Source organism: Bradysia coprophila (genome assembly GCF_014529535.1).
Source record: "Bradysia coprophila strain Holo2 chromosome X unlocalized genomic scaffold, BU_Bcop_v1 contig_38, whole genome shotgun sequence".
NCBI classification, from domain to species: Eukaryota; Metazoa; Arthropoda; class Insecta; order Diptera; family Sciaridae; genus Bradysia; species Bradysia coprophila.
In genome coordinates, this window is record NW_023503327.1 from 499,586 (window position 1) to 618,036 (window position 118,451).

The 118,451-nt window shown below is 37.5% G+C and overlaps 8 protein-coding genes and 1 long non-coding RNA gene across 16 annotated transcripts; 7 read left to right on the plus strand and 2 right to left on the minus strand.

Moving 5' to 3' along the window:
* Positions 1-9,011: 9,011 nt before the first annotated feature.
* LOC119069621 (E3 ubiquitin-protein ligase highwire) lies at positions 9,012-83,028 on the minus strand. 2 transcript variants are annotated; one of them, XM_037173714.1, is made up of 42 exons: positions 82,687-83,028; positions 82,443-82,497; positions 82,030-82,368; positions 81,607-81,975; positions 81,226-81,543; positions 80,838-81,158; positions 79,445-80,776; positions 79,211-79,377; positions 77,741-79,148; positions 77,173-77,673; positions 76,894-77,106; positions 70,797-71,027; positions 69,526-70,722; positions 69,205-69,458; positions 68,814-69,134; positions 68,602-68,749; positions 68,433-68,535; positions 68,225-68,360; positions 18,180-18,402; positions 17,933-18,103; positions 17,234-17,875; positions 16,631-17,171; positions 16,436-16,566; positions 16,233-16,377; positions 15,950-16,174; positions 15,758-15,881; positions 15,520-15,664; positions 15,215-15,440; positions 15,053-15,151; positions 14,765-14,876; positions 14,145-14,691; positions 13,861-14,080; positions 13,258-13,796; positions 13,000-13,199; positions 12,444-12,919; positions 12,179-12,378; positions 11,155-12,111; positions 10,765-10,937; positions 9,965-10,691; positions 9,815-9,900; positions 9,651-9,750; positions 9,012-9,583 (listed from the first exon to the last, which is right to left on the minus strand). In XM_037173714.1, the coding sequence occupies exons 1-42, from the start codon at positions 82,752-82,754 to the stop codon at positions 9,200-9,202; spliced, it is 14,874 nt and encodes a 4,957-aa protein (XP_037029609.1). In that variant the 5' UTR covers positions 82,755-83,028; the 3' UTR covers positions 9,012-9,199. The 2 variants fall into 2 exon arrangements, with proteins under 2 accessions (XP_037029609.1, XP_037029608.1); XM_037173713.1 differs by having other exon boundaries at positions 15,053-15,440; positions 81,607-81,960.
* On the plus strand, positions 19,097-23,350 carry LOC119069623. The gene is made up of 2 exons (XM_037173722.1): positions 19,097-19,226; positions 21,375-23,350. Exon 2 carries the CDS (start codon positions 21,390-21,392, stop codon positions 23,277-23,279), a length of 1,890 nt encoding a protein of 629 aa, XP_037029617.1. The 5' UTR covers positions 19,097-19,226; positions 21,375-21,389; the 3' UTR covers positions 23,280-23,350.
* LOC119069622 lies at positions 28,775-53,953 on the plus strand. Of its 6 annotated transcripts, XM_037173720.1 has the most exons (9): positions 28,775-28,845; positions 32,211-32,349; positions 37,615-37,616; positions 37,693-38,634; positions 49,869-50,133; positions 50,256-50,584; positions 50,694-50,797; positions 52,189-53,357; positions 53,419-53,953. In XM_037173720.1, exons 4-9 carry the CDS (start codon positions 38,089-38,091, stop codon positions 53,787-53,789), a joined length of 2,784 nt encoding a protein of 927 aa, XP_037029615.1. In that variant the 5' UTR covers positions 28,775-28,845; positions 32,211-32,349; positions 37,615-37,616; positions 37,693-38,088; the 3' UTR covers positions 53,790-53,953. The 6 variants fall into 6 exon arrangements, with proteins under 6 accessions (XP_037029615.1, XP_037029610.1, XP_037029614.1 ...); XM_037173715.1 differs by lacking the exon at positions 37,615-37,616 and having other exon boundaries at positions 32,211-32,911; XM_037173719.1 differs by lacking the exon at positions 37,615-37,616 and having other exon boundaries at positions 32,211-32,902.
* On the plus strand, positions 58,630-65,090 carry LOC119069624. 2 transcript variants are annotated; one of them, XM_037173724.1, is made up of 7 exons: positions 58,630-58,827; positions 62,861-63,184; positions 63,253-63,462; positions 63,549-63,716; positions 63,988-64,147; positions 64,211-64,342; positions 64,403-65,090. In XM_037173724.1, exons 2-7 carry the CDS (start codon positions 63,017-63,019, stop codon positions 64,912-64,914), a joined length of 1,350 nt encoding a protein of 449 aa, XP_037029619.1. In that variant the 5' UTR covers positions 58,630-58,827; positions 62,861-63,016; the 3' UTR covers positions 64,915-65,090. The 2 variants fall into 2 exon arrangements, with proteins under 2 accessions (XP_037029619.1, XP_037029618.1); XM_037173723.1 differs by lacking the exon at positions 58,630-58,827 and having other exon boundaries at positions 62,610-63,184.
* Positions 83,029-85,888: 2,860 nt separating the features above from the next.
* LOC119069628 lies at positions 85,889-100,419 on the plus strand. The gene is made up of 3 exons (XR_005086364.1): positions 85,889-85,902; positions 96,345-96,347; positions 100,389-100,419. It is a non-coding gene; the product is annotated as an uncharacterized LOC119069628 (long non-coding RNA).
* LOC119069627 (polymerase delta-interacting protein 3-like) lies at positions 88,652-90,873 on the plus strand. The gene is made up of 6 exons (XM_037173726.1): positions 88,652-88,817; positions 89,000-89,192; positions 89,265-89,822; positions 89,885-90,131; positions 90,280-90,485; positions 90,567-90,873. Exons 2-6 carry the CDS (start codon positions 89,116-89,118, stop codon positions 90,655-90,657), a joined length of 1,179 nt encoding a protein of 392 aa, XP_037029621.1. The 5' UTR covers positions 88,652-88,817; positions 89,000-89,115; the 3' UTR covers positions 90,658-90,873.
* LOC119069625 (vitellogenin-1-like) lies at positions 96,934-100,023 on the plus strand. The gene is made up of 4 exons (XM_037173725.1): positions 96,934-97,029; positions 98,437-99,444; positions 99,505-99,654; positions 99,719-100,023. The coding sequence occupies exons 1-4, from the start codon at positions 96,978-96,980 to the stop codon at positions 99,877-99,879; spliced, it is 1,371 nt and encodes a 456-aa protein (XP_037029620.1). The 5' UTR covers positions 96,934-96,977; the 3' UTR covers positions 99,880-100,023.
* Positions 100,420-107,151: 6,732 nt separating the features above from the next.
* LOC119069640 (vitellogenin-1-like) lies at positions 107,152-110,224 on the plus strand. The gene is made up of 4 exons (XM_037173755.1): positions 107,152-107,247; positions 108,654-109,661; positions 109,722-109,871; positions 109,936-110,224. The coding sequence occupies exons 1-4, from the start codon at positions 107,196-107,198 to the stop codon at positions 110,094-110,096; spliced, it is 1,371 nt and encodes a 456-aa protein (XP_037029650.1). The 5' UTR covers positions 107,152-107,195; the 3' UTR covers positions 110,097-110,224.
* Positions 110,225-110,293: 69 nt separating this feature from the next.
* LOC119069635 (cholinesterase 1-like) lies at positions 110,294-113,825 on the minus strand. The gene is made up of 5 exons (XM_037173741.1): positions 113,585-113,825; positions 112,476-113,489; positions 112,251-112,401; positions 112,034-112,184; positions 110,294-111,976 (listed from the first exon to the last, which is right to left on the minus strand). The coding sequence occupies exons 1-5, from the start codon at positions 113,744-113,746 to the stop codon at positions 111,802-111,804; spliced, it is 1,653 nt and encodes a 550-aa protein (XP_037029636.1). The 5' UTR covers positions 113,747-113,825; the 3' UTR covers positions 110,294-111,801.
* Positions 113,826-118,451: the final 4,626 nt, after the last annotated feature.

A 118,451-nucleotide genomic window follows, 5' to 3' on the forward strand; every position in this document is an offset into this window, starting at 1 on the left:
TTGGATTCTACAGTCAGAGGTAGTGCAATTTCAGCATGAATTTGCTTCAGCTGTTGTTCAGTTGATCCACACAAACAATCAAATCTGTTTATACGGTTGACGTTGCTGTAGTAACACCGTATAAAGATGCATAAACAGTTCTCATTGTTTGTGTGGATCACCGGAAAAACAGTAGAAGCAAATTCACGATGAAATTTCACTGCCTCTGACGGTTTTCCCTTTTTTAAACATTTTGGTCCAAAAAAAAGGAAGAAAACGACTTTCTTAAGAAAGTTATATCAATTTTTGTCTTTATTTCCATATAAAATCAGGTAAAAAAGAACTGACATATAAGAACTAACAACAAAACAGAGATGATTATATTACTATACAAGGGAAGGAATGTGATATTTCGTTTCCAGATGAGTAAAAGTGTCCGAGGGCTTTAGCCCGACGTTTTCCTTTACGAAAGAGGGAAAGACTTTTCCCAGGGACGGAAAGTCCATTTTCCCTCCCTAGTAAAGGAAAAACTCAATCTGACATAGGCGAATTCGTCACTAATTGCGTGGATTCGAAAATTTGTAGAAACTTAAGGAAAGTTCAGAGATTTCTATAAATTTTAGAAAATTTTAGAATACGCTTTCTTGAAAATGGGCCCTGCAGACTACTCATTCTTTTTTTCTCTGATTGATGATGCCAGATGTTGGCCAAAGTGTCTACAAACTTAACCTTGGGAGACGTGTTTGGTACAAAAAACAACCATTTTTTTAAAACGCCTACTTTAAAAAAAATTAACCAACATAAACCACTGTTGTTTACCACTAGTTTCCTAATAAGGGTTAAGGCTGGAAAAGTAATATTTGTATGGCGTTTCTCTGTACATCCACGAAAATGCATATCAGTTCATTTTTGGCTTGTAAAGCGTTTTTCTGCTAGGCATTGTACTTTCAAAAAGCAGCTTTGACCAGTTCTTCAACTACAACTTCAACACTATTCGAGTGATTTCGGTCATATTCGAGCGTAGATAGTGATCAAGGACAAAATTTTTCCAACGTAGTACTGATGGCCAGGAACAACTTTTCAGAAAACAGTTTCCTCATTTTCCCGAATTTTCACGACAAATTTTTTTGGGAAAATTAGGGAAAATCAAGGAAAATATGGGAAATTTAAGAAAATATTTCTTAAAAATTGAAAAACCTGTTCCTGTTGATTGTGATTCGGCACTGCGCTTTATGCAATCAGCCCAATACTACCAATCCTACAGAGTGAATTTGCTACTAACAAAAATGGATTTGCAAATGAAACCACACAACATATAATCCAAATCCACGTAATCTCTTCTGATTTTTGTGTACAGTTTGTGCAGCTTTCAACTTTTACAAACGGCAAGCGAACAGGAATCGCTAATCATGAAATCCATTACCTCTTTTGCTATAATAAAGTATCGCGCCTAGTGCTTGTTGCAAAATGTTTTACTTTGTTTGCTGTGTATCATAATGGGGGATTTACTAGCCGCAGCATTATAATCTATCATAGTTTTGTCGTTGTTACAGAAACGGAGTGAATCTGTCTATGAAATAAAATATATGAAAAGCTTAATGTAAACCATACTATACATATATAAATACATATACATATACCAAGATATATTTACAACCGAAATGATGACCTGCATTAGGTATTCCTTATTGAAACGAAAACACAAAGAAACCGAAAAGAGATAATCCGCATCTTCATATTTTAATTGAGAATCATCTAAAAAGGAAAAATATTTTTTCGTTTTTGTTTTGGTTTGAAAATATAGCCACAATGCATACTTGACAAATAAAATTTAAATGATGCGTAGCGAGTGGTAGATACATTGTCATATACAGCATAATATACAAATATTAAATAAAATATGCAAAAGCAAACTTGTCTTAATGAAAAATCTCGTATTTTTATAATGTGCACAAATCAAGGGAAATTTTTAGGGAACAATACATTTTTGTCGTTTTTTAAAGTGAGGAGAGACAGATTTTTCGTTTTTATTTAAATTTATAATTTTTCGTTTTTTTTTTACTTGTTTCAACAAACACACCAAAATGTGAACCAAAAATGGTTTTTCCGACTTGTTTTTTCATCAGTAACTTTAAATTCTAATAAAAATATATTATATGCAACAACCAGCAAACAAAAAATGGAAGAGAATATTATATGTGTATGTTAGATAAAAAAAAAAGCGAAATGTGTTTTTCTTAATTTGACATCAATCTACTCGCGAAACAACAATACAGCACACTCAATAACCCTCCTCAAAGCACCCAATTCGACAAAAAAGATCCTACATTTCGTCCGAAGTAAATTGACATAAATCGTTTAGTGTAATAGTATCCCCAGCTTTGCTCGATATTACTCCGCTAAAACTTCGGAAGCTTTTCTTGTGAAAAACATTTGGTTGACCTCCGGAAGAAAAGTAGGAAATTTCAATTTCTCGGGTGAGTCGCTACACTCTGGCAACAAACACCACTCTCGAAATGAAATTTCCAACTTTCCTTCCCTATGTTCACAAATAACTATTTCCACAAAAAATTTACGTATACCTGTTTTGGATTGATTTTAGGTAATTGTAAGAGAAATTTTGCATGCAGTGGAACGAAAATTGCCCTCATTTTCGGTCCCGTCACATGGACATATTTCGTACCTAGCAATTCGTACCCGATTCCAGACCTTTTAGACTTTTAGTCCGTGGTACGAATTAGTAGATTACGTTGGATGCTGCGAAAGTAATTCATTACACAAGGACACAATTTTATGAGTTAGTTTTTGAGCAACAAGCTTCGGTAACTGTTTTCGAGGCAAGTGCAGAGTTTGCATATCCGAGCCGAAGGCGAGGTATGCAACTACACTTGTCGAGAAAACAGTTACCGAAGCTTGTTGCTCAAAAACACGAGTGAGTTTGCGAGTTCTACAAAATTGTGTCCGAGAGCAATGAATTACGTCGCAGTATCCAACGTATTCTGGTTTATTGCCTGCTCATGCGGAAATTGACTATTACACGGCTGTTCTGCAGAAATTCTACATAAATTCAGTATCTCAACAAACCAACACCAACAAAACAAAAATAAATCTGTTCTTCCAATAAAACGTTTACAAACAAATCTAGTGTACTGATGAAATCGGCTCACACGCTACACGTCTCCTAAAAAATTGATCCCGAAAACAGCACTCGTGTTACATTAGTATTGTCGCAACAGTAGTTACAATTGCGTTGGTGACATGTTGACATTGAATAGTTTTTCGCAGTTAGAATCGATGAAGACGCATTGTTTGTGCAATTATTTTGTTAGTCCTTTTTAATGTTTCAAAAAAATGTGCAACAAAGTGTAGTGTTTGTACTATAAGCAAAAGCATTTAGTGTTACAAGTGAAAAATACAACGAAATTTGTGGCCATAAAGTGTTACTTCGGAACATCAAAATTATTGTTACAATAAATATGGCCGACAATTCTGTGTTGCGAATTCTTCTAAAAGTATGTTGTAACCAGATTACTTGCGTAACAAGTTTTTCTGAAATAACTGTGTTCATCGATCAATATTTTTATCAAAAAAATGTTATTTTAGCGACATTTCTTACATTCAACAAAAAAGATAAAATGAAAGCAAGGCAAATTTTACTTGAAAGAACTGTCAACTTGAAATAAACCCCAAATATCGCTAGTGTAATGGATCACTTTCGCAAGGGGTAAACAGCCGTGTAATAGTCAATTTTCGCATGGGGCAGGCAATAAAATATTTTTCATATCCGACGGAGAAAACGTGCGAAACCCGGATAAATCTGAATTCACAAATTTAAACAATTTCATTGTTAAGAGTTGTTTACGTCTGTAAGTTCACTAGGTTTGCAAACACAAATTTTGCTCAGTATTACTCAAACAATTGAGGTTAATTTGATTTTATTTGCGTACTAGTGGAACTTACTCTTTAATTGTCCCGGTTGTTGAGTTTTACTCAAGAGTTTTAAACAACAGTTTTATGTTTTGGTATTGCATTTGCGTATTATTATTGTTTGTTGACAGGATAGAACTTGCGTTTAACGGATTTTCAACAATATTTTTACGGAACTACATTTTGACTTTTAGTTCGGAGTTGAGTAAAACCAATTCTTTGGATCACTCGATTAGATCGTTCAGGACCACATCATTTATGTTTCTGCTTTTCTACTTTTAGAACATGCGTCGATGAACTTGAAAGCCACATGGACACTTTCTCGATTTACAGCTACGACTGAAAATACGGTTTATGAAGTTGAAAAATGTTTATATTTAAATTTGCAATAATATGTATACACACACTTCTCAGCATTTTACCAAACATTTAAAGAAAAAAATTAAATTAGGAACCTTGCATGTTTTGCTTCGTCATTGAATTTTCAGAGAAAAATCAACGAACACGCATTCAGAATAAACATGAGAGAGTATTTTCATTGACGCGTCATTATTCAGTAATAGTATTTTTCGTTACGAGTGATGAAAAGTGGAATTTTTCAGTACTAGTCGCAGACTAGTCGCAAACGAGGCGAAGCCGAATAGGACAAGCTTACGATGTGTTCTGAAAATTTCTGCATCACGAGTTACGAACTACGTAGTAGTGACGAAAAACGTCGAATTATGATCGTAAGGCACAAAAATAAGGAAAACTCGGAAAACTCCAATAATTTCGTAAATAAGTGAACTGTCAATTGAAAACAACGCCTCAGTTTAAAGAAAAACTTATTATTTGACAGAGTTAGAGTCAAACCTGTTGCAGACAATATAAAGGAAGGCTCAACGCGTTATGAATTTTCGGTGAAGTTATTAATTACGTTTTCGTTATGAATTCGTTTATTGTGTACATTTCGATTTGCATCATTTGGTTGATTCTACTGATTCACAGACATTTTGTGAATCAAACGAAAAGGAGAAAAAGAGATGAAGCAATTGACCGAATATTACAGGCACCGAATTTGGCAACAGTGTTCCTGATTACACATCCGAATGCATCGAGAGAGGAAAATGTTATTTTACAAATAACCAATCCTAATGTTTCACATATTGACATCCGTCACGGTATCCGTGATGGTGCAACTATCGACTGTGGTGGACAACAAGAACCTACTGCATTAAATCCTTTGCAACAAAACGAACCGAGTACTCAACAGCCAGATTTGCCACCGTCATATGATTTTCCTCCTTCGTATGACGATTGTAGTCGAGGGAGTAAATAACAAAAAAAACAGAAGACGATCGACATTTATTTTGTGAAGATCGACACTATGCCTTATTTTGTGATGAACTAAAATGCTCATAAGTTACGGGAAAGAATTTGCAAATGTTCCCAATGTGACGCTTATTTTGGAAATAAAATTAACATTTGAAATTTCTTTTCAATTTTTTGATAGGCGCCAAGACCTGAATTATGCTTAACACCGAAGTATTTTAAAGTACTACTAAATATGCGTATCGCTGTAAAGCTGAGGTCCTCCACATTCATAATACACTTATCAAAAATTAGGAATTATCACATTTTTGTTTTATGTAAGATCTGATATTTCTAGTCCCAATGATTCTGAGTCTGACAGCTGATTCAATATAACGAATGAAATATTTGAATTTTTTCCCAGTCGAAGTTTTTGTGGCCCACATGTAACCAAAGTATATAAACACTGAAGGTAATGCAAATCCACAGTTACACACGGATCCAAACTTTCAGGTGAATTTTAGCTCCGTCATGTTACAAACGTTTTGAATTCGTTTGCGTCAAGTTGCATCTTGTGGTGAATTTGGAACGATTTAGCGACGTTATGTTGCACACATATAAAGTTCGTTTGCGTCAAGTTGTATTTAGTGGTGAATTGGAAGGATTTATGACCTCAGCTTTCCAACGAACCCATACACGCCCGTGTCCTCACCACCTTACGGAAATGAAATCCGGACTACGGGGACTACGAAACCCCATTTTTCGACTTTTGGCCACTTACAGCCAGCCAGGTATGTAAGATCAAAATTATCTGAGACTGGTTTTGGGGCCTAGGCACCAAGGCCTATTTAGGCATATATAAAAAAGTCCCGGAAAAAATAGCGCCGATTTCGGTCAGTCGAAATTCAAAAGAATCCCTCCCTGCAATTTTTTTTTTGACGTTTGACCACTTCCTGTGAAATTGGCTCCCAATCTATGCCTTTACGTTGTTGTTTCTCGTAACAGTCGTTGTAAGTTAGTTGCATCACTTTTTTATTTTTCAACTCAATCAGTTGACATCATGAAATCTTACGTTTTAAGAGGGGTAAAAATATGGCTAATTCCAGCAGCTATCCACATTACTTCTCAGAATTTTACAAAATTTAATGGAATTCTACAGAATAACAAAAGAATTCTTGTGAATTTTATAAAATCCCCAGAAGTAATGTGGATAGTTGCTGGAAGTAGCCATATTCTTCTTGGATGGTTGTCCGCTTGCTGTTTTATATTATCTTGTAATCTACGTCTTCAATTGTATTGTTTCTTTCACAGTCGTTTTCAAACTATTAGACCGCGTTTGAGCATATACCTCTATACCTACCAAATACGAACACAATGTGGAAATTGAATGTTTCACAGTCTAGTAAAAATTCCGATTTTTCGTGGTTGTTTGCCCCCATCCTGCAATACTATCTACCAATCTTCGCTTTCGATTGTCTTGTTTTTTTTTAAGTCGTTTGATGCGTTCGCGCTTGTCCATTTTAGGTCAATAAGTCTACATTAGTAGGCAAAAATGGGACATTTAGCGGTTGAAGAAGCGGTTGAAAATACCGATTCTTCACGAAAGCTACGCACTCGATTCCATTGATTCTTCTTCTTTAATTATTTTTAAATCATTGCAGCACGTTTGGGCTTATTCCCTTGACTGAAAGTCAGGGTCTTATGAAAGAAAATACCCTTAAATGTCCGTAACGCTAAGTTCACTTTGATATTTTGAAAATGTTCTACATTGGCAAAAAACGTTAAATACAGAAAACGTCCGTACACTTGTGGACTCGATAACTCGAGTAATTATTTACTGATTTGCAAAATTTTGGTTTTAATCGACGGAGAATGAAAATCATGAGGTTAAGTTCGTAGATGGTCAATATTGGAGTAATGAGATGGGAGTAATTCTCAAGAGATTTTTATACTTGTTACCGCGATAACTTCCATAATTCTTATCCGATTTTCAAATTTTTTGTGTTATTCGACGAAGATTGAAATTCTTGAGGTTGAGTTTGCAGATGGATAATGTTAGAACAACGAGATGGGAGAAATTCTACACAGGCGCTTTCTCTTGTTACCGCGCGATAACTTGAGTAATTTTTACCCGATTTTCAATTTTTTTGTTTTAATTGACAGAGAATGATATTGGAGTAGTGAGTTTGGAGTAATTGTAAACATATTGTCAGAAATTCTGGATTTCTGGTCTAACAGTTAAGAAGTACTTCCCAAAAGAGTTTTTGCTTGCTTACCGATAGCTCGAGTAATTCTCAGAGGCTTCAAAAATCAATTTCGACTAGTAGCGTAGTTCATGTGGTCGAACATTGGAATTTAATTGTACTAGTAATCTGGGATATACGACCATTTTTGAGTGAAATCCGTATTCTTAAACGATTTTTTTTCGGTCCTAAAATGTTTGAACAAGTGTGAACTTTGCGGCCAGAGCGAAGCGAGGGCCGTAATTCACACGAGTTATATTTTTTCAAGAGACAGGCAGGAAATACGCCACCTTTTCAGCTCATTTAGTAGACTATATGGAGACTCATATTAGGTGTTAAACGTACCTCGCTGGACCATTCATAGCGTATGTTTTCTGTTATTTGACACTCATAGAGCTTTTTAGGAGACAATATAGGAGACTCGTAATAGAGTAAAACATCGCTCGCTGGGCCAGCAACTCATAGCTCTTTTTGTTTCTGCAGAAAATTAAATTAAATTTGAGTAAAATGAAGCATGTGATGGCTGCTGTTTTCTAAATAAAAGAGACATTGATCTTTCATGTGAATATAATTTTGTGATCGTTGTTACAAGATATGGGAGAAATTATACTCAGACGCTGATCCTTGTTATCGTGATAACTTAAGTAATTTTTACCCGATTTTAAGTTCGTAGATGGATAATATTGGAGTAGTGAGGTTCCAGAAAAAATTCGACGAGCAAGTGAATCTGGATTTCTGGTCGAACAATCTAGAAGTCTAGAACAATCTTGCTTGCTTGATAACACGATAACTCGAGTAATTCTCAGAGGCTTTATATTAAGAAAATATTAAGTGTTTTCGACCAGCATCGTAATTCATGTGGTTAAATTCGAACATTGGACTTTATTGGACTGGTAATCTGCGATATACGACAATTTTTGCGTGAAATCGTGTTCTTAAAAGAAATTTTTTCGTTCCTAAAGTGTTTGCACGAGTGTGAATTTTGCCAGAGCAAAGCGAGGGCCGTAATTCACACGAGTTATATTTTTTCAAGAGACAGGCAGGAAATACGCCACCTTTTCAGCTCATTTAGTAGACTATGTAGGAGACTCATATTAGGAGTAAGACATCGCTCGCTGGACCTTCAACTCATAGCTCTTTTTGTTTCTTCAGGAAATTAAATAAATATGAGTAAAATGAAGCATGTGATGACTGCTGTTTTCTGAATAAAAGAGACATCACCTTTTCATGTGACTTTAATTTTGTGATCTCAAAAACACCACCTCATTTAAAAATGGTTAGAAAACTAAGACTGGAATTATAGAAAAAAATAGCCAGTCAAGGGACATGACCCACCCAAGAGGTGGGGCCTAGTTCATTTAAGACCAACAAATCTCCATCAGTTGGTACAATGTGGAACTTTACCGTTTCACATATCGGTTCATAATACCGATTCTTCGGGGATGTTTTCAATATTTTTGAATAAGTCGACAGATGTGCCCTTCGAATTGAAGAAGTTTGAGAAAAATGTCCAATTCTTCCTTCCCGTGTAGCTCACCAAAAAATGACAACCCAATCAAACACACACAGCTGATTTCCGGTACAATATTTATTACAACGAATTACATGAGATTAATCTTGAAAATGTGCAAAGATTCAGTCTTAAAAAAATGATAAAAAATTTTTTAAATGCTTAACTGGCACTGAGATCAAACGAAATTATAAATTTTTTGCTTTCTTACGCGTGTCTAAATATCAATCATAAAGGCGCGACAATTATTTCAAAATGTGTGAGCATTCCTACAAATTCCACAGCCTAGTGCAAATTCTTCGCCAGTCGGTGGATGCACTACATGCAGTGGACAGTCTTCGCCCAACAACTGCTTCGCCTTCGGTCCAGCCGGACATCTGGGTAACTTACTTTTCACTATGTTCGTCAACCGTTGAAAATCGTCGTGGCACGTATCACAGAAATGCGTTGTACCGAAGCAAAAGAATACGGCCACCGAGCAGCAGTAGCGGCATTTGTATTCCAGAAAATCGGTGCCATGCTTCGGACACATCTGGGCGCGGGCCACATCACTGCAACCACCGCAAACCAATTCTTCTGGATCGAATTTGTCGCCCATTTCAGCGTCACAGCGTGCTTCGCCGCCGTAGTAAGCCTATCGAAAGACAAGTGAAGGAACAAAATCAATCGACCGTTTTCGGAATGGGGAGTTTTGACAGTACCTTTTTACATTTGAAGCAAACGTAGTACGCGTACCTGTCCATGGCATACTGTGTCAAGTCTCTGTGATCCGTACTCTTCATGATCCCTTCATACTCCAACCTTTTGGTAAAATATGAGAATTTGAAAAAAATTTGGATTTCTTCAGCCCATTCACACAACTCACCGCATCATTGCCTTCCGCCTGACATCAGTCTTTAAGCTGATTATTGGTTCCAAGACTTCATTCAGCAGCGTATGGGTGATGTCAATCTGTGAGACATTGAACAGAGGGTTAACGAATGAAACGTCCGAAAGCTCAGCGAATCAAATTTACCTTGCAAATGGGACACTGCGAAAAACCGAATGTGATTCTCGGTCCGCTCCACCCTTTCTGCAGAACCTCTTTGCAACAATGGTAGTGGAACACATGACCGCAATCCAATTGTATTGCTGGAGCACACGACAGCGCTTCGACGAAGCAAATCATGCACATGTCGTCCGCATCCTGTGTCAATTTCGGCCCAGGCAACGGTTCTCCATCGTTGCACATCGTTTGTAAGCATGGCAAACACTTTGTTTCGTTGATAACTCCTCCGCACGGATGGCCGCATTGCTTACTTCTGGTGCAAGTGTTAGCCGCATGCACTTGACATTCAGCATTGGCACAAACATTTCCGATAGCCAACAATCCTGAATTACCCGTCACACCACAGAAACGGCAACGGCCGATCGAACTCGACGGTCCGGAGATGATGGCATTGTTGCCATCCCGAAACTCGACCATCGCTTTCAATGTCTTCGAATCAGCTAGTGCGAGCAACCAAAACAATTTCGTACGACCGCAACTTTCGTGCAATTCGACTCTGATTGCCTCTTCCTCTTCTTTACACAGCGTTCGGTGATGTGTACGCGTTTTCCGATTCAAGTGCAAGAATCGATCGCAATCACCGCACAACGATCCGCAAACTTCACACTGAATGACCGCTGGTGTTATGCCATCATCGTGGTTTGAACAGTGTGGTCGAGTTTCCGATGATTTTGACCATTGACCGGACGATAGTCTGGGGAGATTTGCGGACAAATTAACCATTACAGAATCGCGGGGAGTTATAAGCATTCCAATAGAGAACTCACCTCTCCACATGATCTTTGTCCAAGACACAGAGACTAGCTAAGGCCAGCCACAATGTTGCCGTTTTTATGCAATTCTCGTTCGTCCGAAATACTTCTTCCAATCTGGTCAGATTCAAAATTGATTCAGCTATAGCGGCCTTGGTCACCAATGACCATTTGTCGGAGAATTTTCCCTGAAGTGAGATATTCGTTAAAGAACTCGGTCGATTCGAAATGCTTGAAAATTCTGAGTTAAGGACACTTTTCGTCCATCGCACTATAAAACTATCAGGCTAAAGCTTCAGCGTTTCACTTTCATTGCTACTGTCCAATCAAATGTACGTGACGAAAGATTGAGGAAATAAATTTTCTCTCTCAGATCCGTTTCACAATAAAACCAAAGAAACTTACCCCGGCCATGTCTCTGATTATCCCTATGATATTCTCTGCCTGCTTCACTGATATGGAACCTTTCATGAACCAAAGTTGATTCAAGTTTTTCTCGTCCTTATTGCCGAAATGTTCATCGTTCAAGTTCCGCAACGACGAGTTCTCGCCAATACCAAAGTCAAACAAATGTTCCGTCACCTCATCGATGTTCTGTTCGCCGCTCCTTAAACTGTAAACGTTCAAGTCGATGCAATTGCACAGTTTTACCGTCGTAATCTGTTTGTTGGCCATCGGTGCGGTGACATTTTTGATTTTGATTTGCAGTTGCAGAGCTTTGGCGATAACAGCCAGAAAAATGTCAATGATTCCCAGTCGATTCATGTCGAACGCATGACTGCTCTGATTGACAATGCTAAAGTCATTCGGTGGCATAACGCGAATACCCAAAATGTCGGCCAGATTGTCGGGAGTTATTTCGGGAAGAATGCGACGCAACAACAATGTCACTTGGCGTTGAACTCGATCGCTTCCGGTGTGCAAAAGGCTCAACAGATCCTTCAACAAAGAATATTGGTGGGACAGATAGGATCTACCGACCGTACTCCCTGACAGTGCCAACACCATGCTCAACATTTCGAAACAATATGTGTCGGGTGCTCTGGAATTCTCGCTGCTTGAATCGCTCTTTTCGTCGACGTTGCCCAGCGGAACATTATTAACATTCGTCGTTGCGTTCAGAATTTCCCATTCCTCTTTAGCCCGTTGTGTTTCTTTGCGAATCGCATGGACTATGTGCACGATGACCTGTTTCTGCAAATGGCTCAATTTGCTGCGACTGAAGAGTATTCCAACCATATGCTCACGCAAATCCAACGAATCGGCCAGTAACGATGTGGCACTGGATTCCATGCCAGCGTTTGCTGTTAGATTCACATTTTCTGTTTGATGTTCGGTGCCAAGAATTAGTTTTCCGAATACCTGGAAGCAACAAAACAGAATCGATAAGAGTCCAAGCCGACAATCCGTCAATCTTTCCCGGTTTTACTTGAGCTGTAATCAGTCGAAATACTCGCAAGGTTTCTGCTTCACAATTCCGTTGTTGAATTTGGAATGCATTCGTCAGTTTATTGTGTCGTTGGTGGACCTCCTCCAATGACGTCGGTAATCCGAGAATTTTTATTTGACGCACCCTGAGCGTGTTCTCCGATCCACGGAATTCGAGGCGAAAATGTGTCCATGAATCGTCTGAAATAAAGGGCAGAACAAAATATTCGTACGCTTGACGTGCGGTGTGTTGTTGTCTAAATTACCTCGAAGGTTCGTCGAGATCCATGTTCCAGCCTTCGAATCCACTTCCACGCTTTTCACCAGTATTGTGTCTCCCAGTGATGGGCCAGCATAGAAACTCACATTCGTCACCTTGTTCTGAATGTCCCGGCTGTTGTCGATATGAACGAATATCATTTTGCACACGAAACTCAGTTTGTTCATCGAAATTTCGATGATTTTCGCCTTGTTGCGATCCTCTTCGTCACTTTCCCAGAACGTTTCCGTTGAACCGTCCGTTAGCGATCCGACCATCGTTTGTCGGGACGAAACTGTTATCTCGAACATGCCGGCCAGGTCCATCAAATTCGACACTCTTGTCTCGTGATTGACACTCAAATGTGGCACCCAGAAATTCGGATTCGATTCGAGCATAGCCGCTGACGATAGTAACAACATTTCCTCATTCTGTTCGTCGGATCGGGATAAGATCTTTGAAATGTTGCCGAACACGTGCGACCTGTGGGATGGAGACGTTTTTTTTTTGTTTATTTTGATTCGGCTAGTTCGGTGTGTCAAGCAGGTCTGACATGAACTGACCTGTGCAAAAATTGATGATCCGCTTGTCTAAATTTGATACCAAAGCACTGGATGGCAATTTGTTGCAACGATGACCCGGGCGGAAGCAGCAACGTTAGATCGGCCACCGTTTGCAGATAAGTGTGAAAGCTTTGTGTCAGTAGCAGCGAAATCTTACCGCACATTTGCGTCGACGAAATGGGATGCTCCAACGCTTGTTCCTGTGAGGAGAAGTGATTAGTTAAACGTGCAATCGTTGTTGACCACCTTGACTCATACCGTCTCATCATTTTTGGATGAATCGTCCAACACAGCCGGTTTCAATGAGCTCACGAACCACCACATCAAATCATGCAAACAAGACGTTTGAGTTACTGATCGCATTAGCCAGTTCAGTGCTTGCAGTGAATATATTCGAGCCGTTGCGACACGCAAGCTCCGTTTCAACGAGTTACGAAGTTTGTCCAAATTGTGCTGCTCCATGATGAATACCATCGAAGGACGGGATAGTAGGCAAACATTCTGGTCGATATTGTTGGACTTGTATGGTGTCCCCGAATTCCTTTCCGATCTGTTCGTTCGACGATTTGCATCGGCCGACGATGATGGAACGTTCTCATTGCGGACAAAGGCAGAGTTTTTGGTCCTTGCATTTGTCACGTGATTCGGAATTACTTGCTCGTTTTCGTGCGGTTCCAGTGTAACGTCGGTTTTGATTTTATTTTGGGTAGTAACATTCGATGACACCTGGAATACCGATTCGGGAACGAGCTTGCGCAAATTTTCCGATGGATGGCACAGAAGCAAGGAACCGCCATCTGCAAAACAATTTTTTTATTTCATTTTCTTGTGCAAGATCTCTAGGACGACTGCCAGACATACCGTCACATGTTGAGTTATTTCTTCTTCGTAAAATTACTTTCGAATTCTGTCCCGATACGTTGTCGTTACCTTGCATGTACTTCGACGTTATGCTTTGATTCGGCCAACCCTGTCCCATGGACATACTTCGATGGAATCGAGACAACGAATTCGTGTTTGTAATGGAATTGGTGAGGACACCACTTCGATCCATTGAGTCAATTGAAATTTCGGAAAGAGGCTGCGTTGAATAGAAAAGTGATTGCAGCCTGTTCGGTATGCACGATTATATCAGATCTCCTTACCCTCTCAAATCCATTGTCCGTGGAATTCAGCCCGAATATGGTGTAAGGTGTATCATTGGTCGCCGATGCACCCAACGACTCTAAACAAGAAAACGTATCCGGCGCTTGCCATAGCAGTTCAGGTGATACACACGACGGAATATCAGATCGTCGGTATGGCGTCGATGAAACTGGTCCTTTCCCCGCAGCATCTCTACAATTGTATGCCAACATGACCTTGCTGTTGCGGACACTCGAATTGATATCACCGCGGCTTGTACTCGGTTTATTCAAATCCGATGCAATTTGATGCAATTGCGTTTCGGTCACGACGGGCATTTGTTGCGGCGATCGCTTCTGATTGCCAATTAGGCCACCGGAGCCGGTGGACGACAATTCCAACAGGAACAATGAATTTTCCTTCATCATCGAATACACTTCCGAATTCAAAATCATATTGCAATGCAGACTGAATAAGTTCTCTAACTTATTGGTGGATGAGTACGTTTGTATGTTGTTGGTGGTGGTGTTGTTGATGTTATTGATATTGATGAATCGCACCAAGTACCTGATGTCACAGAAATAAAAAAGCGAAAACGTCAGAAGCGAATTTCGAAGCGGAAAGACAAACACAAAGTTACTTTTCTCTACACCGCTCACACATTAAATACCAGCTTGAAGCACCCTTTCCACCTTCACCACAATTACCAGCCCAACCCTCGCAAAATGCCCCAACAGCATTGTAACCTTTACCTGATTGGAAGGTATAAAATGAACGCATAGTTAGTAAAGCATGAGTACCATCACCGCCGATCAGGGCGTCATGAAATCAAATTGTTAAAATAAAATGACAACAAAATGCAAAGACAGAATTATGAATGTCTTAAGCCCACACCGTCCACCACACCATATTCTATCTAACAATTTACCTTTGGCCGGTTTACCACAACCAGGATGTACGGAACGCATATGGTACGTGACAGGAATGGGAATGTACATGTCACACAGCTCACAATAAGTGCACTCTTCTGCGAAATGGAAACAAATTAGTTGGCTTCTCGACCCCGACCACCACTCTCCCATCGCCTTACCTTTCTTCTTCTTTTTATTTTTCTTGGAATCGTCGCAAATGTTCTGATCATTGCGGTGATTCAGCATGACATGTGGATTGTGTATGTCCTTTAGCAAATCGGATGCCGCACTTTGAACCACCTGAATGCAATTGCTACTCAATTGATCCCATAAGTAAACCAGACATTTCAACGCTGGCGGACAGACTATCATCAGTTCGGGCAGAGCGTGCAGTTTCGGTTGTTCCTGCAATAATGACACAAAGACGAGAAAAAAAATGTGGTTCGGTTACACAGTCAATTCGATTCGACGTCGTCACAATTACTTCAGTTCCATTTTTTCGAAAACGACGATTGTGAACACTTGAATTTCCCGATTTGGTGAGCGTTTCCAGTGTCGATGGTCGAATGTTCAGATAGTTGCCAGCATTTGCCACTTCAACGGAATATCTCTGCTGAGCTCTTTGTTCTCTGTTGTGAGTAAATTGAACACGGGTCAGACAAAATCGGAATCGGAGGAAACCGGCCATGTTTCGCCCTTTAGTTCTGAAAGGAATCGCTTACTTTGACAACAACACCTGATCACCGGCTGCATCCAGACCAGGATTCGTAATAAATGCCCCGTTCTTCGGAAGTGTCGGATGAAACTTAAGAAACGACGAACAGGCCATAGCATCATGAACGATACCTGTAAAATCAGCCGGTTCACATTGTCTTCCGGTCAAAAGTTTTTTTTTTCAAATTTTCTTTTGCTACCTTCGTGCCAGAGAAATGCAGCGAAAACAGCGCGTAAACTTTCGGCCAACGACGATGGTAGGGCCCGTTTTATCGTTCTGCCCATATCCGCATTTACCGAATTGTTAATATCGTTGTTATGATCGCGCATGCTGTTCTTCTGTTCGCTGTTGAAATTTATCTTGCCACCAGCATGTTGATCATTTTCTTTCGTATCCGCCGACGGTGAATTGTTACAAAAGTAGCCTGCAAGTCCGCATGTAGGGTTTATGGAAACAGAAAAGTGAAAAATAAATGGATTTACCCTGAACGCTGCGTTTGTTTCGCATTTTACGTGGACTGTGCTTTGGTGTATTGGCAAAATTTACTGTTCGCACAGTCTGTGCCGTCCTATCGTCAGTTTGTGATGAGTGGGAATCAACGAAGGAATACGATTCGGGTTCGGCTTCCTGTTTCATTTTAAAGATTTATTACGGTCTGGCAAACGTATCATCAGTGTCAACTTACGTCACGAAAACTACTCTGACTGGGTGACTGACTCAAATCCTTGACCAACGTGCTAACCAAAATCGAAGTATCCGATATCTCAACGGACTTGCTGCAACTACCGCCATGAGTGGGAAGCTGATCAAATCGACCTGAAAATCAGCAACGAATAAAATCTACCTCGCCCACAATGGTTACATATCACTCTCAACAAACCTATCGGAACGGCGACAGGACTCGAACTACGGCTGTGATGCGGTGCCATCGATTCATTTCCATTGCTAACGGGTCCACCGATAGCCTTCACCAAATCTCGAACCGAAACCGATGCAAATTCGGACAGTTCGTTTCGTTTTTTTGAAAAGTCTTTCCCATCGAAACTGTCGCCCTTGAACCATTTGTGTAAGGCCTGCAGCTTGCTGGCACCTCCGCCAACTACGCCGGCAAGTGTATTACCGATATTCGATTGATTCGGACTGATCGATAGACTGCTTCCCGACGAATTGTTTCGCATATTTGAACCTCCTGTTTGCGTTGACCGCTTATCGTCGTCATCCCGACTACTGCTAGAGGTCTGAATGAAACCAATTGCTGAACTGTAGTCATCGATTCGTTCGGTTTGATCGTCATATGTCTTCGAATCATCGTCCGATTTTGTTTCGTGCTGATCGGTGCTCTCGGATGAGTCTATCGGAAACGACGAGGTGGCACCTATTTGCGTAAATACAAGCGCATTTGGTCCGAGTATCGGAATGAACTGTAAGAGAATTGAGACATTACTCTGGTTATAACACATCAAATAGTTGTATGCACACATACCTTCTTCATCGGCGAGCCTACTGGTACAGTAATATCGTCCGAATCAATAGTTAATTCGTTCACATCGAGAGAACTCTGACTGCTGTTTCGAATGCGAGCCAACATGATTTTCGCCTGTGGTTCTATTACCGGATGAAGAAGAGTCTTTCCTAAGTGCTGATTATACTGAAGACACCATGCTTCCGGCGGATACCGACCGATCGTGCAATGCTGACGAATCGATTCGGTTGATAGACGCACCCAGACTCCATCGTCGTTTTCGACCTCGTCAATGAACGATATGATGCCATCCATTTCCACAATTCCGACCTGTTCTGACTGCAGTGTGGGATGTGAACGGATTCGCAGACCAGCTGAATGTGACGATACAAATTTTCTCAGTTTGTTCGGTGGTTGGGTCTTCTTAATGCACGGTTTTTGTGGCGGTGGTGGAATGCCAGCCTCTTTAACATCCACACGGTAGACCTCTTCGAGTGCAACACCGTCTATGGAAATTGTTAGACAAAAATTTCCAACCGAACTCGGTGTCCACACCGCGCCGAAAGTCCAGTCACTCATAGCATGTGCGTAGAGTGTTTCGGTTACTCGTGTTTGATTGGGATTGTAAAATCGAAGCTCCTCGAATGAGTAGTGGAGGAAAGGCTACAAAATGAGTTTAGACTTAGACACGAACAAAACAATTTTTGAAACTTGTCCAACCTTCATGAACGTTATTGCGTTAAAGCACATTTTGTCTTTGATTGTCGGTTCATATGCAATTTTCGGTGGCCCAGTAGCGCCTCTGACCGTAAGGTCGATTGATTTATTTTTCTTTATCGGCTTACGACCTCCATTAATTACTCCGCCAGATGGAGTAGCCTTGATTTCAATCTAATCATCAACAAATCAACAGTCATGAGACACATTTAATAGCTCGAACAATCAAATGAATGAAATGGAAACAAACCTTCAGATCGGGTATGTACACTGCATCGCCATACTGATCTCTGCATATTATGCTCAGTTGAGTGGGCCAGCCGTAGCGAACCGGCTCTTGAATCGGTTTTAGTTCACATTTATTCGGATCAAGACGAGGTTCCGGCTGTAGCCAAGCGGCAAGACGAGCACCTGACGATCCCGGTGCAGCACTTACGAAATCTTTTAAAAATTGCTTTTCATTTGATTGGCCACTGAAAGAGAAAGAAAGCAGAGTTGAAAATCGAAAACCGCCGTTTGCATATGTTGTTTGAGTCGGAGAACGGAAGATCGATTAATCGGAGCTGACTCCTAAATTTTCTATTTTCTCAATGTAAGTCCTTTGACGAGGAAGAGACATATTTTGGAATTTCGAAAGATTCGAAAAATTCTCTCCAAACACATATCCAAATCAGGTGAATCAGGTGCATGAAGGTAGTAGGTTTCGTTCAAATTTTATGATTTTTTCTCTATCATAAATAACAAAAACGGAAAGCCGACTTCTAATTTCCGGTTTGACTTATAATGAATTGCATGCCATTCATTCGTCATCTCACCTGAAAACTATCGCAAAAAAATTATGTTGTTGCTTGTGTCAGTGCAATATTACCAAGTTTTGCGTTTATGGATTTATTTACTTTGTTTCAATTTTGACCAGGTTCGGTGTAACTTCTACCTGACTTACAAAATAGGGAAAATGTGCCGATAGGTACACACAAAATGGGATCTTGTTGTTTCGTCGCCATATGCATCATAAAGATCATATTTATTGGCGACATAAACAGCCAGGTAGAAAGGACGCCGTATATGAACAGATGTGTTCAATTTTATTTTCACATAAGGGTACATAACATTTAGAGAGGGGGTACCATTTTTCATATTTCGCATAGTGAATCGCGTTGGTTGGTGGTGGTGGTGGTACTTTTTCGATTTTGTTAAAAATCAAACTAGACGAAAATCTTCCATTCAGTTAATAATAAGTTGTCGGTTAGTTCAAATTAGCAGAGCAGACCATCGACAACATTAAGTGAGAAGTCAGGTACAGTACTTAAATATGTATTTTGTGTATTTTTGCTGTGAATTGTGAAAAATTTAAGCATTGAATCGGTGGTGTTCGTTTAGTGAATGTTTGTTTCTGTGAAAATATATTTCCCATTTCTAAAAATGTTTTTGTAGAGAAAATTTAAGAATTTTTAAGAATAAATTCTGAAAATTTTTTCAAAAATTCCTAAAAGTTATTAAATTTTAGAATTTTTCAGAATTGTAAGAATTTAATTATCAAAAATTCATAAATTATCTTCATTACTTTAACCTGTCACAGACGGCAAGCATATTAATAGTTTTTAATAAAATTGTTGTATTGCTTGGTCAGTAATTCAACATTGACAAAGTGTTGTATTGCTTTGACTTGACCAAAATTGTTGAAAAAATTTCTTTTATTCAACGAATGGCGAACGAAACGTGTTACCGTTTACGATTCGTGACGAAACGTTTTACCGTTTACAATCATAATGCGGACGAACAACAGGACAAAACAATGCTGATTTCGGCGTAACACGCCATCATCAGTGCACCTATGTCCTAATGTTTTGCACGAAGACAATGGTGCAAAACATTAAGGTGAAACGATCGGTTTTAATGTTTTGCCCCATTGTCTTCGTGCAAAACATTAAAAGAAATCGATATATTTAATCGATACCATTAAAAGATGATACCAGAAAGTAATTTGTCTTGCGATGACTATGTGCATATCATCACGACACAAACTGAAGTGAGCAATCACTTCAATTGTACGAGCATTATACACTTTTTCGTCATTTGTTAAAACTCTTTGTTTTGTTTTTTGTGCTATATCTCTCACATACAGCTTTTGTGGATCTCTCACATCCGACAATTTGTTTTTCGGTAATTTTAGTGACAATAAATAAATTGTTACTAAAACCGCGCAGAGTATGGCAGCCGTGGCGCCACCCACAGCTGCGATGCCAAACTTCAAAAAGCATCGATACAATTATTAATAAAATTGTTGTATTGCTTGGTCAGTAATTCAACATTGACAAAGTGTTGTATTGCTTTGACTTGACCAAAAATGTTGAAAACATTTTTTTTATTCAACGAAGGGCGAACGAAACGTGTTACCGTTTACGATTCGTGACGAAACGTTTTACCGTTTACAATCACGGCTGCCATACTCTGCGCGGTTTTAGTAACAATTTATTTATTGTCACTAAAATTACCGAAAAACAAATTGTCGGATGTGAGAGATCCACAAAAGCTGTATGTGAGAGATATAGCACAAAAAACAAAACAAAGAGTTTTAACAAATGACGAAAAAGTGTATATAATGCTCGTACAATTGAAGTGATTGCTCACTTCAGTTTGTGTCGTGATGATATGCACATAGTCATCGCAAGACATAGGTGCACTGATGATGGCGAGATACGCCGAAATCAGCATCGTTTTGTCCTGTTGTTCGTCCGCGTTATGATTGTAAACGTCACGAATCGTAAACGGTAACACGTTTCGTTCGCCCTTCGTTGAATAAAAGAAATTTTTTCAACAATTTTGGTCAAGTCAAAGCAATACAACACTTTGTCAAAATTAATAGTTTTACTGTTGAAACACTATTACTTCATTTGATCGAAGATTTTCAGAGTTTGATTTCAGAAATCTTTTACTTCGTTTGTTGTAGACATGCTTTTTGCTATAAAAAGCCTCATTAGTCAGAGCTTGTCGCTTATTATTGCTGTTGTTGTCAATAACAGATGACAGCCGTCCGTAACAAAAGATCGATTTTTTACTGGCTGCGCCACTGTGAGCAGTCTTTTTTTTTCGCTTGTCAATAAAGAAAACTTGCTTTGAAAAAATATCGTAAAAATTCAGAAGATTTCAGGACCCGATACGATTCAATTGAAAAATGATGCACCAAAATGTAAAGTTCTCGATTAAAACTCTATTTGAATTTTGTTCTAATTGACCAAGTTCTAAATTAGCAGTAGGCATGTTCGATAATTCATTGGATTGATAAAATATCGATTATTTCCTTCGAATCGATTATCGATATTTTCGAAAAGTCAATCTAATGTTTTATCGACTGATATCGTAAATAACGACTGATTATCGGCAAATGTCGACCGATAGTTCGATTGTCCTCAAAAAATAATTTCCATCTTTCCTCTCATTACAGGAACCATTTATCGAAATGGCTGCGCAAACAATTGCCGTAATTTCATTGATCAGCTTCCTATCGCTGACATACGGACAAAATGATCAACCATTCCGAACAAAAGCTATTGATGGAAACTCCGGTCTTTATTTTGAGGATACTGGCAAAGTGATTTTCTACAGCCAAGAATGGAAAATCGTTTCGAATGTAAATCTGACCGATTACCATAACGAGCTGAGTAACATTCGATATGTCGTTTACAACATCAGGAACTACTGTGAGGAGCTGAAGTCAATTGAAGCGGAGAAAAATGCTTCGGTAAAAGGCAACGAGGGATGTGGACCGGCACTGCTTAAATTAAACTTTTTAATGGCTGACATCGACACGAATGATAATCAATGGTTGGGCAAAGATAAACGAGCGAAAAGGAATGCCTTCTCCGACCTGGTGTCAGATGACTGGCCGAGCGATCATTCGACGTTTCTGAATGAATTTACAAATATGTCCGCACATGGCGTGGAAACAAGCGCATCTGCAACTGAACAAACATCTTACGTCATGTCGACGTTGAATTCAGTCCGGAAATTATCCAAAAATAATGAATCCATCGATGCCTATATTGCGAACCAACTGTCCCAGGTCCATAACACACTTGTTGCCGCACGAAATGGAACGGTCAATGCCGTCCGATTGTTCCAATTACGAACAACTATTCCAGACATAATATCGTACCAACTGCTGATTCTCACCAATTTCGCATCAAAGCAGAAGCAATACCTGAACCTTATGTCGTTGGTGGGAGTCGCAAATGCACCAGTTCTGACGATACTACCCACATCCATTCTATTGAGTGAACTGAATAACATTCGGAGCATTGTCAGCGAAAAAGGTTTGGGCTTTCCTGTACAACTGGCATCGGAAAATGTGCATTTACTCCTTCATATCTTAACGCCCGAAATTTCCCGATGTGGAGACCAAGTTTTCATCACTTTTAAGATTCCATTGATTGCGAAACTGACTGGAAACTACTTCACTCTGTTCAAGATAACAAGTGCACTGAATAATGTCAGCGGTACTATTTACAGCTTTATTGTCCCCAATCACGAGGTCATTGCTATCGATGCTCACAAGGAGCATTACGTCGTGTTAAGTGTCGATGACTTGAAAAAGTGTCGACAGGTTGGAAATGGGACTGCAACACTTTGCAAACAAACTTCACCACCAATGTCCGTTCGTACATCGACTGAATGTGAAATTATGATATTGCTGAAGTACAGAATACCGAAATGGTGCGACGAACGGTACATTCGTAACTACGCGGACATTTTTATAAGAGTTATGCAACCCAACACTTGGCTTGTAACGATGCCAAAAAGTAGCAAGATTCGCTACCTGTGTGAAGGAAAGAAAATCTACGAAACAACGAGTCAAATAAACGGACTGCTGACCATCGACTCTAACTGCCAATTTTTCACCGACGATGTGGTCATAGCCGGGGACACCACTTTGCCGAAGAGATCCGTACGTGAACATCTAGTTGGCCATTTCGAAAAAGAACAGCAACTAAACGAAACGTCTGGTTTGGAAAGCAACGAACATTTCACATCGAACCATATTGCCCAAGTGATTGGTTTCGGTGAAAGCGAATATCTTTTACGCATAAGCTGCAGCAGATCTGATGCGAGAATTATGAAAAGTGTAACTGAACTGGAAGATAAAGTGGCTACACGTTTCGGTCCTGAAATATCTTTAGTGATAGACGCCTTCATCATCTGTTGCACGGTTTTATTTTCGGCTTGCTTTTTAATTGCTACGTGTAAGGCGATTGAGGATTACCGTGCTTGGAAATTAAAACACCCATCAACCATCACTCCCAAACCATCTGCGCCAGCCGCCACTACCAAAACATTCATTTCAACAGCATGATAGAACTGTATGCAGCAATTTTTATGCTAAAAAAATAAATTATTTTCGTTGTCTTGATACAAACAAATACAGACAAATATGGGGTTTTTACTACTAACACTAACGAGATATGCATAACAATTGAACTAGGCCCCACCTCTTGGGTGGGTCAGGTCCCGTGACTGGCTTTTTTTTTCTTTCTATAATTCCAGTCTTAGTTTTCCAGCCATTTTTAAATGAGGTGGTGTTTTTGAGATAACAAAACTAAAGTCACATGAAAAGGTGATGTCTCTTTTATTTAGAAAACAGCAGATTCACATGCTTCATTTTACTCATATTTATTTAATTTCCTGAAGAAACAAAAAGAGCTATGAGTTGTAGGTCCAGCGAGCGATGTCTTACTCCTAATATGAGTCTCCTATATAGTCTACTAAAAGCGCTGAACAGGTGGCGCATTTCTTGCCTGTGAAAAAAACTCATGTGAATTACGGCCCTCGCTTCGCTCTGGCAAAGTTCACACTCGTGCAAACACTTTAGGAACGAAAAAAAACTGTCGTATATCGCAGATTACCAGTCCAATAAAGTCCAATGTTCGAATTTAACCTCAGGAATTACGATACTGGTCGAAAACACTTCATATTTTCAAATCTGCAATTTTTGAAGCCTCTGAGAATTACTCGAGTTATCGTGTTATCAAGCAAGCAAGATTGTTTTAGACTTCTAGATTGTTCGACCAGAAATCCAGATTCACTTACTCGTCGAATAAGAAATTTTTCTGGAAATCCGTTGCAAAAATGTCGTAACAAGTTGTGTTTACAATTCCAATTACTCCAACCTCACTACTCCAATATTAACCATCTACAAAAATTACTTAAGTTATCACGATAACAAGGAAAAGCGTCTGAGTATAATTTCTCCCATATCTTGTAAAAACGATCACAAAATTATAGTTTTACTCTTTACTCTTTTACTCCATTACGAGTCGTTTATATTGTCTTCTAAAAAGCACTATGAATGGAAGGTCCAGCGAGGTACGTTTAACTCCTAATATGAGTCTACTAAAAGCGCTGAAAAGGCGGCGTATTTCTTGCATACCTCTTGAAAAAATAAAACTCGTGTGAATTACGGCCCTCGCTTCGCTCTGGCCGCAAAGTTCACACTCGTTCAAACATTTTAGGAACGAAAAAAATTCTTTTAAGAATACGATTTCACCCAAAAATTGTCGTATATCCCAGATTACTAGTCCAATTAAATTGCAATGTTCGAGTTTAACCACATGAATTTCGCTACTGGTCGAAATTGATTTTTGAAGCCTCTGAGAATTACTCGAGCTATCGGTTTCTCAAGCAAGCAAGCAAAAACTCTTTTGGGAAGTACTTCTAAACTGTTAGACCAGAAAACCAGAATTTCACTACTCGTCAAATAAGAAATTTTTCTGGAAATCCGTTGCAAAAATGTCGTGGTATAACAAGTTATCGTTACAATTACTCCAAACTCACTACTCCAATATGTCATTCTCTGTCAATTAAAACAAAAAATTTGAAAATCGGGTAAAAATTACTCAAGTTATCGTGCGGTAACAAGAAAAAGCGTCTGTGTAGAATATCTCCCATCTCGTTGTTCGAATATTATCCATCAGCAAACTCAGCCTCAAGAGTTCAATCTTCGTCGATTAAGACAAAATCTTTGAAAATCGGATAAGAATTATGGAAGTTATCGCGGTAACAAGTAAAAAACTCTCTTGAGAATTACTCCCAACTCATTACTCCAATATTGCCCATCCACGAACTTAACCTCATGATTTTCATTCTCCGTCGATTAAAACCAAAATTTTGAAAATCGGTAAAGAATTACTCGAGTTATCGAGTCCACAAGGAAAAGCGTCTGTGAAGAATTTCTCCCATCTCGTTGTTCTAACATTATCCATCTGCAAACTCAACCTCAAGAATTTCAATCTTCGTCGAATTACACAAAAAATTTGAAAATCTGATATACGGAAGTTATCGCGGTAACAAGGAATAAAATTCTCTTGAGAATTACTCCCATCTCATTACCCCAATATTGCCCATCTACGAACTTAACCTCATGATTTTCATTCTCCATCGATTAAAACCAAAATTTTGCAAATCGGTAAAGAATTACTCGAGTTATCGAGTCCACAAGTGTACGGACGTTTTCTGTATTTAACGTTTTTTGCCAATGTAGAACATTTTCAAAATATCAAAGTGAACTTAGCGTTACGGACATTTAAGGGTATTTTCCTTCATACGACCCTGACTTTCAGTCAAGGGAATAATCCTCCAGGCAAACAAATAAAGAAAGACATAACACATCCAAAAAATGCTTTTGGTGAAACATGAAGAACATTGCAGGGTAGTGACTCTTTCGAAAATGTAAAAATGTTTTGACTGAGAGCAGAACCGTAATATCCCCTTCTCGAATTTTGGATTTACAAAATTGAAAGATCACAGGTTGAAAATGCGAACAATTGAATTCCAATTATAGCGCGAAGCCGAATTAAGTTTCTTGAGTTATCGGTTTTAAGGTTGTCTCACGATATTTGAATAGTTAAATGCACAGAGAAACCATGTCTCACATTAGCGAATTATAAGACAAATTACATTTCATTCATTCAGCCTTGTTTAGAATAGGCTGACGATGTCAATAGAAACTTTTTTGATAGTTTCGAACAAAATATACTTCTTAGACGTACAGTTTTTAACATTCAAAAGTATCGACATATTATACATTTCTTATTTTGCTTACTTCTCTCATTTCTCCATATACTCGTTATGGAGAAATGAGAGAAGTTGGAATATGTCGATACTTTTGAATGTTAAAAACTGTAGAATGAATTAATGAAATTTCAGTTTCTTATAATTCGCTAATGTGGTATGTCTCGTTTCTGAATTTAATCATTTATTTAAAGGTATAATTTTTGTCGTAATTATTTCTATTCCACATGAGTGCAACATCACGAAACGAACGTAAAAATATAACTCCACGGCGGAAGAAATTTTGTTTTTCTCGCTAGCATAGTTATAGCTGTACTATAAGGTCTATAAGGTCTACGAAAAAGAAGTTCTTAGAATGGTATTTTTACATAACTGGGGATAAAAAGATCAAAAGAAATTTATGGAAAAGTTGAGATCGTTAATGAAAAGAGCATCAGGGGAGCCACGTTCCAAAGATTACTTGTTGCTATATATTGTTGCTTGATTTCAATTGCTATACAAAGAGGCAACCCGGAATATATTCTTAAAACCTTAGGAAGGAATCGAGCAGATCTCATTTATTCATTTGAATTGGAAATTGTTTACAAGGATAACAAAAAGGAAAGAAAAGGAAAATTACAAATAGTAGATCCCGTCAAGTGTTGTAGGAATAGATCCCATTATGCAAGCTGCGTTAGCTCGTTGAATTGCCATTGAGATTCTCTGGAAAAAGTAATCCCTTGCGCCACGGAGCAGATGATTTTTATTTATTGTAATATTTGTTGATTGAAAAGGTCGTTTTTATACTGACTGTGCCGTATGCGAACAGTCTTTTTTTCCACTTTGATAATAAATAAAACGAATTGAAAAGAAGAGTTTTCAATAAACACACGAAAACGAGACTTTTCATTTTTATCCCTAGTTATGTAATGGATTTTATCTGTCTAGAACGATAATCTCGAGCTTATCCTTCTAGGGAGTTTTTGTTTATCTCGATATATCTGTTCTCGACAGATAAAATATGATATGCACCTATTGCCAGACTGTTATTTTGACGTGTAGGCATTATGACCCACGCCTTCGGCTAAGGCAATAATGTCCCACACGTCAAAATATCAATCTTGGCAACAGGTACATAATATATATTATCACATACGCGCGATGTTCGGATGTCAAAATTACTCAACTAGAAAAATAATTCAAAAATTACACTTCAGGTCTATGTTGTTGTCTCGTTTTCGCTTGTGTAATAGAATAGGGTACACACTTGTCACTATCAGTCTCGGCAAGCCTCGACTTCTTCGTGACAAGTATGTAATATATATTACATGCTGAGGACTTCGAAATAAGTGCTTGAAACATGAAAAGTACGGTTTTTGACGCCTATAGCATGTAAAAGATATAATTGTAATGAGCCGGAGGGCTTGTGTGTAAGCGACTGGGATTATTGGTAACGTATGCTGTCAATTTTTTTTAAATGAAAAAATTGAGTCCTCAGTATCATCCTTCTCTTCGTCTATACTATGTCCCGAAATTATTGTTGTTTTTTTTGTACAATTACTTCTCATCCCTGCGGTGTGAACAGCCTCGTTTTCTCTACTCAAGTGAGGTGGGAAGATCACGTTTTGTTGACAGTTCGGGTTAGAAATTATTTTTATTTTCTCACCTCTTGTTTCCATGAGGTGTACTGTGAACAAGAGTTTTTTTTTATGACGCAGGTTTTCTCCCCTCCATTGAAACTTCGGAAGCCTTTTGTTGTGAACAACGTTGTGTTCACATCGGAAAAAAGTTGGAAATTGCTCTGTGCACAAATAACTACCTCGATATGCAAATGTTACTTTGTTTTGGTTTTGAAAATGGTGAAACAAATTGATGTATTTGCTTCGTGGATACAAACGGATGGAAAATTATTTGTTAACGTCTGGGAGAAATAGGAAAAAAAAGGAAATTGCTTTCGCTCTTGTTCGAACTTCCTATTTTCTAACCTTGGTAAACAAATAACTATTTTATTATGAATAGCTAGGTTGACTAAAATACCAACATTTTCCGGCAGGGATTATTATTCGGAATTTTTTCAAGAACTTTGAATAATTTTCAGAATTTTTTGGAATTTTTAAAAATTGGAAAAATAAAATTTTAAAAATTCCAGAAATTTGTATTTTCAAATTTAAGAACTTTTAGTAATTTCTGCGTATTTTTAGAGTTTTATAAATTATTTTCAAAATTGATTTCCAAAAATTTTTAAATTTAAGAGTTTTTGAAAGTTCAACAAAATATGCCCTTAAGAATTTTGAAAGAATTTTTCAAAATTCTGAAGAAATAAGCCTTATGATATCGATGATATCCGAGAAAGTCAGATTCAAATTCTCACCGGACATATCTAAAATTGTCAAAGGAATTTCGACTGGATTATGGAGTGGAATCTTTTTCCAACAAAATTTTTTCTCCAAATTCACAATCAAATTTCTCATTCATTCATTCCAATTAGCATCAAAAAAATCACATTCTTTTTTCTGTATTTTTGCTTTTCCATTCCAACATCTGAGTGTAGAAAACAACACAAAGAACATAATCTAAATACCAAAGCCGACCAAAACAACATAACACAAAAAATTGACTGAACAGAAACGCACACAAGAATACAGAGAACCTCAACTAAAGTATTCACGCACAAAAATATATACTCTTGAAAGTAAACTGATAAAAAAAAAAGTAAAAAAGCGAAAAGGAAGAACAAGTTTCTTCAGTCAATCCGCATAGAGTGAAGAGCTCAAGTATATGTCATTCATTTCACTTGTTGGGACCTTGTCAGACATTGGTACAGTACAAACATTTTAGTAACAATTAAACAAAATAACGAACCATATAGCAAAGTGAGTGAGCGCACACAGTGCATTTTATAATAAATATAATTCCAAGAGGCATTTTAACATGTCTTTTCATACGATGGGAAATTGTGATGCAACAAAGAAAAGTTGAATCGGTTCTCGTTCATTTAAATAATTTTGTTGTTTTCATTTGTACCTTCTTCCAAATCGCGGCTCAATTGAAGCACACAATATTTGTGTTGCGTTTTAATGAGTATGTTTTTTGGGGACTTTAAATAGTATTGTCAATTGTTTTCATGTTAAAATCGGTAAAATAACATCCGATTAAGTTTAGGTGTATATTGCCAATTCAGTATGTCTTTATGTTCAAACCGAAGATTAAGTCCAATGACATAAATGTTAGAGTTGATAAAACATGTTACGACTTGTTGATGTTTGTGGTCAAGTAGTGGGCTGTTTAGCGTTGTGTGTAGTTGATGTTGTGCAATAAAGGTGGATAAATATTTAGCTAAATACTCTACTAGTATTTGAGGTGCGCTATAACCCGAGAAGTGTCGTCACACACTGTGTGAGTACATATTAACGTAAAATCATGGTCTTAATGTCTAAAATATAGTTCTGATGTTTTTGTTTTTGAGAGGAGGACTAGAGGACTAGTGACTTCTTAAGTCACTTGCAAAAATACGTCCACATATGATCACTGTCTTAAGTCTCTAGACTAAGAGCATTCGAGCAAAAGCAGTGTCTAGTCACTTGATGTTTGGCTTCAAACATAAAGTTATTGCATGAGTGCATAATATGTCATATACCATAGGTTACGTCTGGAACATTAGGATCGTCGACGTTTCGAGCTAACACTAAGTTGGTAGCACTAAGACCTAATTCAAATTTCGAGAAAGCAATTGTCGACAATCAATATAAATTTCCCATTCCCGGGGCTCAGTGGTTCTTAGTACTGCATGTCAATTCCGTTTCTTCTGAAATGACTAACATACAAACACTGTTCGGGCCGCAGAGTCGTAGTTGTTTCAGAATACAATTGAATTGTATAAACAGCCAAAGACACAACTCCAGTTCGTAAATGCCATGTCATGTAATGAAGTTGCTGCATGAACAACTTTTATAAACATGTGTTTTGTCTTCGCGTTCGTTATCGGTTGAACAGGAAGATACGAGATTCGCAAGAAAATTTTGTAATTAAATGAAATTTTTATGTGCAACATTCAGGTATAGGCATCGTGGAGGATTCATTTTATCACGACCCTTTAAAGTACGTTTGAGCTCGTATATTGAGCTGTATTTGCTCTTCATGGAGTGTTAGCTCTAAGTAAGTCAGACTGCTCATGACGCGTTGTTGAATTTATAAAACACTCAACAAAGTATTATGATTTTGAGCAAATTTCCATAAATTTGACATAAGCAGAAAATAACGTTAGGGAGGAGGCGATGATAAACTATTACTGCAACGCGACCCTTTTGTTTGACAGGCTAATTTTTGGTATTATTCACAAAGTGTCTAGATACCTTAGGTGGGATGAAACAATTAAACAAGTAACTCGATAATAGTCATTAATCTCGCCCGATATTCATAGCATCATACTCTGCCTCTGTATCTAAAAAGGATGTGTAGCTCTAAAGAACTTCTTACTTTTGACGGCTCATAACACGCGATCACTCATTGTAAACATCGATGAACCATAATGCTGAAGAAGCGGTACTTCTTCTTCTCTGTCATCGCTTAATTTTTGCCTTGAAGAAACAGTAGCAATTGTTGTTTAAGAAAACTGCTGATAGGAAAAGCGTTTCTAATGTCTTCATAAGTGGCTTCCGCTACTTCATAAATAAGAAGTTGTATGATGACATAAAAGTTTGACTCGCTGCGCTTGCGTTGTTGTTAATTACTTATTGCGATGAATATTCAGATTATGTTACAATTGTGACAGTTGGTATCAAAAGTCGGTCTATTCCGTCAAAGCGACGTTTAAAACGTCAAACAAAATTTTGTTTGACATTTTAAACGTCACTTTGACAGATGAAATAGACCGACTTTTGATACCGGCAAAATTGCAGTTTAGTGGAACAACCCCGATTTGGACGAAAGTGGGTGAGATCGACAGGGGAAGGTCCCCTGATGACGAAACAACAAGATTTGGGGCGCGGAAGCCCCTTCCATGGCCGCCAGGGCAATACAAAGTTTTCACACTTTTTCGAATTTTCGCGTGTTTTTTCGATGGAATCGACAGTAGAAGGTCCAATGATGACAAAACAACAAGAATTAGGAAGCAATAGCCTCTCCCTGGCCGCCAGGGAGAATTTTTGCGTTTTTTTGGGGAAGCGTCACTTTTTCTGTTTTTTATGTACTGATGCCTTTGTTGCAATGAAATTACGTATGTATTTAATTGCAGTCATTAGATTCTTCTTTCGTCTCTGAGTCGGTGGCAGTAGAGGGTTCTTCGTCTTTCGTTGTTGTTTTCGTTGTTGTCTTTTTGCGTCGTAAACTTTAGTCTTCGGTATTTCGTACAAGGAAAATGAAGTTATTTTGTAGGGCACAATGAAGTCGTCGGCATTTCGTACAAGGATAATTTCTTCTGAGAGGCGAGGCACCTTTGAAAGGAGCTCTTGCGCGTCAATTCTTGTTGTTTTGTAATCAGTGGACTTATACTGTCGATTCCTTAAAAAAAACGCAAAAATTCGAAAAAGTGTGAAAACTTTGGAGTACCCTGGCGGCCAGGAAAGAGGCTATTGATCCCTAATTCTTGTTGTTTTGTTATCAGTGAATCTTCTACTGTCGATTCCGTCAAAAAAACACGCGAAAATTCGAAAAAGTGTGAAAACTTTGTATTTCCCTGGCGGCCATGGAAGGGGCTTCCGCGCCCCAAATCTTGTTGTTTCGTCATCAGGAGACCTCCCACTGTCGATACCATCCACTTTCATCCAAATCGGGGTTGTTCCACTAAACTGCAATTTAGCCTTGATACCAACTGTCACAATTAAAAAATGTGTTGCCCTGAAAATATTCGAAGCCTTTAACTTGAACATAAGGCTCCAACGATTGGCCAATGGAACAAATGCTGGAAATGACACTTCTTGTGTGAAATTGCCAAGTAAAATATTTTAGTCAAAAAGTTTCGGCACAGTGAAGTAAAGCTAACTTTACCTCCCGTTTTTTGAGTAAAAAACGATAATACGACGATTTTCGATAATTTCGCATAAAACAGTAGATTCGCTCATTTGTTTACGAAAGTGTTATCACACAAACAAAACTTTGCAGCAAAATTCTCTTCGCTTCCAGAATAGAAATTAAAATTTTCCACACAAAAAATTAGTGTAGGCTTTCACATTCATCAGAACATCATAATCATTAGCAATGAAAATTGTTTATTTCAACGAAAACATTATTTTATTTGCAGTGTACCCACATTAACGAAGAGTATCACATCAAGAAGAGCAGAGCAATTTATATAACAAAAAAAAAACATGTTGCAAACACTTTAAAAGAATTATCAACGATCTTTCACACAGAAGACATTCGGATATTCAAATAAAAAAGTAAAAATAAATAAATAAATAAACTAAAGAATCGTCAGCTGTGCGACCGCCGAACTGAAGACAACTATAGTTTAGTTCTTTGTTAAACACCATCCGTTGATCAGTTGATCGGTGCGGTTGTGCGGTTTGCCATCCATTTCGTTCATTGCAAGTTAAATATCAATACAAATAAAAGTGCAGACGAATTGTGAATTTAAAAAAAAAACGTTTAATTGGAAAATTATTTTCTGATTTTCTCTGTGTGCTCATATTAATCGCGAATTTGTTGTAAATCGATTTATTGATTCCGTTTCGGTTCTATAATGGATGTGTTAATGGTGTTAAAAAAGTCAGTTCAAGTTACAAGTGCAAATCATAGCAACAAGAATTCGCAATCATGAAGAAAAGGAAAAAAAAATAAATAAATTTATGAAGCAATAAAGTGGTGAATCACAAATGAAAATAGATAAAAAAAAATGTTTTAAATGTTGACAAAGACTCGATTGAATTTTGTCGTTTCGTTAAGCAAGTGTATTAAGCATACAATTAAAATAAACGACGACGTGTGCTCTTGGTATGCAATGTACGCTTCGTATATGTTGTATTAGTTAAGATAGAATCGTTTGTGCTTCGAATTGAAATTCGAATTCTTATTTTTTTTTCTTCTGTTTCTTATTGTTGATATATAAACCAGATTATATACACAAAATCATGCTTCTCTGCAGTTAGCAACTTAATAAGTAGTCGATAATTGTATCAAATTAATCAGTTCGTTAAAACATGCACTTTCGGTTGTAGTGTAGTTCTTAGATTATGTGTGTACAGATACACGAACATGTGTGTTGCGATAAAAAAAAAATATCGAAAAATTTCACAAGAGACTTCTCATTTCGTATTAATACAGTGAACAGCGGCGATCATTAAAATATTTAACGGCGCGATGTATAAATGTTAGACGACTGACTATTATTAGCTGATGCTTTTCGGGTTATGGGAAAATATTATAATTCGAAACAAATTCATATTATATGTGCAACCTTCTGGACTTAAGGTTAAACTGTTTGGCAATGACCCATAATGAATTGGAAAAAGAAAATGTTTGATAATAATTCACACACACACAAACCGACCGACCGAATATTATAAAGAAATTCATTTAACGAGATCATTCTTAGTAAAGCGAAATAAGGTTCGATAACTCGGCGCCATATCGGTCGTGGACTATTTCAAAGATGTATCATTCGGTTAAGATATGTTTTCCACAAGACCGGCGATAATTTAGTTCATGATTTCGACGTACGACGGCAAAGGAATTACGAATTACGAATTACGAATTACGCTCTATCCATAATGGTTCATTATGACATCGAGAGCAATGTACTTTATTAGGCACTATGTGTAATTGTGACTCAAGACCGCAAGCTCTGAAGTTTGTTAATTGTACACATTATATTGCTGAGTGACCTAAAGTATATTTTCAATTCATTGCTAAACGCTCCGACCGGACAGGCAACGGTTTCATAGAACAATAATCAGCCAGGGAGATGGGAAATTACATTTGGTATGATGCTGGTTTAGGAAACTTCCAGTTTTCTTCTTCACTTATCCAAACCACTCTCTGCACATAAAATCATTTTCTGCCTATGCAAGACAACCAATGTTCGTAAAGCCAATTTATTGCACCGTACACATAAAATGGAAAAATATTCTCAGTTGCAAGTCTCGTACATTCTACCACCATTGGTGTACGTAATTTACGAAGAAATGATTTATATTTCAACGGTAGCAAACGAAGAAAATAACATTGTCCACTGTGTATGCGGCAAATATGGTAGGAACAAACCAGGTCTTCAATGTTTTTTTTCCCTTGTTGCTTCGCTGTATGACGTACAAAAACAAAGTTCAATTATGAGTCACGTACACAGAATGCAACTCATTTTTTACACAAAAACTACGTTTTAGATTTCAAACGTAGTCGATGCACAACACTCTTGAAGAGGACATAAGTCTCTAATTATCATTTTATTGACTGTAATTGCTGAATGCATCATATAATGTTAATATATGGTCTGAACCGACCGAACGAAGAACATTTTCAATACATTTGTCCCATACTGTATTTTACCCCAGCTTGAGTTTACTCTAGTCATTATGGATCATAGAAAGTCAATTTTATCCAACGTACAGTTGTGTACGCAAACATATCACTGTTGATTTAAACAATTTACTTAAATACTTGTTCGTCGTACGACGGATTGGTGCTAATTCATTTCTTTATAAGCGAATCGCCATAAATTAGTCGGACATGTCTACCATTAGCTTTGAAACCCCCCACAGATCCAATACAATTAAATATGTTGTTCACCGTTGCGAACCGAACAATGGTTGAGACCATAAGTTGAGCATTCCGTTTTGAACTTAAATATATCGTTTGTAATTAGAAACACCCACGTACGAAGTCCAAATTTTGTTGAATTGTGCACAAACAACACATTTATGGAAAATAGGAACTTTTGTTTGCCTTGCCGGCAAACGTGCCAAAATTGAAGAAGAATTTGTCGTGATAATACAATCCATTTTTCGTGTTTATTGAGAGTTTCGGTTTGGGGGTAGTGTTGAAAAGAGGGATTCTTGTGAAAAACTGAAGACCGGAATCGGACGCATTTTCTATTGGACTTTTTTATATGTGCCAAGTAAGGTATTCGACCCCAGAAGCCAAAACCAATTTCAAAAAATTTCTTCGAAGCTTGTGTGGCTAGTGTGAGGTGATCAAAAACAAAAAACATGTACTTTTCGCACAGAAATTTCTCGAGATACACGAAACGTACAGGGTCGGGTGGGGTGTCATTAGAAAGGTAATTGCATATACGTTCAGGAAAAGTAGAGCTCACGGAAGTTTGACAGCATCTACGATTCAATATAAGCACTTAAACATTTCAACTTCTCATAATTCGTCGTAGATGCTTCCAAACCCCAATAAGACTTAATTTGCCCTGAAAGTGCATGTAAATACATTTCTAATGACACCCCACACGACCATGTACGTTTCGTGCATCTCGAGAAATTTCTGTAAGAAAAGTGTAAGTTTTCAGTCTTTGTTCGGTTGAAATCTTCAACTGTGCATATCTCAGTGTGGATGAATTTTAAACCTAATAAGACCCTATTTGCCCCGGAAGTACATGCACCTTTCTTATGACACCCCACACGACCCTGTACAGCTCGTGTAACTGGAGAAATTTTTGTAAGAAAAGTGCATGTTTTCGGCTTTTGATCACCTCACACTAGCCACGCAAGCTTCGAAGAATTTTTTTGAAAGTGGTTTTGGCATCTGAGGTCGAATACCTTACTGGGCTGGGCACATATAAAAAATTCCAATAGAAAATGCGTCCGATTTCGGTGTTCTGTTTTTCAGAAGAATCCCTCAGAGCAAATCAATTTATCAAGGTTTCTTTGGAAGGGCATTTCTTAGAGGTATCAGTTACGATTATATGCCCTGGGTTTGGTCTAGAAACAAAATCCATTCAGTCATATTCCTTCCTCCAACATTCGAGTTGTTGGACTTCGATTGTTGTTTTTTTTTATTTGAAAACTACCACAGTTTGTGGACATTTACGGTTCTACAGTGTCTTCAAAAGAATAAAAAATATTTTTCATAATTTTCCAATGATAACCCACTTTTCTACGAAGCCTAATAATGTTGTAACATACAATGAACAAAAACAAACGAGACCTGAATGGCATGTAGATCCCAACAAATTGCGCTACAATTAGTGTGTATCAATATTTGCGATCGCAACCATAATTCATATTGCGAGAATTTGTAAAAACAGACGAAACAGAACTGAAAACACGTGAAAATGATTTCATATAAATTGAAAAACATCCAATGGACGTACAACGCAAACCAGGGGTGTAACTTAGAACAATTTTTATTGTCGCTGCCTTAGAACATTTTTGATTTTTGTACCAGCCCTGTTGAATGTCGTTCAAAAACATCGAATCGTTTTTTAATTTTCTGAATGTTTTTTTGTTAGGTTGAAATTCCATATACAAACTGTGTGCAATACCGGCTCAGCTCATTACCGACAATACCACAACATGTACCGAAATATTTTTTGAACCGGTGGGTGGCGAATTAAAGTCGCATTTGCGTCTAGTTCTCCAATTAATTTAATTAAAATCTGATTCTTATTGTAAAAAAAAACTTGGAACGAGCCGAACAATTCTTATGATCTGGAATTTTGATTACCCAACGCAGATCCAGTCAAATAAATCGACAAACATTTTAAATGCAAATTTAACCGATTTCTGTGATACAATTGGAAATTCCAGATCATACGAATTGTTCGGCTCGTTCCAAGGTTTTTTTTTAAATAATATCAAATTTTTATTAATTTAATTAAAGAAATAGATGCCCTAAACGAGTAATTATTCCGTGGACCAGCTGGTAATCGATCAAATGGTAATTTACAGCCAGGTTCTACACTGAAATTCAACTTGACAAAATCAAAACCAAAATCTGCTGCCTTTTTCATATAGTTCGTTAATTTTCTAGTTTTCGGCAACAACGATTTTCTGTTATAGTAACTTTTAATTGTCTTCGGCAATTGCCTAACATCGATGGTATTTTACGACAATTTTTATGGTAAAGTGGTACACCCGTGAACGCAAATAACATTGAATTATTGTCACTAAGATCGAACATTTGAAAGTCTCCAATGTTTTCTCCTCGATTCCCATACATATACCGTTCAAGTATGCTGCCCTGAAGCGACAGAATGGCATAAATGACATAATGATCTTCAAAACAATATCTAAAATCGAATTTCGATTCTCTATTGTTCGAACAACGAAACTTACGTTCAAATAAACCGAAACTGAAAGCAAAACAAATTTTCGAATACCGACAATAGGTCGTTTGAAACCTTCCATTACAAAATACAATCAATTTCAATGTATGTGTCGATACAGCAACATTAAATTCGTCCGAAGTCACTTAATGAACGGGGAATGTGAGACGAAAAATTGACTCCATTAAAATATACACAATTTGATCAGTCGAGTGTCTTTCGCTTTTAATTCGATGGAGATCTGTTTCTCGCGATGTGTATGTTATAGATTATGACCCGCTATCATGTCGAATGATAATCTTTGCTTAATAAATTGACATAGGCTGTTCTATGGACATTAAACGTTTTGTGTAAATTTAACAATGCATCGGAGAGTGTAACGCATACTATTCGTAACAATCGTCCGATCTGATCGTTCATCGCAAACCGAAATGAGAAGTCTCTTTCGACACGAAATTTTCGGGTAAAAATAATAGCAAAAAAAATAAATAAAAATTTCAAACCATTTTTATAGCGACCGCATTCACCAGCATAGATACTTACTGAAACGGAATAGTCTGGCTGAAACAGGATACACATAAAATGTTACCAGAAAAAATAGAAGAACAACACGACGAGAAAAATGTGAAGAAAAACGAAAAATAATAAAAAGAAGTTTAAAGAAACTCATGGAAATAGTTCAACTGAAATGTTCCGAGCCCGGAGCACATTTATAAGCACCGTGCGCTATACTCAAATAAAACAAAAGTAAAAGGAAAAAAAAAGTGTCATAACAAGTAACAAGAGCAATAATCAAACTGAAATTAAAATCTATTTTCGTTCAAGTCAATTGAATATTAAAATGTGATATCCAATGTCCATTGCGATCGGTTTCGAATGAATTTTTTTGTGTGTTTATTTTGGTAGCAGCATGAAAATGGTTCAAATATTGCTGATGCTCTTTCTAATTACAATTAAGTGTAATAAGGTGGTGTGTATCGAACGAACTAGTAAAATTAACAATGCAATCAGCAGTGAAGACAATTTGGATAGTTTAAACAATCGTGCCGTTCAAACACACAGTCAGAAATTGAGCGACACCGTAGCCGTAAGGGAAACATCATTTAATCATAAAAATAATGTTCGAAATAACCACCAAACTAACAGTGATATTAATGGCAATCCAACGCAGCACGATGCTGTACCACCCGCATTTTTATTGCCCGACAACGGAAGTGCCAGTAATAGAAGCGTTTCTCAAGTGCCCATATTTTTATTGAGTAAAACGAATGAACATACAGATCAAGTGTCGGCTGATGTGTCTGTGAAATTTTTGAATGAATTTCAACCGAATTTGAATCACATCAACGCAAGGAATAGACGTGATAGCAATCGTCAAAATATATGCGGAAATGAGTGTAAATGCCGGCAAGAGAATAACTTTGACACGGTCGATTGCGATTTTTTGCAAGAAACGGTGAGTAAACGATTTTGTACATTTTTGGTTGGATTATTATTCATTGAAATTGAGTGTGGAGATCGGTTTTTTTTTTCTTCGCTCGATTAAATCTCATCAGAGCCTATTTTTAGGAAATCTAAGGGAATGGAAAGAGTTGCTAGGAAGATGAGTACTTTTAAATGATTTCTTCACTTAGGGTTCTTAAGAATAAACTTCAAAAAAGAACAAAAAACGAATAGAGAAATCAATTCTCTTCTTGTGAAACACGTGCCACAAATCTAAGGATGTTGGTAACAGTCTCAGACCTTTAACGCGTAAGTCACTACAGTCATGAAACACTCTTTGAGAGAATTTTTTTCATTCCACCGCCTTATCACCCTAAAAAGCTGAAAAACGTATAACGAACAACATCAGCACGTAACTTCATGAATGTAGTTACCAACATCCTTAGATTTGTGTCATGTGAGTCACAAGTCGTGAATCAGCAACAATCAACAGAGGGATTCTTTTGAAAAACAGATTACCGAAATCGGACGCATTTTCTATTGGAATTTTTTATATGTGCCTTGAAAGGACTTCGACCCTAGTGGCCAAAACCACTTTCAAAAAAATTCTTCGAAGTTTGTGTGGCTGGTCAAAGGTGAGCAAAAACCGAAAAGTTGCAATTTTCTTACCCGTACAGGGTCGTGTGGGGTGTCATTAGAAAGGTAATCACATGTACTATTGAGCCGAATAGGGTTTTGTTGGGTTTAAAATTCATCCACACTGAAATATGTGCAGATAAAGTTTTTAACCGAAGACGTACACTGTTCTTACTGAAATTTCTCGAGGTACACAAAATGTACATGGTCGTGTGGGGTATCATTTGAAAGGTAATTTTATGTGCTTTTGAGCCAAATAGAGACTAATGTGGTTTGGATCCATCTATGATGAAATATGGACACTTAAACATTTCAACTTCTTTTTCATCGCATATGTATCCAAACCACATAAAACTCTATTTGGCTCAAAAGCTCATAAAATTACCTTTCAAATGATACCCCACACGACCATGTACATTTTGTGTACCTCGAGAAATTTCAGTAAGAACAGTGTAAGTCTTCGGTTGAAAACTTTAACTGCACATATTTCAGTGTGGATGAATTTTAAACCCAACAAGACCCTATTCGGCTCAATAGTACATGTGATTACCTTTCTAATGACACCCCACACGACCCTGTACGGCTCGTGTAACTGGAGCAATTTTTGTAAGAAAATTGCAACTTTTCGGTTTTTGCTCACCTTTGACCAGCCACACAAACTTCGAAGAATTTTTTTGAAAGTGGTTTTGGCCACTAGGGTCGAAGTCCTTTCAAGGCACATATAAAAAATTCCAATAGAAAATGCGTCGGATTTCGGTAGGCTGTTTTTCAAAAGAATCCCTCACAATGATTTCGGTTACGATTTCAAGTTTGATTAGACTATGACAAAAGAGACTTGGCTGTCAGCTTTTTAGGGTGATAAGGGGGTGGAATGAAAAGTATTTCTCTCAAAGAGCGTTTCATGATTGCACTGACTTACGCGTTAAAGATCTAAGGATGTTACCAACAGACTGTGTCACGTGAGTCACAAGTCGTCAACAATCAACAATGAATTCAGGAATATTTTTTTCGAAATACCTTTTTGAGCGAACGATTTTTTTTGTAAAGCCACCCTGGGAGTTGCGGGAATCGTTAACAATTTTTACAGTGGCTCATCATTACAATTGGTTAAATCCCACATTTAAAAAAGAAGTAAATGGACAATAAAGCAAAGCCGATAGTGTGAAAGTGTTAAGTCTAAAAATAATTAACGAGTCCCGCAACTCCCTGACTGGCACATTATAGGTGAGGGTGTACCTTAATCTGTAATAGACAATTTTTATCGGGAAATTTAAACAATTTCTAATAATAACTGACAGAATCGCCAATATTGAGAGATATTTCACTAGATTTGACTAAAAAGTTCAATAATTTTCACTGACAAATTCACGAAATTTGTTGAGATTTTTAGTGAAATTTGGTGAAATATTTTTCAATATCAGACCTTTGTTAATATATATTGTGGTGCCAGTACCACGTCAACGTGAGGTTCTCTTCTTTACTACACTGGCAAGTGCCCAATTTGACAACGCTCACCGGAAATCGTTAGTATGGGTTAGAAAATGAGATCCATTCAACCGACCCGTAAGTAGATCATCTAAGAAGACAAATTTAACCGAACCAATTACACTACTTGCTTACATTTAAAAAAAAAAATCTTTTAAAATAACTCGCTCCTCACTCAATTTAAATTCCATAATGGAAGCATAAATGAGTGTTTGAAATGTAAATAAGAATTTTTTTATTATTATCTTTACGCCACGAAAAGGTTAGTTTCCTTGAAAACTCAATGTGGGTTTGTTACAGAGAATATTAAATAGACATGAAAGGTACATAGACATACCTAGACATCCTAACATCTGTATAGTACAGTCTCTGTATAATTCCATGAATTTTTTTTTTTGCATTCTCTGTTAGTCAATTCGCTAATTCCATTCCATTGATCGTAAATGTTCAGTCCACTTTTCGATTGCAAATTCATATCGAGTAGCTAAATGCAATTCACAGGCGGTAGGCCTTCAGAAAATTATTCCTCGACTTTGCGTCGAAATTGACTTCTGGGTCAATTAAAAATCAGAACGAACAATCAATGTCGTCGTGCACGGGGCTTGGGCAGATCCACTCTCTTTCCCATTTCATTTTTTTTTGTCTTGTTAAACGATCATCAAACCTTTCGTGATTGTTATTTTGATCAAAGAGATGTGTTTTCAGTTGAGGGGATGCAAGGAAACAAAGCAACATTCGAAACTCGCTTCAGCTGTTTTTTTTTTGAACCAGCTGGTTTGCATTGTCATGGATATTAAAACATTCACTCATACGTATGGGGCACAAACGGTTGTATGTTGATCAGATCATACGAATGGGAATGTGAATGGTACACCCATGCGCACACAATACATTGATGGGAATATAATCCAGCTGGTTGATAACAGCTGAAGTGAATTTTGAATTCAGTGTTTGTTTTCATTGTCATTTGGGATATGAGAATTTTACGTTCGGTTTGTGTTTTGTTTACAATATTTGCTATAGGAAAAATATTTAGATCCTCCTCACCAAGAACTGTAAATTATCTGAGGAGGAACAACCCAAAAACAACCCATATTCCCTGATCCAATCGTATAAGGTTGTTTTTGATTGTCGTTATTTGATTCAACTCTTCTCTCTTGAGTGTGTCAATGTTCCAAATTAGTTCTTTTTTTGATGAATATTTAATTGGATGGTGCGGTAATTATACATTTGTTAGACTGTACTACTGCACACATCAAATTAAACAGTTGACAATCAAGTAATTTAATAACCTTTGAAATCGTATTGTTGCTCAACGTTAATTATGTTTCCATTCAACTAACAGTTAACGTGTTAGACGCACATAACAATAATACGAAGCACACAATTTGTATGCTCCATGGTGTTTCATTATCAATGTCATGATTTGATTTGACGTTTTTTTTTACATAATCTTGAAAATACAGTGAACGACATCTCAAATGTCTCACTGTTATTTTTTTCAGAGAATGTCATTGTGAATTTGCAATGACACAATAAAATTCTCAGAAAAATTTGACAGTGAGACATTTGAGATGTCGTTCACTGTAGCAAATTTTCTGGCACATTTTTCATAGTCACTTAATTACAGTCACTAGAGAAAAATATCAGTAAAACAAAATCGAAATTATATTAATTATGAAACGAAATGGAGGTTTCTCGTCGTAAAACTGAAGGATTTTAATATCTTTCGGAAATAATAGGCGGTAGAGATTTTTCGTTTCAAAATGAAAGAGTTTGTTGTTTTAACCGAAATTTTTATTTCAAAGAAGAAAACTTCTCTAACGACTCTACGATGAGCATATAAAAGCATTCTTGTCAATATGCCCGATGAGATTCGGTTGCCGTTACATGTGTTTTGCATACGAAAATCGTTTCGTTTTTGAAGAAGTTATGAGATTGTTTTGAAAGACATAAAGAACCGTTTTGCTTTTTTTTTTATTAACATCGTATGGTTTGGGTAGGTAGTTACGGCTGGGGGCTATCCTACTCTATGGTCTGTTTAATTTCAGTTTATTTACTTTGTTGAAACGAACCGAACAAAAATGTTTAGTAATCGATTTGCAAATAGATGAGTCAGAATTATTATCAAGATAACGAAATTACTGTTTTGACAAACAAAAATAGACACAGCTCATATACCCATTCCTTACATCATCATCACACGTTTGAATGTTCATTTCATTTCGTTCCATTAAACATTTCTCCACCAATTTTTGTTGTTTTTTATTTCTTCATAATTTTTTCCTTTAATTTATTTTTGGTCGATGAGATGTACTACGCAGATATCGCACCATTTTTGTTGGTTTCGGTTATGAGATATGAGTTCAAATTAATTATGATTTAGTAATGTTGTGTGATTTGACCCTTCAATTACTAATCAACAACCGTACCGTCGATTTAAGATTGGAACGGTTTCAACCATAAAGAGATTACGATACAAAAAGGTTGAACTCTGGTGATGAACCGAATAATTCATTTTTAGACCCGTACGAAGTACTGGGGTCTTATAGGTTTACGCATACGTTTGTAACACGTCGAATTGGACTCCCTGAGTAAGGGGAAACCTATTGTGGTTGTCTAGAGATGCCAAATCCGCGAAAAAAAATGTCCGTCTGTCCGTCTGTCCGTCTGCACGATAACTTGAGTAAAACGCATCCGATTTTGAAAATTCTTCTTTTTCCCGTTTGGTAATGTCAAAAGACAGGCTAAGTTCGAAGATGAGTGATTTTGGATCGACCCCTCCCGAGCTGTGGCCCAATAAGTGCTTTACGGTTTTTCGAAGATATCTCCGGACATTCAAACGTTACACTTGTAAGTGATACGTCAAATAAAAGGTATTTACAATACCGATCGACAAAAAAAAGTTTATGGAAATCGGATGACCGACTCGTGAGTTAGACCCCTTGGTGTGGAACAGGCACAGGGCGGCAAGCAGTTTTTGCTTGTAGGTCGGCCAAATTTGAACATATTTCGTTCGTTTTAGCTTTATTAGATAGGTATTGACCGTACCAATCAGGGAAAAAAAAAGTTTATGAAATTATGTTCTCCGGAGCGTGAGCTAGGTCTCTTGGAGTGAGCTCTTATCTGGCTACTCGGCCGTACAGTGAACGTGGAGTATTTTGTCAATATCTCGAGTAAATTTTGACCGAATTTCATGAATTTTTTTTTGTTTGAACGAATGTAAGGCGTCGGTAAAATTTCCGGTCTCCTAACAAAATGGCTGCCGGTGGCCATATTGGATTTTAATAAAAGTGATATATCTTGGGAAAAATGGTACTTAGAGTGTTTCTGTTAACATGGAAATAATTTGTTATGTGTGTGGGGTGTTTCAGGCATTCCATATATTGACTTCTATATATATATCTATATTCACCCATATTGAGCTATATACAGGCATATAGAGCTATATAATAGCATATTCTTCTGTGAAATGTTTGTTTATAGGAAAATATAGGTAAATATAGCGGTATATAGCTGTTTAAATAGGAATTTATGAAATTTGACTTCGTACGGGGCTGTCTATATTGCCTCCGGCAATTTGTTTGTATATGCTAACAAGGCAAAGAAAGATAATGTAAGTGATTTTAAAGGGCGAATAGCTTTTCAGTAGAGAAGGAAGTAAAAGAAATGAAAAGTTTCACAGTAAAGGCTTTTGATACGAATAGGTGTTTCGTACGGGTCGGCGTTAGCTATGTTTTTCTTTTCTTTTTAGTTTCAAAACTCATCTCTAATATTTATATGTATCTTAATGACAACATGGCTGAATAGCTTGAACAAATTCTCATTTTTTCGTTTGCTTTTTTTTGAGTAGCCGTTAAAGATAGTAATAGTATGAGTCATGAGCCAGAAGACAGCAGCTTTGTCTAGATACGTTTATGTGTCATGCTTTTTGTGTGTATGATTTCAAATGTGGTGCTAATTTAAAATGCCTACGTGAGAATGCTAGCCATGAAATTGTATTATTTTTACTAATTATAGAAATGTTCTGTTAGCTTTTTAATTAGAATATGATTTCATTCTATTAAAGAGAAAAATCTGAATCGGACGAAAGGGCGGAGTGTTATCGAAATTAATTGTTTATTTTGTTGGTCAGGCGGCTCTAAAATTAATGAACCAACAATGGGCACCAATCGGGTCTGAGTCTAAGACTCTACTTGTAGTTGTATTTCCTTACGTTTTATTGATGACGTCACGTCTGGTAGAAAGATAAGACGAACACAAAACCATTTTTCGATTCTACCTGTACTAAAACCCGAATTTAGAGTCTTTAATTTTAGCCCATAAAGGGATTCATTTTGAACAACCCCGACCGGAATGTTTGTTGTTGTGATTGTTGGTGTTTACTGTTATTGCCGAGAGAATATTTGAAAATGTTGTTAGAAAAACTGATAAGGTATTGATAGCAATAGTAAAAGGAAACGTCAATAAATAGAGAAGGGCTACAAGGTATTATATACCTATTTTGCCATTTCCTTTCTGGATCGATCGTTTATCTTTAATCTTATCAACGACGATTGTACATCTAATCTAACCGGACCGTCTTAATAGTGTGATGAGTGATAAATATACTTTTCGTATGTCTCTTTTGTCCGTATTATCTCTAGGAACTAATTTAAATATTTCTTTCAGCTCCGAAAGACAGTGACATAGCAACACGGTGTTGATGTTTCTTGTCATCTCAGTCTGATTTTTCTGATCAGCATATATTGTCATCAGTCCTCACTTATCAGAAACTGTAGTAGTTAATGAGTAGCGTTCACTGAGAAATGAACCACTGTTCGCCTTGTTTAACCACACTGTTCCTTTCACATCTTGATGAATTTATGGTAATAATCTTGCCAGAAATCGATTTTAATATTCAAATTGGCTGTTGTCGTCAGAACGGCCTTTAGAGTTTATATAATAGATGTTACACCTAACCAATCTATTCAATATCCCAACATTAAAATTAAATTGTCCCCAGGCAGTTGATACATAACGCTGGTTGGCTTGTAACCCAATCTTCATCGTTTCTCAACCTCATAGCATGAGACTAATTATTCCGTATACACCAATGCGGTGTATGCCTACTCAAGTAGCACATTCGTTCTGGTCTATCGACTAATTGATTTCATGCAATCAACTAACGAATCGACTGTTAAATCGTTAAGTTTGCCGGTCCAACGAAACCATTATCATAAAATGGAGATAAGCCAAGCCAAGTGACACGTAACAAAGAATCGACATCGGCTTTCAAAAGCAAAATCCATTCACGTTTTTATTATCCTTTTCATGAAATATTTTTGTTTTTGGGAGAAACCTGTTTCACGTACCTTTTTTTTGGTTTTAGTAGCGCCTAACAACGTTGGAACGTAAAGAGAACGAACACTGAATAAAACATTGAAAACATCAATGAACACCAAACAAGTGCATTGAGAAGGAATGTTAGAAGTTGAAGTATAAGACAAAAATCACGCGTCTCAATTTAAATAATAAAAACGTAATCGTTTCTAGTAAATGTGACGACAATGTTACGCTATTTGTTTACACTCTTTCGTCTTAATGCATTTTATATATTCGGTAGCATTTTATGTAATCATTTGTCGGAAATGTTATTTACAAACAGTAAGTAAAGTGGCATACTTTAACAAAGAAAAATGTTAATTGGGATGGGCGGACGACAAATTTAATTTTTATTTGATGACTTTTCAAAAACGAAATCCACAAAATACATTGTAATTAACATTAAACTCCTTCAGTCGCTGACAATATACCTGCACCACACAGGTATAATTGAACCAACACGATGTTCTTGAAACAGATTGAAATTCAACGACTTTGCATACAAATTAATTTCCAGTCAATACCTTCATCTCGGTACGATCATTGGATCTTTTATGAAGTAAACAATTTCCGAGGGCGGCTTTCGACCAATGTCCACATTTCTGAATGATTTCACAAGAATCTGTGACTTATGTGAGTTTAAACCGCTGGCTATTGAAGCCGTCGTTAATGTCTTTTAACTATTTAATATCAGTTATAGTTTCCATCGTATGACGTCTTCAAAACATAAGTTTTGCCTAAACTTGCCCGAAGTAAATTGAGGAGAGACATGCATGAACCGAAAAATTTTGTATTTGGGAAATGTCTTTTTGTAACGGTTAGCGCATAACTCTACTCAATTATACCTGCTAGTGGTTCACCCCTATCGTAACAATCTACTTCAAGAAATGGTTCTGGTTTGATACAATTTCAATTCATTGTGGACAAATAATGCCTAGCTGAATGTTCGTTTTTCATGTTGAAAGATTTTTTAGCAATATTATCACCACATCAACCTTTTTTACAGTGGATGAGGCATAACGTCATCAGGGGCGCCGACTTCTAAGGACAAGCGAGGCTCGGGACCACTACTCGAATGATGAGCACCACTACATCTTTCCAGTTTTACTTGATTTTACCAGATTCGCTTGTTGTATGAGCACCACTACTTCCAAACACAAGTCGGCGTCCCTGAACGTCATCGAGCATATTAAACATAAGATCTCACATATATTCCTAAACTGCATACTTAATCCGACTAACGGCTAGATCCAGACTACAATGTTTCAAGATGACACAAACAAGCCAAACAATAAATTGTTTCACCTTCATGTCTGATACGGTCGCGCTTATCTTCACTCAAAATATAAATTATTTACCTGAAGATAGATAAGGATTCCAATGGGTTTTGGAAGACGCCTGTGCACATGTTTACCCAATTCTTTTTTTTAATTTATTAGCTCTTTGCATTTAACACGCATTTACCTTACATAGCATCACGACGATACAACCATTTTGGTCATACTGACCACGAATGCCATAAACATGATCATTGATAAAAATCTTATACTTTTTTCCAACCAAATTTCATTCCTTTCTTATATTTCCTATGTTTATGCTTGGTTCTAAACAAACACAAAATGTGTTCGTACTGGAGCAGTGTTATAATTCAAACAGCTTCACGAAAAAAGAGCAAAAAAAAAATTTTTTTCTCGTGTTTACTACAATTTTGAAAGAAATATTTTTTGTAATGGTGAAATATTAACTAAAATAAACAATTCGAATGGGATTGTTGATATTAGCCGATTTCACTTTTATTTATCTAAAACACTTTGTTTTCGGACGAGAGTTTAGCATGATTTAACAAAGGAAAAAAAACTGGGAGAAAGGTGTTGAACGTTTTTTTACCGCCACGACGTTGAAGTGACGGGAATTTTGAAGTTAAAATTGTAAAAAAGATTTTTTTCAATGTTTGTGCGTGATCAGAGGGATTTTTTTACTTAGCAAACATTTACGAATTTTTCCACCAAAATTGCTATGCATTCGCTACTTCCAGGAATGAATTTTTAGATTTGTTTGTGTGAAGTGTTGGTTGCCTGTTGAATGAATGAATGAATGAACACTCGACACCTCGCGCGTGTAAGTTATATTTACGAAAACCTCTGGGCAGTTTACGGTCCCGATTCTGAATCACGAAGAAACAAAATCTAGGGCGTCTAGGACACATGGTTTCGTCTTGCTCGTAATGCAACGTCCTAGATTTTTTTTCCCGTTCTGATTAGAATCAGGGACTAAAATAAGGATTTCTGTGCAGGTGCGAAACTTTTCGAAGGGGCGCCTAAACACAAAATCTTGGGCGCCAAAGTAACAATTTTTTATCCAAAAACAATATCATGCGTTCAGGACGTTGACGTAAATATATTTTACGATTTAAAGGGAATTATTCCCCTGACCGTAAGTTCTTTAATCCAAAAAATCATTCAAAATGTCAAAATGTAAAGTCTGGTCAAGTTGCCGATCATACCTGATAATAATCTGCAATTTTCTGGAATTTAATTTTTGGGTCATGTTAGGGGTGTATTTTTACCTGTGGAAAATACGTTCACAATATGACCTAAAAATCAAATTCCAGAAAATTGCAGATAATTGTCGGTTTACTGGACTAAAAGGTGTTTTTGGTAGAATATCAGCCCTAAAAATCACAATAGTGGTGAGTTTTTGGTTACGAGGGCGAGTTTTGTCTATCTTAATTTATATATCTCAATGGATGTAACTGAAAAAATTCTCAAGTAACGTCTGTAACATCTGTGATTTTTGCAGAATTTTTGGACCCCTACTTAGAGGTAAAAGTATTTATTCAAATATTCTTCGTTAAATTAGGGTATGTTCAGCCATTTTAAAAAATCTGAGTAAATTACATAATGTAGGCACATTCCATGAAGACAAATCAAGTGACCAAAAACGGTAGTAGCACTTCCCACCTGCGATGTTCCTTAATTTAGTTCCTGATTAGAGTATCAGAGATCGAAAACTGCACAAGTGTCTTCGAATTCGTCGCTGACAAGGGACATACATAAAGGACGTCCACAATACAGTGTTGCCATACACATTTAAAATCGTTTATTACTTCATAAGATTGCATTTCTGAGATGTAAAATGTATGACCGACCCCAGAAATACACGATAGGATAGTTTGCAGTCATGGTAAACGTAGTGTGTATAAATGGTTCTGTCGATAGTACTATGAAGCCATCAAAATGAAAAATCGAGAACAATTTTTTTTTAAATTGACCACCAACTCTCTATCCACCTACGAGCTTGGGAAGAGTATCATTAAATAGCACTAAATGAACACCTAATTACCGACAGGCAACTAAGAAGCAACTAGGTGGGAACGATTAGCATTAAATAACATTCAATTGCAGTCTTATCTTGCCGGAAGATCGGACCGCTGATTTTTTATTGTCAATCAATTGGTAATTTGTGAAGTTGCATTTTACGTAAATTACGTCATTAGTTCAACTGATATGAGTCAGAATATCAATAGATTATGGAAACGAAAACGTTTCAATTGTGGTCCGAATTAAATTATCGTTTATTTTCCTCAATTTAAGCCTCTGCAAATTCTAATTAAGTGTACAATTTACAATTAATTGAGCAGCAGTATACACTGCATCAACATTATACAATTCTGCATCTCTGAGAACCAAATGCAAATTGACTTAACACTCTGAATGTTCTTCTAAAATAATAATTTGTTTTTTTGTTTTTTTCTAATTTCAGTCGTATGTGCTGGGTCCCAACAAATACATAACACGATCCACAACATCGCTGCTAATTAAACTGAAACATCCCAAATCCGCATTACGTTTTGATTCGAACTTTTTCGACAACAATAACATCAATCGCATACTAATTGAATGCCCAGCCGACAATCGTGTTCAAATTGAAGTAACAGCAAATGCGTTCGTTGGAAATGAAGGTCCATTTCCGGAGATTGATATTGTTAATTGTTTTGCGATCGTATTGAGGTCGAATGCATTTCAAGGTACGTTTCTATTGATTATATTTTAAAAAAATAGCACATCGGTTTTCTCGGCTCTTTGAGAAGCGATTTACTTCGTTTAGACAATCAAATAATGATTTTCGATTTGTGATGAAAAATTGCAGGTGAATTCAAATTGAATATAACCAAGTCCAGCAATGTGATGATCTTCAAGAACGCCTTCTCTGGGACGAAATTCCACGGTCATTTTGAGCGCATAACAAATTTCAGTCCCGACAAAGAGGCATTTAGCAATGCAGAGGCGAAAATTTTAATATTAAATTGCAAAATCGATACGTTACATCGTTTGGATGGCCGGCTGAAAGAGATCAAATTCACAAATACCGAAATTCAAGATATTTCGTCGGGGGCATTCGATGCCATCGAAATAACGTCCATTGTCTTTGAGAATTGCAGCATCGGATCCATTCATATGAAAGCGACAACCGACCGGGTAAATTGATTTTTGTTTTCAATTTTTATTTTTTTAAATAGATTTTAATTGGCTCGGTTTGTTTTTCTTTCTCTTCTCCGATTTTTTTTTATGTATTCTATGTGAGCAGCTCTTCACTTCTTATTTAGAAATAACCGGATGTTCAATTGAGACAATCGAAACGAAGGCTATTGATGGCAGTGGCATATCTGAAGTATTACTGAGAAATAATAGGTAAATAAAAATGGGAAAAATTATTTTTATTTTTTGTTATAATTTAACTGGCTGTGTTCACTTTAAAACCCGAGTCACGTAAATGCCTTCTTAGGAATGATGCGTAAAATTTATTGAATTCAAATGTACACAGAGTGTGTGATTGACGCACATCTACAAACGTAATATCGGGTATGACAAATCGGCGGAAATGTTTTACTTTTATGAAACTAATTCGGTAGCGATTCAATGAAGTGTTTGTTAAGTGATACGTACTATCGTACGCAGGCCTCTTCCGGTAATATCTCAGCAATTATTCAGTTCTGTGGATCGTCGGTTCGGTGGCGGGACATTTCCACACCGTCAATATCGTCAGGTACGATATTATCGTTTTTTTGGACGATACTATCGTCTAAAAAACGATACTATCGTCTAAAAAACGATACTATCGTCTAAAAAACAATAATATCGTTTTTAGACGATAGTATCGTCCAAAAAACCGATAATATCGTTTTTTAGACGATACTATCGTCCAAAAAAACGATATTGCCGTCCCAAAAATTATCGCCCAGGACGATAATATCGTCCAAAATAACGATAAAATTGTTCAGGAAAAGAAAATAACGATAATATCGTCCAGCGGATATTTTCATCCAGGACGATGTTATCGTCAAAAAAATTTTCGTTTTTTAGACGATAAAAAAGCGATATTATCGTTTAAAAACGATATTATCGTTTTTTTAAACGATAATATCGTCCAGAAAACGATAATATCGTCCTGAAAATATTTTGGAATTTATAATTTTAGACGATATGCATGAAAATTTTTTGGACGATAATATCGTTTTTTTGGACGATAGTATCGTCTAAAAAACGATATTATCGTTTTCTAGACGATACTATCGTCCAAAAAACGATACAATCGTTTTTTAGACGATACTATCGTCTAGAAAACGATACAATCGTTTTTTAGACGATACTATCGTCTAGAAAACGATAATATCGTTCCTGACGATATTGACCGTGTAGTTATGTCGCCTCATCGTCGGTTCTTTTGAAAATCGGTGGGAAATTTAAATTTTTCTTGACATTGTAAAATAACAAGTGGAAGCTTTCAAAAGCTTTCAAAAGCTTTGTGAAAGTTAAGCTAATTATTAAATTGAGTTGGATAAAGCTTGGTGAGACAGAGCGTAGTCTTGAAATCCAGATATTTTCGAAATTGTCCGCAGCTTTTGTGAGCTTTCCTCTCACTCTAATCTGTAAATCTCCAATTAAATTTCAAAAAAAGCTTTAAGCTCGCAGACATTTTTAACGCCTAAGAAACACTTGCGTTATTTAGGCCAAACATTTCAATTTTTGTGATTTCGTTTGCCTCGACTCAATGCTTAATCGATGACTTTATCAAATTCCAGAATAAAATGGATCAAAGAGAATGCCATCCATTTGACAACCGTCACAGCTGTAATAACCAACAACACCATCCACCATTTGAATGTAAATTGGTTTAAGGTCAAAGGCACAAACGTAACGATTACCAACAATAAATTCGGTAACTTCAATCGAATTACCGTGGACCGCATCGACGACAGTCCGGTGCATTGCCTGTTCGGAAACAATTTCATTTCCATCGCCAACAAAGGCAGTCTAAACTTCACCGATTGTCGCATGAAAGATGTGTACATCAATTCCGCGTGCAAGTGTTCGCAGTTTTCCGATTGGCTGAAAGAACTGTCGAGTGTCGATCTGCGATCGGTAACGTATTGCCAAGTGGATAGTGCACTGTTGACGTGTTTGAACAGTAGCTTGGTGAATGTTTTGAAATTTGAAAATGATATTTGCAACGAATCAACGAAAACGTTGGATTGTGCCAAGAAAAAGGTAACGACGCAAATCCACAGCAATTTCATCGACACACATGACATCAACGAACGAAAAATCGACGTGATATTGATCTCGATCATCGGCGGCTGTAGTTTACTATTTATTTTAATTTTAATTGGCATCATCGTGCTGGTGAAGAAAATTTACCGGTCGCGACCGATAACAATTCCACTGTCCGATATGTCAGTGCCGAACAACCATCTCGGTTCGATGAAACAATCGAAATCGTTTTCCAACGACGATCGGGACATTATCAATCAAACGATGGGAATAATAAAGGAGAAACAGACGCCAGAACGGTACGATCAAATCTATAACAATACGAAAAAGTTGCTGGGTGGAAATTTAACGGAATTGGATAAGGTCACGACGATCGGCGAAATCGTTCGGACGTTGGAGGAATGCGAAAATACGGGTAGTGATTTTGTAGCGTTTACGGATATATTATATAAGCATCTAGCACCTAAGGATAACAATCAAAACGATCCCATCTATTCGGAACCAAATGTACTGCAGCACCGGCGAAACAATGACGAGGAGGAAAACGTGTTCACGCGCGACGACAATCAAATGGGATTGGATCACATTTATGCCGAGCCAAATAGTGTACAACAGCCACTGCTCACCAATGAGTACGCTTTGCCCATCGACAGAAGCGATCAGACTAATGTGTACACCGAACCGATTCCGAATTTTATCGGTAAGCGGCATGATGGCAGACATAACGACATGCAATTTTCTAATTTATTTTCCTATTGCAGACAAACCTCGTCATCTAATTAGTCCGTATGCCATAGCAACAAACCTAGAAACAGCACCACCAGAATCATTAGTTTATAGTCAATTGAATTTTCCCGGCAATCAACCGTCCACATCCAAAAATTTACCGGACGTTTTGAATCCAACCAATGCATCGGCACTGCATATGAAAAATCAACTAACACATTTGACGCGTTCGCCGACAACGAATCGCAAAATTCCCAAATACACAATTCCTAGCGCAAAATTTAAGAAGATGAAATCCGACCAACAGCATCAATCGTCCGAAGAATCAAATTCGCATTCGGATCATTCGGGGGGCAGTGATATTACGTATAAAGTTGATGAAGTTATTGAATATGCAGATGCTTAGGATAGGATAGTCGTATGTGCCAATTCAGAAATTTTGTTTGTTTGTCTGTTTGTTTTTCATTTGTATGTAAGAGAGTTTTGTATCCAGGCATTTGAAAATCTAATTTTTTTCTATTTGAAAAGACTGTGTAAAATTGGAATAAAGAAATTGTTTCAAGCGATAAATCTAAAACGATCTTTTTAACGACAACCACGGCCTTAATCTATCCCTCCGAGTAAAATGAACAATTGAACCTGAAATTGTTACGGTACGCAACTCGTGTACCTTGTAAATGGACACGAAGGAAAATAAAGATAAGAAGCTAGGTCGGGGAGTAGGCGGACCAAAAACCACTACATCGCCACTTATTAATCCCGAATACGAGGATAAATATTCACACCAAACGATTTTGTTAAAAAATTCTTCGAAAGTTCAATCTGGTTATCAGTGCCGCCTTTAGCTTTTGGGCGCCATCGGGCAATTGAAAAAATAGGCGCCAATTTAGTAAAGCTACATTTTTTTTAAGGACCTCGGGCGCCATTGTATTCTGCTCCACTTCGGGCGCCACGGGCATTTGCCCATTTGGCCCATATGGAAAAGGCAACACTGCTGGTTATCGTGACATACATGCAAACGCTTCCGGTTCAATCATTAAATGGGGTACCCTATTTCGTTGCAATCATAGATTAGAAACATCAAGATTGACACGTTACCCGATCAAATTTTGAACAAAACGTTTACGCTTGACGACTTAAAGTCCTTCATTAATGTTTGTTATGCAAAACTAGCAGTTTGTTTTATTTTTGTTCATCGAGCTGTTTGCGTGCGGGTGTAAGGCGTATACCAGCCAATAAAATGCGAATTGTACAAAAAATGCATTAGAGACAAGGTGAAGGAAAATAGAGCGTCTAGCGAGAGCGAAGACTTATTAGATTTAACTGGTCTCGAGGTCGTTACAAATTTCATGAATTGAAAATAAAAGTTAGAGTGACGCTCTACAAGCAAAGTTTACAAGCAAAATTTTGATTCGTGACCCCAAGACCAGTTCGACAGAAATCATTCTGGCTGTACACTCTATAGACTGTTGACTATGGGCTATGTTAAAAATTTATGAATGAAAATAAATCAAAATTTAAAGTTCGAATTTTCGAGGTGCAACTTTTGTATGTGTTTCCTCTCTCATTTTGACACTGCGCTCAAGACCGTTTAACCGAGCCGAAATATCTCTTCGTTAACACTCTATAAGTTAGAATTAAAATGGTTCGCATCGAAGAAAAAAATCTTAAGAAGAAACTTTTACTCGAAATTGATTTCTGTTACCATAATAGGTTGAATTGTTGTGACAGCAACATCTTCTACAAATGTAGAGCTAGAGTCTCGGCTAGAGTGCAGAAATAATGTCGAAGATATTATGATAAACTCTCTCTCCCCGACGACAGAAGCGAGCTGAAAAATCATGATTTCATCTACAAAGTTAAAATTAGGTGCAGTTAAGGGTGTTCTATTACTTAAGAGTGATATCGCCAAATCTTCAGGTGATTGGGAAACAAGCGGTCTCCGATTTTAATGAGTAATAGCTCGTTGGATTCGTCTTTCAATTCTAGGAAACACGTATCTTTCACTTTTTCTAAAAAAAATTGTTTTCTGTGTAAAGCGTTCAAAAGTGAAGACATGTCAGAGGGTACCGAAAACAGTTTTTCGACAATAACTCAAGAAAAAATAATTTTAAATTGTTGTAACGTTGTACGAATGTCGGCCTCGGAAAGACCTACAGGTAGAGTATACGCACCGCTTGGTGCTAGTTGATCCACTAGAGTTATGACTAGAAATATAGTGAATGTTCGGAGAGTCCGCCTTCTCTGCAGCTTCGATGTACCACGGAGCTGAGTATGGGGTGTTGTAGCTGGCCTCACCCACTATCGTTGCACATATAAATGAACCCAGTACTTTTGGGCTGCAAGCCTACAGAAGTCTTGAAAAAAAAGTTGGTGGATCAACTAGCACCAAGCGGTGCGTATACTCCACCTGTAGGTCTTTTCAAGGCCGACAATCGTACAACATTGCAACAATTTAAAATAATTTTTTCTTGAGTTATTGCCGAAAAACTGTTTTCGGTACCCTCTGACATGTCTTCACTTTTGAGCGCTTTTCAAAGAAAACAATTTTTTTAAAGAAAAAGTGAAAGTAACGTATGTTTCTTAGAATTGAAAGACGAATCCAACGAGCTATCACTCATTAAAATCGGAGACCGCTTGTTTCCAAAGTTAAAAAAATCACCTGAAGATTTGGCGATATCACTCTTAATGTTAATAAGGATAATAAAGGATGAGTTAGTTCTAGTTGTACCCTTTACAGGCTAGGAATAATTACATCCATCGTTTTGTTTACTTAATTAAATTTCATAGGAGATAATACTATTGGAGTAAGAAACGCATGTATATAGTCGCGGGTGCTCTCGCATTTTTATTCGAAAAATATACCTATGTTTAGCTAGCCACAAAATATTATTGTTTTGAACGAAGCTCTGGAAACTTTTTTTATTTAAAATTTAAAGTTTGACCTCGAAAATTCAAAAACTTTTATGGACTACGTCGGGGCCATCGGTGAATTTTTTGAACTTGGCTCCTTCACTAAATGAACCAAATAATATCGTTGTTTTCCAGCCCGTTCTTTCCCCTTTAAAATGCCATCAATATCGTTATTTTTGAGAATAAATTCGATTTCTGGCAAATGTTAGAGTGTGACCAAGACACAGCTAGTCTTCACCAGCATCATGGTTCATGGCAAATCATTACAGCTTCATTCGCAACAACGTTTTTTTTCGACTGGTTAAACACAACAATAGTTTGCAGTTTACGTGTAAAATTGCGGAAACACCCTAACACAGTCATTGGGAGGCGTTCATAATGGTTTGTAGTGTATTTTACACTAATTGTATTTCTGACTTCCATGCCCATACAGATTATAGTCAATTGAAAATGTTGTTAAATTTTCTATTTAATTTTTTTCCATTTTTAATTATAGAATCAATAATCACAGACCGTGTGTTTAAGTGTGAGTGATAAAAATTACTGTTACACGGCGTGGAGGTAAACGTAATCATAAAGTAATAGACTAATAGTAACCTTGGGGGATTCACCGGCGATGGAAATTGACGCTCTTTTTCCAAAAATGTACAATAAGGCTAGATTTCCACTTACCAAAAATAGTACTCCGTGTGAGAGACAAAATTTAATTTTTTAAATTTTTGTTTTGACTTGACAGCTTGCTCTCTCACATGAGTACTTTTTGTTGAGTGAAAACCTTACTTAAGTCCGTGCACTCCTCTACCTTTATGCGTAATATTTATTGTACCCTGCAACGTCTTTAATTCAAAATTTAAATTTACAGGGAGAAAAGTGAAATTCGACTTGGTTTCTGCTTTGGAAGTTGTTGTGGTTTGTAAACAGACCTAACCAAAAGAATAAAAATCTAGATTTCAATTTGTTCAACGAAATTCTTGTGGAATCAATTACAAATCACAACAACTCCCAAATTAGAAAACATGTCGAATTTCGCTTTGCTCTCTCTCTCTCTCTCTCTCTTTCTCTGTATATCTAACGAAATATAACATTTTTCAATCTAGATGAATCTAGAGGCTGGATATCAGATTTGCTAGATCTAGCCTCCTATTTTACCATGATACACTCACCATTTAAAAAATGTTCAAATTTTCCAACAAAAAATCTTACAAAATTCTATCCTAAAGCCCCCAAAACTTTCCATTACTACCAGGCCGTCTGAAACAAGTGTCTTTCTATACTCTATATATTCATTCACATCTTACATCGAAACAGATCTCGTTACGTGTCTAGAATGAATAAAAGATTCTGTTTCTGAATGGGAGGCGTTGTACCATCTCATTAAAATTGTTTCAATGACATGACAGTCGTCTATATAATACAAACTATCCCACACGATAGAAGACGAATGTAAGAGAAGAAGAAAAACAAAAAGTTCCACCGGCTAATTTGCGTTTCCCAGCACCGACATACCAATGGGAGTAATGTGATACGTTGATTTCATTTTTCATATTACCTCTCTACAGCTAATCCAAAAATGACTATAAATGAAATCATCTGGGAGAGAGCACTAAAAAAAAGTTATTAAGTCAATAGAACTGCAAACATAAACTTGTTTCTATCATCGGTTTTGTTTACACAATGTTTTATTTTATGACAAGTGTGATGATCACTTTTCGGCTAATGTTTATTTTAAAATATTCTCAATCCACAAAAAATAACACTCGACATTAATACAAGTACAGTTCACCGTCACAAAAATCTAAATTGCTTTCTATGTAGTTTTTTGTTTTGTTTATTACTTCTCGTTTGTCTTTTTTTTCTGTTATCCCCGCGTTAGTTTGCTTCCGATATTATTTCAAAATGTTGCGTCGTTGGTGCTATACATTCGTTTATTTTAAATAAAAAAAAAAACTTAATGTTTGTGGTGCATTATTGACCATTCAGCGAAAATATAATAAATTTTTGAATTGAAACACGTCAGTATTCTCCACAGTTCATATCAGTAAAGAACTTTTTATTAGTCGCGACAGTGAATCGTTTGTGTTAACTTCGGATACAGTATTTCGCATCATCATTTTTAGCTTAGAAAAAGAAATTAATCCGAAGAAACAGAAGACAATTTTTTTCCGAATCTAATACACAGTTACAGTACCCGATTCAGTATAATTATTCAGAACGGAGTGTTGAGTGGGACAAAAACTACGACCGAAATTGATAACCTTTCGAGTTGACAGTTTTTGTTTTGTTTGTCGTGTGTAACGTTTTGTCGGTTCGAAATCTCTACCGAAAGTAATTAGTGGTAATCAATAAGCATTAGAAGTGCATGTGCCCGGTTTTTATTTATAAATCAATTTAGAGAAAGAACAGTTAAACCAAAACAAAACAACAACAAAAAATCCCACAAAAAAAATTCAATTATCTATCCGAGTGGGGGCATCCACCGCGCGTATAATATTGTTTCGATAATCATTCATCAATTGTATTAACGGGCAAAAGTAAATTTCGAGACGAATATTTCACTTTTTGTTATTGTCTTCCATTCGTCTATTACGATAAATTGAAGCAATATTAAACGAAAAATGTTTTCAGTAATGAAAAATCATTAACACGATTAAGAAGTGCTGTAACCGTGATAAATGGTGATCATGATATCGGTGTGACAAACATAAAACCAATTATAAACAATTATCACATCCCAGTACGAGTTGCAAACAGATCAGTTTGATGATGGAATGATAATTTTTGGTCATCGCGCACAATAGTTGTACATCACCAAATTGACGTGATTTTATTGTCTAACAGAGAGATTCGGACATAAACTGTAATTTAGAGCTGATTCGCTTTCGATAATATTTTGTTTTTAAACAAATGTCTAAACGAGTATCGAACAGACAAGGTTAATAGTGCACACATAAATAACGTACGGTTGGAACATTCGGAAAAGAGAAGAATTTATTATTTTTAGCATTTTAGAAAAAAAAATATTTTCACGTCATAACCAACATGTGGCTGTAGACTGTTGAATGTTTTCGGTTGTTGTTTGTTGTTCATTATTTTTTTTTGTTATGGAAAATATTTAATTAGATTTTATAGACATTGACTGAGAACACAAATGTGTTGAAAGGTTTGGTGCTCCACATTCTTTGCATGAGAAATGTTAAACAAAAATATTGTTCAAATTGTAAATCATGTGTCGCCTAATGCAGGAAATGATGATATAAGTATATTCAGAACAAATATTGTCTTATCCAAAATAAAAAATTATTTTTTCCTTTTATCTGCTTTGTTCAGAAGACAAGTGTCAGGCAGAGAGACTAGATAACCCAGAACTCAACTTAGCAAATTAAAACATTAAATCAGACAGAATGACACTCGATGTCTTCAAATTAAGCTGTAAGAAAGCAATACATTTCCGACAGCACAACATGACTTATGACCCTCTTTTATAACAATAACCAGAATAATAGACCAATAACCAGGCTTGCGCCAAAACAAATAAAAAATTTGCATGAGCTTTTGAGAGCTTTAAGCTTTTATCTAAAAAAAAATCCGAACGGAATAAAAGCTCAACATTCACAAAGTCTCATTTAAGTTAACAGATTATTATCACACTATATTAATCGATGAAAGATTAAAGATAGGTCTTTCGACTTTGTAAAATATCGTGCGCAACAAACGACTACTGATACGAGGGGCACCCTAAAAGTTTCGGGAATCGGGTATTTCCGACGCATAAAAGTATTTAATTTGAACATATTCGTAAATTTCAAAATTTTTTAAGGTAAATAGCCAACTCAGCTCGAAAAAAGGGTGTACTCAGACATTAGGGCTTATCATTAAAAATTGAACTAAAATTTCACGACTTTGGCAAGTTTAGACCAGGGTTTCTGTTGTTTGGGTCGCAGTATCGATGTAATACCAGCATAGTTCGATAAAAGAATCCTAAAAATATGTATCTAAGAAATCCTAACAGATTTCATCAGAAATTTCGGGATAATTGAAAGAATTAGATTCACACGCAAAATCACTGCGAGAGCGGCCCTACAAAATGGATCAGTTTATTTCTAAAATTTGAGGTGCAACATGGCCTGTTTCCTAGTGAAACAATAGCTTATGTTTCAGTTATGAAAGTCCATCCCTTTCCAGGCAGAACGTTTTTCCGCTTCTGAGATATTGAGGCCGAGAAATTTAAATCACGAAAAAGCCTGATACTGAAGTCTCACCTTGAGATCACATTTTGCTTGCCTTAAGGACTATATCGTGGCTGTTTCTTGGTTAATTTGCTTTGAGTAAAAGTGAGGAATTTATAATCGAAAAAAATACAGTAAAAATATAAGTTCTCGGAACGTTTTTAGCGAAATTGTTCTAGGACTACACAATTTGCCAAGGGACACTGACTAAGATCAAACTGGTTTTATCTGCGTATATCAAATTATTTCACATGAATTATGACTTTTCTGATAGCTGAGAGTCCAATGCAACAGCAAAGTACTTTCAGTTATCGAAACCGGTTTTTGAGGCAGATCTGTGGAGCTCTGAATCCGTCAGCATTAGATGTTTTTAATTTATCGCATTACTACGAAGTGTCAACATTTGAAGGCCGCGTATATGACTTATTACCATTTAGATGGACCATACTTTACCTGTTAACATAAAAATACTTTAATAAAAAATAATTATTTAAGAAAAAATTAAAAACGAACAGCACTTCAGAATTCTTCCATTTTCAAAAATGGCCGACAAGCCTTTTTATAAATGTTCCTCAACTCACAACAAAATCTTTTTTTTACGATGTTAAGACGTCATTTTACTTAAAAAATGTTGAAATTTACGAACATGTTCAAATTAAATACTTTTATGCGTCGGAAATACCCGATTCCCGAAACTTTTAGGGTGCCCCTCGTATATTCATAAGTCACTAACCTTAAAAACCAGCCACTACAAAGAGTTTAAACTTTCTGCCTTTCTTTAAACTGCTGGTGAAGATAACTTTTACTCGCAACACCTACCGAAATCTCGGCATCACACGCTGACGTCGTTGACATTAGCGGTAAAACTCGTTTGCGCAGGGTCTGGTATGCAAAATAACAATAGTCACATGTCGTCAAAACGCCACACTCGTCAAAATAAAAATCTCCAAACCAGTGTGAAATCTACTACGAAATATTCGGAACAATTTCCTTATATTTACACTGAAATCTTGACTGTTAGTTTTGTCACATCTATTTTCTCAAACAATATTTACACTTTTGTGTAGAAAATATAATTATGATCCCTACCACGGGCAGTGTAGAGTAAACTAAAGTTTACGAAACACTGCCGTGTTCGTCAGAATTTACTGTTAAAAATTAAAAATTGACTTTTCGTGAGATTTAACACAAAAACACAAGAAAATGTAAAATTTATATTTTTTTCCCCTTTTCAACACCATCCCGCGTTTTGTAATGGATTTTAGATGTTAAGGTCTTCGAAAGTTCATGTAGGCGAAGAAACGAACCATTTTCGACCCGCAAGGTTGTACATGCTACATGCATCGAAAACCGTACTTTTCATGTTTCACGCACTTCTTTCGGCAGCCTAAACATGTTAAATCCATTACATAACTGGGGATAAAAATGAAAAGTCTAGTATTCGTGTATTTATTGACCCCGGTTATGTCTCGGATCAATAACATTCACACGAAAACCCCACTTTTCCCACTTATGTAATTTATAAGCCGTATAAACAAGTATAAACGGTTTTGATTGTATGTGTTGATCAGCTGAAAAACAGCTGAAGCAATTTCATGCTGAAATTTCACTGCCTCTGACTGTACATGCTGTCATTTCCCAAACCAATTCTCTTGTTTACCCTAGTAATGTTATAAGCCATGTTCGACCCTAGCGATAGGGAAATCAAAAGCGTTATTTTTCCCCAAAATCATCGTTAAAGTATACTTCCGAGCCTTTTATCGAAATTAGCTACTTTGTCCATGTAGCAAATAAAAACTGGCTGACTTGGGTCTGGAAATACATTTAAAGGCGACATGTTCTGTTTCCAGTTCGTAAACAATTGTTTTGCAAAAGTTGCGCAACTGTAAACCATATGCTGGTCACCCGACAGAGATTAACTCAAAGTTCTATTATCGTTCGATCGTTTATTTAGGTTACTTTAGCCGAGAACACAATTCAATCGACAATTATTAATTTCAAAAATTGTTGTTGATAAGAGAGATTTTGTACACCGAACGCAAGGCTCGAAAAACTATTGAATTACATTCCAAACAATGATTGGTTATTGGATCACTTCATATCTGAACAGAAAATGTCTGAATGTCGTAAACAGTCGTAAATTTATTGTGTTATACGCGTACCCAACACACACACAACATCCTAATCTTATCTTTGCACATTTTTGTTTTCATTGGAATCAGCGATAAGAAGTGGATTATTCACACCTCTTACAACACACATTTCGCCAGAAAATCGTTCTTCCTTTCAGTTCATATTCATTCCATTTGTGTTTACTTTTTCGTTTGACTCAAAACAGACAGCCTAAAATGCAAAATTAATCATCAAAATGGCACAGTGATTAAATGATAAAGAAAAGCAGAGTTTTGTGTTGGAAAAATGAAAATTGTCGCAAAGAAAAATTGAACGAAAATTGAAACTAATTGAAACCGACTGAAAGCAATGTGTGTTGACAATGTTTAGCCAATCGAAAACGTATTGTGTGACGGTCTGTCTACTGTTGATAGGAGTCAATTGCTTCGACGAATGGGAAGCGATCCACACTGATCTGGAAATCGAAGCACCGTGTACATTTGACAATGACGACGGCGGACGTACGTGCAATTGTGGATTTCGCAATGAGGTATGGATTACTCTCTATAGGTTCGACGCGCACAATCACTGTTATTTATCCAATCTTTTTTCCCACAGAGGATGTATTTGCCTCTCATGGATGGTAACATATTTCAAATACGAGTTTTGAACTGTAAGATATTGCGCATAAAAAGCGGAACATTCGCAAGTCTGTCGATGCTGTCACGGGTCAGTTTTACAAACGTTGAAGATCTCATACTGGACACATATTCATTAGATTTTCCGGTGCGTTTGCCATCGAATCGCGTACGATTGAACTTTTCCAATGTAAGTTCCAGCATCAATATAACGAAATTGGGTGTGGGTGTATGCGTGCACGTTCTGCAAATTTCATTATTTATTACCCCTGACAGACAATAATCGAAGAGGTACCATCACATACCATAAATGGTAATGTTGACGTCATTGCGTTCGATAGTTGCCGTATCGGGGCGATACGTGCATTCGCAGTCAATGGATTGGTACAAAAGGCGTTCGGATTGTACATAAGAAATTCGATTATCGGACGAATCGATGGACAGGTGAGTGAAAATTTGTTGACAAACACAACTGAGTGGATAACGATCTGTGACTAAATGACGTAACAAGTGATAAAATTACTGAATGAGGGGTAAGATATAGCGATTGAGGTATCGACATTCCTTTGTTCATCATGGAACGAGTGACAAATTTCAAGTTCTTCACAAAACAGCGTTGAGTTGTTTCAATTGAACAGTTTATAGTACTACCCGACCAGCTTACAATATACAAAACAAACTGTCCAGTTAATCAGAACAATAATTTCGATTCAAGGCACTAAAGAAATTCACCGTCGACCAGTTTGTGATGGATAATGTAACCATCTCGTCACCGATTCCGTCCCGAGCTGTTTATGATATGACCGTCGACGATGTATGCTCAATAGTCAATTCAAATTTCACAACCATACATTCCGGCGCATTCATGTTTCAAGGTAAACTTGTCGATTCGTATTTTTGTTCGATTTTTTTTACCAATTTACCAACCCATTCCGCAGAAGTGAATGACTTTCGGTTTCAAGGGAACTATATTGAAGAATTGATTGGTGCCAGCCTACAAATGCCAGTGAAAAAGTCTGTACTGATACAGGACAATACCATACTATCGTTGAGTAGTACAGCATTTCGATGTGAGTTGAGATGGACGTGGTCTTTAAAGACATCAAATGAATTTATCGCTTCCCTTTCAGCTATAAGTCTACATCCCAGCTACTTTAACCATCACAGTGAACCGATGGAATTCGAATTCATTTCGAACACCGTCAGTATACCCGACGTCACTGTCACGCTGGTATTTTCGACAGCATTTCGGATGAAAATTTCCAAAATCCATTTCATCAATCCCGTATCGTGTGCGGGAGCCGAAGTTTTGTCGCACAGTGAATTTATCATGGATCATGGTGACTCGTTGTACTTCAGAGTGGACGATGTAACGCTAGCCGAAGACCCAACCGTTTACCATACATTCTCGCACATATTCAGTCATCTTTGCATCAAAGCATCGTATTTGATGTACATCATTATCGGTGTCGTTGTGTTTCTGATATTGGCCATAATTGTCGCCGTTACGGTTACGGTAGTCGTTTTGAAACGCAGACGGGCTAGACAATTAAATGTGGTCATGCCCGAAGGTAAAACGTACCGTGAAACGCAGATCATTATGCAAATTGAAAATGCAGGGCTTTTGAAGACTGACTTATAAAGAGAGATATCCGTTGTTTGGTTTTGTTTCTTGTTTTTTTGATTTTTAATACGAATTGTGATTTTTATAACTTCTATAAGAAGGCCGTACATATGTGTTATTTAAGTGAAAATTATTTAAAATGAATGAATGAATAAACTATCCTGAAAAAGGAAAAACTTTCCAGAATAATTTGTCTTTACCAAATCATTTCTGGAGTAGAATATCGACTGATCCACACAGCAGCTAATCAAAACCTATTTTAGGAATTTTATTCCATAAAACTCTGAAATTTAGGAATTTTGCAGAATTTTTGACAATCTGGAACGGGGGATCTTAATTCTTTCCCTTCTGTACTTAAGTACTTCTGTACTCCGTTCCATATTGCCAGCATGTTTCACATTACTTTAAATTCCAAAATTTGGTAAAAAAGATTTTTGAAAATTATCAAAATTCTTGAAGAACGTTTAGAGGCATATGAGGCATCAACGGAAACAGAGCATGTTAGTTGCACATTAGAAGTTATCACTACCGACACAGACCTGCCATAGATTTTGACTCCTTTCACCACTGACTCCAGATCACAGATATTTAACGGCCGTAAAATGAGTCTAATAAACACCCATTGATCGACCTTTGATGACTTTTATCGACCCTGTCACCAGCAACCAATGCTGGCTCAGTGGTCCCACTAAAAATTTCCTGTCCTTCGGTAGGACATATAGGACAATATTTTCACATGAAGAGTGATAGGACTTCTTCACAGTTCATATTTGTATTTCGGTGTCCGACCTAACTACGACATTCTACCTTTCTTGTTCCTCTTTTCTCGTACTCAGGCTTGACTTCTTCGTGCTGACAAGCACCAATTTCAAGACTTTTATGGCTTACTTTCGGAATGATGAAAACCTGAAATCTCCAATATCATGACCAGTGTTGTGGTCCTATGAATCAAATATAACTCCATTGAACAAGATTCATTTGTTGACTGTGACTATGTTCTATATTCTACTTCTCATTTTCTTTTGGGACTGTAGCTTTCTTTGATACTCGATTTTCCATCAGTAGATGGCAATCACTTATGTAAACTTTCTAACGCTAGTTCAATTGAAAGATTTACTGTTGTCTTGTGTAAGATGCTAGCGGAAACAACTGAAGATAGTCAGTCCACTCTGGTTTTTGGACCGCCGCTAGTTCTCGAGGTCATTCACTTAACGTGAGTCCTGTGTAAGGGAAGAGTGTCTAAACTCTGTTTGTTCCTATTTTATTTTATTTTGTTTTTAGCCCCGTACGAAGTACAAAGGGGCTTATAGGATTACGATGCCGTGTGTAATTGATGGAATTCGAAGCAGACGGTAAGGGCAAAGTGTTTGCCTATGTTCATAGATGACGAATCCGCAATAAAAATTTTGCCTGTCCGTCACGTCGATATCTTGAGTAAATCAATCCGATTTCAAAAATTTTTTTTTCCCTGAAAGATAGTCGAAATAGTGAGGTTAAGTTCGAAGATGGGCATATTCGGGTCGGCCCTCCGTGAGTTAGGGCCACCTAAGTGATTTAAGGTCTTTTGGTGATATTTATGGCAAAACAAACGATGGAAATGTAAATGACATGGCAAGTGATAGGTATTGTCAATACCAATCCAGGAAAAAAAGTTTTTTTAAATCGGGTGAGTGGACCGTGAGTTAGGGCCTTAGAAGTGAAATCCTACTAGGCCCTATGAGTATTTTACATAGAACTCGAGTAAATTTCATTCGTTTTTCGTAATTTTTGTTTGATTTGGAAGGAATTCAAAGGCCGAATAGAATGTTGTTGAAAAAAAATTAAATTTGGGTCCTTGGACTAAGGCCACTACTAGGGCCCTATGTGTATTTTACATAGAACTCGAGTAAATTTCATTCGTTTTTCGTAATTTTGGTTTCATTTGGAAGGTAATCAAAGGCCGAATAGAATGTAGTTGAAAAATTTTTTAAATTTGGGTCCTCGGACTGAGGCCGATACTAGGCCCTATGAGTATTTATACTCAAAAAAATTAAAATTTCAGGGCTATTTGAAATTTTTGTTTCATTTGAAAGGAACGTCGTACGGGGCTTCGTAATTGCGCTATGCGCAATTTGTAAGATGTACACATTACATAATAATTTTACTTTAACTACATTAACCGGCGCAATAGGTTTACGGTCAAAGTAGGGTGACAGACGCACTAGGGTCACATACGCAATAGATACACGGGTTTGTACGGGGCTCAGTCGCAGCAAACGTTCCGACTGTTCTGATGGCTCGTTTTAGCTTCATTTGATAGGCATCAGCTGTGGAATGAAGATTAGGAACGCCAGCTCGCTGTGATTCACTTCAGGTTATACTCTTCACTGAGTATATAGAAGTTAAGGACGGATTAAGCTTAGTCCAACCACTAATGAATCACTAACGGAAGTCGAACAATTTTGCGAATCATTCATACAATGTGTGAATCCATTCGAAATTCATTATTTTTATAGAAATGTATGAGAATGGTTTAGCAAAAATGTCCTTCGCAGGACAGTATAGGACAAGTAGGACGAATTTTCAAAATGTATGACAATGTAGGAAAATAGGACACTGTGGGAGCGCTGTGGCTAGACACTATCTGAGTGCCTGTTTCGAATTCCTTAGGCCAAGACCTTTCAAACGCTATAAATATCCATCCCACACGAAATTGGTCCGATTTCGGTAGGTGGTTTTTTAGAAGAATCTCTCTCACTAAAATAGGCAACGCACAATGCAATGCAGCCCATTGTCGTCAATTAAAGATTTTTTATGGAATTACTCAATATTCACAGTCATTAATGGAACAATCGAATTTGTACAATCAAAGAATAGTGAAAACCAGCACAGCTTTCCTTATGTTCGCAACATTTATGCATTGAATCGTGGCCCCCGTGACTATGACAAATTTAGTTTTTTGACAAGTTTTTTTTGGGTAAAAATTCTCCAAATTCTAGAGTGCTGCAAATAAGTTACTGGGCCGGACTGGTCTTCCTAAAAAAGTGTTTTTCAATTTTTTGCTGGTTTCACATTTCTCGAGTTCATAAATAACAATTTGGTCGCAAAGGCTGAGCGACCAGAATTTTTAGAGTGTCATTGGTAATTCTGTTTACTGGAATAACCGCGATTTACCGACTTTAGCTAAATTTCCAAAAAATTACTTAAATTTACCGAAAGACTTTCGTTAAACTTTGGAAGATTTCGGTAAATAAAATTCTCAATAATAGAGAGAATGCTTCAAAATGACTACGTGGCTGCACTGGACTGTATACCACTCTCGAAATCAATTTTTTTTTCTTGTACTCACCCGACAGGCAGATATGAGTCCAACGCTTGATTGACGGTAAATACAGAATCTGAAATGGCTAATCCCTTCGACAACAGGGTCGCATGAGCCGCAATTGTTTCTTCCACATTGGAAAAGTCTTCCGACGGATTGTCACCTAAGATGTACGTGTTCAAATTAGCCGACCATATTAACTGCTTTAAATCAATCAATTGCGCGAAATGCATACCTGGCAGGGCCAGATCTCGTTTCATCAGATGTGATGTGCACATTCCACCAAGGTAAGCAAGTTCACATTCCAATTTTGTAAGACTTGTGTTCGGATACGGGAACTATGGTGCATAAACGGATTTCATGGATTAAACCAACACCAAGGGAAAATGCCGGCGGTTACTCACCAAAGTGGGATTTTCGTAGCCAATAATTAAGCAACGGAAACCATATTTGTTTGCCAATTGATCACGTGCGTAATTCGATGCGGTTTCCAATGAAAATTCAATTTTATTGCCGGGCAGCACTAGCGCACTTTGTGACCACTGGCATGTTCTGTAAAGAGATTTTCCTCTAGAACTTTTGTTTGCTGCGCATTTTCTTGATGAGCCTAACTTACGTGTTGTAAACCTTGACAACGAAACGATCGTCACTCGATTCCTGGGCATTCGAGCTTTTGAAATTGTCGCTGTCTTTCAGCGATGTGTACGAGCTGATGCAAGCATTTTTACAAATCGAAAATTTGTCACTGTGATAGCTGTCGAAGAGACCCTTCGAACCATCACTGAACATCGACTGCTTGTTACTGTCCCAATTTACCGTTAAATTGGACGATGGTTTTGTTGGAATGGAAACGACCAAATAGTCTTCCGGCTGCGCAGTTCCGCATTGGTGATCAAATTCAACGGTAAACCATTGCACACACGGCGGAAACTCGACTCTGAAATGGTCAAATGGGACAGTTGAATCAATTGAGAAATCAATGCCAGATGAACGGGCTCTGTTCATACTTGTAGTTGCTGATCGATGCACTCTTATAGGGATGATCACTTTCGATGATGCAATAGTGATTACTGGTGCTGTTAAGATCGAGCAAATGTTGTTTGGCCTCCTCCAAATCTTTGGCGAAGAAATTTTCCTTTCGACTCTCTTGCATGATACAGTCTTTCGGGTCGATTACTTTATCCTTGCTGCAGTACAATTGATTCAAAGCGGATACATGTGGTAGAATGTCACGAATAAGGCTAAGGATTTGGACCGCACTCTGCATGGGATCAAGCAAATAGAATGTTTACTATGCCAAACGGATAGTGGCCAACTCAGAAACTTACCTTCGGATCATTGCTAGCTAAAACGGAAATGTGGGCCAATACCAACGGCAACAGGGTATGAAACATGCTGGCCGATTTGTTCTCAAACAGTTTTAGTGTTTGCAGCACATTGAAATCCGAACTGTCATCTTCCGATCCGCTGCGGCCCACTTCATTCAGCAAGTTCTTGATGTTGCTGTTGTTCCCATTCATTTTCGAAATGCGTCCGTTTTTCAAGTTCTTGTCCTGTATTTCCGACTCTTTGACCAGATCCTTGGGATGGATTTCTGTCGCTCCGATTTCAATTTCGAATTCAAACGGATTCGTCGATCGTTTGTCAAACTTTAACGTCTCCATGATGCCCTTCGAGAACGATTCGATACGTTTCGACAGATCGCGTGCGGTCGAAACGTTATGCTGGTCAGTGAAACTACTCGGTGTGTTGGTTATGTTACTGTTATTAGCGAACGTAACGTCCAAATGTTCCTCGATTGGAGTGATATTTTGCTCGGAATCGACCGTTTGCGTATTGTTGGACGAATTCAAACTTTTCTCACTGGGTGACATCGAAGCGGCCAGTGTATTTCTGGTTAAAATCAACAGTTCCGTACATTTCTTGGTTATATCACTAGCAATCTGCAATGCAGTGTCTCTAGCGTGCAGTTCATTCAATGCTTTGCCAGACTGCGCTTCATTTTTCACCGGATTCGTGTAGTATATCAAACAGGGAATCTGACCTCGAGCGGTTGTCGTACCGTTGAAACTCAAATCACAGGGAAAATAAGAAAACGAAGTTCCACATGGGCCTCGAACGGTGGACAAACCGCCGTCTCCCGAACACGTACGGGCGCCTTGTGAACACAATCGTATCGCATATCGGGTGTTTTCCTTGATATGAACCGGTCGTTCAAATTTCACTTCAGCCATTTCGTTGTGAACAATTTCCTGATCGTACGTGCCCGATACCGATTCAATTGTCTCCCATTTATGCTGAGACTGCGACTCAATGGCATCGTACAACAGTTCCAACTGATATTCATAGCTTCCCGATCCGGAATAGATCATAGCACCGGCTATTGCGATTCCCGACCGATTGACACTGAACGAAATTGCATCCGGTCCGAAATTTCCGGTATTCCACGTACGACTCGAATCACAGCGCGCGAAGCGACTGCTGGTGCAGAGCAACGTTCGTGTGGGAGGAAACGACAATTCATTCTGAAAAAATATTAGTTCGATACGCATGACATCATTGCTCAACCGTTTCTTGCTTGTAAACGAATTCAACTTACATCCGACGCACAACTTTGATACACAATTTCGGCCAGAACTCTGGCCAACAAATGACAACAATTATCGATTAATTTCTGATTGATTCGTCTGTTGAACGAGATCACATATTGATTGCTTCGGTTGTAAATGTTTTCGATTTTGGATTTGATGGGATGCGAAATGATGTCCAGTAAACGGACGAGGACGTCTTTAAATGTCCAAACGTTTGTTAGAAACTCACTTTTCTCACGCTGGAATTGAAGAAAAAAAAATTTAAAAAAATTGAAAATCATTTGGAATCTCTGATGCATACGTCAACAAGGGTAGGTCGAACAATTGAATAAGAATTTGTATGCAACAGCTACCTATGTTCATTGGTCAATTGAAATGAAACTGCAAGTTGCAGAAAATGACAAATTTTAAAATTGAACTCAACGAACGTCAAAATTGCGCTCAATTCGCACCAGTTGATTTTCTATGCACGGTCGCAAGGTCATTGATTAAGGGAAAAATCATTAGTGTGAAATTTGTAACAGACAAACTGCATGCATTCAATGCGATTCCACTAGAGATACGCGTGCGTGTATTGTAAGAATGGTAACATCCATCGATGCACGAATGTAAGCACCCAATATCTGTGCTATAGAAGTCAGTGCTAAACAGCCGAAATAAGTTTTATAAGTTGATTTTATTGCCTGCCCTGCGCGAAAGTTGACCATTACGTATCACTTTTTCCCCAGCGAAAATGGTGCATTACGTGGAGAATATTTTCGATTCATTTTACGAGAAGTCCTTAGTAGTAGTCACCTTTCACATAAAGCGTGTTTTTCTGTGTAACTTGCTTCGGTAAATGTTTTTCGACAAACGATCCGATTCGGAGAAGAGATCCTGTGGGGGGATTGGATTCTTTTGAAAACAGTCGACCGAAATCGGACGCATTTTCCAGTGGATTTTTTTTAATGATTGCCCAGAATTAGACGAGTGCAGAGTAGACTCAAGATACTCCAACACAATTCGATACGTCTATAAAAACGCTACGTCGTGTATAAAACTTCATAAAAGCACTGAAAAATTCAGAATTGGCAGAGGTGTACGACAGGGTGACTCCATATCACCTAAGTTATTCACATCGATTCTTGAGAGTGTTTTTAAGAAATTAGACTGGAGTGAAATGGGTATAAACATAAATGGAGAGTACCTGAGTAATCTCCGTTTCGCAGATGACATCTCCCTGATAGCAGCTGATCTAGATCAGGCGCAAATTATGTTGCAACAGCTGAATGAGGAGTCAAACAAAGTCGGCCTCAAGATGAATTTGTCGAAAACGAAAATCATGACAAACATTGACGACGACAGAGACATTAAAATGGGTGATACTGTCATTGAACGAGTCGACAGTTATGTGTACCTAGGTCACAAATTGAAGTTGGGTCTAGACAACCAAACTGCAGAAATAAAACGTAGAATTGGTCTTGCATGGGCAGCGTTCGGAAAACTCAGGCTAATTTTCAAAAGCAAAATGAATAATAGTCTGAAACGTAAAGTGTTCGATACGTGTGTCCTTCCTGTGCTCACATATGGAGCGGAAACGTTAACGTTAACAAAAGCTTCCGAAAATAAATTAAGAGTGGCACAAAGAGCTATGGAACGAAGTATGCTCGGAATTACGCTCAGAGATAGAATGACAAATCAATGGATTCGACAACAAACAAAAGACGTTGATGTCATGGAAAGAATAGCATCTTTAAAGTGGAGCTGGGCGGGACATATTGCAAGAAGGACGGACGAACGTTGGACCAAAAAGATCATGAACTGGAGACCACCTAAAACACGACCTAGAGGTAGACCACCAGAGAGATGGAGTAATGGTATAAAGAGAATTGCAGGCGCAAATTGGCAACAAGTGGCAACTAATCGTTCGGAATGGAAAAGAATTGGGGAGGCCTACGTCCAGCAGTGGACAGAAACAGGCTGAAAAAGAAGAAGAAGCCCAGAATGGTATTCGACCCTAGAAGCCAAAACCACTTTCAAAAAAATTCTTCGAAGCTTATACGGCTCGTCGGAGGTGGTCAAAACCGAAAACATTTATTTACAGCTATTTTCCTAGTTACATGAACCGTACAGGGTTGTGTGGGATGTCATTAGAATAGGGTCTTCTTGGACTTGTGGTTCATCGACACTGAGATATGTGTAGTTGATGTTTTCAACTTACACTTTTCTTACAGAAATTTCTCAAGGTAAACCAAACGTACGTGGTCGTGTGGGGTGTCATTAGAAAGGTAATGTTGTTTCTCGGCAAGTAGTAATACCCTGAGTTTTGAGTCATTTTTCGGCTGAAAACATCAACTACACATATCTCAGTGTGGATGAACTCTAAATCCAACAAACCCTATTTGCCTCGAAAGTACATGCAATTACACAAGCTTCGAAGGTTGTTTTCGAAAGTGGTATTGGCTTCTTGGGTCGAATACCTTTCTGGGCACATATAAAAAAGTCCACTGGGAAATGCGTCCGATTTCGGTCGGCTGTTTTTCTAGGCATTTTCAAAAAGAATATCATGTGAGGGTTTTCAATGATTGTCTGAGGATTTTTATGGATTTTCCTCGTAAGTTTTTGAGGATTGTGTTGGATTTTCAAGACCTTCCTTTATTTTCCAACGGATTTTCTGCGACTTTTATGATTTTCTGATGTTCCAGACGCAAAGAATGGAAAATTTGTTTTCATTACGTTTCTTCACGATTCAGCGATTTTCCTTGGTGTTTCTTCGCATTCTGTAGATTTTTCTTGGTGATTTAACAAATCAAGCAGAATGATGATGATTTTCTTCCTTTAACGAAAGGTAACGCAAAGGTGTTCGATCCCTTTAAAACGGTGACGGAAAAACGTTTTGTTCGACCCATATGAGCAGAGCCTAATATTTGGGAATCGTTTTTGAGAATTTTTGGGAATTTAGGGAATTTTTATAATTAAAAGCTCGTAAAAGATCAGGAAAAGTTCAAAAACCTTTAAAAACTATGTGCAAGCACAAAAAAAGGATTTTTTTTGGAATTTTAGTGAACTTTTGAGACTTGGTTCCCAAATATTATGCTCTGAAGGATATAATTCTTGTCGATGTACTCGCACCAGCCAGAGCGTATACTCTACTTGTAGGTCTCTCCAAAGCCGACATTAGTACAACACTACAATAATTCAAGAGCAATCTACACTCCGACCCCCTATGAAATACATTTTTGATGATAACTTTTTATTCGAATTATTTTTGAAAAAAGTGGCCTCATCGTTTGGTGCCAGAACATATAAGGTTTCGATAGCCACTGGAATTGTCCAGATTGATGTAGTGTACTGAGAAAAAACTCAAAACTCCTAAAATTTGTGTCTTTTGTGATATTTTTTGGACTTTTGAGTTTTCTCGGCGTAGACTGCATCAATTTTGACAATAAACCGCGAGCGTTAGTCCATATTATTTTTATTTCAATGAACACATCAAAAACACACTGAAAATGTATATTGATATTGGAAAAGTGGAATTTGAAATTCTTAATTTCAGTCTAAAAAGCCACTCCAATTTTCAAAAAATCTCGCGCTTGAAAAAAAACAATTTCGCGACTTAACAAATTGGGATGTTTTATTTGTTGACAGTTTGTTTTAATTGTGATCACCGAGATAACCAAACAAGAATAGACCGGCTGAAGCCTGGTGAGGTCTTTTTCATTTTTTTTCAATTTCTGTTTACTACTAGCTTGGTACTCATTCAAGTACCACTTTGGTATTCAACTACCAAATTTTGGAATTATGAATAGGCAAGCAAGCCGATTAATTTCATCAGTCGGTGTGCAGCTCTCAAACAGTAAACATATCTACAACATCCGTATTAGTAAACTACCATGTTGGTAGTCAACTACCACTTTGGTAGTCAGTCAACTACCACTTTGGTAGTCAGTCAACTACCACTTTGGTAGTCAGTCAACTACCACTTTGGTAGTCAGTCAACTACCACTTTGGTAGTCAGTCAACTACCACTTTGGTAGTCAGTCAACTACCACTTTGGTAGTCAGTCAACTACCACTTTGGTAGTCAGTCAACTACCACTTTGGTAGTCAGTCAACTACCACTTTGGTAGTCAGTCAACTACCACTTTGGTAGTCAGTCAACTACCACTTTGGTAGTCAGTCAACTACCACTTTGGTAGTCAGTCAACTACCACTTTGGTAGTCAGTCAACTACCACTTTGGTAGTCAGTCAACTACCACTTTGGTAGTCAGTCAACTACCACTTTGGTAGTCAGTCAACTACCACTTTGGTAGTCAGTCAACTACCACTTTGGTAGTCAGTCAACTACCACTTTGGTAGTCAGTCAACTACCACTTTGGTAGTCAACTACCAAATACTCGATTTATAAATAGACCAGCAGGCCGAATAATTTCGTCAGTCGGTGTGCGTCTCTCGAGTAAGAAACATCTTTGCTGCTATATAGTTTGGGGGTCTAATTACCAACAACTACCAAATTGCAATGTCTGCTATGAGCGATTGGTTACCAGATAACAAATAATAATTGATTTGCCTGGTGTTGGTTTGCTCATAGTAGCATTGCAATTTACCACCGAGGTAGTCAACTACCAAATATTTGAGTTATAAAAAGGCAAGCAGGCCGAATAATTTCGTCAGTCGGTGTGCGTCTCTCGAGTAAGAAACATCTTTGCTGCTAAATATTTTGGGGGTCCAACTACCAACAACTACCAAACTTTCAAATTGCAATGTCTGCTATGAGCGATTGGTTACCAGATAACAAATAATAATTGATTTGCCTGGTGTTGGTTTGTTCATAGTAGCATTGCAATTTTAACTTTTATCAATCACATTTTATTTGTGACACAGACGGACGGACGGACGGACGGACAGACGGACGGACGGACGGACGGACGGACGGACGGACGGACAGATGAAGTGCCCACAATAGGTCTTTTTTTCCTATGGAAAAAAGACCTAAAAACCAACACTAACAAACAAAATATTCCTATCAGCTGACAGATACCTAATATCACATTTCGCTTCTTTAGAGTTTCCGTACGTGAGTTCATCATGGCAGTGATTTTTTAAATTAAATTCTATAAAAAAATATAAAAAGTTTTTATAACAAAACTAAACTTTTATTAAAAAAGGCTCGCGGTTTATTCTGGTGGCTATCGAAACTTTATATGTTGTGGCACCAAACGATGAAACCACTTTTTTCAAAAAATATTCTAATAAGAAGTTATCATCGAAAATGTTTTTCATAGAAGGTCGGAGTGTAGACTGCTCTTAAAATAATTATTTTTGAGTTATAGCCGCAAAAAGGTCTTCGGTACCCACTGACATGCTTTCACCTTTGAACACTTTAACCGAAAATTTAAAAAAATGTTCGAAAAAAATGGAAGATACGATTCTCTAGAATTGAAGACGAATCTATCACTCCTTAAAATCGGAGACCACTTGTTCCCCTATCACCATCACCTCCAGTTTTGGCGATATGCCGCTTAAGCTCAATTTACTGAATATATTACATTCAATATGTTCTGAAATATTTGTTGTGTTTTTTGGGAATTTTAGGGAATTTTTTGGGAATTTAGGGAATTTTTGGGAATTTTTGGGAATTTGTGAGAATTTTAGGGAATTTTGGGAATTTAGAGAATTAATTCCCAAATATTAGGCTATGCATTGCATATGAGACTATCCTTTTACGAAATGTATTTCAACGTGTCCAAAGACAGAATGGAAGACATTTTATCCGGTTTTTTTAGTGCATCGAAAGAGATTTAATGCGTACTATACTACAGCAACCAAAAATGTATTTTTCACTTTGGTGTTTCTTAACACTCTTCCGTGTTTCTTGGCTGTTCTTCTTTGGCGATTTTTCTTGGCAATTCATCATTTTTGGTTGATCTGTCTAATCACAGAGAAAAATCTCCAGAGTGTGAAGAAACGCCAAGAAAAATCGCCAAGAAACTTAATGAATCGCAAAGAAAAAAAAAAATTACGATTGGACTTTGGCGACATCTAACGGCTACATGCCCTTTGTCGTTTGAAAACGATTAAAAAAAGTCGAAACTCAGTTCTACCTTCAATATGGTCAATTCTTACCTGAGTCCGATAAATCATTTGTTCGACTAGCACCGGATACTGATGATTTTCCGTACTCAAAAGCATCGGCAATCCGGAATTATCACTGGGACTGACAATCGATTTACTTTCACGATTGGACGACAGCAACGAAAATGTGCTCCTAAGTTTCACATTCGGATGACAGAGTCCTGCTATAATGGCACTTAACAGTCTGGAATGGTAGTTGTTGCCCTGAAAATGTAAGATCGGGTTAAAAAAAACGGAAGCAAAGATGACAGGTTTATGTAAACGACTAACCTTTTCCTCCTGGGCCAACAACTCACACAAGCAATTCCATTTCAAGTTGGATGTGGGATAAAATACGTTGAAACACGACAGAAAGGTGGTATGACATTCGTCCAAAATTTCCATCGTTATTTCGTAACCGTCCAGGTCGACGTCACTCGGAATCTCGTCGCTCAGAATCTGAATCAGTAGAGATCGTACATCGCCAATGCATTCGGCCAGCTGGAGATTTTCCATGTTAATTTTCTTGGGATTGGTTGGCGTTGTGGCATCCATGCTGCTGCCCATGTAATACTTTGCCGCTGGAACATTTTTCGATGTCGATGGGCCCTGGTTCAGCACGTAGATTTGTGTCTCCGATTTCTTATTCGCCGGAACGGTTTGCGCTTTGTCGACCTTAGCAAATACGTTGTTCGGATAAATTTCGTTTGTGTATTTGCGTAGCAGTCGTAGACACGCTCTGTTGATGTAAAATAAACGACTTAAGGTTGCTGTCGTTTGCGGAAGTTTTTTCTGAAATAAACCAAAACGAAGGGAGTGATTACGAAAGTTCTGTTCGACATAACATGACGGCTCTTACCTTGTCTTTTAACTCGGTCAACGTTGTCTTAAATGACGACCATGCCCAACTCAGAAGTGATACCAAACTCTCAAAGCACTCTTTGGTGACTGTGTTCGCAAACAATCGAGATATCTTGTACACTGGGTCGAGATCAACGGGAATGGGTGGTTGTTTCGTTTCCTGCGTTATAATCCGATATAAGATCGACGGTATTTGACCCGAATTGACGTCAGTTCCGTTGTTCGCTTTCTTAGATGTTTTGAAATTGAAAACGATTTGATCTTCTGTGGTAACAGTGGACTGTCCCGACGAACCGCAATCACTTGACGGTCCCGATATTCTCGCCCACACCAAATACCACTTGCCCGCATTGCCGGTCAACGGTTTCGGTAGCATGATATTGTACTTGCTACGAGCTGGACATTCGTACGGAATTTCTTCGGTTTCCGATATCAGCACACCGTCCTTTTCATATCCGCCGCCATCACATCCCAAATCGAAGAGTTTCAGCTTGCATGTGTACTCACCACGTCCGCCAAACATAGCAAAGCCACAAATTTGAATGTCGCTGTCTGCCATAAATCTAATTGCTTCGACGCTGTGACCCGAATATCCCCAGCCACCGCCGAAATTTTCGAATCGTGACACGGCTTGAAAATCGCTGCTCTCCGACTCTTTCGTCGGGCTGGTCAACGATCGAGGACGAATCTGTTGAAAGCATGCTGGTAACGAGTCCTGGCACGACGTCAAAATGTCCAAACAAGCTAGAATGTTCAACGATGCCTGATTGCGAGTGACTTGTACTTCGGGTTTCAACGGCAGAGCTAGTTCTGGCGACAGAATCGCCCTCAAATTCGATTGTCCTTCGCTGTCCATAATTTCACTAGCAATAACATTGTAGCACATAATCTTCCGGGAAATGGCATCAAACACCCACAGCACACCAAAATACGAGTCTAAGGCAAATGCCAATTGTGGCATGATTTTGTCGATCGATTTCTGTTCCGGTCGCTTTCGTTTGCGCTGATCGCCGAATAACATATTTTCATCGAATATCTGGTTCCGTGCCTCGTGCACACTCTGTGACATTCGGTCCTGGTTCTGATGGAAATTATTGATTTCGACATTTTGATTGCATTTATCGGACGCTAATTGAGTGATTGCATTGTTGTTCGTCTGGATGATTTTGGCAAATTCAACTTGATTCGCATTGTGGGCGTTGCAGTTACCATCACGACGACATATGGCCAGACAGTTGAAGGATAGCAAATATTGCGGTATCAGTAAGATGGTACTTTTGTCAGCGACGATATTCACTTTAGACAGCATTGAGCTGGTTACGAGAGATTCGTCAATTTTGAAAAATGTCTGATCGCCACTAGCACTGATGAACGTTGCCTTCTTTCCGTAAGTGGGCCCAATACCACTGAAAATGGAAGAATCGAATTAGTTTCCGTTGAATATGAACGTTTATCATCGAGAGCTTACCAAACGGCTCCAGGCGAACAGTGCCACAAATATTTTTGACGCTGACTCCCAATGTTAGACGAATTAGACGATTCCTCGTTGCCGTCATCGGATTTGCTGGACAAATCTTCTGGATAATTAGAAGTTTGTTGCACGGAATCCGCGGGCAGCCTTCCCAGTTGTCCTTTCTGCAAATGGAGGAAATTATTTTCGTTTTTGTTACATCGACAGTAAATCAACTAGTCAAAAATTCACCTGATTGTTGCCGAATGTGTAGACAATTCCTTTTGTGGTCAATAAGGCAGTGTGATTGCTGCCCGCTGTCACTTGACAAACCACACCCGCAACTGTTACTGGACCATATGGTCCCGTTTGTGGTTGTAGATCACCGGTTCCCAGTTGACCGTATTGATTGCTGCCGAAGGTGAAAACTTCGCCGGCAGACGTTAATACAACAGAGTGGTACAGACCGCAAGATATTTGAGTCACTGGATTAGTCGTTGAAAATGACAGTTTTTGCGGTGGTAATGGTGCGACGCGCTGACCATCACGCTCCACATCAGAGCCAAGGTTGATGTCGTCTTGCTTTTTGTCTTTCTGATTGCAAATCAGACTTTTACTACGTTGCCGGATCAAGAAATTGAACGGCCTCTTGTCCTTCCCATCCTGACTGCATTCATTTTCTTGGAAGGCAATGCACGTCGAACAGGCACCACATTTCGAGCAACCGGCATCGCCATGACCACACGCGCAATTAGCTCCGGGTAATCGATGTTCCAATGTCGTATTTTGTGTCGATACACACGAAATGTTGTAGCCGGTACATTCACGACAAATCGAACAGACGCGACACTGTCCTTGGACGACAATGTGATCGTCATAATCACAGATGTTAGATGCATCGTATTTGTAAACGGTGGGCTGAGGTTTGATTTCGTAACCATCGGTAGGTAGATTTGTTCCGCATTCTTGTTTTTGTCGACCGCACTGTCCTTTATTGTTCAAACCGAACGTAAACACTTCTCCTTTGGAATTCAATGCGACACAATGAGCCTTGCCTAGCGCCACTTGCGTAATGTGTTCATCCATCAAGCCAGTCACCACACCAGCTGCGTCACAATGTGCATTGTCCTTTCCGAAAATGATCAGTCTACCGGTTTTGGTGACAAATGCCGATGTCCCATTGTTACATGATGCATGTACCACAAAGTGACCCTCAACTTTGGTTAATTTTTTCGGCTTTGCTGGCTTCGGTGCCCGACGATTCTTCGACGTATCGCCATCTTCACCGCGCCGGGCTGTACCAGCAAAATACACTGTACCATCGTCGTTTACCAATATTGCATGGACACCGTCGTGTCCAATGGAAATTTGCACAATGTTCGACATTTTGGATATTATCAATTCGGTCATGCGAAGCACCGGATTTTTACCAACAGATTTCAAACCGAGCTGAGCCGATTTACCGTAGTGGTAAACCTTACCGTTGGCCGATCGAACGAGACCGAATTCTTTGCCGCACGTAATGGCAACCACATCCTGGTCGTTTGGTAGTTTCGGTTCGAATTGATTGAATGTGGCCTGAATCTGAAAGAAAATGTTGCGTCGTCCAGCCAGAAACAAGAAGGGAAGAATCGTCGGCACTTACCGCTTGAATTTGATTTTGATTTAAAACTTCGTCTTCGAATGATGCGTAGCCAAGGGTACGAAAGCTTTTTCGGGACAACTTTAACGGTAGATCCGAAACGGTAGCTCCGGTCGAGTAAATCTGTTTCACTACCAGTGCGTCATCTTTAGCTGTAGAGATGATATTGATGGAATCACCATCCGAAAAGAGTAAAGAATGTTGACCTTCCCTTGCCATCGGCAGCGTCACTTCAGAAGCATATGCAATTTGGAGTGTCTCAGTGTTTATGATCATCATCGCTTCAACGCTTCGTTTGGACAGTTTTTTGTAGAAAAGATTATTCTGAGGAAAGAACGAGCGACGAACGGTTAGAATGTCTATCCAGCGAACTGTTAACTCAATCACTTACTCCACAGAATCCGATCCATCCGTTTTTCTCCCTTCCGAACTCATTGTTGACCGCATACACATATCCACGGAGTGTTCCGTTGAAACCGGTACCGATTTTGATCAGACTTTTTCCGGTCAAAATGAAAACAAACTTGCCATTCGATGCGATACATGGCTGCAGACTGTACTGAATGTTGGCGGGAAGTTGATTTTTCAGCGAAAATTGCTCGATTAGCGAATTGCGTGGAATGCCGCTTTTGTAGTAATCGGGTTTCGTTGGCTTCCCCAATGCTACCGAATAGATGCTGCGCTGAAGCGTTGACAGTACCAGTGGCAACTGAACAGATTTTTATTTTTGGATTAACTCACTTTACCGGCGAACATCAAATCAATTAACTACCTGAATGCTCTGTGTTGCAAGTACTTTGGGAGACATAAGCAGAGCGGCTATTGCCTTCAGTGTCTTCCCGGTGTCGCCTCTAGCCACACACAATCCTAACAGAGCCGAACAACCAATTGCCGACCAATTTGTTACCTCGCTACTCTGTGCCGCCGTACTAGGCAATGTTGACAGTTCCAACAGTAGATCGTACAACGGTTGAATCAAATCATTCGGTTCCGATTTGAAGCTTTCCGGTATTTGACCCTGTATGACATCGAACAATGCACGCAGTGCTTTGGTGCATAGCATGGGACTGACATTCCTTGCTTCAGCAATAAGTTCGAAAAGGCCACGTAATCCAGCGCCGACAATCTGAAATGTGATGCACTAAAATTGTATCGAAACTCGATGGTAATACGGTGATGAGTGTGCTCTACTCACCTGTGGCACTTGCAACACAATCTCCTTCTCTGTCGTATCTTCGGTGAAACTGTCATTTTCGCTATCGTTATTATCTTGCGATTTGGTCTGGCCATTGTGACAGCGGCACTCGACCGTAACGCCAGTCTTACAGGACGTTGCACAAATACAACAACACGACACAGGTGATCTCTTTCCGCTGACATCCTGTGGCACTCCGTAGATTTGCGACGATTTAGTCTCGGATTCAAGAACGAAGGAACGAACAGCCGAAAATATTGCAAATTTTGAAGCGTTCGGTTCGAGTTCAATCTGATCGGAATGACTCAACGATGCAGTTGGATCATTTTGTTTGGTTGTCTGGAAATTAAGTGTAAACGAAATCGTCGTGCACAATGAATTGAATATGGTTGCAAGGCGCATCATTAACCTACCTTTCGCTTATCGGGCTTTTTCTTTCGATTTAATGACCGATCGGCTGTAGTTCTTCTGTAAAGAGATAATTCAATTTAAAAATGAAATAAAAAGTCAACAGACGTAGGAAAATCGATTAGGTCAGCGCGACGTCAGAACGTTTTGATTTTTAATTCAATGAAATTCTGATCGATCAACAAAATTGAATTCAAAAGGAAAACAAAGTGCTGTTGTTTATTCGATGCAAATTCAAAAACAACTTACTTGTCACAGCTACTCACGTACAATTTGTGGAATTGTTCACCATATTTTATCGGTTCCAAAAGTCCCATGGCGATTCGACCGAGGAATTTTCCTGGTCTGCCAAATTACCGTCAATCGTTTCTTATGAATTAAATTGGAAACATGAAAACGACCAGAACGAATCAAAAAATGTTTTCTGCGAGACGAAATTTCTATTGACTTTTTGTTTGAAAATCAATAATCAAGCGGCAAATCAATTCCGAATGTCAACACAAAGAAGAAAAATGTTTGAAACAAAAAACACAACAAGAAATGTCACTTTTTATAATAACAACAATGGTCATTGGTACATTCGTAAATGGAAAGCCCACAACTTTGTCTAAACAGCTGAAATGCCTATTAATTTAGCAAGGACAGCCTTCCAGTCGGAGCGAATTTTTAGCATTAATATGCACTTGATGCAGTAATTCAAAAAGTAAAATGAAACCTTTCATCAAATCTTCAAATTTCACATGGAAAATAATAATAAACATTAGTGACATTGCGCAAGTCCAGTCATTTCTTTTATTCCTTCTCAGCTGCAGCAAGTGTAGACGAAAATGAGGAGAAATAAGAAGAGTGATGACATCATTTTTGCAACTGTCACAACACAAAGAGCGCATTTACTTTGAAAATTCAACATTATTTGCTTGGATTGAGGGTTCACCCGGGCACAAGATTATCTTTTTTATAAATCCTCCAAGATTTTGTCGTCTAAGTTTGCACCTGAACTTTTATCAAAACATTCCACTTTTTAGTATTTGTACCATATTTAGTAAGGTTTGTCCATCTTTCAAAAATGTTTTTTTTTATTCCCGATTTTATTTTAGGCGACGATTCGCGTATCTTCGTAACTCTAATTCGTTAATTCGTAACTTGACAGTTGAGTATTTAAAATCCCATAAGAACTGTCAAGTTACGAATGCTTTGAGAACCGGTTCCCTAAAGGTTTTCTTGACTTAACAAATTATCGAATTGTCATCAATATGGTGCTGTGCTGATCGTACAGTAATTACAGCGCTCCCACAGTGTCCTACTTTCCTATTTTGTAAATTCGTCCTACTTGTCCTGAGGGATTCTTTTGAAAAACAGCCTGCCGAAATCGGACGCATTTTCTATTGGAATTTTTTATATGTGCCTAGAAAGGACTTCGACCCTAGTGGCCAAAACCACTTTCAAAAAAATTCTTCGAAGTTTGTGTGGCTGGTCAAAGGTGATCAAAAACCGAAAAGTTGCAATTTTCTTACAAAAATTGCTCCAGTTACACGAGCCGTACAGGGTCGTGTGGGGTGTCATTAGAAAGGTAATCACATGTACTATTAAGCCGAATAGGGTCTTATTGGGTTTAGAATTCATCCACACTGAAATATGTGCAGATAAAGTTTTTAACCGAATACGTACACTGTTCTTACTGAAATTTCTCGAGGTACACAAAATGTACATGGTCGTGTGGGGTATCATTTGAAAGGTAATTTTATGTGCTTTTGAGCCAAATAGAGACTAATGTGGTTTGGATACATATGCGATGAAAAAGAAGTTGAAATGTTTAAGTGTCCATATTTCATCGCATATGTATCCAAACCACATTAGTCTCTATTTGGCTCAAAAGCACATAAAATTACCTTTCAAATGATACCCCACACGACCATGTACATTTTGTGTACCTCGAGAAATTTCAGTAAGAACAGTGTACGTATTCGGTTAAAAACTTTATCTGCACATATTTCAGTGTGGATGAATTCTAAACCCAATAAGACCCTATTCGGCTCAATAGTACATGTGATTACCTTTCTAATGACACCCCACACGACCCTGTACGGCTCGTGTAACTGGAGCAATTTTTGTAAGAAAATTGCAACTTTTCGGTTTTTGCTCACCTTTGACCAGCCACACAAACTTCGAAGAATTTTTTTGAAAGTGGTTTTGGCCACTAGGGTCGAAGTCCTTTCTAGGCACATATAAAAAATTCCATTAGAAAATGCGTCCGATTTCGGTAGGCTGTTTTTCAAAAGAATCCCTCCCTATACTGTCCTGCGTAGGACATTTTTGCTAAACCATTCTCATACATTTCTATAAAAATAATAAATTTCGAATGGATTCACACATTGTATGATTGATTCGCAAAATTGTTCGACTTCCGTTAGTGATTCATTAGTGGTTGGACTAAGCCTAATCCGTCCTTAACTTCTATATACTCAGATAAAGAGTATAACCTGAAGTGAATCACAGCGAGCTGGCGTTCCTCATCTTCATTCCACAGCTGATGCCTATCAAATGAAGCTAAAAAAACAAAATAAAATAAAATAGGAACAAGCAGAGTTTAGACACTCGTCCCTTACACAGGACTCACGTTAAGTGAATGACCTCGAGAACTAGCGGCGGTCCAAAAACCAGAGTGGACTGACTAAGACTATCTTCAGTTGTTTCCGCTAGCATCTTACACAAGACAACAGTAAATCTTTCAATTGAACTAGCGTTAGAAAGTTTACATAAGTGATTGCCATCTACTGATGGAAAATCGAGTGTCAAAGAAAGCTACAGTCCCAAAGAAAATGAGAAGTAGAATATAGAACATAGTCACAGTCAACAAATGAATCTTGTTCAATGGAGTTATATTTGATTCATAGGACCACAACACTGGTCATGATATTGGAGATTTCATGTTTTCATCATTCCGAAAGTAAGCCGTAAAAGTCTTGAAATTGGTGCTTGTCAGCACGAAGAAGTCAAGCCTGAGTACGAGAAAAGAGGAACAAGAAAGGTAGAATGTCGTAGTTAGGTCGGGCATCGAAATATACCTATACCAGGTACAAATAGAGATTCTGGAAGATGAGTACAATGCGCGTACGACTATTAAACGATTGGAAAATATGTCACAGCAAGGGAATTGGACAAACAAAGTGCAGGCAGTAGACTTTAGCCGAATTGCACAACACTTAGCAACATTCAACAATTCTGTGGTGTATGTTGTGGAATACGACTATGCACGAATACTTTTAGAGACACAAAAACGTTTGAACCAAAAAGCTTATCATTTGATAACGCAATGTATTTAGCCCACGTGGGGTTTTACATATATACAAATTTTGCTTTTGCAGAGGTAATTAGTCGTATAAGTCAACTGTGTCGAGGTGCCGGCCTGATAGACAAAAGTGGCTTCAAGATGGATATCAAACTCGAATGGAAAATGTGTTGAAAGTGCATCCTGATTTTCATTTTAGATCTAAATTTAATTTAAAAAGCAGCGCATTTGCATTTGGTATGGTTGGATCATAGGTGCAGCTGTATTAATATGCGAGATAATTTGGAAGAAAGTTGAGCTGAAAGTTGTAAAGTTAAAAAATAGATTTAATGGATTAGATTTGAAAAAATTCTACCAGCGTAAGCAGTGCCAGTCTTGACACCAAAAGGCCCAACGTGCGATGTATATATAAAAAAATGGCGACTCATACAAACAAAGAAAAAGATCGTTGGGCCCAATATGGTCAGGGCCTGCGTGTAAGTGCGCAAATTAAGGCAACGGAGAATTGATCCCAATTATGATATTGTATTAGAGACAGGTGAAGTGTACTTTTAGGATCAAATTCTGAGACAAGCATGCATTAGTTTTGATTTTCCTCTACCGCTATTAGAATTAAATATTAGGAAACAAGTTTTTTCCCACTTCCATTTATAGTTGATGAACAATAAAATGTTTAAAATGTCGAAAGTACCATTTCGACTGTAATAAAGTTCACATTTATTTGGACATTTTCATCATTTATTACCCTTTCGCTATAAAGCCGAAAGAAGTTTTAGATAACGGCGGCTCCCTGACAGAAACCAGGCGGATCCCAGCTTGGCAACATTGCGATTCGAGTTCGTGGCCGACCCACCTACGATAATCAACCATAAAATCGCTTTTCACATTTAATATGAGCGAAAGGACAACTCGCACCTGACTATTGTGTGACACACATTCCACTTTCAGTTATTGTGGAAATTGTTATCGTCACTACCGCAAAAATCAGCAATGGCACTGTCTTCAAGTCGGTCTTTTGAGATACGAAATTTACAAAACAAAATTATATGTTATTAGGAAATTAAATTTTCGATCACATTGTCCATGAAAATATTGTTCGGTGAAGTGACAGAAGTGACCGACTTGCCGACAGCGTCAATCATTGAGAGTCCTGTGAAATAGTGCTCAAATCGACAATCTGTTTGGAGTACCTCTCATGTTTCAAATCAACGCACTCCAATAACAGTCGCACAAGAACCGATTTTTTTAACGGTAATTTTCCATCAAATAAAATTGCATAACCATTGCATAAGTGGCTAGCAGAAACTATGAAATTTGAGAACATTTAAAATAGTTTTTATAAACGAAAATTCTCAACACTTGGACATATATGAAAGAGTGATATATACGACAAAGTCGAATATTCGTGGGACAAAAAAGTCTGTGTTGGTAACAGTGAAATTGAGCTAGTGTTGTATTGGTTTGTTCCAAGGGTTCCAAGGCCATATGAATTGTCAAATTTCATCCACAGAACCATAACCTCAATAATATCTCGGTGTAAATCGCTTAGGCGACGTTGCTCGATTTGTATGAAATATAACGTGAGCGACGTTGCTATGGATGAAATTGTCGTTGTTTGGGTTGTCAAAGTTCATGTTTACAGTTACTTGGAACAAACCTATGGGGAAAATCTAGCGTCATCTAGCGTAGCTTCATTTAATTATGAAATTTAACAAGGAACACTAGCTGAAAATCAGTGTGACCAACTGAGGTTTTTTCGGCCTATGTTTTTCTTCTACACGTCGTACATATCTCTCATTCATATATGACTTAAATGTCATGAATCCACGAAATAATAATGTAAGTAACAAAACCATACAAATGATAACTAGATGGCGTTGCATCGATGTAACTCCATCTATCTACCACTTCTCTGAAAGTAACAAATAGAACTGGTCATATAGATGAAAAATGACTCAAAAATAGACCCATGTAAGTTGACATGTCATGTTATGAGCTATATAGCTCAAACATCCCGCATGAAAACACAAACAGAGAGCTAAGAAAAATTTGCTAATATCAGCCGCTAAAGACTAGACAAAATGTTGTTCCTTCCAAGGTTCTGAAAGAACAGGTTAAGACAGCCCTGAGTTGATCACGAAGGCGGTGACACACAATAGCGTCAACGGCTGCGAAGTTTATATGTAAAATGGAACTTAACAAAAACAAAATTCTGAATTTTCGAGAAAAATATTTTCTTCAAGTTGATTTCTCCCAATAACTGTTTATAAAATTTGGTGTCAACCGCCTTCGTGGTTGTCTTAACCTGTTCTTTCAGAACTTTGGTTCCTTTATCAACCAGAGAAATGATAAACGACGCCTCTCTAGGCTTGAAATGTCATAAAGTGTTAAAGGAGAACGAAAACTAGTTCAATACAACTGATCTCGGGGTAGGCCCAGTTTAACTTTGTGGGCAATTTCAGCAATTTCTCTCATTTTGACATGTGACTCCGAGACCAGTTCTATTCAACAGACTAAAAAATTAACTCATTTAACCGTTTTAGTCGGTAGTGTTTTATGTTTTGCAAACGAATTTTTTCCAGCTCCTTTTCAATGAAAGTATGGAACAATTTTTGTCAAGACAATACAAAATTTGAATATGCTTAGACATTGAACATACATATACTTTCAATGATTGTACCCGTTTGGAGGCATTATATTCAATCGGATTTAAGTGAAACCGTTTGGTTCGACTTCTTTTTCAAATACAAAAATTTCGTTGCATATTTTAATTGGGTTTTATATTTTTACAAGAAATTTATGGGTGTGAATCGAAGAAGTTCTCATTCTGAGCACCATCGATTTTCGATCGACCATCGAGCCAACGCCGCCAACATAATAAAATGTTAGAAACACTGCATCTGTCACTCGAAACATCTGGCAACACTGACATTAAAACTTCATTCTCGAGACAGGCATCATTTCTGTTTTATCGTCACAAAATATTTTACTGAAATCATTAAAGCAAACACGCCACACCACAAAACAACATAAAAACAGTTCTGCTTTTTCACAAATCGAATCGAAAGAGGACGCTAAGCAATAGCTTGGTAAATATTCAGATAATTCAATTAAATTTCCCCAAAGACGCTGTATATCTCGTCCGTATTGACATTTGAATTGTGATAATATCGGTGAATGGATTAGTTTGCGGTGCATTTTACAATCAAAATCAATTGAATCTCAGTGCTCAAAACTAACCGAAATTTTTTGCATTCTGCAAACAATTAGAAATTTTTCTTTCGTCGTTTGACGTACATCGACCGAAGAATTTGACAATAGAACACCGAAATTCGACAGAAAAGTTCAGGCGTCCCATACTACCGCAGTAGTATAAAAGTAAAAAGAAAATGCAGGAAATTGGAATGAGTTTGGATGAAATAATCCAAAAGAAGAAAACGAATGGACCGCGCAAGGGGAACGAACGGTATGTACCTAGTTGACACGAAAATTGTTGGAACCAACAAAACTGACCGAAGATTAAATGTTCTTATTACAGATTCCCAAAGTCTAACAGACGGCCGCAACCCAACAATTCGAAGGGTGCGCCAAGTGCCGGTCGATTCAATGCTGGCAAACCGGTTGTCGACGCTCGCAACAAAATCATACAGAAGAATCGTTCGAAAATCCGGGACGCCCGCGACAAACTGGTTCAAATAGCGAAACGAAGCGGTGACGCCCGATTGAAATTGATGAAAAAACAGGAAAATCACAGGGTTCCATTGCATCTAACAACAAGAAAGCAACGACGCCAACCGATGATACCGGATCGTAAGCCAGCCTATCGCCAGCACGACGATTTAATGGACATCGAAGATGATTTCATACCAGCTCCGCTAGCATTGCGTCGCACGGTAAAGAATGAAATTGCAATGATGCCACCGTTGCCCACGTTCAAAGTGGATCGGCGTCCACCGTCGAATCCTTGGAATTCAGATCCGTTCGATTGCTATGAAGTGCCCACCGAACGTCCCGTAGACGTTTCGGAACCGCGCCATTTGCAACGGACTATTCGCAATCCCGAATTGGACATGATGCCCAGGAAAGGCATACTACGGTAGGACAATCAAATCATTGATTGCTGTGAAGCAGATTTTCACTTTCGCTTCTATGTTTCAGATCATCCAGGCCACTCAGCCCTCCACCGTCGCATAGTCATGGTCATGGTCATGGCAGTTACATTCCCGACGAGAACTCTCACTTATCGTACAAAATGCGTACACGTCTCAAGACTTTGCCCGATTCGAACGTATCGATGGGAATGTTCTCCAACCCGTACACGAAACCATTGTCACCACCGAAGAATAGCGGATATCGAATTGTTGTCAGCAATCTCCACAGCAGTGTCAGTCAGTCTGACATTAAGGTAAATTCAATTCTGACTTTCTTATTGATTAAAGCCACTATAGTGCAATGTGAACTGGAAAACATGCGATCTGCCTGTAAATGACCAGCCATGAAATTTTGTACTTTCTCGGTAACATCGTCTTATATCAATCAATCGTTGTCCATAGGAACTGTTCGAAGACATTGGTACTTTGATGGAAGCCCGTTTGGTGCGACCTGGCGTTGCCGAAGTCATTTACACATCGATGAAGGATGCCGAAACAGCTGTCGACACGTATCACAATCGTCAGCTGGATGGTCAACCGATGAAATGTTTGCTAGTGAATCCACGATCGATTCAGAACAAGCCAACAGCCCCAGCAATCAAAAGAAGGTGAAGAAATTTTCCTTTAAATCCGTTCTAGCCGAAGCTTTTCGTCACAAAAAAAAACCTCTGTTTTCTGTTGTTAAGCAGCAGCTATTATGGCAGCCCGAACAGCACCACAAACAAATCATTTGAAGTTGACATTGATGCATTGCATTCGGTTTTGTTTCGACGGCATTAGTCTAACTAAATAAAAAAAAATCCAAAAAAATGGGTCGCTGTTTTTATGTAAATATAATTGTTTGGTACGAACATCATTTAGGGAACGCTTAAGCGATACTGTGCATTGCATAGACGGTAAATCGTGTGTACGCCTACGGGTAACTATAGTCTGCTTTTAGGTGGGTACACACGCTCAAATATTTTTTTTTTTTTCAATTTTTCCAACAAAATTTATTAAAGAATTGAAACACAAACCAAATTTATTACTGTTGCCCGAAGGTGATGCTTTACATTAGATGTTTTCGCCTTTAAAACCTTTGAAAACCTTACGCAACTCGGGAGAAACCCTCCTTTTTGACCTTTGTGATTTCATCCTCTAAACAATTCCGAAAACTATTGAAAAAAATCCGGAAAAAATCTGAATTTTTTAGGATCTATTCGGATTTTTTCAAAGATTAAATTCCCACAAAGTGGCCTGACACCCGCATAAAATACAATTTCACCTCAGTTGCGTAACGAACTATTTTCGGCAACCGTCATAAACGCAATACAATCTTCGTGTTTATTAAGCGTTTCCGTTCAGTTCGATTTATTGACTTTAAAATAACTTTCGAGCACAATTTCAAAGTCGTTAAATTCGAATGGAATAGCATAGCATACAAATCGTAATAATTTCGACACTGTTCTTTATTTGAAAATAAAAAAGATTTCTTAAAAAATTGCCTTTTATTGATGAGACGCTAACGATTTAAGAATGAATTGGCGAATGAATTTCCAGCTTATATGAAACTGAAATTCGAACCACATCCGATCCGAATGATCGATGGCTCTATAGAATCGTTAGTCTCCCCTGACAATTTTGTGGAACACCTTGTTTCTGGCTGTCTTTTTATTTTTGGCAGCAGAGTTGTAAAAGTGAGCTGTGTCGCATGTTGAATAATATTTATTTGTGAACTAAAAGTTAATTATTTCGCCAATAAACAGACGATTTATTTGGAAGTGTGCAGGTTTGTATTGCTTAGAAAGACGCTGCGGTACTGTAATCGACCAATGGTACAAAACTTTATTTTACCTGGAAGCCAGACTAACTCCAGGGGTGGCGTTATCTAATATGCAGAACAATCACCAAAACAAACAAACAAACAGAGCACAATTACTCTTCCCTTTCCCATGGATCGCGTGAAGCGAAAGTGGAGATAAAATGCTGTTTCGACCTCCGGAACCAGTGGCGGTCAGAGGCTAGCGTGGTCTAACCATCCTTTTTGGATTAGTGGTCGTGCAGTTTTGTTAGTGTCAGTGTCAATGTTTTTAGTTTGTGTGTTTTTGCGGTTTTCTGTTTTTTATTTTGTGTGAAATTTGAGTGGTTTTTGTGTGAAGGCGAGTGGGTTTTTTTGTGTGGATGTGGAAGCGAGTGAGATGATCCGTGTATGAGCTGGTGGGGTGAGTGATTTTTAGTTTGTTTTTACGTAGGTTTTTGTTCCGTGTTTGTTTTTTGATTGAAATGAATTTTCTCTTTGTTGAGCTACGTTTTGTGGGTACATTTTCGTAGTAGCTTCTCAATAAGTTTCGAAATTTCCGTCGAGAGGTGGCAGAACTTTTATTGTAAATTTTCAAATTACTAGTTCAATCAGAAAATTTACTGCTGTCTCGTGTAACGGACCAGTGGAAACGACTGAAGATGGTTAGACCACGCTAGCCTCTGACCGCCACTGGTTCCGGAGGTCGAAACAGCATTTTATCTACACTTTCGCTTCACGCGATCCATGGGAAAGGGAAGAGTAATTGTGCTCTGTTTGTTTGTTTGTTTTGGTGATTGTTCTGCATATTAGATAACGCCACCCCTGGAGTTAGTCTGGCTTCCAGGTAAAATAAAGTTTTGTACCATTGGTCGATTACAATGTACATATCCAAAAAAGGTCGAAAGATCCGTGTGTGGAAGCGCTGGACATTGAAAATCAGTATATGGTTTTCGGTTTCGGAATCTCTTGGACAGCAGCGACCAAACAAATTTGATAATAGATAGTAGAGAGTAGTCCAACAGGAGTCCAAAGCTACTACGGATGTCGTTGGCCGTCGCTGTCCAAGGTTGTGACAGGAAATTGAGATCATTTGACTACGTCGGACAACTTCTAAGGGCTGCTCTGCCGCCATAATGCAACTAAAAAACGAAAAACCTATCAGACACGCGCAATGGAATTACGCTTCTCCAAATACATTTGGTACTACAATGTTTTACTAGTTAAAAAAATCGTTTGGATGCGGTTAGAGTTGGCTGTGACCAAACGAAATCGTCCTTCATCAATAACGTTTGGTTTATACGATATCTTCCTATTCTGTCTAAAAGAATTTGGCTAAGAATTTATTGTTGCGTGTTGGCGTTCAAGTTTGGTGAATAATTGTAAGTGAAGCGAGAGATTTTTGTGTGTTTTTTGCTTGTTGCTCGAGTGTTGACTGAATTTTTACTGCTGTGTTTTGCTACGCTAGGGGATTCTTCGAAGTAGCTTTCTGTTTATGTCCAAAATTTCCATCAAAAGATGGTAAAGTGTTTTCATTGTAAACTTTCGAACACAAGTTCATTTGAAAGTTTTACTGCTGTCTTGGGAAAGCTAAAAAAGACTTTTAGTCCAAGGTACGAAATGTACTATTTTAACCGCACGGAATGTTCGTAATGACAGGTCAGGCTCAGGTGTATCTGAAATAGAAATTATGTTTGACCTCTGTCCTCACCCGAATTGTTCTGATTTCCTTGATAAATTCGAAGGCATCAATGTTTTGCTTCATAGGTATAGCACCGAGACCAAAAGAGATAGCAAATCGTTTCAAATTAACCTGAGAAAATATCGGGTCACAGTCTGAGGTCAAGTTTAGTTTACAGGTCACAATCTGACCTGACCCGACAGTAGGCCTTAGTTCATGGTTGGGATTTATAAGCAACACACGGAAGAACAATAGGCGCCAGTTGTCAATTCCTCGTTTCGAAAAAATGCCGAATTTCTTACTTTCTTTCTTCAAAAACAAAAATATTTTTACTTCATTATCGATACATGGACCAAACGAACAATATCAACCACCGTTATCCAATTTTCTCTTCAATTCACCCATTTTTCTTAAAATAAGCGGATTGACAGCAGCATCAACACACTCGCTTCGCAACGGTTGATGTTCAGACACCTCCAGAAGTCTTTAAATTGAATGTTTGACCGAACGAATATCGGAATGGATTGGACGAAACAGTTCATTACTCTGCTTGGCAGATCAGATGTTCGTGCAGCTATCGCAGATGAATCATATCGGTATCCGTTCTGTAGAGCCGACAAAATTCTGACGATATGTGTCCATTCATTGTTGCTTAAATGTAGAATTTGTTTGATCGACGGTTCATCTTGAACGTGGAATGTGTCATAGTTGTTACGTAATTGAAATTCTAAATGGAAAGTATTATTCCCCAGCGGCCTAAACGCTATCGTTCTTATGTCCATGATTTTCCAGTTAAGTTCGCGTTTTACGACTTCATCACATCGCCTCCGTTTGTTTGGTTGTCGATCCAGTGCACCTTGAGATAATCGTTTTGAAGCTAATGGTTGTGAGGTGTGGTCGATTTGTACTACGGCCGATTTAGGATTGGGAGTCTTGTCTGTCTTGAATGCATAATGTTCTAATTGAGCAGACATGGTGCAATCTGCGATTTGATAGTTCCCATATGAAGGACGCGTTAGGTGCTGCTGGGAGAAAGCATGTAAGTCCAAGGGAGGATGCTTTTGTACTGTATTTGCTTTTGTATTTGTTTGTATTATCCAAGAGTCCAAAAAGATGAAATGAAAAACTTTGCCTAAGGTAAGCGAGGGTATAGCTGACCGTGCAGGTGTACCTGACCAGCTACATTATTTATCAGTTTTGGAAAATAATTACAAATGAAAATACGCAAATTAACGTTATAATTAATCTTTAGAGCCTAAAGATTAATTTTTTCATGAAAATAATGCGATTATTATGTTTACTTATTTGATAAAACCATAAAATGAAACCAGTGCACCATCTCAGTACAAAGTTGCACATTTCTTAAGAAAATCGTAAGATCGGTGTGGTCTAATTTAAGGTTTTTATTGACAAAAGAATTATTAATGGACAAAGTTTTGGTGTTTTTAGGTAGTAAATAGTTCGACAATTAATATTATTAACATAAATAGCGTCTAAAAGTTAATATTTGATTCATTACATGGTGGTCAAAACATTGCATCAAAAATATGCCATGTTTGTGTAGTTGACCGCACCAAATTCCGTACATTTTTCTTCATGTGACAAATTCACCTTCCATGTGCATTGTTGTGTACAAAATGATGTGATTAAAATTCGTTGATATTTTGTGTTTTTATGAGTTTTTATCATTGAAATTGGTTAATATCAGTGAATTAAGAGTGAAAATGTGTCGAATAATGCCCAAATTATTGCGAAAAATGTGAAAAATGTCTTAATTTTGTAGCGGTCAACTACTGCAACAAGACTGGTCAGGTATAAAAACATCCGTTTTTTAGTGGTCAGCTACTGCATCAAAAACAGTGTTCGAATGACGATCAACGTTGGGAAGTGTAAAGCTATGTCATTCTACAGGATCAAGGAACCAGTTGTCTTCGTTTACAACATCAATGGTGCTGACTTAGTGCGAGTGAATCTTGTGACTGACCTCGGTGTACTTTTGGACCCCAACTTACGTTGAAGCCTCATATTAGTTTGAAAGTCGCCAAAGCGTTCTCCATGTTGGGCTTTTTGAAGAGGATTTGTGCCGAATTCCGGAACGTCAAGTGTCTGGCAAGCATTTATAATGCTCATGTCAGATCACATCTTGAATATTCCTCAGTGATTTGGTCTCCATCCAGCAGCGACATGAGTACCTACATCGAGTCGGTCCAGAAGCGCTTTGTGATCTATGCGCTTAGACGCACGGTTCGAAGGAATCGTAGATATGAGCTTCCACCTTACGACGAACGACGGAAAATCCTGGGTTTGGAACGACTTTCCGAAAGACGTAGGAATGCTCGAGTGATGTTCATGTACGACGTGCTTACTGGTAGGGTTCGTGCACCGTCGCTGGTTGAACTCTTTGATTCGTATCGCAATAGGCCGATCCACTCATACAGCTTTCGCCGAACGAACGTGTTTCGTCCTCCTTCGCATAGAACCAGCTACGGGTATAATGAACCAGTCGCAGCGACGTGTAGGGAGTTCGAGAGGTTTGCCGACGTGTACAACGAGAGTGCTTCTCGTGAGATCTTTCGTCGCAGGATAAAACTTGCATCACAGTGATGTCGCAAGTTATTGTGTTTTTGTCAGTTAGATTCAATGTTGCTTTTTAACAATTTTTGTAATCGTTTGACGAATAAATGTTTTCAAATCAAAAATCAGTAAAATCAGTTTTTTACAATAAAAATTAATTAATTGTCAATATTTCTGATATTCTACGGAATGGGAACAGATCAAATTAAATTCTGACGAAGGAAAAACTCAGCTTCATCGAAATCATCCTGAGATACTGATGACCAAAGTAGAAAAATTGCTTAGCCGGTCAGCTACTACCTCGCTTACCTTACAAAGAAATTGCTTGAATTTTATTGGCTGAAATTGGAATTTTATAAATACCCTTCAAAAACACAACTTTACAATTCTTTTACATGCTACATGCGTCGAAAACCGTACTTTTCATGTTTGAAGCACGTCTTTCGACGCCCTCAGCATGTGAAATCCATTACATAACTCGGGATAAAAGTGAAAAGTCTCGTTTTTATGTGTTTATTGACCTCGGCTTCGCAACAAAATTCACACGAAAACTCTACTTTTCATCTTTTTATGTAAAATACTATTTTAGTTGTCTTTTTATAACTGTGTGTGGGATAGTGTGATAATGACAAAATGTGGTTTGATATTGCATATCTTTTCTTATTATACATTAATGATTAAAACTTAGACCCAAAAAAAACGCCTTCTTAGAAAAAAGCTTAGAAATGAATCAACTACTGAAATTTGCAATAAACATAATCAATTCAAGAAAAATTTAATCAGTTCAGTGACCCGACGCATCCACAAGATGCTAGTTTAAATTAAATTGGTTTTTCCCAGGCAACGTACAAATTTTCAAAACATTTTAATGAATCATTCAATTAAAAGACGGGTTGAAATCGTTGTTTTTTTTCTGTGACTATTATCTCTGTGTTTACGTTATATATTTTTTGGCAAAAAAAAATTATCTCATTCATCCCAATATAAATGGTACCTACACACCACAGAACGGTTGAATAACAGAACGAAATTGCTTGCGAACAGAACTTAAAATTAGTGCCTCCGAAGATGAAGACAATATTTAAAGTCACTATTACCATTTTGTGCTTCACATCGCTCCGTAAGTGTTTTTTTTTTTAAATAAACTCCCGTAAAATGTACTCTCGAGTATAAATAGAATTTTTCAGTGTATAAACCAAAGTTTCAAATTATCGTGTGCAATAGTTATTTCTTGTGCAATAGTTATTCGCTGCGCTCGTGCTATAACCAACGAAATCAATAACGATTTTTAAAAAAAAGAGACGAAAACACGTCAAAAATTCAAAAATTGACCCATTTTCGGAACCGACGCAGGCAATAGTTATTTACAGCCATCTTTGAAGTCTAAACGAATTCTCTTGTTTTCCCTAGTAAAGGGACATCTAATAAATCTCAGGGTGTGTATACATACAGTGGCATAAGTGGATACAATCTGTGATTGGAATTTCGACAAACTTCTCTCATGTCCATAAAATGTTCTATCATCACTGATTCTTCGGAATTATCATAAAAATATGTAACTTAAAAGTGCAAAAACAAAATGCAGTCAGGAAATATAATTTACATGATCCGGTAGTCTAAAACCGTACTTTTCACTAGATCAGTGGTCCCACTCAAAATTTCGTGTCCTATGGTAGGACACGTAGGACAATTTTTCTCTCTCTAATTTTTCGGTTATATGTTGAGTCAACTACACTTTATACTATTGCTCAACTACTCTCTGTAAAACGAATCACAAATAAGAAGAAAAACTTATCTTAGCTGATTGGAGTCTGAAAATCAAATTATACTCGACCTCGACTTACTTTTAGTAAAATACTCGAAACCGAAGATTTATTAATTTCCCACGAATACAAAGTTACTCACAATACTTCAAATGTTTGAGTTTAGCTAGTGTTTGGAATCATTTAGTTCATTGGAACGATAGTGTCCTTAATAGAGAAAGTATTATAAAAAATCAGTGGAATTCCTTTGAAGTTTGTCGATCACAAATAACCTCTTGAAAGAGGAAAAAGCGACGCAAGTCCTTCATAATGTAATTACAAAACTATTTATATCAGAAACTGTGATGCCAATGCTCTATCTAGCAGCGAAGTTAACTGTGAATAAAACATATAAACATGATAAACATTTAGTTGATTGAAAATATCTTCGCGAGCTACATTTACAGTTTATGTCGTAGCTGTTTCACCGACGGCTGATACAAAGCTATGATGGCAAAAGTTAACTATTCCTGAAACTCCCAATAAAATGCGTTAAACATGATCAGCGACTACCGCATCTGTTTTGCACAATGGATTAATATATTTCTGTGAGAAGCGACAAGCGCAAATAGCTTAAATCTGAAAATTTCATTCTCGGCCCTGAAGCATGAAAAGTGTTTTACTCGATGTACCCACCGGAAACTCGTTTTCCAGGGATCTTACCGAATAAAAAACTATTGTCGTTACGCTTACCTTAATTTACTGAAGAAATATTTCTGTTTCAGTTGAAGCTGTTGCTGGATACGGAGCTTGGGAGGAAAATCGAGTGTATAATTACAAATTACAAGCATACACACGGAACAGTGATGGTGGTGTGTTAGCTCACGGCCGTTTGACTATTTACCCACTGTCTGAAGTTCTGTTAATTGGACGAATCAGCCTATTAGAGTACAGCAAAGTCGATCGTCATTTAACGGAAGATAATAATTTAGATTTGAGTCGTATCGATTTCGATTACCAATTACCGATAACTAAACCATTCCTGATTCATTTGGAAAATGGTACAATTCATTCGATATCAGTCGATTCGATGATGTCCAGGAATCAAATCAATCAACTGAAAGTCATCGTCAGCCAATTCCAACTTGATACAAACGCACAATATTTATTTAAGTCTGAGGACGAACACCTTCCCGAGGAAGGCAACACTACCGTTTTCTACAAGACAATGGAACAGACTTTTACAGGAAATTGTGAAACATTGTACAACATCTCAACACTGTCCAACAACTTAGTCAAATCACATCCTAAATGGGTTCCCTTGCCAAATTTGAACGAACGAGGTGATTTTATTAAAGTTGAAAAGACCAGAAACTTTAACAGTTCCAATCGTTATTTCGCATTCTACAACAATGGCCAAAGTGATTTCCAATCAAGGCCAGACTCAGATTCTCATTCTGACCAAATGAGTGCTGAAGGTGCTGAACAACGTCCAAATCAAATGGACGAGGCTTCCTCGTCTATCACGACACACGTAGTCATTTCGCGTGGCTTACAAACGTACACCATTCAATCATCGATTACAACTGGCCATGGTGACGGTTTTTATGATTACTTGGAAATTACATTAGAATCTGTGGAAGAACAAATCCAAAGAATGACAAGATTTGAAGGCATGGAAAGACTTGTTAATGTCGGAAACTTGGTATACGGAACCGATACAGAAAGTGGTGAGCGTCTAGTGACTGATCTGCAAAATCTTCAGTCAAAAAGCAATTGTTTAAAGGCAGAAAGTAAGTTCATTTTCTTATCTTAAATATTTTGTTATTAATGGTGATTGATGATTGTGTTAGATGCTCGAGTGGAATGGAGTGGTTGTTGGACTGATTTCGTTTCAGGGCCCAGTATATGCAAAAAGGAATTCGGTCCTGAGTGGGAATATCTCGACTACGATTGTTGTGGGTTCCTTTGTTTGGGTAGAAAGGCTAAGTGTAGATTAAGCTGTAAGTACTTTTGTTGCGCTACTTTTGATGTAAAACGGACTTTAATACAAATATTACGGTACAGATCCCGGTTGTGTGGCCACTGTTTGCTACTCCGTTTTTGTGCCGCAAGATAAATTATGTAACAGTCAATACGGAGATAACTACCCAGTTACATGTGATGGATTTCCAGACTGTACACTTGGATTTTGGCGTGCCAGATGCTGTCCAAGTTCATACGCATAGAGTGTGCTATCTGGAGAATGGTTGTAACAAAATGTTTTTCGATAACAAATGCGTCTAAGTCAGATATAACCAATGGTATTCGACTTAAGTGTGGGACACAAATAAAACATTTCAATTGGCTAGAAGATGCAAATTTTTTCATATTAAATATTAAATATTATATTACTTAAAATAAAATCTATAAAATTTACGCCAGAGATGGAGTGCTTTTTTGATATATTTTTTTGATTCAATCATTAAGAAAATGAATACTCCGCCTGTGCTTGGGAACTCGAAATTATTTCTTTTTCGTGTGGCGTCAAAATGGGCTGGTGTCACCACCCGTTTATCAAAATGACAAAATTAAATTTTCACTGAACTCACACGAAGCACCTAAGTGTCATACAACTAGAATGGTCCGAAAACCTTGAAATCATTTTATTTATCATTATCAATCTTTCTTACAAAAGAAATAATTACGGACCTCGTTCTACATGTGAGTACATGCCTATTCTGATTATAATTGTAAGAAATTTTCGGAACTTTTCAGAATCAAAATTCCGAAAAATAGGCCCTCGTAACAAAGACTTTCGAGCATGCTCATTTACCAGAATTATTTTCCTGGTTGACACTATCATTTACCCTCAATTATTGGTTTTCGAGTTTTCTCGACTTCTGTTCTCACGATTAAGAGCGCTTACCACTTGGAAAATTTGTAGCCTACATTTAGGCGGAAAAATATTTGTTTTTTTGGTGATTTCTCTGAACAAAAATCTTTTTTTGAAAAAGTAAAACCATTAAAGCAAGCAAAAATGTGTTACTTTTAAAGCAAAAATTGGTTTGTCTGTGATAAATTATCCCACTTGGAGGAACCTTTGCAAATGTGTAAATTTATGTGTTTTGCAAAGGTTTCTCCAAGTGGGTTAAATTATGACTCACAAGCCAATTTTTCTTTCAAAAGTAACACATTTTTGCGTGCTTTAATGGTTTTACTTTTTCAAAAAAAGATTTTAGTTCAGAAAAATCATCAAAAAACAAATATTTTTCCGCCTAAATGTAGGCTACAAATTTGCCAAGGGGTGAGCGCTCTTAAGGGGCTATTCAGTAAAAATTATTGGAGATGAAGACGAGATGAAAGCCTTAACGAGAGCGGGAAGAAGGAGAAGACGTTCTAAAGCGTTTAGGTCTCATTAAAAGTAACGAAAAGACTATTTGCACACGAGTGCAAATAGTCCATGTGAACACTATTTGCGTCCGAGTGCAAATAGTCAAAATGAACACTATTTCCTCCCGAGTGCAAATAGTCAATATGTACACTATTTACACCCAACTTTTTAAAACTATCAGAAATAATTAAAAAATCATTGTTCGCATTCTGTGCGACTTACATTATCTAAAATGCTACTCGTTCAATTCGCTGCAAATTGTATAAACAAAGTGTCTGTGTTGATCTAGCTGAATTCTTTAGCTTCTACAAACTGTGTAAGGAATGACTTTCGTTTGTCGCTACTGAATTCATCCTTCTAGACACTTTTTCTAAAAAATTTATTTTAAATGCGACAAAAAAGGCTGCTCACAATTATGGCGCAGCCGGTAAACAAGTTTCTAGAAACTGTATAACGGAGGACTTTCGTTTGTTCCTACTGAATTTATCCTTCTAGAAACTGTATAAGGAAGGAGTTTGGTTTGTTCCTACTGAATTTATCCTTCTAGAAACTGTATAAGGAAGGAGTTTGGTTTGTTCCAACTGAATTCATCCTTCTAGAAACTGTATAAGGAAGGAGTTTGGTTTGTTCAAACTGAATTCATACTTCTACAAAATGTGTAAGGAGATTGATTTGTTCCTGAATTCTTCCATCTACTAACTGTTTATAAGGGAGGAGTTTGGTGTGTTCCAAGTGAGTAGCCTTTGTCTACATGTACCACATTTAGGCGCCCTTCTGAGACCTTGGGGAAATGCAATTCCCACAAAATGTTTTGTCACAATTCAAAGTAATTCACTGAAATTATTTTCTTGACAAACCTAACGAAATGAAATTTTTGTTTGAAAAACATGTTCTTTTGTTAGTTGATACGAAGGAATAGTCAATGTATGAGCTATTTGCAGTCGAATGGTCTGTTAACATTATGAAATTATGAAATAATGAAAACCTTACGCAACTCGGGAGAAACCCTCCTTTTTGACCTTTGTGATTTCATCCTCTAAACAATTCCGAAAACTCTTTAAAAAAATCCGGAAAAAAATCTGAATTTTTTAGGATCTATTCGGATTTTTTCAAAGATTAAATTCCCACAAAGTGGCCTGAGACCCGCATAAAATACAATTTCACCTCAGTTGCGTAACGAACTATTTTCGGCAACCGTCATAAACGCAATACAATCTTCGTGTTTATTAAGCGTTTCCGTTCAGTTCGATTTATTGACTTTAAAATAACTTTCGAGCACAATTTCAAAGTCGCTAAATGCGAATGGAATAGCATAGCATACAAATCGTAATAATTTCGACACTGTTCTTTATTTGAAAATAAAAAGATTTCTTAAAAAATTGCCTTTTATTGATGAGACGCTAACGATTTAAGAATGAATTTGCGAATGAATTTCCAGCTTATATGAAACTGAAATTCGAACCACATCCGATCCGAATGATCGATGGCTCTATAGAATCGTTTGTCTCCCCTGACAATTTTGTGGAACACCTTGTTTCTCGTTGTCTTTTTATTTTTGGCTTCAGAGTTGTAAAAGTGAGCTGTGTCGCATGTTGAATAATATTTATTTGTGAACTAAAAGTTAATTATTTCGCCAATAAACAGACGATTTATTTGGAAGTGTGCAGGTTTGTAGTGCTTAGAAAGACGCTGCGGTACATATCCAAAAAAAAGGTCGAAAGATCCGTGTGTGGAAGCGCTAGACATTGAAAATCAGTATATGGTTTTCGGTTTCGGAATCTCTTGGACAGCAGCGACCAAACAAATTTGATAATAGATAGTAGAGAGTAGTCCACCAGGAGTCCAAAGCTACTACGGATGTCGTTGGCCGTCGCTGTCCAAGGTTGTGACAGGAAATTGAGAAAATTTGACTACGTCGGAGAACTTCTAAGGGCTGCTCTGCCGCCATAAAGCCACTAAAAAACGAAAAACCTATCAGACACGCGCAATGGAATTACGCTTCTCCAAATACATTTGGTGCTACAATGGAATTACGCTTCTCCAAATACATTTGGTACTACAATGTTTTACTAGTTAAAAAAATCGTTTGGATGCGGTTAGAGTTGGCTGTGACCAAACGAAATCGTCCTTCATCAATAACGTTTGGTTTATACGATATCTTCCTATTCTGTCTAAAAGAATTTGGCTAAGAATTTATTGTTGCGTGTTAACGTTCAAGTTTGGTGAATAATTGTAAGTGAAGCGAGAGATTTTTGTGTTTTTTGCTTGTTGCTCGAGTGTTGACTGAATTTTTACTGCTGTGTTTTGCTACGCTAGGGGATTCTTCGAAGTAGCTTTCTGTTTATGTCCAAAATTTCCATCAAAAGATGGTAAAGTGTTTTCATTGTAAACTTTCGAACACAAGTTCATTTGAAAGTTTTACTGCTGTCTTGGGAAAGCTAAAAAAGACTTTTAGTCCAAGGTACGAAATGTACTATTTTAACCGCACGGAATGTTCGTAATGACAGGTCAGGCTCAGGTGTATCTGAAATAGAAATTATGTTTGACCTCTGTCCTCACCCGAATTGTTCTGATTTCCTTGATAAATTCGAAGGCATCAATGTTTTGCTTCATAGGTATAGCACCGAGACCAAAAGAGATAGCAAATCGTTTCAAATTAACCTGAGAAAATATCGGGTCACAGTCTGAGGTCAAGTTTAGTTTACAGGTCACAATCTGACCTGACCCGACAGTAGGCCTTAGTTCATGGTTGGGATTTATAAGCAACACACGGAAGAACAATAGGCGCCAGTTGTCAATTCCTCGTTTCGAAAAAATGCCGAATTTCTTACTTTCTTTCTTCAAAAACAAAAATATTTTTACTTCATTATCGATACATGGACCAAACGAACAATATCAACCACCGTTATCCAATTTTCTCTTCAATTCACCTATTTTTCTAAAATAAGCGGATTGACAGCAGCATCAACACACTCGCTTCGCAACGGTTGATGTTCAGACACCTCCAGAAGTCTTTAAATTGAATGTTTGACCGAACGAATATCGGAATGGATTGGACGAAACAGTTCATTACTCTGCTTGGCAGATCAGATGTTCGTGCAGCTATCGCAGATGAATCATATCGGTATCCGTTCTGCAGAGCCGACAAAATTCTGACGATATGTGTCCATTCATTGTTGCTTAAATGTAGAATTTGTTTGATCGACGGTTCATCTTGAACGTGGAATGTGTCATAGTTGTTACGTAATTGAAATTCTAAATGGAAAGTATTATTCCCCAGCGGCCTAAACGCTATCGTTCTTATGTCCATGATTTTCCAGTTAAGTTCGCGTTTTACGATTTCATCACATCGCCTCCGTTTGTTTGGTTGTCGATCCAGTGCACCTTGAGATAATCGTTTTGAAGCTAATGGTTGTGAGGTGTGGTCGATTTGTACTACGGCCGATTTAGGATTGGGAGTCTTGTCTGTCTTGAATGCATAATGTTCTAATTGAGCAGACATGGTGCAATCTGCGATTTGATAGTTCCCATATGAAGGACGCGTTAGGTGCTGCTGGGAGAAAGCATGTAAGTCCAAGGGAGGATGCTTTTGTACTGTATTTGCTTTTGTATTTGTTTGTATTATCCAAGAGTCCAAAAAGATGAAATGAAAAACTTTGCCTAAGGTAAGCGAGGGTATAGCTGACCGTGCAGGTGTACCTGACCAGCTACATTATTTATCAGTTTTGGAAAGTAATTACAAATGAAAATACGCAAATTAACGTTATAATTAATCTTTAGAGCCTAAAGATTAATTTTTTCATGAAAATAATGCGATTATTATGTTTACTTATTTGATAAAACCATAAAATGAAACCAGTGCACCATCTCAGTACAAAGTTGCACATTTCTTAAGAAAATCGTAAGATCGGTGTGGTCTAATTTAAGGTTTTTATTGACAAAAGAATTATTAATGGACAAAGTTTTGGTGTTTTTAGGTAGTAAATAGTTCGACAATTAATATTATTAACATAAATAGCGTCTAAAAGTTAATATTTGATTAATTACATGGTGGTCAAAACATTGCATCAAAAATATGCCATGTTTGTGTAGTTGACCGCACCAAATTCCGTACTTTTTTTCTTCGGGTGACAAATTCACCTTCCATGTGCATTGTTGTGTACAAAATGATGTGATTAAAATTCGTTGATATTTTGTGTTTTTATGAGTTTTTATCATTGAAATTGGTTAATATCAGTGAATTAAGAGTGAAAATGTGTCGAATAATGCCAAATTATTGCGAAAAATGTGAAAAATGTCTTAATTTTGTAGCGGTCAACTACTGCAACAAGACTGGTCAGGTATAAAAACATCCGTTTTTTAGTGGTCAGCTACTGCATCAAAAACAGTGTTCGAATGACGATCAACGTTGGGAAGTGTAAAGCTATGTCATTCTACAGGATCAAGGAACCAGTTGTCTTCGTTTACAACATCAATGGTGCTGACTTAGTGCGAGTGAATCTTGTGACTGACCTCGGTGTACTTTTGGACCCCCAACTTACGTTGAAGCCTCATATTAGTTTGAAAGTCGCCAAAGCGTTCTCCATGTTGGGCTTTTTGAAGAGGATTTGTGCCGAATTCCGGAACGTCAAGTGTCTGGCAAGCATTTATAATGCTCATGTCAGATCACATCTTGAATATTCCTCAGTGATTTGGTCTCCATCCAGCAGCGACATGAGTACCTACATCGAGTCGGTCCAGAAGCGCTTTGTGATCTATGCGCTTAGACGCACGGTTCGAAGGAATCGTAGATATGAGCTTCCACTTTACGACGAACGACGGAAAATCCTGGGTTTGGAACGACTTTCCGAAAGACGTAGGAATGCTCGAGTGATGTTCATGTACGACGTGCTTACTGGTAGGGTTCGTGCACCGTCGCTGGTCGAACTCTTTGATTCGTATCGCAATAGGCCGATCCACTCATACAGCTTTCGCCGAACGAACGTGTTTCGTCCTCCTTCGCATAGAACCAGCTACGGGTATAATGAACCAGTCGCAGCGACGTGTAGGGAGTTCGAGAGGTTTGCCGACGTGTACAACGAGAGTGCTTCTCGTGAGATCTTTCGTCGCAGGATAAAACTTGCATCACAGTGATGTCGCAAGTTATTGTGTTTTTGTCAGTTAGATTCAATGTTGCTTTTTAACAATTTTTGTAATCGTTTGACGAATAAATGTTTTCAAATCAAAAGTCAGTAAAATCAGTTTTTTACAATAAAAATTAATTAATTGTCAATATTTCTGATATTCTACGGAATGGGAACAGATCAAATTAAATTCTGACGAAGGAAAAACTCAGCTTCATCGAAATCATCCTGAGATACTGATGACCAAAGTAGAAAAATTGCTTAGCCGGTCAGCTACTACCTCGCTTACCTTACAAAGAAATTGCTTGAATTTTATTGGCTGAAATTGGAATTTTATAAATACCCTTCAAAAACACAACTTTACAATTCTTTTACATGCTACATGCGTCGAAAACCGTACTTTTCATGTTTGAAGCACGTCTTTCGACGCCCTCAGCATGTGAAATCCATTACATAACTCGGGATAAAAGTGAAAAGTCTCGTTTTTATGTGTTTATTGACCTCGGCTTCGCAACAAAATTCACACGAAAACTCTACTTTTCATCTTTTTATGTAAAATACTATTTTAGTTGTCTTTTTATAACTGTGTGTGGGATAGTGTGATAATGACAAAATGTGGTTTGATATTGCATATCTTTTCTTATTATACATTAATGATTAAAACTTAGACCCAAAAAAAACGCCTTCTTAGAAAAAAGCTTAGAAATGAATCAACTACTGAAATTTGCAATAAACATAATCAATTCAAGAAAAATTTAATCAGTTCAGTGACCCGACGCATCCACAAGATGCTAGTTTTAATTAAATTGGTTTTTCCCAGGCAACGTACAAATTTTCAAAACATTTTAATGAATCATTCAATTAAAAGACGGGTTGAAATCGTTGTTTTTTTTCTGTGACTATTATCTCTGTGTTTACGTTATATATTTTTTGGGAAAAAAAAATTATCTCATTCATCCCAATATAAATGGTACCTACACACCACAGAACGGTTGAATAACAGAACGAAATTGCTTGCGAACAGAACTTAAAATTAGTGCCTCCGAAGATGAAGACAATATTTAAAGTCACTATTACCATTTTGTGCTTCACATCGCTCCGTAAGTGTTTTTTTTTTTTAAATAAACTCCCGTAAAATGTACTCTCGAGTATAAATAGAATTTTTCAGTGTATAAACCAAAGTTTCAAATTATCGTGTGCAATAGTTATTTCTTGTGCAATAGTTATTCGCTGCGCTCGTGCTATAACCAACGAAATCAATAACGATTTTTAAAAAAAGAGACGAAAACACGTCAAAAATTCAAAAATTGACCCATTTTCGGAACCGACGCAGGCAATAGTTATTTACAGCCATCTTTGAAGTCTAAACGAATTCTCTTTTTTTCCCTAGTAAAGGGACATCTAATAAATCTCAGGGTGTGTATACATACAGTGGCATAAGTGGATACAATCCGTTATTGGAATTTCGACAAACTTCTCTCATGTCCATAAAATGTTCTATCATCACTGATTCTTCGGAATTATCATAAAAATATGTAACTTAAAAGTGCAAAACAAAATGCAGTCAGGAAATATAATTTACATGATCCGGTAGTCTAAAACCGTACTTTTCACTAGATCAGTGGTCCCACTCAAAATTTCGTGTCCTATGGTAGGACACGTAGGACAATTTTTCTCTCTCTAATTTTTCGGTTATATGTTGAGTCAACTACACTTTATACTATTGCTCAACTACTCTCTGTAAAACGAATCACAAATAAGAAGAAAAACTTATCTTAGCTGATTGGAGTCTGAAAATCAAATTATACTCGGCCTCGACTTACTTTTAGTAAAATACTCGAAACCGAAGATTTATTAATTTCCCACGAATACAAAGTTACTCACAATACTTCAAATGTTTGAGTTTAGCTAGTGTTTGGAATCATTTAGTTCATTGGAACGATAGTGTCCTTAATAGAGAAAGTATTATAAAAAATCAGTGGAATTCCTTTGAAGTTTGTCGATCACAAATAACCTCTTGAAAGAGGAAAAAGCGACGCAAGTCCTTCATAATGTAATTACAAAACTATTTATATCAGAAACTGTGATGCCAATGCTCTATCTAGCAGCGAAGTTAACTGTGAATAAAACATATAAACATGATAAACATTTAGTTGATTGAAAATATCTTCGCGAGCTACATTTACAGTTTATGTCGTAGCTGTTTCACCGACGGCTGATACAAAGCTATGATGGCAAAAGTTAACTATTCCTGAAACTCCCAATAAAATGCGTTAAACATGATCAGCGACTACCGCATCTGTTTTGCACAATGGATTAATATATTTCTGTGAGAAGCGACAAGCGCAAATAGCTTAAATCTGAAAATTTCATTCTCGGCCCTGAAGCATGAAAAGTGTTTTACTCGATGTACCCACCGGAAACTCGTTTTCCAGGGATCTTACCGAATAAAAAACTATTGTCGTTACGCTTACCTTAATTTACTGAAGAAATATTTCTGTTTCAGTTGAAGCTGTTGCTGGATACGGAGCTTGGGAGGAAAATCGAGTGTATAATTACAAATTACAAGCATACACACGGAACAGTGATGGTGGTGTGTTAGCTCACGGCCGTTTGACTATTTACCCACTGTCTGAAGTTCTGTTAATTGGACGAATCAGCCTATTAGAGTACAGCAAAGTCGATCGTCATTTAACGGAAGATAATAATTTAGATTTGAGTCGTATCGATTTTGATGACCAATTACCAATAACTAAGCCATTCCTGATTCATTTGGAAAATGGTACAATTCATTCGATATCAGTCGATTCGATGATGTCCAGGAATCAAATCAATCAACTGAAAGTCATCGTCAGCCAATTCCAACTGGATACAAACGCACAATATTTATTTAAGTCTGAGGACGAACACCTTCCCGAGGAAGGCAACACTACCGTTTTCTACAAGACAATGGAACAGACTTTTACAGGAAATTGTGAAACATTGTACAACATCTCAACACTGTCCAACAACTTAGTCAAATCACATCCTAAATGGGTTCCCTTGCCAAATTTGAACGAACGAGGTGATTTTATTAAAGTTGAAAAAACCAGAAACTTTAACAGTTCCAATCGTTATTTCGCATTCTACAACAATGGCCAAAGTGATTTCCAATCAAGGCCAGACTCAGATTCTCATTCTGACCAAATGAGTGCTGAAGGTGCTGAACAACGTCCAAATCAAATGGACGAGGCTTCCTCGTCTATCACGACACACGTAGTCATTTCGCGTGACTTACAAACGTACACCATTCAATCATCGATTACAACTGGCCATGGTGACGGTTTTTATGATTACATGGAAATTACATTAGAATCTGTGGAAGAACAAATCCAAAGAATGACAAGATTTGAAGGCATGGAAAGACTTGTTAATGTCGGAAACTTGGTATACGGAACCGATACAGAAAGTGGTGAGCGTCTAGTGACTGATCTGCAGAATCGTCAGTCAAAAAGCAGTTGTTTAAAGGCAGAAAGTAAGTTCATTTTCTAATCTTAAATATTTTGTTATTAATGGTGATTGATGATTGTGTTAGATGCTCGAGTGGAATGGAGTGGTTGTTGGACTGATTTCGTTTCAGGGCCCAGTATATGCAAAAAGGAATTCGGTCCTGAGTGGGAATATCTCGACTACGATTGTTGTGGGTTCCTTTGTTTGGGTAGAAAGGCTAAGTGTAGATTAAGCTGTAAGTACTTTTGTCGCGCTACTTTTGATGTAAAACGGACTTTAATACAAATATTACGGTACAGATCCCGGTTGTGTGGCCACTGTTTGCTACTCCGTTTTTGTGCCGCAAGATAAATTATGTAACAGTCAATACGGAGATAGATACCCAGTTACATGTGATGGATTTCCAGACTGTTCACTTGGATTTTGGCGTGCCAGATGCTGTCCAAGTTCATACGCATAGAGTGTGCTATTTGGAGAATGGTTGTAACAAAATGTTTTTCGAGAACAAATGCGTCTAAGTCAGATATAACCAATGGTATTCGACTTAAGTGTGGGACACAAATAAAACATTTCAATTGGCTAGAAGATGCAAATTTTTTCATATTAAATATTAAATATTATATTACTTAAAATAAAATCTATAAAATTTACGCCAGAGATGGAGTGCTTTTTTGATATATTTTTTTGATTCAATCATTAAGAAAATGAATACTCCGCCTGTGCTTGGGAACTCGAAATTATTTCTTTTTCGTGTGGCGTCAAAATGGGCTGGTGTCACCACCCGTTTATCAAAATGACAAAATTAAATACTCACCGAACTCACACGAAGCACCTAAGTGTCATACAACTAGAATGGTCCGAAAACCTTGAAATCATTTTATTTATCATTATCAATCTTTCTTACAAAAGAAATAATTACGGACCTCGTTCTACATGTGAGTACATGCCTATTCTGATTATAATTGTAAGAAATTTTCGGAACTTTTCAGAATCAAAATTCCGAAAAATAGGCCCTCGTAACAAAGACTTTCGAGCATGCTCATTTACCAGAATTATTTTCCTGGTTGACACTATCATTTACCCTCAATTATTGGTTTTCGAGTTTTCTCGACTTCTGTTCTCACGATTAAGGGGCTATTGAGTAAAAATTATTGGAGATGAAGACGAGATGAAAGCCTTAACGAGAGCGGGAAGAAGGAGAAGACGTTCTAAAGCGTTTAGGTCTCATTAAAAGTAACGAAGTGACTATTTGCACTACTGAATTTATCCATCTACAAACTGTGTAAGGAAGGAGTTTGGTCTGTTCCAACTGAATTCATTCTTCTTCAAACTGTAAGGATGGAGCATCTTTCTACAATTTATGTAAGGAAGGAGTTTGGTTTGTTCCTACCGAATTCATCCTTCTACAATTTGTGTAAGGAAGGAATTTCCTTTGTTCTTACTGAATTTATCCTTCTAGAAACTGTATAAGGAAGGAGTTTGGTTTGTTCCAACTGAATTCATCGTTCTTCAAACTGTAAAGAAGGAGCTTCGTTCGTCCCTACTGAATTCATCTTTGTACAATTTGTGTGAGGAGATAGTTTGGTTTGTTTCTACTGAATTCATACTTCTACAAACTTTGAAAGGAAGGAGTTTGGTTTGTTCCAACTGAATTCCTTCTACAAAATGTGTAAAGAGATTGATTTGTTCCTGAATTCTTCCATCTACTAACTGTTTATAAGGGAGGAGTTTGGTGTGTTCCAAATGAGTAGCCTTTGTCTACATGCACCACATTTAGGCGCCCTTCTGAGATCTTGGGGAAATGCAATTCCCACAAAATGTTTGGTCACAATTCAAAGTAATTCACTGAAATTATTTTCTTGACAAACCTAACGAAATGAAATTTTTGTTTGAAAAACATGTTCTTTTGTTAGTTGATACGAAGGAATAGTCAATGTATGAGCTATTTGCAGTCGAATGGTCTGTTAACATTATGAAATATAATTTCGCGGGGCGTGACTGCAAATAGCTCATACATTGACTATTTGCACCCGGGTGCAAATAGTGTTCCTATTGACTATTTGCACTCGAGTACAAATAGCCTCTGCCTAAAAATAATTTATAGAAATCTTGTTTCAAAAACGTATTTGGGGTCGGGTCGGGTTAAATCTCCGACTCGATCATCTCTAGCTATGATGTGATGTTTTGGTATGCCATTTCACCGGGAAAAGTTCATCCCACATAGTAGAGTCGATGAATGGTTTTTTGTCGATTTGAAATGTTGAATCGAATAGGATGTACGTCTCGTCAGACTCATATTTTGCTTCATTGGTCATAATGTTCGGGCCAAAATACGGAAATCTACCGACAAAGAGATTATTCAGAAAGAAAAAGATTTTCGATTAAAATTAACGTCACCCCGTTTTAGCAAAGGTAGAAACTAATTTAGTAAACTTGCGCACTATTTGACCCTCAGGACTGAATTCATCAGTTATTCGGGGAACACTCGACGATGTGAATAGGTACTGTTGATCGTCCGTGTGCTCAACAATTTTTAATTTTTTAATTGCTAAAACATTACCGAGAGCATGAGTCTTGAGACAATAACTCTTTGTTTCAATGTAATAATTATTACCATCACACAATTCCTTGTCGATCGTGGAATTACACTTGAACATACTGTGCGGTCCACGGTAATTGAACTTAATGTAATGGACATTATTGGTTCTCTTCACCAGCTGAGCGAAACGATAAACTGGAAAAGTGATTATCGCATCTGAAAACGCCTTAAGAAAACAGACCCTTAGCTCAAAAAAATACTTTCCCTTTTATGACCGCTACATGGCCTACTTCTACTTACTTGAGCTGTTCGAACGAATGAATCGACCAGATTATCTCTATCGCCAATTTGAAAATCAGCATATCTCTTGCGCAAAGCTTCGGACACAGTATCATTGGCCTCGTATTGCATGCAAATTGGCCCGACTCTAGAAAAATCATTCACCCACTGAGTCAGAAGTTCTCGATGTTCGAACAAGTACATTCCCGACGATGCTGTTTCGTCTTTGGTAACACTAGCCATAACGGGAATGGTATTGTATTGTCCAGTCTCAAGTAATTTCATTGGATCTTCATCTAAAAATGGTGCTTCGTTACCGTTTTTTGGTTCAACAACCGGTAGCCAAGGATAGACTGGATTGTCCCATCCGAAATTGAAGATTTTCCTCAAATTATTGGTAATCGATACAGTTGATGCATTTCTGACACATTCGAAAGCAGTTGCATTTGATGTACAGCCGATCAACTGCGCTAGTTTCTCGATCAAGTGCGGTTGTGATGACGGCGATTTTGCTTGTGGTAGTATGCCACCGCTCACTGCAAACGCTCGATGGAACAAATGACGTGATAGCGGAGAGACCATATGCAAAGCTACACTCATTGCACCCGCACTATTTCCCATCAATGTCACACAGCTTGGATCGCCTCCAAAGTGAAGAATGTGATCGTGAACCCAATTCAAGGCGAGCGCTTGATCTTTGAATCCAGCATTTCCGATTGCATCCGTTGTACCCATGCTTGTGAATCCGAAAAATGCCAGGCGGTAGTTGAACGTAACCAAGACAACATCCTCTTCCATTAAATATTCGGGCCCAAAATTGGCAGAACTTCCAGAGCCAATGTAGAAGCCTCCCGGGTGGATGAAGACAATAACTGGCTTTAAGCATGATTCATTCAAGCACTTGGTGTAAACATTTAAAAACAAGCAATCCTCGTCGTATGAAGTATTGGGTGATGGACAGTCGCTACCATCTCGGTCGAGTTCGTTCTCAAAAATTGCTGTTATGTTGTTCCACGTTTTGGCAGGCACCGGAGCCTAAAAACCGTTATTAGTCGACGTTTATTTATTCAAATGACGATGCTGTACACGTCATTAAACACCAGTCAATTTAGTTACTTTTCATACTTTACCTTAAAACGTAAAACTCCAGTTGGTGATTCGGCAAATCTTATTCCGCGAAATGCATAGAATGTGGTATTTTTCCATGTTCTCGACTGGTTCTGTTCGAATGCCGTATGTCCAAATATTATTGGAATACCTACGACGATTAAAAATGGTAATTTCCTGAACATTTTCTGTTCAGCCCTTCACATTCAATTGAACTGAATTCAGATTGAACTGTTACATTTTCTAATTGACTAGTTTAATATCTACTCTACCAATGAATTTGTGGTAGCGTATATGCCTCTTTCACACTATTTAAATATTACAAAGTATAAATTCGATTGAACTATTTTGCTTCGATTGACCTTCTAAACACTTTCAGTCATTAAACTCTTCAGTCATTTGAAATAATAACGTAAATGACTGAATCCGATTGAATATAGCTATGTAAACAAGTTAGTCGAATTCAGTTGTTCTTTGATCCCTTCAATCCATCAAGGCGAGTGCACACGATCACAATGTTGTCGAGGTGTTGTTGTTGCTTAAACATTTTAAGAGTGTGATATAGCGAAATCTTCGAACAATCGGCTAGCCATGCCATCCGGATTTTTGACGAGTATGGTACCCATCGAATCCTTGCTTCATTACGAGTTCAACGAGGTATATCTCGCCTCTCTCGGAATTGTCTTTTTTTGTGGTAGAGCTGTTTGAAAAATCGTTGGTTTTCAGGAGGAAATTTTTTCACATAGATTATCTCGGGTAATAAAGGGTCGACTTCGTTCAAATTTTAGGGGATTGTAGTGCTAGACTAGACCGATCACATAAGCTACCAAATACTTCGGGCTGTTGGCTGCACTGGCTTCAGTACAAGAAAAAATTTCTCTGACTACTAACGGGTGTGCGCATCAGCAAACCTAACGGTTTATGGTTCCATTGAAAGACTTAGGATCGGTACTTCCTAAAGATATAAAAACTTGTGCTGGAGGGACTATTGGCAATAAGAGATAGGGCAATTTCTAAAATGTCAACTAGTACTCCTAAAGAAATTTCGACCGGTTGTCGACCACTTTCATTTCTTAAGATGAGTACAGAGTTCGTGAAAAATGCATGCAAAATCGACCTCTGCAAAATGCTTGCAAAATATGACACAAAATGTATGAACCAGCTGTCAAATTTTTTGCAAGCACAGTGTAAACATCAGGTTTACACCGAGTTTGCAAACTATTTGACATAAAGCTCATACATTTTGTGTCATATTTTGCAAGCATTTTGCAGAGGCCGATTTTGCATGCATTTTTCACGAACTGTGTACTAGCCTTTACATAAAATTCGAAATTATTATTATTATTATTGGTTGACTTTTATGAAGCAGCCGAGTTTGTGGTTACTTGGATGAGTGTGATAAATGCTCGTAGGACCTTGGGCTACATTATGGAACAGTTTGTTGTACCAAGAAAATTAAATTAACAGGAGAGCAAGTCACCGAAATACTCGATGGTCACTTTTTACCAAAAATTCTCGTTTTCTTTTTCTAATTACTGAAAGCTAACACATTTTAACACTAAACGATGGTCGCACTTTTTCCAAAATGAATTCGAATCCAAAATTATCATCAAAATTATAATAATTTTGCCCCAAAATGTAAGCAATAATTTAGCCATATGTAGAGTCCTCTTAAGAGCGCTCACCCCTTGGCAACTTTCTAGCCTACATTTGTGCGCAAAAATATTCGTCTTTTGATGATTTCTCTGAACCAAAATCTTTTTTTGAAATAGTAAAACCATTAAAGCATGCAAAAATGTGTTACTTTTAAGAGAAAAATTGATTTGTTGATGATAACTTATTCCACTTGGAGAAACCTTTGCAAATGTGTAAATTTATGTGTTTTGCAAAGGTTTCTCCAAGTGGGTTCAGTTATCGACCACAAACCAATTTTTCCCTAAAAAGTAACACATTTGTGCATGCTTTAATGGTTTTACTTTTTCAAAAAAAGATTTGGTTAAGAGAAATCATCAAAAAACGAAAAATTTTGCGCACAAATGTAGGCTAGAAAATTGCCAAGAATTGAACAGATCATTTTGAAACGAAGCGGCAAAATATGATTCGATGCGTTTATTGATAATGGCTATGTTGTGTCGATCCATATCCATTGACCTGTCAACACTAAATACAAAATGGAAATGAGAAGCAAAAGTCGTTGTGGTTTTTTCGATCATTCATTTTTATTTGAAAATTTTTGTTTTTTTTTGTTTTTAATTAGATCTTTTTGTATAAATAGTCTTTACAATAATATTTTTTGTTTTGTTTTGATAAACCTTAGTCGAAATAGAAACGAAAAAATTAAGTGAATTTGAATTTTTGTAAAATAAAAAAGAGTCGTAAATTTTATATAATAATAGCATTTCTTTAGGATCAAATGCTCATCAAACGAAATCATTTCAATTGGTAAACTCCTAATGTCATTAAATTTATTAGTTCAATTGGTATCATAGTAGATTATATAGGTGACTGCTTCTAAATTTTTGCTTTTACGAATCTGAATCGAATTGTAACCAAAAAAAAAATCACAATCTCACTAGTCAAAACAAAAATTTTGAAGCAGACACGTATGCACTTTGTCTCATTTCCCAGCGGAAGGTTAATTTTACTTCCAGCTGGCATATAACATTATTGATTTTCCTTCTCTTTTGAAATTATTATTTTCTTGTCCTTTACATCGATCAAATTACTTTCTCGTCCGCTAACATTACATCGCCAAAAATTGTTTTTCCATTTTCATTAATATAGTTTCGATAAGATCCGAAACAGCGCCTGCTGTTGGAATTTTTTTTACTGAAATTACAGTGAACGACATCTCAAATGTCTCACTGTCATTTTTTTCAGAGAATGTCATTGTGAATTTGCAATGACACAATAAAATTCTCAGAAAAATTTGACAGTGAGACATTTGAGATGTCGTTGACTGTACTCAAAATTTATTAAAAATTTCAGTAAATTTACCAAAATATTTCTGAAATTTAACGATAAAAAAAATCGACAAATTTTGATAGATTCGATAAATTTTTGAGAAATTTCAGCAATTTTCAGTAGATAGAATTTCCAATGATAGGCCCTGATCCGAAAACAAAAAAAAATTGTTATCAAGAGCCTGGTACCGACGGTTTATTTGAAAAATAAAATTGGTTCTGACCTGTACATGGAACATTTTAGCCAAGGATTCAACGAGAATAGCCAAAATACGAAACCGAAAAGTGTTTAACTCTTTTGAGCGAATAACGTGATTGAACTAAGTCTCCACCGCAATATTCAGTTATAACATCGATAGATGTTTTCATAACGTAAGTGGTTGGTATAAATGAGAAACTAAAGCATTGACAAAAGCATCGGAAGCCGTTAATTTTTTTTTTCAAAATTGGTTAGTATGGGATGAAGGGATTTTTTTTTAGATCACCATCAGTTTCGTCAAAAAGCGATCGTGATATTAGAACACGCCGTAATACGGACACTATCAAATACAAGGCGTATTTTGGGAAATTGATTTTCCATACCTAGCCAAAACCCACCAGAAATTCCCAAATTTGCTGATGGTAAATTTTGGGCAAAGATAGGCAAATTTCAGCAGAACATAAATTTTCCAAAAATAGGCCCTGATCTAATACATACACAGTAAATAATTCAACAAAGACTAAGGGGTCATTTACAATGCACCAATGCACACTCTTGAGAATAAGTCTACCGTCGTCGCTTAGCGTACGCCAAAATGTACGGGGAAAGTTTCGAAAATGTATGAAACGTTCGCTTTTGTTAGACGCTCCTGTGGACGTAAATTTTGTGACGCTTGAGATGAAATTCGATCAAATGAGTTAAACCATCTATGAAAAACGTAAATATTGATTAAAACGATATTAGTACATAACATCCCATTCGGGACTCGTCAAAATAAAAATTTGGAACCTAGTACGTACAGTGATTTACGTGCTTCTGGTCGGTAATTGTACCAGAAGCACGTAAAAACAGCTAACGATGAATCGTTACATCAGCTTTGGCATGTACAACAAATTATTAAGAAAACCAGTAATTCCATTCACTATAAGTGTGAAAATATTCCATTAAAAAAGTGATAAATGAAACATCGGAAGAGCTACGAACCTATTCCGATGTTTCCTTTAAAAATGTTGGTCCAAATAATCCTCAATAAACCCTAAAATTAATTTAAAAAAAAATTTTAGTTCGTATACCGACTGTGTCATAGAAAAATTAATTTGAATTCACAAAAATTGAAAATTGATGATATAATAAGGTCACACTTCATGTAAATCGATATTATAATTATGAACACATTTGAACGACGCTACTTCTTCGTAGTCGCAAAAGTTTTGCCATGCGTAGGAGCTATTTTGAAAAGCTTCTCTGGCGGTAAGTACTACGTGTTGATTTTCCTAAAAACTACGCAAAATTTACGACACGAGAAGTCTTTCAATTGTTGGTCTTACGTTCGCTTATTAAAATTTATAAAATTTCTAAAACTTAACAAACTCACACTTGACAATGCCATCTATGTTAGAAGTGAATTTCTTCGAGCGCAACGAACGATGATAGAAACCAATGCACAAAAAAAAAATGAAAGTAGCTAAAACGAACCTAAAGCCTTGACACTGTCAGTGTACGACTGTTTGATCAGTTTTACTATTTAAATAGCTTGAACTTCTAAAGAAGCTGATGTTACAGATAAAACAATAAAAATGAAATTGCCTCTTGAAGTTAATGTCCCCTCGTAGCAATTGGTTATGATGATAAAAAGGTTATGTCCATTAAGTGAAATAACAAATTGCTACCATTTTCCTTTTTAGAGATATTCAGTAGGGTGGTCCAGAAAATCCTTTGCGGGTTCCT

Coding starts and splice junctions, on each gene's coding strand:
- LOC119069623 (XM_037173722.1), top strand. CDS start 21,390: ATGGCTGCGCAAACAATTGCCGTAATTTCATTGATCAGCTTCCTATCG.
- LOC119069622 (XM_037173715.1), top strand. CDS start 38,089: ATGAAAATGGTTCAAATATTGCTGATGCTCTTTCTAATTACAATTAAG. Junction 50,585..50,693: donor TGAAAGCGACAACCGACCGG/GTAAATTGATTT, acceptor CTATGTGAGCAG/CTCTTCACTTCTTATTTAGA. Junction 53,358..53,418: donor ACCGATTCCGAATTTTATCG/GTAAGCGGCATG, acceptor TTCCTATTGCAG/ACAAACCTCGTCATCTAATT.
- LOC119069624 (XM_037173724.1), top strand. CDS start 63,017: ATGTTTAGCCAATCGAAAACGTATTGTGTGACGGTCTGTCTACTGTTG. Junction 63,717..63,987: donor TCGGACGAATCGATGGACAG/GTGAGTGAAAAT, acceptor TTTCGATTCAAG/GCACTAAAGAAATTCACCGT. Junction 64,148..64,210: donor CGGCGCATTCATGTTTCAAG/GTAAACTTGTCG, acceptor CCCATTCCGCAG/AAGTGAATGACTTTCGGTTT.
- LOC119069621 (XM_037173713.1), bottom strand. CDS start 82,754: ATGGGACTTTTGGAACCGATAAAATATGGTGAACAATTCCACAAATTG. Junction 69,135..69,204: donor GCATCGATCAGCAACTACAA/GTATGAACAGAG, acceptor TGACCATTTCAG/AGTCGAGTTTCCGCCGTGTG. Junction 68,361..68,432: donor ACGAGATCTGGCCCTGCCAG/GTATGCATTTCG, acceptor CGTACATCTTAG/GTGACAATCCGTCGGAAGAC.
- LOC119069627 (XM_037173726.1), top strand. CDS start 89,116: ATGCAGGAAATTGGAATGAGTTTGGATGAAATAATCCAAAAGAAGAAA. Junction 90,132..90,279: donor TCAGTCAGTCTGACATTAAG/GTAAATTCAATT, acceptor CGTTGTCCATAG/GAACTGTTCGAAGACATTGG. Junction 90,486..90,566: donor GCCCCAGCAATCAAAAGAAG/GTGAAGAAATTT, acceptor GTTGTTAAGCAG/CAGCTATTATGGCAGCCCGA.
- LOC119069625 (XM_037173725.1), top strand. CDS start 96,978: ATGAAGACAATATTTAAAGTCACTATTACCATTTTGTGCTTCACATCG. Junction 97,030..98,436: donor TTTGTGCTTCACATCGCTCC/GTAAGTGTTTTT, acceptor TTTCTGTTTCAG/TTGAAGCTGTTGCTGGATAC. Junction 99,655..99,718: donor GGCTAAGTGTAGATTAAGCT/GTAAGTACTTTT, acceptor ATTACGGTACAG/ATCCCGGTTGTGTGGCCACT.
- LOC119069640 (XM_037173755.1), top strand. CDS start 107,196: ATGAAGACAATATTTAAAGTCACTATTACCATTTTGTGCTTCACATCG. Junction 107,248..108,653: donor TTTGTGCTTCACATCGCTCC/GTAAGTGTTTTT, acceptor TTTCTGTTTCAG/TTGAAGCTGTTGCTGGATAC. Junction 109,872..109,935: donor GGCTAAGTGTAGATTAAGCT/GTAAGTACTTTT, acceptor ATTACGGTACAG/ATCCCGGTTGTGTGGCCACT.
- LOC119069635 (XM_037173741.1), bottom strand. CDS start 113,746: ATGTTCAGGAAATTACCATTTTTAATCGTCGTAGGTATTCCAATAATA. Junction 113,490..113,584: donor CTGGAGTTTTACGTTTTAAG/GTAAAGTATGAA, acceptor AACGGTTTTTAG/GCTCCGGTGCCTGCCAAAAC. Junction 111,977..112,033: donor TCTACCTTTGCTAAAACGGG/GTGACGTTAATT, acceptor CTTTGTCGGTAG/ATTTCCGTATTTTGGCCCGA.